The sequence below is a fragment of the Gossypium hirsutum genome, chromosome A10 (genome assembly GCF_007990345.1).
Source record: "Gossypium hirsutum isolate 1008001.06 chromosome A10, Gossypium_hirsutum_v2.1, whole genome shotgun sequence".
In the NCBI taxonomy this organism is placed as follows: Eukaryota; Viridiplantae; Streptophyta; class Magnoliopsida; order Malvales; family Malvaceae; genus Gossypium; species Gossypium hirsutum.
In genome coordinates, this window is record NC_053433.1 from 12,260,330 (window position 1) to 12,384,954 (window position 124,625).

Here is a 124,625-nt window from a genome sequence, read left to right on the forward strand (position 1 = left end):
TTAGCTTTGGGTCGTGTTTCCATGACATAACTCTGAAACAATATAACTTTCCACCATTTGGAAAAGCTATTCCAGAAAACAATCGGGTTGTCGAGAACAAGCATCGACCACCATATTCTTACTCTCTTTCCTGTACGTAATATCAAAACTATTTCCTAACACTTTAGCGAACCATCTTTGTTGGAAGAGCGTGATGGCCTAATGGTTGGAAAGCAATCAGAGACTCTAATGGTCAGTTAGAATATTGAAATGTCGACCTATCAAATACTGATGTTTTTTATTAACAGCTAATAATATTGTTGGCATCTCTTTCTCGTAAATAGATAGTGCATTATGTAACACCCCTAACCCGTATCCATCGTCGAACTAGGGTTAAGCGGCATTACCGAACCTATCAAAACACTTCGCATTCATTTCACAAACATCATAGCATCATAGTCAAACATCAACATAAAGTCCCTTTCTTAGGTCAATAAGACGTTCAACATGCATTAGGAAAAGGTCGGGACTAAACCGAACACATTCACAACTTTCAACACTTAGAAAATTTTTCTATTCTGTTAAGGTCACACGCCCGTGTGACCAGGCCGTGTGCTTTACACGGGCACTAAACACACCCATGTAATTCAGCTGTGCCAAAACAGAGCATACATACTGACTTTCACCCACGGCCAATAGACACGCCCGTGTGCTATGGCCATGTGGTTCTTATCTAGCTACTGACTTAAGCCCACAGCCAACAAACACGCCCGTGTATTATGGCCGTGTGACACAATGCAGGCTTGGTTTGAGCCAAATTGCCACCCCTTATGGGTCAACCTATAAACAAGGAATCAAGCATATATGTACTACCCAATCAACCATTCTTTATGCTAAAACATACATCATTCATACTATAATTTTATCAACCATTTACATATTTATAAACCTTAACAATTTATACTAAGACATAATATAAGATTATATCAAAAACATCATTCATTCTTATACCATGAACTCACCAAACTTACCTTCTCTAATATCCAACTAAAACATGCCACAATTGCAAATTAACATCACATATCATAAGCCTTTCTCAACCATAAGTTCAAACACAAATTAGCCAAATCACATGGCTAAATATATACATCACAAAACATACTCCACAACTACTTGCCTATACATGCCATACTTCAAATATATATACATTTCCAAAGTACCAAAATGAGGTTCGATAGCGTGGCGGCAATCCTTGACGATCCCTGAGCTTGATAGCTTCGATATCTACAAAACAATTCAGACACACACACAAAGTAAGCTTTCAAAAGCTTAGTAAGCTCGTACTCAAATCATCAATAGTATATGAACATAGAATAACAACATATGAGTATTTGCACAATTTCAATCCATAAAACCATATCAACTCAATGAAATTCACATACATAACATCATCTACCAATTAGGTATTACACATACCTGAATCTTTCTGTACTTATTCACTTTCGTACTTACCTCTTGTTGAATGTTATAAGACTTTCCATAAGTTTTTCGTAATTTAGTCATCGTACACTTAGTGCTATAAGGTTAGCCGAAGCTAATGCTATCTCAAATAACTGAGACTAAGTCGGAATCACACACTTAGTGCCTCAAGTAGCCGAAGCTAGTTTAAATCGCACCTTAGTGCCAAAACTTCTGATTCATCACCATATTATCCAATTCAATTATATACAACCCATATATAATAAAGGCATTAAAACTTACTTATCATCATATTTTAAGTACGAACTTACGTCGTACTCGAAGGTGTCGACTCGAACGTTTATTCTATAATATTCAATTTTCCTCGATCTAAATCCGAACTCCTCTTTTCTTGATCTATAAGTATTCAAATTTAATCCTTTTTATTCACCAAATAATTCAATTCAATCCATAAACACATATTTAAGGTAATTTACAAACTAGACCTTACATTTTCACATTTCGACACTTTAGTCCCTATTTCACAAAATCACAAAATACACATAATTTGCATATACACAAGCTTAGCCAAATTCTCCTAGTACTCCTACTAGTTCACATATTTCATTTGTTTTATATTTTAGCCCCTAAAAATAACATTTTTACAAATTAGTCCAATTTACTCAATTTCATCAAAAATTCAAAGACAACATATGTCAATCCAAAACATACCTTCCATAATTCAACATTTAACAACACAAAACTCATGAATTCATCCATGGCATATTTCAAAATTATCACCAAAATCAGAAATTGAAGCATGGGCTTTGTAGTATACTAAACAACGATCACAAAAACGTAGAAATTATCAAAAACTGAGTCAAAGCCATACCTTAATCACCAAAAATAGTAGTCGAACCCTAGCGTAGCTTTTCTCTTTTATTTTCTTTTCAATTTCGGTAAATGAGCATGAAAACTGAGCTTATTTTAAGCTTTGTTTTATTAATATTAACATAAAAATCTAAATGACCATTTTGCTCTTTTATTAAACCAATATAAGTTCACCTAACACATACCTTTTTATGTCCATTCAAACTTCCAATGGTCAAATAATCACATAAGGACCTCTATTTTAGAAAGCCAACTCAAATAGGTACTTTACCATCTAGCACACAACTTTTACCTTTTATGTGATTAGGTCTTTTTTACAAATTAGGCACACAAACAATTAAATTTTCACACGAGACTTTCACATATGTCAATTCACTTATAATAGGCACGAAAAATAATATTAAAATATTTTTTAACAGGATATGTGGTCTCGAAACCACTATTCCAACTAGGGTCAAAACTAGACTGTTACACTTTATATCTCAACCCTAAGGTCTTGTTGAAAAACGCCATCAGATGACCCTGGTGATGGAGGACGGCCCCGACTCCAATGTCATTGGCATTTGTGTCAACACAAAATTCTTTATTAAAATCGGGTAGCACAAGAACAAGGGTTGAACTTGTAACGCCCCAATTTTCGGGAATCCTGTGAATGTTGGCATAGGTTTAATTGTGTTAGTGGGCCTCTAGAAGGCCCAAGCTTAAGTAGAACCCGGTAATTTTAGTTAATTTTTGTTCCATAAGAAAAAGGGAGTGAAATTATGAAATAGGACCTATGTGAAAATGTTTGAAAATGCTATAGGCTAAATTGAAGTGGCCAAATAAATAGGAGTGCAAAATAGGAGGATTTGCATGACAAACCTCCCATTTTACATGAAGTGGCCAGCCATCATGTTGTTGTAGACAAAATGTGCACTTGATATCCATAATTTATGGTACAAATTGATACAAATTGATAATAGGTTAGGTAAATGTTCCATGATAATGGGTTAGATAAATGTTTCATGATAATGGGTTAGGTAAATGTTTCATGATAAGAATTTCATGTCATTTGTATTAAAGAATTAAATGGATGAAATATGAAGTTTTATTAAAAGAAAAAAGGGGTGAAAAGAACAAAGTTTTGTCCATCTTTGTTCATCATAGCTGAAAGTTAGAGAAGAGAAAGGAGAGGAGAAAGCTCTTGAGTATTCGGTCATTAGGAGGAGGAAAATTGAAGGTAAGTTCTTGGTACCTTGCTTCTATTTTGAGGTTCATGAGTTCTTCTTGATTCTACCTTAACTCTTGAAGCATATTTTGGTTTTTAGTTGTGTTGTGAGCATTTAGTCATGAATTAAAATGAAGGAAATGGTTGTTGTTTCATGTTCTTTTGATGAAAAATGGAAGATAGGTGAAGTTGAGCCAAACAAATGAGCATGCATGTGCCTTAGATGCTAAGGGGAAAAATCGGCTAACATGTTGTGCTTTAAAATGATGAAATGGAGATTATACTTAAGTAAAATCATAGATATGTGATGATTGATTGGTGATATACATGTTTAAATAACAAGCATGCAAGTTGGGTGTGAAAGAGTGATTTGGTAATAAATCTGCTTGGGACAGTAGCAGTAACGTGAATTTGGAAAATCACCATAAATTGTGGGAGATGAGTTAGAAGCTGCATAAATTATGTAATTAAATCTTAATGAGTCTAGTTTCAAATGGAATAAACGAGACCATATTTTGAATTCTGTACAATGAGAAATTTGATTCGTAATGAAGAGTGGTCAGATTAGTCAAACAGTGAAACATGGGAAACTTTGAGAAAAATCTGGTATTGATTGGCTAAACCAAAAATTATGAAAATTTTATGGATAGAAGATATATGAGTCTATTTTCAAGGAAAATTAATGGAACTTGATTTGGAGTTTCGTAGCTCCAGTTATAAATAATTTAGTGACTGTAGCTCAGGAAGACAGCTTGTAGTGAAATTATGATTATGTGGTAAACATTGACAAAAATTTGTTAATGAGTTGCTTATTGTTTTCTTATAAGCTTACTGTGATCTGTAGGTGTGATTGGCCGAATATTGTAAGGGGTTAATACGTAGTTCGTATTTGAATAGTTAGATTAACGTGTTAGTAATCAAATTGTAGGCAGTTCGTGTGTGGATCACGTCAGCATATCATCGCAAACAGGTGTGTAACTAACACCCTCTTTCTTAGTCTAGATCGGCAAAAGTCGAAAAGCCGAAATGTCGAAAACCGGTATTTTGTAGATTTGCGAGTGTGCGAATGCTCGTGAGGTAAATTGATTAATGTTTTAGGTAAGCTGCAATGTTTGGACTGCAAAGTGCATGATTTTTGTGCCCTCGATATTTTTGGGCTTAATGGGCCAAAATTGGAATGATGGGCCAACGGGCCAAATTCGATAAGAACCCTCGGTAGTGATTCTGTTAGTACGTGAAAGGTAGGAATATGCATGAAAAACCCTAAAATAGATAAATTACTGAAATACCTTTAAAAGTGGAAAATTTACAGTTTTACCCCTAGGAGATAAATTAAAGAAATACCCCTAAGGTTAAATTGACCTAAATGCATGTTTGACTGTTGTTATTCACTGCATGCCATGTTGTTATTATCTGATGCATGGGACTGGGATATTGACGGAGGAAGTACTAAAAGTGGCTTGTCCACGTACTGGAGGCTTTGCCTCAATTTACTGTTAACTGAGCAGCAAGGCTGCAACTGTGGAGTGTTGGGCTGGGTGGGTTGAGCTATTCTCCACATGGAGTGTATGGCTGGTACGGGTGGAGTGTAGTGGTTGGTGGGTTGAGTAGTCTCCCCAAATGGGCTTGCATATGTTTACTGATGTTGCATGTATTTTGAAATGGGCCTATGGGCCATACTGTTATCTGAATAAGGGGCTAAGGCCCAGTTTATTGTAATCTGAAAAGGGCTCTGGTCCAGTACCACTGTTACCTGAATGGGCTTAGGCCCAATGGGCTTGAGCTGACTTGGGCTTTGAATGGGTTTTCCTTACACACTGAGTTTCCCCAAACTCACCCTTTTATTTTCATCCACGCAGGAAATCCCCAACCTTAGTGGGCTTGGAGCTGTGAGGGAATTCGGAGTGGCCACCCGTTCTGAAAGTTTGATTTTCTTCTGGTGAGCTGGACATCCTTTTATTTACGTTTGAAGTTTGGGGTTTTTAAATGTAATAAGGCCGCTTAATTATTTTTGATGGTTTTAATATGTATTACTAAGATAGGTATTACTTATTTTAACTGTTGAAATTGGATAGCTTTAGGGCGCGTTTTCAAAAAAAAATAACAATTGATTTCAAAATAACACGACAACAAATAAAGCTTCCGCAATGAAAGTATTTTCCAAAATTAATCACTTTTCCTAAAAATGACTTAATCAAATCGGTTTCCTAGAAATATCCATGACGTTAAGGTGTGGCAATGGCGGTATGCATGTCTAGGATTGGATCCGAAGGGAGCTTGGTACTTAAGCAGTTCGATGGACTCACCACCTCTTTTCCGGTTTCCTACCTGGTGCACAGTTTCCATTCACTTTAACCTATAATGAAATTAATCTTTTGAACATCAAGTACGATTTTCTGGACTTAGAATGGAAATTTTTTTAACATTTTTGATGTGGCATGTTGGATCCGGCCATAACTTCTGGGCCGGGTTTGGGGTGCTACAGAACTGATGGCCACTTTTAATGCTTGGAAAGTTTCATCGGCTAACAATGTTCATGTCTATTCATTCTTTTTCAAAAGTTTGATAAGTGGTTTAGTAGTGGCATCATACCCTTTTATGAACCGCTTATAGTACCCCGACAATCCCGGAATTGATCTAAGCTCATTGACTAACCATGGTTTAGGCCAATTTAACACGTTATCAACATTCGACTGATCCATGGCCACAATGCCATAAGAGATAACATGGTCTAGGTACTCGATGCTGGTGGCCCCAAACCGACACTTATCTTTCTTGGCAAACAGTTGGTGGAGTCACAAAAAGTTTAATACCCTTTTTAGCTGTAACAAATGCTTAGTCCATGAGCTAGAATATACCAATATGTCGTTAAAAAAGACAAGCATTGATTTCCTCAACAAAGGCTTAAAAATTAAATTAATTATAGCTTGGAAGGTGAATTAAGCATCCGTGAGTCTGAAAGACATTACTAAAAACTCGTAATGGCCTTTATATACCCGGAAAGCTATCTTGTGGATGTCCCATTCATGCATGCAAATTTGATGATAACTTGATCAAAAGTCAAGTTTAGAGAAAAACATTGTCTGACCAAGCTCATCTAATAGTTCTTTTATTATTGGAATCGGGAAGCTGTCTCTGATAGTTAGCTAATTTAACTGTTGATAATCCACACATACACGCCAACTTCCATCCTTTTTTTACCATTACAATTGGAAAAGCAAACACATTGTTATTGTATTTGATAATTTCATTGTAAGAGCATCTCCTGTACCAATCGTTCTATCTCGTTCTTCTGAATGGCTGAGTAGTAGTAAGGTTTCATCTTGACTACCATCGATTCATCCTTAAGTGGAATGCGATGATCTTGTAAGCATTATGGGGGTTGTAACACCTCTAACCCGTATTCGTCACTGAAATAGGGTTACGAGTCATTACCTATTAAATCACAACATACAACATACATTTCTTATCTAAGAATCTATTAATACATAAAAATCAATCCAACATAGTCACATTGTCCCTTATAAGGCTTTACGAGACCTTAAAACATGCCTGAAAGAGGTTCGGGACTAAACCGATAACATTTGAAAATTTTAGGAAACTTATAAAATTTTCATGCATACAGGGATCACACGCTCGTGTGAACAGGCTGTATGCCCTACACGGCCACCAGACACGCTCATGTCACAAGTCGTGTGGAAACAGGGCATACATACTGAATTGCATTACATGGCCAGAGATACGCCCGTGTGCCTGGGCCGTGTGAAATCTAAAGGGTATACTAACTTGGGTCACACGGCCTACCACACGCCCATGTGCCAGCCCGTGTGTCACATACGACCAGTAACACGCTCGTGTGCCTAAGCTGTGTAACTCACTGACTTGTTTAATTAAGTTACAACAGACACACAGTCGAGTCACACGCCCGTGTGCACAACCGTGTGGGGCGCAAATAGGCTTGGTATAAGCCACATTTCTCACCCTTCTCAAGCAAACCAAAACCACAACATCCATGACAAATATGCCAAAACACAATGCCATTTATATGCATCATATTTCACTTACCAAACTCATAAAATAAGCCAACCCAAATGGCCAAATACGCACCAACATTTACATCATTTATGAGCCAAATCTCATGGCTAATATTATATCTCAAAACACATCATCATATCACTAGCCTATACATGTCATATACCATATTTAAAAAGTACCAAAAATACCAATAAGTTGATCGATAGTGTGACGGTGTTCCTGATGATCCCCGAGTCTGAGCTAGCTTCAATTATCTATGAAACAGGGAAAGAACACACAAAATAAGCTTTAAAAGCATAGTAAGCCATATACAAATAAAATTACCACATGAATCAACATCATTTCCATCAATAGGTAAACTATGAGGAAGCACATATAAGCTCACAAACCTTTCCGAATGTATACATATTCAATATCATGAGTGAATTCATTAAATATTTATCTTTTCAATACTTGTATGAATCTCGTAAGTAACTGAGTCACTTAACTCATTCACACATTCTTTCTCAACTTGATTTTGCCCGTTGAACCTTTTGGAATTGTTAAGGATACTCGAAAATCACATATAGCTCGTACAATGCCATATCCCAAATATAGTCTTACATGTTATCACATATCGATGCCGATAGCCCAGCTATGGTCTTACACGAAATCAAATAACGATGTCAATGTCCCAGACATAGTCTTACACATAATCACATAATGATACCAATGTCCCAGAAATGGTTTTACACATAACCACATCTCGTTAATCCTAATGTCATGACATTCGTATCCTATACTATTCCTAAGGTTCGTACGGGACTTTCGGATATTGTAACCTTGTCGATTCTTGCTCGTATTTGATCATTCAACATTCATTGCAGTTCAATGACAATTAAACATATATAATTCAATTTAAAGACATTTATTTGCATATGAACTTACCTCGTATTCAGGATAAACGGACTGGATCTACTATTCGATAACCTTTGATTTTCCCCAATCTAAATCTGATTTCTTTCGTTATTGATCTATATACATTCAAAATTAACTTATTTATTCATCAAATTATTCAATTCAGTCCACAAACACATATTTGGGCATTTTTACACTTTAGCCCCTAAAGTTCCACATTTTTACAATTTAGTCTCTATTTCACAAATATACAAAATTCACACAATTCAACAATATTCATGCTTTGCATAATTTCATATAAGTCCCTAGCAAGCCAAAATTTTACATTTCATCCTCCCAATTTACACTTTTCATAATTAAATCCCTAAAATGCATTTTTAGCTAAAATCGCTTAACAAAACTTGTGTAGCTATAAACAAATATTCATTTTTCATCATCAAACATTCAAAATCTCAAGTATTCATCAATGGAAATTCACAAAATCGTTAACAAATTTGAAAATTAAGGCATGGGCTAGCTAGAATACAAAGCAATGATCTCAAAAATATAAAAATCATTAAAAACCGAGGTCAAAACACTTACCAAATTAACCATGCACTAGCCGAACCCTAAAAATCCATTAATTCTTTCTTCTTCCTTAAAATTTGGCCATAAAATAGAAAAGACGGACAAAAAATTGTTTTGTTATGTTTTAATTAACCTTATTATCAAATTACAAAACTAACCTTATTATAAATCATTTAATAACACATAAATGTTGTCCATAAAAGTCCAATATCATTAAAAATGGTCTAATTACCATTTAAGGCCATCATATTTAAAACCCAAGGCCATTTGACACCTTTAGCAAGTAGAATACAACTTTTACATTTTACGCGATTTAGTCCTTTTTTCTCAAATTGAATAATTAAATGATAAAATTATTTCACGAAAATTTCACACATTCATATTTTCATGCTGTAAACACCAAAAACAATATTAAAATAATTTTTTGACATCGAATTTATGGTTCCAAAACCACTGTTCTGATTTTATGAAAAACGGGTTGTTACAGGGGTAACCCAGTTGGTGTTTGAAACACATAATGGAATGCATCTAAGAGATTAAGCAAATTATTAGATATTGATTCAGGTGATAATTGCAGTGATGCCTGATCGGTAGTAGCCATCAATAGTGTAACGGAGCCCCAAGGATTCCCTATGATGGAAAAACTTTTTGCAGTATTTTGATCAAGCAAAACTTGTACAACCCCCATCTGAATGCCTCGTAACAAGCATATGTTCCTGTTATAGTTAAATCACATGGTCAAAGCCTTAAAATTCTAAGTAATGCTTTTCAACAATAGGAGCCAATATACTCCTAAAACCATATCACACCTCTTAATTGGTAAAAAGAAAAAAATCTGTTGAGAAACTCAATCCTTGGGCCTCCCAGTGCACTTCCCGGCACAACCCTTGGGTGAACACACTACCCCAATTAACCATCATGACTTTTAATTTATGTTCTTAACTGAAGAATGTGGCGAGCACCAGCCTTGCACTTATGAAATTGTGCATACTTTCTTAGTCAACAAAAATAATAATGTGAGTAGTTCCCAAAGATGTTGCCACCCTCATCATATAGGTACCTTGGTTAGCATGGAGAGAAAGTATAGGATCCTGGACCATTGCTTCGATTGGAGAACCCTCCAATTGATCTAAATCATCATGAGACTCCTCCCATTCCCTATCCAATTCTGATTCCAATAGAAACTGATATAACTGGGACCTAACACACTTATGGTCCACACTATATTAAGAACAACATTAAAAGCACACCCCTTTTATTCTTCCTATCATCAATCTCTACGGCTGTTAACGTTCTACTAAACCTCTTGATGAGCTTGTTGCCGTGATTGATTTGTGAGTTGCGCTCTAGTAGAGTTACTACTACTATGCATTCCCCATTGAGGGTAGTTTGTAGATTTAAAATCTGAGAAATAATGGATGTATGAGTCAAGGATTTTGCAGTTGTAGGACCCCCTGTCAAGAACGATCTCCTAAGAGATTGTTGTAATATATCCTCCACTTAACGTACCACTCGAAATCCTTCCACCAAAGTTTTTAGCTTAAACAATTGTAAGTATTGTCTGATTTCAGTTTTCAAGTTATTTGTAAATATTTTCAAGGCATATAATTCGGGTAGCTGTAATTGATTCAACAAACTAACAAAAATGTTATGATATTGGTCCATCAACCCATGTTGCTTCAATGACACCAAGTCGGACATGAGGTCCTGAAAATAACTCGACGTAAAGTGCTCCCGTAAAATCTTAGCACACATCTCCCAAACCAACATGCAGAAGCCTTCTTGCCTCTATGTATAAAAATAGTGTCAATCGAGAGTCTTTCCCTCCAAATGTAGCATTACTGTTCGGACCCTAGCACTGGAAAGGATCCCTTCAACCTCAAAATATTGTTCGAGTTTAGCCCACCAACCCCTAAAATTGAACCTGTCAAAATGTGGACATTCCAACTTGTGTGACTTAGGGAAATGTTCATCAACATAAGACCCCAAACGTGGACATTCCCTAGGTGAAAACTGTAACACCCCTAATCTGTCTTTGTAAATGAATTGGCGTTATGGAGCATTACAGTACATATCAGGACATTTATCATCAAATAGAAATAAAAATATAAAATAAATGATAACATTCAATAGCTTATAAAAATCAGAGTAAATATACACTTACGGGCCTTAAACTGAGCTTACGGGGCCTTAAAAATGGTTTGGGAACAATCAGGGACTAATTTGAATCAAAACAGAAAAATATGCAAAAAATTTAAAATTTTGGAAACATGGGTCACAAGAATGTATGGAATAGCCTAGGCCATGTAACTAAATGTGACCGTGGAAAAAATCCTGCACCGAAAAATTAATAAGACATATGGCCGTGTGATCTTAAAAAGCTTCCAAAACATGGCAAAACTTTCATCCAACATTTAGGTCCATTTCCATACTTTAAAAACACATTTAAACAAGTCTAAAACATGTCAAAACAATCAACTTAAGTTTCTAACCAATATATTCTCATTGACACCAAAATTCAATTATCAACCTCAATTCACATGACATATCAACTAATTTGTATTCAAATTCATAAGTTCATATATAAAAGTCATGCCAAACTTATCATTTCTTCTTAATCATTCATATTCATTCATACCATGATTCAAACACTTAAATAAGGTTTGTATCACATGACCAAAACAACTTTATATGAACATATTCACACCAAGAATAAAGATACATACACAAGTAAGCTTATACCAAGCTTAAAACATAACATTTGTAATAAGTATATAAACATATACAAAAACACCTATTACATGCCATATAACTTAAAATAAACATATCAAAATCCACCAAAATGTATTTGGATCGTGTGATCTTCAAGTTGATCCGATCGTCCGACTCTACAAAACATTATCTACAAGAAACAAAAAAAGAACACGAGTGAGCTTCACTAGAGCTTAGTAAGTTCAACAGTTAAAATGTAATGGCCTAAATTCAAGGTTATCGGAACATTGGTCTCGTAAGATTTAAAGAGAAATTTATTTTAATATTTTTGCATGAATATTGATATGATAGGAAAATCGTATGAAAATCTCGATAGAAAAATTTTACCAATTTAGTGGTTAGTTAGAAAAAAGAAATTATCGAAGGAATTGGGTAAAAACAAGATATCGAGACCTCGATCTCATAAAACCGAGTTGGAAATATTTTTATAAATATTTAAGAAATTTTATTAATGTGGTATTAAAATTTTGTTAGGAAATTTTAATGTTTGAGTAGTCAATTAAATGAAAAGGACTAAATTGGAAAATGTGTAAAAGTGGCTGGGGTGATTAAATAGCTTAAGTGTCTAATGAGAAAGAATTTAAAAGGCAATTAAGCCCAAAATTTATTTGGGCTGGACGGCAAGGGCATGAAATCAGCAAGAAAATGGATGATTTAACAGCAAAATTGGAATATTGCATAATTAACTAAATAAAATTAGGACTAGTATGGAAATACCTAGATTTCTTGTGATTTCTCTTCATTCTCATCAGCCAAAATGACATAGGAGGGGTTATTTAAGCTGGTATTTCATAATTTTTGCACCAAGTGAGTTAATCCTTGCCTTTTTCTTACAATTTTTGTGTTTTTAAGACTTTTACAACTAGGTCCTACTATTAAATTCATTAGTTTTTGATTTCATGGATGAAATTGAAAGTCACCATGGTTGAGTTCTATAAATTTATGATGAAATAGCATGAAATTGAAGCTTTAATTTATTTATGAGATGATTTTATTAGGTAATTTCAATAGAAATTGATTTTTAGGACCTAATTGTGAAAACGTTTGGAATTAAAGTCTAGTGCTGAAATTTTGATTCCCAAAGGTTATAAAGTAGTTTAAAGTGATAGAATTAAGTGTTAATTGAGAAAAATCAGCTCAATTGAGAGGTTAATTGAGTAGGGACGAAAATATCATTTATTAAAAGCTTAGAGGAAAAATGGTAATAAACATCTTGCATTAAAATAGTTTTGGACAGCAGCAGTAGACTAACTTTGAAAAATCACCATAAATTGTGGAAATTGAATTAGAAGATGAAAAAAATATGAAAATAAAGCTTATTGAGTTTAGTTTCTCATAGAAGAAACAGTGTAAGCAATGGAATTATAAATCATGAAATATAATAAATTTTATGAGACAATGTCGGAATGAATTAAAGTTCCCCTGTTCTGGCTTCGGAAAATCATCAAAAATTGGAGAAAAATAATTAGGGATTAAAATTTACATTTTTAAATTATTAATGAGTCTATTTTCAATATAAACAAATGGAAACATCATCCAAATTTTGTACTAAGAGATAATTAATTTTAAGCAATGAAAGGTCAAAGCTGTCAGACAGCAGAACAGGGGTAAGTTTGAAGATTTTACTGTACTTATTGGCTAAACCAAAAATTCTGAAAATTTTATGGTAGAAAGGTATTTAAGTCTAGTTTCAAAAACATCAAGCGGTTTTTAATTCGGAATTCTTTAGCTTGAGATATAAATAATTTAGTGACTACGACTCAAGTAGACAGCTTTGTATGAACTATAAATAATAGTGGAGTTATAGAGAATGTTACATATGAACATGAAATGGATTAAATTGATAATTAAACTTATTTATTTAGATCCAGAAAATTCAAATACGAAGCTAGATCGAGGAAAGGAAAAAGTTTGGGGTTAGTAGATTTTTGTATACGAACAAGTATCGAGGTAAGTTCGTGTAACTTGAATTATATTCTTAAATGCTTGAAATGTATGTTATTGATGTGAATATGATTTGAATGTTCATTGTATGAAAATTTATGAAACATTGATATATTTGATAAAAGGGGAAGAAATTCCAGTTGAATGAAAGGAAAATTCGATGGATCTCTGAAAAGGAATTGACAGTAAAAAAGATCTAGCCCGAACGGGTGATCCTATCCTGATATAGCCCTCCCGAAGAATATGTGTAAAATGGATTTAGCCCGGACGGGTAATCCAAATTAGGGTCTGAACTTAGCCTGAATTGGTAATTCAGATTCAAGCTCATTAGAGTAATTGTTGTTACAGGGGATTTAGTCTAGATTGGTAATCCCGACAATACTCTATAAGTTTATATTACAAGAGATTTAGCCTGGACTGGTAATCTCACTGTAAGAATGAGTTTCGCGGGAGTGTGCTCTCTGAAATGGAAATGTGTGCACATGAATATGAATTGACGGACCCGGAATTGTACACTAAAAGTGTACCTCTGAAAATCCATCGAAATTCTGAGAAATTCAACGGGATAAATATGGGAAATAATAAAGATAATAGAAAACATGGAATTGATGAGCTCATCAATTATTAATCTTTGTATTGAACTTATATGATGCTATTTGATTAATGTTTTGGTTGAGTTTGTGTATGATAGGTAAATGGTAATTTGAATGGATGTATGAATATTTATTGTATTGAATTGAAAATATTAGGTAAGTATAATTTTTGTTACATGAGCTTACTAAGCACAACGTGCTTACCATGTTTCTTTTTTCCTTATTTTGTAGTATTAAGAGCTCGGAGGTTGGATTCGGTCGGAGTCACATCACATTATCAACCTTAATATTTTTGTATAGCACGAAACTTTATTTTGGAAATCAATGGCATGTATAAGTTAATAAAGTACAAGTTAAGGTGTAATGAATGTAAAGTAAGCCATTGGTATGGCTAACAAATCCTGGTTTTGGTATGTGATGAGGTTATCTTATGAATATGCATGAATCTATCTTGAAAATATGTTGAATTGGATTGGTTGATATGGATTGGTCTCGGTTTAAATTGTAGGGAAGGTTAGATATATATAAATGGATTATATTGAGTTTAAAAAAATTAAATTAATGCGTAAACTCCGGTAATACCTCGTACCCTATTCCGGCAACGAATACGGGTAGGGCTGTTACATAAAATGATAAAGTTTACCGAATTAAATATAATAATTTTAATAACAAGATTAAAAGTTAGAGTCTCCTATCAACTACAATCCACAACATGTGAGTTTATAGATAAACAAGTACGAGGTCATTCACTATTAAGCGACAATGCTATCAGGAGATTCATGAATAAACTTTCAACAATTCAATAACAAGGCATTTAACACAAGAAACATTGCCCGATGAACAATATATGGATATGAGTACACAATTATCCATCTGAAACATGCTAAACGCTCAAATGAGCCAATCCCATTGATAATACACATCGGTACCAAGTGCCTAGCCCGTAGGCTAACATTCCTCTGAAAACATGCCTGGGCACTAAGTGCCAAGCCCGAAGGCTTTACATCTGCCCCTGGTAACATGCCAGAATTACTGTAATATATTGCAATAATCCGCAACAAATGCTAGAGTTCGGTATATTAAGTGTAAAATCACAAGTCAGGAATCATCGTTTCATCTCAAATCAATCCCATACCGCACGCACTATAACCTATCGGCATGCCAATCATACTCTATCTTACGTTCATCGGCTCAGGAGTTATTACTACTAAATCAAGATCCAACAGTTTATTATTTCCATTCATACTAATTTAACATCGAAATATTTAATTTAACAATCAACAAATAAATTCTCACTCAATTCATATTGTAAAATATATCAAAACAAACCGAATGAACTTACCAAGGCTAAACTGCAATAACGACAAAGATTTAGGGACTATTCAGCTACTTTCTATTTTCCTCGATTATCTACTTGTTCTTGATCTATAATATAATTTATTTCAATTATTAGCCTAAATTTCATATACTATTCAATTTAATACATATAACTTCCTATTTACAATTTTACACATTAGATCCCAAACATTTACATTTTATTCAATTTGGTCCTTAAGACCAAAACAAGCTTATTTTACATAATTAAATTTTAAACCCATTGAACCCAATTTTTAACCATTGTAAAAAAGCCCTATAATTATGAGTTTATCAAGAAAAACTATGTCTATTTTAATTTATTTTCAATTTAATCCCTAATCATGAGATTTACTAAAAATCACTTTACAAATTAGATCAAAATTATCATCAAGCTTCATGCTCAATAACAAACATCAAGAATACTTCAAGAACATCAATGGTAAGTTTTCAAAACTTTAAAAACTTCACAAATTAGTCCCTAAACTAGCTAGATATCAATACAACGATCACAAAAACATAAAAATAAAAAAATAAAAAAAGGGGTAAGAAATAGCTTACATACAAATACTTAAACCCAAAGCAAAACTTAGAGTTCCTTCAACAATGGCATTCGACCAAACAAAGAAAAAGATGAAAAAGATGATAGATTTTCATCTTTTGTTTTATTTAGTTTATTATCTAATTCCTAAAATAATCTTTAAAATAATAACAATTTCAAAAATAACCAAGTCAACACCAACCACTATAACTAAAATAGTCCATTTACTAAAATACTTCATCTCTTAATTATTATTTATCAATCCAACTTCTTTATCTATTAGGAACTAGTATTTAAGTTTTTACAATTTAATCATTTTTATTTAATTAACTATCTAAATGTTAAAATTTTCTAACCAAAAATTAATACGACACAATAACTTCATAAATATTAATTATTTAATATTTACGATCTAACACGTCAAAATTGTAGTCCTGAATCACTATTTTAGACACAATTGAAAAATGGACTGTTATAAGAACTCGGTTAGTAGCACACCTAAAATCCCCTTTCTTTTATCACTCAACTGTCGACAGGAACAGGAACAGATGATTGTCCACCTGCAACGGAAGCAGATGGTCGGCCCAAATACAGTTCCAACAAACTCAGCATTTCGGACTTGATCTCTCCCCCATAACCCATCTTTCAAGTCCCTCAACTCCAGCTTAAGTTCCCCTTTAAACTCTATCTTTAATTCCTTCAACCCATCATTCAATTTTGCACCCCACTGTGAAAAGTCCTTATGCAACTTTGCCGCCGCTTGCTGCAAACTGCCCACATCCTTTTGAAGTTGAGTAGAAATACCGTCGCCGGACATTGTAGATCATTAGCTCTAATACCTTGTTGCGTGCTGAGCTCGGGCCTAGTTTTGCTTGAGAATTACAGCACACTAACAACAAAGAAACAATACCAAAAGAAAGAAAAGAAAGAAGAAGCAGACAAGAGAAGAAACAAATATGACAATTTAAAAAAGAGAAACTTGTTTATTTTCAAGCAGATAGTCCACCAATACCCCATCTCTGCCTATTTAACGGAGTCTTGGTGTCATTACAACCCAGATAATCGAAACTATCTAAGCATGTACAACCAGTAAGATCGGAGCCACCAAAACCATATGCCTTGACTTCCCAAAACTCACTGTATTATTTTTAAAACATAAAGAAATAACAACATGTCAATAGTGTAAACGAGCACATGACATCTATCTTCCTGCTTCTTCTATCGCCATTGTTGCTTCCTACTTCCTCTATCATTATTCTCTCAAGCAACGTGGTCTTTATTCTCTTAGGCAAACCCATAGTTGGTGGTATGTATTATTGTTTTAAGATTTTGCTACTATCACTAAGAATTAGTTATAATAACTTCTTCATAGAATTGGTTTTTTTTACATTTTAATATCTTGTTCCATAATAAAAAACTTATTTGTTATATTAAGATTAAATTTGGCTAAAATTTAATACCAAACTTAAAATAATAATAATAACAAGACAAAATTTAATATATTATACTCTGTATACATAAGGACTGCCAATTAAACAGTAAAGAAGATCCTTAGAAGTTTGTTTAAATTTTTTCATCTTCTTAGTACATTTCTATTTCAAATCGATTAGTTGTTTGTATTAATTTTAATATAGGGTAAACTATTAAAATAGTCATTTTTGTTTGCCTCAGGTAATATTTTAGTCACCTTATGTTTGAAATGTTACATTTTAGTCACTTACGTTATCGTGTTGTAACAATTTAGTCATTGAGCCGTTAATTATCGTCAAGGTGTAACAGTAAGCTAATGGGCACTTTAAATCATCATTTCAAATGAAAATTTTAGGTTAAATTCTACAATTAGTCCCTATATTTTTTCATTTAGAGCAATTTAATTTTTTTTATTCTTTTGACTTTCCCTTTTTTTTTCTTTTTTTTTCCATTCTCTTCTGCTTCTCCCTTTGTTTTCCTCCCTTATTCATTTCTTTTAATGTAGTTTTTCTTTGTTTTTTATTTGTTAAAACTAGTCCACAAGCTCGCCTCACTCGAAAAAAATTAAATTTTTCAAAAAATAAAAGTATAGGGGCTAGTTTTAACAAATGGAAAATATAGAAAAACTACGTTAAAAGAAATGGAGAAGGGAGGAAAACAAAGAGAGAAGTAGAAGAGAATGGAAAATAAAGAAAAAAGGAAAGTGAAAAGAATATAAAAGAAAAAAATTAAATTGCTCAAAATGACAAAAACGTAGGGACCGATTGTATAAATTAACTTAAAATTTTAGTTTTAAATTATGATTTAATGTGTCATGTCAACTTATCGTTACATTATTGACGACAATTAATGACTAAGTGATTAAAATGTTACAACACGATAACGTAAGTGATTAAAACGTAACATTTCAAACATAAGTGACTAAAATATAACCCAAGGTAAACAAAAGTGACTATTTTAGTAATTTACTCTTCAATATATTAAATTTATTTCTAAAATTTGTTTAAAAAATTTCTATATTTTAAAAAATAATAAATAACATGTATTAATTCTAAATATTGTATAAAAAAGGGTCGGGTTGAGCCCAGGTTTAATATATATAATTCGGGTCGAGTTTGGGCAAAAATCTAAATCTATTTTTTAGCCGTGTCGAATTATGGCATAAGATTTTGGTTGGGCTCAGACCGAACTTGGCCTAGCCCATGGACACCTCTAATAGGCAATCATACTTCTCGTCAAAAAATTAATGTTTTAATTAAAATTTTCATTTAAAAAGTTAAATTTGACTAAAAAAGGAAGAGTTATATTAAAGAAAATGTGATTGATAAAAGTTAAATTTTACATTAAGCCAAAAATTTATAATTTAATACTTTTTATCCCGATCCTCGACTCTGTTTGCAAAGTTGTCAAATTACAATTACATCCATGTGTTCATACTGTTTATAAAGGGAAGGATATAATTTATGAGTTGTAAATTATAAGATCTAGATTAATATACTGCAAAAGATTTAGATCAAAACAACATTAACTTAAACTTTTGGACTTGATTGCAAATCTCCCTTTTCTTCAGACCATTCCGGAATAAACACTTTGCTCGCTTCCCCTCCTTTCTTTGCAGAGCCCTAGGCGTTCCGCATCTGGTTTTTTATTTTCTTTTTACGAAGGTAAACAAATTTCATGTTCAACTTTTAGTTGCAGTTGATTGATTTTGTCTATTGTAATTTTTAGTTATTTTGAATAATCAGAATTTGGGAGGTCATGGCTAGATTATTATCGTCAAACGCGGTGTTGAAGGCCATCGCTACTGTCCCAGCTGCTCTTTCTAGTAGAAACGTATGTACTAGTTATTATTACTATTATTATTCATTGCTTTCATGATGTAGTGATATCAATTCATGTTAGTTTTGGTTTTAGGGTTTAGGGTTTTAGATAGTTCAGCTCTAGCCTTTTTAAATATTCAGCTCTAGCCTTTTTAAATATTCGCGGAGTTGACTGCTTCAAAATGTGGTTTCTTTGCTAAATCTGTGACTGAAGTTTAGTGTTTTGATTCAATGGTGCCCCTCGTGAATTATCTTGTTTTAATTTCAAAAGGTCTTAGTTTTGTTCTTGTGTTACTAGGTAATTGGATCCTTCTACCCGAGTGGGTTGAAATACTCAACATCTGTTCCCGGTGACCCTGATACACATGAAGATTTTAAACCAACAAATAAGATTCAGAGTTCTGATGTTTCTTTGAAGGATGTTGTTGAGCAGGTAGGTATGCCCTTTTCATATGTTACATGTTATATAGACAAGTTGATTGGAACTTTTGTCTCCTTTGTAGCTCAGAAATGTTCTTTGTCACGTAGGCTATGGTATTATTGATTGTGATTAACTGCTATTCTAGGATGTCAAGGAAAATCCTGTGATGATTTACATGAAAGGGGTACCTGATTTTCCTCAATGTGGATTCAGTTCATTGGCAGTAAGAGTGTTGAAACACTACAGTAAGTATTAATAGAATGACATGAATATTTCACCCACTTCTTTATTCAGTTTTTGTTTGGTAATTAATCTGTCTATGGGCAAGTCTGCATCTGCTTTATTGTTTGTGTGTCTCTCTGTGTATGAATCATATACTAATGTCTTTTTGAGTTATGCTCCTTTGGAAGAAAATTAGTACAAGTGTTAACTTATGAGCTGCACGACCAAAAGGATTTATGTCTGTTGTGTTTGCCGATTGCTCCATGCATGTTTGTTTTATCTTGGTGTAATTTTTTTGGTTTGTTATAGCTAATGCATTAGTAGCTTTGTATTCTTATCAAATTTCTGGCTGATGCAGATGTTCCTTTAAGTGCAAGAAATATTCTGGAAGATCCTGAGCTGAAAAGTGCTGTTAAAGCCTTCAGGTAAGTTGACCCTTTCTAGTATTTACTCCAAAGGCTAACCTAATTGTAGTTTTGGTAAAAGAAAGTGGACATTCAAACTCTCTTTTTTAGTCTAGGGTTCTCTCGTTTTCATGGTTTGAACATGATATTCCTTTTTATTTATGTTTTCATAATAAAATGACTTGCCGAGAGCTGACACTTGTCAGTCAATGAAGCCTCTGTCCTGGGGCTTGGGTGGGCTGTCAATCTTTGTTCCATCAATGTCTAATGTATCTTGTGGAAGAGTCAAGAATCTCTTTAGACCTATAGATTTCCGATGGGTTTCACTGAACAAATTGATGCTATGCCAAGATTTTCCTTTTTTTCTTAAACCTAATCTTTCTGTTGATTTTGAGAACTATTTCTTATAATTGTTCTATCCTATCACTTAGTTTGTATTTGGTTGAAGCAGAAGGCCGTAAATATAAAAAGGAAACTATTTTATATGGAATTCAATTCACAGAAACAACTGAAATGCTTTTTTTTTTTCTTCTACATCCTCTTATTTGAACATGAGCATGTTATATTGCTCAGTTAGTGAAAAATATTTGTTTCGACAGTCATGGAGTGAAAATAATTCCTTGTTCAAATAATGAAATATCAAATTTGTTAATCAATCTTCCCAGGGCATATCCAAATAAGTTTTCCTATAACTGAAAAGGACACAGATATGTCACTCCGTAGTTCTACAGCTGTATAGCTACATTCAGATGTTCTTATTAGAGGTGGTTATGGTTAAAAGGTCAAATTCCACATTGAGGGTTAGGCTTACTTGCATTCAGTGTTTCAGCTTTATGCCTAATCTTTCTTTTCTAATTGATTTCTTGTTTATTTTTAGCTCAAGAGTAGTTACATGATGTTAGTTTTATGCGGGTCAATAGGTTTTATTATTTTGATGAAATTGATAGATTTTTCATCTCAGAAACGGTTAATTAACATCCATAGATGATATTCTTATAATGTGCTTATTTCCGCTCATCACATTTTCTTTCTTGCAGCCATTGGCCCACATTTCCTCAGATATTTATTAAGGGAGAGTTCATTGGGGGTTCAGATATAATTCTCAACATGCACCAGGTTAAGTCTTGTTTCTTTTGTCTCCCTTTGCGCAAGTTATACAGGACTATTTATCAACTATGTTACCTGAACGGTTCATTTTAATTAAGGCATTTGTGCCTGGAAATTGTGTTTTAACATAGATTTAGACATGAAAATGAAGAATATGGTCCTCCAAATAAATGAAATAAACTTCTAAAAAATTAAACACGTCTGTATAGGACACTCAACCCTTGATAACATAGCTCATAGCTGATGCATTTAATATGTACTTGTGCAGAATGGAGAACTGAAAGAAAAGCTCAAGGATATTGTAGGCAGTCCGAAGCTCGGATAATTCACTGTTGAATCTCAAGATTGTAGTAGGTTTTTGCTTTATTTGAAAGTATTTTTGTTTGCCCCTTTTCTTCTCTGGAAGATGATAAAGATAAAAAGGTTCCATATGTTACTAATGTATGATGACCTTGACTTGTTAAAAACTTTCAAAAAATAATCTTATTTGTTCTACTTTATTTATTTATTGTCTGTGTGCCATATTAAAACCTCTGCTACGTGAAAATAGATTGTATCTGAGTTATCACTCCATTACTATTGTCGGTTTGCAATTGCAACACCCCTTAAGCTTCAAATTGGAAGTATAAACACCCAGTTTTCCACCTAAATTCCTATTGATACAAAGTTGATTAATACTTGCAATGAATGAAATGGTAATATGATGAGGCTGCAATTGCATTAAAACTAACCCATCTCCTGCAACAAGCAAATCAGTTATTTTCATGGATGTATGTAACCTCTCTAGATGGAAGACGAGGTTCCTACACTCTCATGGTTGACGTTACGCCACAAGGAATGCCAATTATGTGACTGCCAAAAGTTGAGAGTTAAAAAGTATGATGGGATCATTTCTTGTTAGCAGAGGCATAAATACTGAAGCATATATTCATTGGAAGCACATGTATGTATCTGCCAAATCCTAATGGATTCCGGGTAATTGCCTTTTCTAAAGATTTTAAAGCAGCTACAAGATTTCTCCGTTTCTGCTGCATCCAGTTGTCGTGCCATAACCCAATCCCACCATGTCCCACCCAATAATTCAATAGCTTAAACAAGCATAAATTTATCAATTAAAATTATGAAGCGTAATGGGGTAGGGATGGAAAGGAAATTGCGGTCCATTATGATTATTTGTCTTTCTTTTTTTTGTTTTTTAAAGTTAAAAGATTGAAGTAATATTCATGAACTTCTATTGGTTGATGATGCATAAACATATAATATTTCACTAGCTATAAATAAAAGATCCTAAGTACATTTGATTAATAATCCAAGACTTGTCATTACTCATAATGTTATGTCTCTTAATATAAAAAATTATAGCACTTTATTTTTAACACAGAATTATAATTACTAAAATTATATGTTATATTTTTAAGAGATGTGTCAATCTAAATGGATACTTTATCTCTCACTTGAGAACTCAAAATTCATTTGCAAGATACCTCCAAAAAGATTTTCAGAAAATAAAGTTCTTTTTCTCTTTAGTTAATATTATTAGATTATTCTATAAAAAATATTGTATAAGTTGTTTATAAAATTTGATATTTTTGTTATATACCATCCGTGCTCAGCATGTCAGAGTTAATTGTATTCTCAATATTCATGTATTTGTAGTTTTTTTACATACCAAAATAGAAGTGAGCAAATAGAATTATAAAGATAGTAACTTAAATACACGCTTTGGAGCATTGTTGTATTGATTTTTTTGTTCTGAGTATTTGCTTTTGGAAACATACCTAACCAACAATTCAGAGCTTAAATCGTGTTAAGAATCGTTGTGTATTGAGATGGAGAAAATGATTTGCGTTCAAGCTCTTTCAAATAGGCCTTTGCGGTGTCTCCTCCTATCCCAACCAACACAGTGAACTTTAAGGATTTTATTTTTCCTGATTCTTATGCGGAATAAGTTAAGATTTTGCTTGATTACCATACAGATGTTGAAAAGTTCACTCACTGCTGGAATTATACCAGATATTATTCGATTGATGTCAATTATAGGAGATGTTCCACACTTTTTAACTTCCATGTTGGCACATGTATTGTTATGCCCTTTGCTAATGACTTTGATATGCTGGAATTTACAGGATCAAACATTGCGGAGTGCAAAAGAAATGGAAGAATCTGTCTCATGAGTAGCTAGAGGTTATGTCTGATTGCATCAAGTGTGGGAAGAACTTGCCCATATAAGCAGTCTTATGTTCTGTCTTGCAGCTCAGTTCCTACTGTCGGAAATGCTAGAAAGGAAAACAAAATGAAGATAGAAGCCAAATGCCACCAGTTTCAAATATCAGTATATATCACATTAACTATTACCAAAATGGTCTCAAAAAGTACAACAGACTCACTAGGCTATTACAATCTACCTCCTACATCCGAAACTTTCTTATTTTTAAGGAGAGGTAAAACAGACTAAAAGGGATTTAAGAGGGCTAATTCAAGTATACCATATACCCTAACAATCCATTTTGTTTACTACCTACTTGTAACATATGCAGTCTTCTCTCTTTTCACCATTATTGCTTCCCGACTCTTTGCTATATTTAGCGTTATCCCTCGAGCCCCAGTCTTGCTGTAAGCCAATTGCAGACCTCATTCATCTCTTTAGGGATTGTGTAATGACCAATCCTGCACAAACCAGATCAAAAATTTAAAAACTTGGTGAATTAACAATGAGCTTGTTACTGTTATTGTAAGAGCCTAATAGTTACCCTTCATAATTTTTAAAAGTGAGGTTTCGAAATCCGGCTACATTCAAGGAATGGGCAGATATTTCTCCATGTTTGTAAGGGACAACATCATCACCTGCAATAAGATTATAAGAGGATCAGTTTAGTAGACAAAACAAGGAATTGAAAAGTTCATTAAGTGTAGTATGAAGATACATACAGGTTCCATGGCCAAGCATAATTGGCAACGAAGCTGCGCGCCGTGCAGCTTCATGTGATACTTCTATTTTGTTCCTTAAGCACCTAGAAACGTAGCACCTTAGATGAGCAAGTAAATCATTACATCATGATGATTTCTGACAAAACTAATCTTTGTGTTTGGAAAAGAAGTCCAAAACATGAAAGAGTTGGGCAGGTAAGTTTGTTAGAAAATTAATTTCGAACGATGTAGACGGTAATACCTTGAACCAGGAAGCCATCCACTTAGTCCAACAATTGCCCTTAGGTTGATGTTGTATGGATTGCCATTTCCATACCTTCCCAGAGCAAAAGCAGTTGCAGAGTAAAGTGCCATTGCAGCACCCATACTGAAGCCTCCAATTCCGACCTTAACTGGCGAAGGGAAATTGATAAGATAGTAAGTTTTTCATTTAATTTCTTTTGTTGAATCAAATCTTGCAAGGAGGTTATTATTTTGTAGACGATAAGGCCTTCAAAATACCATCACATGGCTCTGTTGACAACAAGTTTGCAATATGAGCTGCTGAGGCATCTAAACCCTCCCAATCATCTGGACCATTTTCTGACAGCTCACTAACATCAAACCCTGATGCAAGATATTTATATGATTATATCAGTGTCCGTTGTCAAAGCAACATACTGTTTATGTCATAAACCAGATGATGGAACCAAAAATTTTTCTTACATGCTGTGTAAGGAAATCCCCCAAGTAAAGCCACAGGACGAGTAGGAGCAGTTGGGCAAATCCATTTTATCTGAAACATAGAATCAAGAGAAATATACATAAACACACATGCGAGAATCATTTGAAATATTGGAGGAGAAGACAGTATGTATATAGAGACAATATAAGTTGAAAAGTAAAATATGAAAGCACCCTTACATTTGGAAGAGGAAGACTTTCCAAGAGCTGGGACCAGCTGTAACAAAACAGGAACGAAATGAGGATTGGAAAATGCTTCATTATAATTAAATGCAATTTATATAATTTCATATCAAGTTGTATGCTTTTTTATCTAAGATGATGAGATTAGAGGAATCAAATGAATTCAGCCAAAAAACTGCAGGTTTTCCACCCTTAGTTCATGCAAGGTGAAAAGGTAAATAGTAAAATCAGTTTTACTTTTACCTTGAATCTCACGTTTATGCTTTACTGCTTTGGGATTAAAGTATAAGAATTCCAGAACCACCTATAATACTAAATTAGAAAACGAATATCCTTTGCCTAAAGGTAATTAATGTTTTGTTATTTTTGGCATGGGAAGAAATTTTAATTTGTGGTCCCTAATCTATGGGCATGGAATATGCCCTTTTTTCACATTTAAGGCTTCCCAAATTAAGCTTAAGATACGATGAGGCAACAAAATAAATAAACATCTTAATAGCGGGAAAAAAACATAGCATTGATATGAGCTTCCTACATGCAAAAGTGATGAACAGCTTGGATGTTCATATTATGAACTTGAAAATGAAGAACATACATCAGCAGCAAGTGAAAAATAAAGGAAAAAGAAGCAACACCTTGAGCCATTGTCACCAAGGCCATGAAGCCATACTATAGTTGCCTGGTGTTTCCCTTTAGGTCGAACAACATGTGTCCTTCCAAAATCAAATGTCCTTCTAGCAGTTCTACTACCTAAAAAAGAAGCATCAATGGAGGTCAACAATCGAAATGTCTGGTCCAAAGAAGACATTACTAGAAACCTTGTAAGCGAATCAAGAACATATCAGCAATTAGTGAAGTTCAACAAGTTGAAATGAGAAAGGGGGGTAAAATTATAGAGAAAAGTAACAAACCTGAGCCCATGGTATTATGTGAATAGCTCATTTTTTTTCCCTCTCAGTCTATACCTAATGACAAAGTGAGAGAAGAGGTGATACAATGAAGAAAACCCAGAAGGGGAAATGTGTATTTATAACCAAATGGAGAGTGTGGAAATGGAATAAAAACAGGTGAATAGAGTACAACAGGTTACATAATGAGCCTAAACATTGCCTAGAAAACACAAAGAAAAGGAGGGAGAGAGGGGCATCCTTGAAAAGGAAGGGGTAAAGACAATGACAAAAGCAAAAAATCTTTTGAATAGCAGAGAGAGAATCCAAGCAGAGCACCATCATCCATCCCTTACTACAGATTTTCAACAATGAGAGAATCTATGCTTGTGGGCAGTGGCCAAAAAATAAAGCTAAACCCTCCAGCAACAACTCAACAGAATATTACTGAAAACAAGAAAAGAATAACCTAAATTTGAAAAAGATATTATCTTTTCACAATCATTTGTTTATCATTTCTTTTGATGATTTGATTGATACCCATTAACCAAAATGCTTACAAGTTTTATAACTTTCATGCATCCTTTACATAATTTTTTTGGTATTATAGAAATATACTACTGAAATGACACTAGCTGAGTTTCATTTTGTTTTCCCTTTCTCCTGTGAAGCTCATTTTTCTTACAGAAATATGAAGCACATATGTACATGCAATAACATATTAAAATATGTATAAACTAAATCTTTTCTTTTTGGGGGATTTTTTTGTATATATTTATAAAGTTAATCAACCTGGATTTAGCTTCTTTTTATCCTGCATTCCTCTTTCTTACTTTCCTGCTTGCCACTTTAATTTCTGGGTGCTCAATTCCCACCATAAAAGTTCTGTTTGTTTATATTCATGGGGAACACCATAAGTACTCAGCACATAGTAAGTCCAGAACTGCACCTCTTACTTCAACTAACCATGTTACCCCTTCTATTTAAAGGTTATGTTTGAAGGGTTCACATGGTTTACTATCATAGCCAAAACCCTATGCCAAGCCAAAAAGAAAAGAAAAAGGTTTATTTGCAGAGTTACAGACTACCATTTTAACTGGTTTCATGTTCATTCAGTTCAGTGTCTCTGAACCCATATTATTTCATCACTTTTGTACCTATAAAATAATGCACCTTTAATGCAACATTAATAAAGAAAATTCCTCATTTGCCTTTTTTTCTTTAACGGTAAAGAGGATTAATTACAGACACAAAGATTGAATCAACTTCGAATCCACGTAAATTTTGCACTAGACCAGTAACTTGTTTGTCTTATATATGCACTCATCAGCTTAATGATATCATTTTCAAGTTGTCATCCATCTGTGGCTTACTGCCTTCTAGCTGTAATGTTCAATAACCAAAAATTCCTTCTTCAAAAAAAAAACAGAACTCTACATATATCTGATTGACTAAGAGGAAAAATTACAGCTGACATGGGCAAGCCATCATTGGTCACTGTGTTGAATGGAGGCATCTGATTACCTTGTAGGTCAACCTTTTTCAGTAAATTTTTTTCTTTGTTTTTCATCCTTTCTGGGAAAAACATTGGGCCGACTTTTTCATTGTCAACTCCACCTTTACCCTACCCCATACACTCATTTTGGGCAAGAATCAACCAATAAGTATATATTTAGATATTGGAATGATACTTAATTTTTTATTTTTTTTTGAGTTTATATATACTTAATTGATTCTTTGCTTATTATAACTTGAAAACAACATATGCTGTTGGCACTACCCTTTAGGTATAGTCTAATTTATTACTCGTATATATTATGTAATGCAGCAGCCAATTTGTATCAATAAAATTAAATTATACCTAAGATTCTTAAGATGTGACGTGACTCCATTAATTTTAATTCGAATTTTAACATTTGCAAATTTTCTTCTCCTCCAAGATTCTGTGACTCTTTAAAACAAATATATATTACTTCAAAAAGAGGGAATAGTTGAAGCTAGCTCAAGTAAATATAAAATTATTTTTTTTCTCCTAGTTCATCTAATCTGCAAAGCTGGCTCCCAAAATTGCAGTGACAATGAAATCTAAAAGGATTCTCCTGGAAAAAAAAAAGGTGGTGCTGGTGAAGCATTGACTAGGACATCGTTTTGAAACCATGCAAGAGAGAATAGCTATAGGTTCCCCTATATATCTTTCATTTTCGGTGAAAAATAAACTAATTGAGTGAATGTGGGTTAAAGATGAAGGTACATTTTATAATTTAATTGATGAATAAGAAAAATAATAATAATAATAATGAAACAAGTGGTGATATGCTTGTCTTGGTAACTGGATGGCCATTTGAATGAGTCTCACATGGGGTGGAAACCAGCATTTGTTCAACATCTATAGGAATAAAAGAAATACATGAAATCTAATATTGAAGGTTACTTAAATTTGGACGTAATGTAGGATATAGTTTTATGTTCTACATAATTATACATTATCAAATATATTATAAACATAACAGTACTAATCTTACACATATATTATATTATCATGCCATTTTATTTCTTATCAAGTATTTATATTTTACACATATTTAATATAAATAGTTAGATTTAATAATACATTATATATATATATATGATTAATGAACTCTAATTTGAATTTAATGCTTGGTTTCAAATAACATATAATTATATTCACCTAATTTTAAACCCTTGATTAAGTTGATGTAATTAGTTAATCCTATATCAACTCAATTGGAAAAATTATGAAAATATCTTTCTATACTTAGAATTTGTTAAATTATTACCATTGTACTTTTGGTTTTGGTTTTTCGTTTTATATTTTAAAACCTATAAAAAAAATTGCTTAATATTTGAACCTATACTATTAACAATAATAAAATCTCAACTTTACTACTGCAATCAAAACTTTACTTAATTTGATTTTTTTTGTACACTTTAATATTATTATGCAAACTTTTTAACTATTTAAATTTATTTTTACTTATTTTATTTTAGTTTCATGCATATCTCGTATGTTATTATTATTAGTTTCTAAACATATATTATATTATTTATTGATTGTTATTTTTAAAAGTACACCAATTATGTAAATACATTATTTTCACACGTATACATGTATAATAGCAACACTAGAAAAAAAGAAAAGAAGATAATTTTAATATAATATACAAGGCTCCCTTTATTAATTGAAAAGCTAGATTGCAGTAAAACAAAGAAATAAAAGCAAACTGAATAAAGTGCAAGCATTAGCATAATATTATATAGAGATTAAGAGGAAAAAGAAAAGCTGGTTCTCTCATGCATGAACACGACAGATAGAGGGTATAGGGGTTTCCTTTTGTCTTTGCTATGCCTATAATGTGTCTGCAAATAATTTAAGTAGTGAATGTAGGTTAAAGATTAATTAGTGATAAAGCTCTCCAATTTGACTATTCTTCTCCCATATATCCTTACACTTCACATTTTTTTTTTGTTTTTTTTATCTATATAACAAAAATGCCACCAGGATAGCAAATTAATCACATATATGTAATTTCCTTAAATATTTGAGATTGAATTGATTTAATTTATTCAAAATTCTATTTTATTTAATTTTATCATGTGTCACCGTGTTATTAGTTGTCAACACCACGCCAGTGCATTTTAACAATATTAGGTAGGTACCTAGAAAAAAAAGTAATAAGTTAGCTTATGATTTCCAAGTTTAAGTATCACTATCCAGTTAGATTCAAAAAAAAGTTTAATTGCCACATAGATATAAGTTGTCAAATTCAGGTACCTTTATATATATTAACTCTAAAAATTATCAAAGAGGTAGGTTCACACGCTTACTTCCATGTTATTCTTTTATTTTTATTTTTTGGTTTATTTAAGAAAAGAAAAAAAAAACATGAAATGGATATTGGTTTGTCCAATTTAGACTTGATTATGGGTCAAGCTGATGCAGAATTTTAGGCCCAACCCAAAAAATGGCCTAAAATTTTGTCCAAGCTTAACCCATATTGAAAAATGCTAAACCTAAGCTCAACCCATTTCGACCTTAATAATTTTTTTAGATTATTTTTTATATAGAAACAAATTTTAAAAAATATAATACACTAAAAATATTAAAATAAATATTTTCAGCAAATTGAAAATACAAAAAAAAAGTATAGGCGTGTGATTTGGGCCAAGTCTAGGCCAAAAAATCTACATGAGGCTCGGCCTATTTAGAAAATAGACCCTATTTTTTGCCCAAATCTATTTTTTGGACTTATATTTTTTTCAAACCCTCTTATTTTTTAGGTGGAGTCTAGGCGGCTAGCCTCACCCATGATCAAGTCTAATCCTTGTTTAAGTTCCAAGGAAATAATACCTTTTAAAGCCTGAGAAAGAAAAACTAATAAAACTCAGGTTCTAAGATAAAAAATTAATTTTAAGATAAAATAAATTTAAGGCCTAATAATTTATTTAGCCCTCCAATTTTATAAAAGAAAATGGTAGCTTAGCCCTTTATTTAATCTCTTTCGGCCATTAAATTTGTATTGTTTGTCAAATACTTCCAGAATGAATGAAAAAAATTAACATCTATAAACTTTACTAATGTAGTATCCACGTGGCAATCCATAAAAAATAAAATATTATAATATTAAAATCAAATCAAATTGCATTAAAATCCAAACCCAATTCATATTTTAACTGAGCTTACTTTTCTTGTCTAGATTCATTTTGTTAAGTTAAATACATTTGTTGGCACCCTTTTAAACATTATGATGAACAAATAGTAAATTTAATCTGAAATAAATATAAATTTAAAATATATTCTTAAAGCTGTGAGATATAAAATTATATATGTACGTGCACAATTTACAAAAAAGGATAATAATAATATACACGTACCAATCATGACCTATTTTATATATCTTTAGATAATATCACCTAAGCGTATATATACATACATACATACATACATACATGTTTAAGGTAAGAGTGGAGAGGGTGTTGGAATCCAATTTCCTAGAAACTTATAAAAAGAAGTGTTTTATTGTTGAAAGCATGCAGGCAAATTGCCATATGGAAGAACCCCTTAAAAAGGCAGATGGAGATTTTGCTTTTGAATATTTTGGCACGTTCCTTGTGATGTTTGTATATTCCTTCTCAATGGTCTGCAAATTCACTCCTTTTCTTTCCTAACAAATGCCCAAATCCGATACACAATATATTGCCTTTGACCTTTGGGGGATTATTTGTGATAAATGGTAGGGATGAAATGAACTTTCAGAATACAGCATGAGGAGAATCTATGTGTGTCTCTTTTTTGTTTGGGGTCCAACACCCTTCATCTTACATTTCTCCATTCCATTCTTCTTTTTTCAAAACAATAACATATATTCCAACTTATTTGCTTATGCTTTTCCATTAAATTCATCTTTCTTTCTACATTACCTTTTTATTTAACTCATTTTTTCTTTCTTTCTTTTAACAATTTTCTTATATGAATTACCATCCATTAAAATCAATATTTAATCAAACTCATCCACGTGTTTGAAAAGGAGGAGAGAAGTGAAGTGAAAGGAGGGGAAAGCAAACCAAAAATAAATTATGCTTATTTTCGGATTTTTTTTCCAGATGCTATTGTATTATTTTATAAATAGTCATTTAGTAAACATTAATTTTTAGGTTAAAATATATCATAAGTTTTTGTACTCTTCACAAAGTTAGAATTTAATATGTGTACTTTTATTTTCAGAAATTTAGTTCATCTACTTTTCAGATTGCAAAGTTCAGGTCTAATTGTTAACGTTATTAAATTTATTGATGTGACATTTTAAAATAAAAATATTTTCCACTCGGTAACCATGTAACTAAAAAAATGGCATTGTAATAAACCTGAATATAACAAAATAAATTTATCAGTGCTAACAGTTAGACCTAAATTTTAAAATTCTAAATTTATGAAAAACGCATATTTTAACCTAATTATTACTATTACTAAAATAAGTTAGAAAAACTTACAAAAAATGAGTGAAACCCCCCACATTGGTGGTAGTTAATACAAATATTTAACATATAAAAAAAGATTTACAAATTATTAAAAATTCAGTAACTCTATTTTTCAAATTTTAAAATTTAAGTCTAAATTTTGACATTATTAACATTATTATTATTATTATTATTATTATTATTATTATTATTATTATTATTATTATGTTACAGTTATTAGGGTGACATTTTGGAATAAATAAAATACTCACGTAAATTTGTCCATGATATTAAATGTGGTCTTTTAATAAGGATAACCCAGGAATTAGTCGTATTCCTATTCCTTCTAATTACAACTCTGGCCAGAGTTGGAGTTATTCCCGCATCTTAGGAATTTCCCAGTTAATGTGTGCTTTCTTGTTCTGGTTTATGAGCTCCATTCCTGCCTTCATCAAACAGGACTTTATTTCTATGAATCTTAACATCCCGCATGATGATTGGATCTAATCCTCTTTTGAACTTCAACTTTGCATCGCAAGGTATTGTCTAGAATCTTTCATAGAATTTACTCAGTTCATGGAAGTATGTTGATTTCACATAGAAATCTTCCATTACGATTTTGCGGCTCCTTCAAAGAACAACTTTGATTCCTACTATCTTTGCATCTCCAATTTGGGCAGTTCATTGCGAACTACTTCTGAATTTATCGCCATTCCTAGGCTTGATGTTTTCTATCTATTATTACTTTGCCAAGTGAAATTATGCTTGACTAAATCGTCTCAATTTATGTAACATACTTTCTTCCACCCTTGATTCTCAAACCCGCCAAAACTTGCACATTAGTAGATCTATTTTGTTACATATATTCTTTGGGGCTTGGAAACATAAAAAATGATAAACTGGCTAGCTCAAGGTAAGTTTTTCACCTTGTTCAAGGAATTTGGCTTTCCAGGAAGAACGTTGAGATTCCATTCTATTTGCAGTAGATTGGAAAAACTTACCCTTCTTCCACATGCCTTTCTTCATCGCCAGACACTTCCAACTTCCATTGTGGTCTTTACTTGAAGTATTTCTTGGAATATCCTTTTAAACTTGGAGTGACAATCTCTGTTGATCATGAACTCAACTTGTTATAATTTATGCAAAGCCTCGAGAAAAAGTAAAATTGGTTAAGCATACTTTTGATTGCACGAGACAAATCTCTATTTTCTCTGAAAATAAAAAATTTATCATCCGCAAAAAATAAAAGAATTATTGGCATACTCCTTCCCACCTTGAGACTCGTATCTTCCCCTGTTGTTATCGTGGTTTGACAGAGCACAAATAGGTAGGGTAATCTTAAATCTCCTTCAGGACAAAAACTACATATGATGGATCTGATAAGGAACAATATAAATGCACTTCACGGTTAGGTCCAAAGTTCCCTTGAATTTCCTTTCAATAAATTGCAACAGCTCCGATGCCAGAATAACATTATCACCCTCGAATGAGAGAATTTTGAAATGGGGAGACAATCGCCTCCAAGATTGGATTAAGTCACTGAAACAAAATCTTCGTGATAACATTATATACCATCTCCTAGGTATTAAAACAATGAAGGTTTTGTTTAATTCTTCGAGCATTCTACCCATCTTAAGGAAGTTTACGCATGAATCAATGTTGAAAGAATATGGGGAGCTTTAAAGGGTCCCAAATAAAACATTACTTTTTGGATATCTATCTCAGTGAAAGGAGAAGTTAAAAAATGCTTAAGGCCTCCGGTACCCTTGGTATCTCCAACTCATTTAAGAAATTATCGATATCATCCTAACTGTTACATTCTGGCTTGTTGAAATTAAAGCAGTACGATTTGCATGGACTGATTCAGACCACATTACTATGTACTTCTATTAAAAACAAAACTTGCATGTACTGATACGATACCAGTCAATATTTATCCTTCAAAATGCCATGAACGATACCAAGACAATAAAATTATCCTTCAAAACTTCACAACAATAAGTCCCATTAATGAATGGAAAAGATTTATTTATTTGGCGATGCAGTTTAAGTTAACCAAAAAAATTCCCATACCTGTGTATCAGTCTAAAGTACCATAAAGAAACAGAGAATACCATCGCAAAACCAAACGACAGATAACAGCTTTTGAACATCTTGAAGGTGCATTGTATATTGGAACATCATTTAATCGTCTTCTGCAATTTTATTCCAACAGGAAAAAAAATTCAAAGTTGCAATTAATGATGATCATCATCACCATGTCCGTCTGGAGGTCCTCCAGGTCCCACAACTTCCAGCTGCACCACATAGGTAGAAATTATTAGCCAAAACACACAGGGAATTGGATGGAACCATTGGTCAAGCTTAAAGTCTACTGCTCTCACTTCCCCCTTAAACCTATTCATGTTCACCTAAAATCAGACTTTGGTCTTTGGGTCGTTACATGCATCTGTTGCATTGTAGTTTTGTTTGTCAATTGAGAATCATCTAGAAAAATATCGCATAGCTCAAACATTTGCAACTCAACAAAATATATGAGGTTATTAGTTGCATTCACAGATCATATTTGCAGAGTTCTAGATGAAGTAACCAGAACCAAGTTGCCCAACATAACAGTCATTCATAGAAGCTATTTATTGCACAAACTTGTTGATGAACCATGCTCAACTAGGGCAAACGAGGGTTGCCAGAGAATAGACTAATACTGTTTATTTGTCCCACAATGCCCCAGATGGCTAGCAATTAATTCAGGTCTTCAGAGTTTTGGGTGAATCCATGTATTGGCTACCAGAAATACCTAAAAGGCTATGGATCCAATGAATGCAAGGACATTGACATTTAAATGTAATGCAAATACATCAGCTCAAGGTTTGGACATAAGGAATGAATGTTCTCTAGTTCATGATATGCACTTACCACAAAATACTGTGAACAAACTGGACACTCATGTGGCTTGCCTTTCTCCAGCCAAAACCAGACAACATCATGCTCATCCTCTGCATTTTTTGTCATAAAGCAAATCGAATGAACACAAGTATTAATTCAAGTAAAATGACTCAATTTTGTACAAATTTGACAAAAGCATAGAATAAAGACCACAGTTAGAACTTAGAAGAGCAGAAACAGAGAATTGAGGAAGGAAACATACCGCCTTCACCTCCTGGGCATCCAACTATTCTCTTGTCATAGTAGGACTTGACAACAGCAGGAGCTTCCTACAGGCAGATAAAATAACTTCTAACATCAAAAGTCAAGTCATGACCTCACTCTTATGATTTTAATAAAGGTCAAAATTTCTGGGTTTTTTTTTTATCAGTAAAATTTCCAGTTTCTAGCAGAATAGAAAGCAGGCACAAACTCAAAATGATAAATTTACAAAGAATATTACTTGGAAGCCATGATTCAACAGTAAATGGATAAAACACTGCAGCTCATCCATATGTAGAAAAGAACCGCATTAAAATCTTTAACAAATTCAGAAACAGAACCTTCTGTACAAACAATTTTTTCCTTTGTATGATATCTATAATATTTTAGTTTCCGAGGAAGTGGTAAATCCATCATCTAGAAAGCAAATTAGACCATCTCATGTTAATTTTACTAACAAGAGAATATTAACGACCCAGGTTTGGCATATGGATTGTTACCCTCAGTGGAGGGTCAAGGTTCACTGTTCAGGAGTCCCAACCCCTAAGGCCTAGTCTACTGATGACCAGAGACCCACCAGTGACAAGACATGCCAACGAAGATAAAATGAAACTAATAACCCCTTACTTGAGAAAAACTAAATTTAAGGAATAATATAAGTTGATTACACAATCACTTACAAGTAACAAATACAGGAATGAATCATTGGAAGTTCCAAATAGTTAATAACATTGAAAATATATGTTGTAAAAGCACCAAAAAACATCTTTTTTGCAAACATTCACTCACACTAAGGATTAAAAGTAGTTCCAGTATACATCAATAACAGGTAATCAGTAAACCCATTTAAATAGAAGGGAACAGAATCCAAGCACTTGAAGCCATTATAAACCAAATAAATTATTAAATCCAAGGAAAATATAGAAGTAATTCATAGCGGGGGAGGGGGGGTAATTGTTAGTAATTAAACACCATCTGCCACCGATTAAATATAAGATGACACAGACATGATCAAATTGGGATTCTCAGTTGTAATAGATGGGGAGATACTAACCTTTGTGCCAAAAGGACCAACAGGGTTGTTTACATCTTCAAGGATTTTCTTTCCCTAAACAAGATAAAGCAAAAAAGAAAATGAGAATGAGAAAACAGTAGCCCCTAAACTTAGAAGGCAGTAAATCAAATTTCGCCATAATGCTCATAAGTTATTACAACATAGTCGACAATCGAATCTTCTATAGTATAAAAGTAACACCAAAAGAAAGTTCTCATATTTAAAAACCAAACAGAGAGAGAACAGGAAAAGGAAAAAAATTGCCTGAAGCTCAGACTCAAGCTCCTCTCGTTCATGACCTGTAGCGATAGGCATTACATCCTCAACTCTCTTCTTCACAGCAGTATCCGCTACAGAAACCAAAGCAATAGAAAGCAAAAACCGCAAAATCAATATCGGATACATCGACTAACACTCAAACAGTATTGCTTTCCAATATAAACTAAATCTAACTTAACCTCTTTTTATAAAAACAACATCTAAAACACTATCTAAGGGATGCAAAGCTTGAAATTTTTTTATAAAAAAAAAGACTGAAGAATAAAATGAATCACAGACGAGGATCTAACAAAACTAGGGTTACCTGACTCGGCGGAGAAATGGCGAACGAGGAGGGAAGCAGAAGGGGAAGGAGAAATGTGAGATTTGAATGGAAGCGGCGCCGTTTTAGAGGCGGATCGGCATGGAAGTGTTGCCAGATATTTGAACTGTGAAGTAAGTAGCCTTCTCCACATATTTCGGAAATCAAAGGATCGTGTTTAGGTTTTGATGATCTCAGGTCACGCCCCGGCGCTTTTTCTTTATGACGATCAAAAAAAGCTATTGCAATTTTTCTCTATTCTTTTCCCCAGTGCGGATAAAGGGAAAATAGGATTTCAAAGAACGGGGGAGGCTGCGGAGTGATGATGGGGTTCAGTGTTTGTTTATTTCTTTGGGGGTATATTTAGCACGTGCCAATGTTGTTACACGTGTGTACTTTATGGAAGTTTTCGGGTTTCCGGGTGCGGTTTGAGGTTTTTATACGATTGGCGAGGTTGGGACGGAGAAGTTGCCATGTGCCCTTGTCATCCTCTCAGATCAGTTCGGAATGCTTCTAGCGTTGCCGCGATTCCAAGAGGGAATTTATACAGTTATAAAAGAAAAAAGGTAAAACATATATTTTATAAAATATTCAAATAAGTTTGGTAAATTTGAATATCTAAAAATTATAATTTTAATAATAAAAAGACATGATTGATATAATATTAATAGTTTAGAGATATAATTAGAACATTTTAAAATTAGATAGCCAATTTAATATGAGAGTCATAGTTTGAAGATGACTAATGAAATTAACTCTAACAAAAAACTAAATATTTAGGGAAGAATTTGAAAGAACAAAGTTGATAGTTGCAAGAACAAAGAGATAATTCATTATATTTAATATCATACAAATAGTTATTTAAGGACTAGTTTGACAATACTTTTGAAAAATACTTTTTAAAAGTGTTGCGAAAAAGTGATTTTGAGTAGTGCTTTTGAAAAGTTTGGTTTAAAATTTAAGTGTTTAACATTTCTGTCTAAAAGTGCTTTTGAAAAATAAAATATTCATTTTAGACATGTTATTATCAAGTAACAAATATACGTTTAAATAAAATTTAAATTAGTTAATATTATTATATTTTAGTAAGAATATAAAAAATTTATTATAACTTGTTAATATTTTAATGTATGAAATATAAATTTTAAATATTTTTAAGTAATAAATAAATTTTAAATATTTTTAAGTAATAAATATTAATTATTTATAAAATTTAATTAGAATATATAAACTGCATTTTAAATATTTAAATATAACCATTAAATATTTGAATTTAGTATTTTAAAAAATATTTTTTTATTTTTAATTAATGATTTTAACATATTTGTAATTAAGCACCAAGAAAAAAAAGAGAAAGTACTATATTATTGGAGGAGTGAAAAAATAATTAAGCACTAAAAGTGCTTTTGGGAGAGGAAAAACTAAAAATTTTAGTTTCTCCTTTTCAGAAGTGCTTTTGAAAAACACTTTTGAAAAGCCAAAAATTTCAGCCAAAAGTAGCTTGTTCTGCATAGCTTTTCTTCCAAAAGCACTTTTGGAGCCAGAAGTGCTTTTTTTAAGCACAGAAGAACAGGCCCTAAGTCTCACCATATCTCGATATAGTAGCCTTACATTTGCACCTAACATTTAATTCTCTCTCCTCTTAGTTTTTCCTCCTGCAAAATTTAATTTATAAATCAAATGATTCACTTGTTTACTTAAAAAATGCACTATTAAAATAGAATTCTTAAATGGATATATAAGAGCAAAACTATTTGTATTAATTCTATACAAGCATCAAGAATATAAATCAATCTGACTTACTAACATCCTAGGTTAGTTACAATTAATTTCTCTATCAAAGTAGTAGCTAAAAAATGTAATATTTTCATAAAGTCCAGGATAAGTCACAAAATCTTCAAAATAAGTTACCCAATTATTCAGCCCAATTTCTTTAAAATAAGGGATCTAATTGATTCATCTGATTCAATCCAATCTCCAAGATATGTTTCTTCATATGAATAGATCTTCAAATATGGACAAACTATTGAAAAAAATTTCAGTTCGAAAATGGGTTTCTTGTGCCATGAAAAATTAAAATTTTGAAAACCAAGCCAGTTGGTGATATTTATAGCAAAAAAACCCTAAACGAATTCACACATGTGTTTTCGGATAAACAGATCATTGTCATTCCCAACTTTTAACCAAATGGTCTTTTTCGTTGTTCTTGTACTACAAATTGCTTCGAATCAAAACACATAACTAGAAATAGTTTTCTTTATTTAAGTGTGAAAATAGAAATCTCTTCTCAAATAGAAACTAGAAGAAATTGTTATTTCGAAAAATATAATTAATAGTTGAGAAAACATTTTCTCTATTTTCAGGCAAAGTAACAATATCTTAAAGTTATGCAAATAGCTGTATAGGTGTCATCTATTTATATGGAGAGGAGGTAGAACCATTCTTGAACTGTGGAAGTTTATTACTAGAAAAATAAACTCTTAGTCTATCTAAAAGTATAGGAGGCAACCCTAGTTAATAATACTAAGGTTTGTTGTCCCCTTCATTAACATAAGAGGCTTTTGGGCCTCTCCCATATCAGGTCCAATTACAAATATTTCTTAAGCTTTTAATCCAATACTTTATAATTTAACCTAACTCAATATTTATTTTCCTATTTCCAAAAATAAGCATCTTAATATTTTTTCTAATTAAATAATCTTCTCAAGCCAATTCTAATTATGTTAAAATCATGAGGAATTTAATGTAAAGGAATCTATTAGAAAATATATTTAATATTTCTACATTTAATGGTTCATTATGACCAAATGATTTATTTTCATTTTTTAAAACATAATTTTTTTTCAGGTCATTTTCATTTTGGAGAAAATCACATTCATTTTCAAATGATTCTATTTCTCCATTTTCATTTTTATTTTGGAGAAAACCATAATCATTTGAAAATGATTTCATTTCTCTATTTTCATTTTCATTTTTATTTTCGAGAAAATCATAATCATTTCCGAATGTTTTATATTTCTCCATTTTCACCATTTCTATTCATTTTTGTTTATTTGATTCAACATGCAATTCATTTCTGATTTCAACGAACTAGCGGATGGGCTGATTAGACATATGCAATTGAGGCTTAAATGATTTATAATTAAATTCTGACTTCTTGCCTATTATCTATAAATCCATTTAGCCACGAAGTCATTCCACAATAGTATCATGATTGATCTTCGTGGTTGAGCTCTCCCCAACGGCATACTATTACGAAAGCAACTCAATCAGTGCTCGTCCAATGATATTGTTATAAGTTTGTTACCCTCATAGGATATCCTCAATCTATTTAGGATAATATACATTCTCCCAATATGATTCTATTTTATCTTATAGTAACTATTACATTTTCCTTCATGAAAAATCAATTATTATCAAATAGTAATCAAGTCATTCATCACAAAGACGAACAACATGTGGCCATATTTACTTTTCATCAACCATGTAATGCCAATGAGAGGATATCATTTACTCATGTCTTGGGCTATGAATTTCACTATTGTGAACGACACTACATACTGTAAAAGTCGTATATCCAACATACCAGCTTTCGATTCCTTATCTATTTGAACTCAGCTTTTTACTTACATCAAAGCATACAAGTCAGGCATGCATAATCCATCATCCACTTTAGATATAAGTATGTCACACTATGAATGTCACAAGTAAATAAATCCATAAACGGATTCATGATCTATTCTTCTTGGGTCTTGTCTGATGCTATTAGTCCAGTTAATCACATCTATGTCTCCATCTTCTGAGAGTCATCCGCTCCAATGCCCAAAGCATTTCCCCCATTGGACTTGATAGACAACATATTAGTCTTTCAATCAATTTATTCATTCCTAGTTATACTAAAGACATGTTTAGGTTCGTCTATTAATATAAGTTGTCTTTCCGTATTACGATCCGATCACATAATACTGTTTAATATTAGTTTAAACATTAGAGAACCAACGAGCAACATCCGCTTCTATTTTTATTTGCATGCAAAAACCACATGAGGACAATTATATAAAGCATATTAATGAAATCAATGAATTTGTTTTATTTACTAATTTGTTCCATTAACACTTGTAGAGTTGTAGAAGTTTATTTCCACTACGGAACAATATCTTAATTTATCTAGGATATAGGGGGCGATAACCCTAGTTAATGATACGAGGATTTTTTGTCTCACCTTTTTACATAATGGGTTTTGGGCCTCTCTCACATTGAGTCCAATTATGAGTACTTCCTAAGCCTTTTTAACCCAGTACTCTGTAATGTGATCTAAACCAATTCAGTTTTTCTATTTCCCAAAATAAACTTTAATATTTACATATTAAATAATTTTCTCATCCCAATTTTACTCTAATAAAATTTTGACTATTTACCCCCCGATATAATTTTAACAATGTTATCCTTATTAAAATTTTGAGAAAATTCATTAAGTATGTCACAATTCAACATGTTCACTATGACCAAATGGTTTATTTTCATTTTTGGGCTTTAAAACAGTCTAAAAACATAAACTCATTCTTCCATCATTTTTTTTAAGTAATCCTATATAGGATTGCAAGTTTCCATTTTTTGAAACCTACATTCATTTTCAAATGATTTCATTTCTCTATTTCGGAGAAAATCATAATCATTCCTGAATGTCTCTCATTTCTCTTCTTTTATTCATTTCGTTCATTCTATTCAATCAAGCAATTCATTTCTGGTTTCAACGAACTAGCGTAGGGACCGATTTGACATATGTAGTTGAGGCTCAAATGATTTATAATTAAGTTCTGACTTTTTGCCTATTAATTATAAACTCATTTAGTAATAAAGTCATTCCACTATAGTATCATGACTGAGATTTACTCAATAAAAAACTATTACAAAAACAATTACTCAGTACTCGTCCAATGACCTTGTCATAAGTGTGTTATTCTTATAGGATATCATTGATCTCTTTAGGATAATATTCGTTCTCCCAATATGATCTTATTTTATCTCGTGGTAGCCATTACATCTTTTTTCATGAAAAGTCAATCACTATCAAATAGTGACCAAGTCATCCATCACAAAGATGGACGACCTGTGGTCACGTTTACTTTCCATCAACCATGTAATGCCAATGAGAGGATATCATTTACTCATGTTTTGGGCTATAAATTCCACTGTTGTGAATGACGCTACATTCTACAGAAGTCATATACCCAACGCACCAACTTTCAGTTCTTTATCTATTTGAACTCAGACTTTTACTTACATCAAAGTGTACAAGTCATGCATACATAGTCTGCCATCCACTCAGGATTTAGGTGTGTCACACTATGAACGTCACAAGTGAATAAATCTATAAACAGATTCAGGATCTATTATGCTTGGGTCTTGTCTGATGTACTATCAGTCCAGTTAATCACATCTATGTCTCTATCTTCTGGGAATCATCTGATCCGATGCCCAAGACAAGGCATCTCCCTAATTTCTTATTAAATTAAGGACATGTTTAGATCCGTCTACTAATACAAGCTATCTTTCTGTAGTATGATCCGACCACGTAATACCACTTAGTATTAGTTAAACATTTAGACAACCAATTAGCAACATTTGCTTCTATTTTGCTTTGCGTACAAAAATCATGTGAGGACAATAATATAAAGTATATTAATTTAATTCACAAATAATTTTATTAATCAATCTGTTCAGAAAAATTACAAGTTTACAAACGAATATACAACACTTAGGACACCAGATCTAACACCAAGTTGACAATGATTATATCGTCTTGGGTTGAAGTGTAACTAAGGCTTCAAGTTTACAAAGCTTGTGCTGTCAATGGATGGAGCATAAATGGGGTCGTAGTCGACGGTGCTAATGCGGGCACGATAATGAGTCTTCTCATCAAAAGAGTATGTTTCATAAAACTTAAACATAGGTGCGAGGAAGAAAAATGTAACGGACTTTTTAGTATAATCAAGTTATTCGTATTGTCCATCTCTACCGAAGGCGATGATCTTGTTAATATAACATGTTACACTCTAATGTTGTCACAAGTTATAATAACGGGGTCACTGCTTTCAGTGGTTGTGGATAAGACACATTACTTGATTATATTGAAACGACATTGTGTTTTTCTCCCTCGTATTTATATTTGAATTTTATAAAGCATCTTCTTTTGTTAAGAAACTTGTTGTCGTGCCCGAATAACCATCGTCAACTACGACCCCATTTATGCTTAATCCCTTGATAGCATAACCTTTGTAAACTTGAAACTCTAGTTACACTTCAACCCCAAATCGTATAATCATCGTTAACTGGGATCTTGAGTTGCAACGTGATCCAACTTCTTGGGTGATGGCACCATACTCATGTGGCTGATAAAATTTATAGGTCACCCAACTTCATGGCACCACCGTAAATTCAAACATTCCTTAAAACTATAACAATGTCTATCTCAAACACAGATAAAAATAAATCTACAAATTTCTAATTTCCAAACATAAGAAAAGGAAAAAAAAATTTAGCTAAGTGAAAATGCGTCTTACAAGGCGTGTTTTCCTTTCTCTCTCTAAAAACAACGTAGACTAATAAATTTTTAGAATTTCAGCCTAGTTTCTCAAATGCTTTTTTTTTTCAATATATATAGATTAACCAAAATATATTAATGATAATTCTAGTAATTTATGGATATTTTATAATACTAAATTTCTCTCATTTTTTCTTTGGTAAAACTTATCGTAATAGGATTCCCAATCACAAATATAGATGGTAGTAAATTTTAATAATATCATGTATCCATGAATTTCATAAATAAAATGAGAACATATTGATCACTTTTACAATACCCAATCTGAAATGCATGTATCACAACAATCCTATAAAAGATAATATATTTTGTTTACCAATTATAGAAAAAAAAACACCAAATGCTAATAGTTTAACAATATATTTTATTTTCTATGACTTGTATTATACTTTTGACCCTTTTTTCTTCATATAAAAAGTTTGAATGACTCGGTCAAGAATTTTGACTTAAAATTATATATTAATTACCTTGATAAATTAAATTTAAAAATAAATATTAATTTTTTAAATTTATTTATTTATTACTTTAGGTTTTATTAATATAATATTGTATATTATTTAAAATAATTTTAGATAAAAATTAAATATGATTATTTGAGTATGTAATAGTTTAAAAGAGAATAATTTATTTCAAATTTTTAATAAAATAAATTAATTTAATAATTTTTACATATCGAAAATTTTCATTTTTAATGAATTAAAAAATTTAAATGATTTTTCAAACTGAGCATTTTTTTAATCATCTATTATATTTTGACTGAGTTTGATTTTCTATTTTTTTTATACTAATTCAAGTTTTGCATTTTTAAGTTTATTTTTGATAAAACAAAATTTCATTATTTTCGCATTATAAAAATTTAAAGTTACTTATAATAATAATAAAGCTGCGGTTCATTTTTAAGGTAAATTACATTATTAGTCACTAAGTGATGTGTAAAGTTTGATTTTAATTACTTAATTAAAAAAAATTATAATTTAGTCACTAAATTATTCAAAAGTTTTCATTTAAGTCATTGAACTATTTTAAAGTTTTTATTTAAATCATTGAGCTTTTAAATGTTTTTTTTAAGTTTCGCCGGCAAGCTTCAAGTGATGATTCAACGTTCAGTACAATGGATTAATACCCATTGACGAGTTGAAGAATATACCTTAGATCTAAGTTGATCTGACGATTAGTGTTGGAGATTAGAGAAAAAATCTATTTGAATTTGGTTAGTAGATCCACAACATATAAAGTTATTTAAAAAAAAACTTAACTGTAGAAGAGGAGGTGAAAAAGAGTTTTTAATTAATATAGGCAGTGCAAACAAAAAAAAGTAATATTACATCAATTTTAACAGCCCGATAATTTAATGAAAAATTTTAAATAATTTAGTTATCAAATTATAATTATTTTTACCTAAGTGACAAAACAAAAATTTATCATAATTTAATGAGTGATGGTATAAATTTTTTTAATAAGAAAAAACATAAAAAGTGCCACGATCTGAATCGTGTGTAATCCTACTAAATAACAGATTAAGACTCCGTTAGTCCATTTGGGAACGTTAACTTAATCGGAAGCATCCAATTTTAACGGCCTTACGCCCCATCATTATTGTTTTATCACCGTCCGATCATATCAACTTTCCTAATCCAACTGGTCCCAACTTCCAATATTATAAATTTAAAAACCTATTTTCAACGACCTTTCCCAAAATTCCTTTGAGTTTTCTTCCTCAAAAATTCAATTCAACAATTTATTTTTTTAATTTTTACTGAAAAATCAAATTCACCAATCATGAGATTCAAGAAAGGTAGCAAAGTCGAGGTATTAACCATGAAGGAGGTTCCAACCGGCGCGTGGCGCTGTGCCGAGATTATCTCCGGCAACGGCCACACTTACTGCGTCAAGTATGGTTGGTTTCCGATCACTGGCGAGGCGGCGTTGGTCGAGAGAGTCCCGAGGAAAGCGATTAGGCCTTGCCCTCCTCCTATAAATGGGACCGACGATTGGGTTCCTGGCGACGTCGTGGAGGTGTTCGACGAGTTGTGTTGGAAACCAGCGGTGATCGTTAGAGTTTTCGGTGGAAACAACATGTTTTCTGTCAGGATTCTTGGATCGAAGAGCCAACTCAAAGCACATCAATCTCGATTGCGTGTTCGACAATCTTGGGAAGACGGCAACTGGCTCCTTGTCGGGAAGGTAAATCTCCTGAACCTTTCTTTTAGTAATAAATTTTAATATATTTCTTTAACCTTTTTTGTTGGGACGTTGTTTCTTACCCTAATTGTTATGATCGATAACAGGGCTCGTCAAATTCCAGTGGACCACCGAAGAGGAAAAGATCTTGGCTTGGTTTTCCGGAAGCTGGTGGAAAGAAGATGAAGGTGATTGAAAAAGGTAGTTTTGGTGGTCAAAGACTAATAGTTCGGCTTCCTTGTCCTGCTTCTGAAAAGGTAGATGCATTTGTTTATCCCAAAAATATACTGGGTGAAAGATGTATGACTTCTTCATTTCGTAGAATTGATGATACCTTGAGTTGCACATCGTCTGTTGGTAGTTGTAGTGGTTTAGGGAATAATGGTCTTAACTTGTCTCCTAGTTATGCAACAAACGGTTGTGAAAACTTGGAGGATTATTGTAGTGATGCTGACTCATATTCTGAAAGGTGTTGTGGGGAAGATGGAAGTTCTGGAAGTTCTGTTTCCCCTAGTGTGGAATTGGGAACCGATTTCCATAGGTCGGAGCTGCATGCCTATCAGAAAGCTCTGTGGGCATTGCATGCTTCTGGTCCTTTGACTTGGGAAAAAGAAGAAAAGGTAACCAACCTACGTCGTACTCTTAATATTTCTAATGATGAGCATTTGAGGGAACTAAGAAAGTTGAGACATGATGATAATAGGTTTTTTATTAGTTGTTGCTAGGTTTAGTGAATAACATTTCTATCTGGTAATGCACTAGTGTTATATTTTACTCCAATGATGCAGATATTGTAAGGATACTTGAAATTTTCAATTTTGTAATTAGTTTCTTTTCCTATCTCCACGATAGAAGCTTCTGTTCTTTATGTAATTCCTTTTTGGCTGAAGTATAAAAAAGGCCCCTGAGCTAAGTAATCATTCAAGCCCCTAATGTTTTACTACAATCAACTGAACCTTCAAACATTTGTTTTTAATTTAGCGTAATATATATAAGCATTCTTTTCATTTTTGTTTTTGACCTTTTGCAAATTTTGTATATTGTTGGGTGGATATTTCAGCACAGTAAGTTCTATTATCCCTTGTGAAACTGTGGAGTTTCATTAAATACAAAGAGGTGAATTACGTTTGTTGTTGCTAGAGCAGTTTCCCTAAAATAAATATAAGTTTATACAAATTCAAGTTCCAGAAATAGTAACATGAATACCCTGTTTCAGTATTTCCCAGCGCATACATATGTGTGCAATTTTGCCCTCTATGATTACTTCGACCTTGTTCATGGTCTTTACCTGACCTTTTTCTAGTTCCCTATGTGGGGTCTTGGAAATTGTGATGTGGTGCTGGCTAGTTTATGGATTCTAGCTAGTGTTTCATACATTCCCCGTTTATGTACGTGAAGCTGTTCTACATCATATCATGATGATGTACAATTGTTATACTTGCTTATTTCAGCAGCATATGGAATTAATGTTGAGAAATATCTTGATGCTTTCTCAGAATATCTCATGGCAATGTTGGAGGCATCAATACTTTGCTTCTAAAGCCATGATGGATTGAATATGTCATCTCTCGCTGTTGATCAGGGGACAACATCCATGGTTTATTCCTAAAGGAACCCTTAAGCCCTGCTTTTGGTACGAATTATTTCTAAAAATATTTGAAAATTTTGATTTATCTATGGAAATGCTGGTATAGGTCATTGTATTCCTTGCTGCAGAAAAACAAGATAATCTTAAAAGCTGCCCTACAGTTAGCATGTAAATTGATAGGTTGCAAGTGCACTTATGGAAAGACATATCTGTTATTCCCCCTCCCCTTCTTCTTATCCCTTCTATAGAGTACATGAGAATTGAAGTTATATCCCATAGTGGAAAGTTTTGTATCTCTAGACTGTGCATATCCAATATGATTAAATAAATGTGTGTATATATATCGATAATCGATTCATATTTTTTTGCAAAGGCTTCTAACTTTAATGCTTGAGTATTGACAAGAAGATGTTACCATCACTTATTTTAATTTTTGAGAATGAAATGCACCCACTATACAATAATTAATTAAGACTCGCAAATATTTGATTTTCAAATTCATTCACCACTATAATTTATGGTAATCTAAAACCCAAATTCCTTTTCAGATGTGTGAAGTGCATTTGTGTGTTTTGTAGGTGTTTTAAATTTGAGATTGGTTTGTGATAGGGTGAGATATAGTCTGGTGTTTCATGTGGAGCATGTTTGTTGACTTGGATGTCATAGTTGGGACGTATTATCTCCTTGTTTGTCCATTTGTACCAAGTTATGGTATTTGTTCATGGGCAACTTAGAAATTTTAGTGGTTCTCAATTAAATGCAGCATCATCTTCATCATTATTATTAATTATATATATATAATTTTACAAATATACTATAGTTATACCTTATTAAGAAAAAATAAAAATTGAATAGCGAAGAGTTTAATTTATAATATATTAAGTTTTTATAACTTGTATAAATGTTTTAGTAATGATTAGGAACTTTTTATTGGTACTCATTTATTATTTTAAATAATATTGCTTGGTATTAATAATATGAAAGTAAAATGATATTGTATATATTTTTTAGCCATTAATTATGTTGTATATTGAATACAATAAAAATGCTTTAATATTTAACAAACCATCATATTTCATGTTCTATTTATGTAGATAAAGTATGTTAAGTTTAAAATAAATTAAAATTTTTAACTATTCATTTTATGTAAAAAAGAGTTTCAACCGTTAATTATATATCAGTATATAATATTTTAGATCAATATAGAAATATCGAATTGATTCAATAATTTATATACATAATAAGTACAAATATTTTAATAAATTTAACGATTTAATTGTTAAAATGTCGATGATATAAAAAATTAAGAAAAAGTGTAAAATTACTTTAATTTTATATCGATTTAAGTTTAAAAATATTTTTATATAACATTTTTTAAAGAAGATTTGACAATTTATCTAGAATTATCTCTTAAACCGTTTTTTTTTATTTTGAAACAAGCATCCACTCCCAGAAAAGTAGTCTTTAAAAATCTGCCGATCATATAAAAATGAAGTGTGTATATACATCTATATATGCATGATATCCTTTTCATGTAATAAGTGTGAGTGTGTGAGTTAGTTTTTTCTATCACTCGTATACTGTAATATCAAATTTAAAGTATACTCATAATTATTGAAAATTTTATATAATAAATATATAGTATACGGGTGATAAAAAAAATTAATTGATATTTTGATTATAATAGTAAAATTAAATATTTATTATGTTTAATGTTTTGGGTTTAAATATTATTATGATCAAATTTTTATCGATTTATTATATAAATAAAAACAAAAATATTCTCTTAAAAATATATATTAATTTGTATGTGAAGGATATTTTAGTATTTTTAATAGTTGAGTTGGTGTTCAATTGACCTGTAGCACTAACTCAGTAAAAAACTTAAATATCTAGATAATTTGGCTTAATACATTATTTGGTATCCAAGTTTGACATTTTTTTCATATGATACTTGAGTTTTTATCCAATGCGATATCTATATTTGGTAAAAGTTAAACATTTTGGCACATGAATGTAAGAATGTTAACTTTTAGTATTTAATTTGAGTTTTAGGATTGATTTGATAAAATTTTATAATTAATTTTCATCAAATCAATCCTCAAAATGAAAGAATCATAACCATCAAACTGTATTTAATAAATTAAAATAAATTCAAAATTAATGCTAAATTTATTCTATTGACAAAATTATGAAAATTCAATCCTAAAAATATTAATAATTAATTTTTATCAAGTCAATCCTAAAAATCGAATTAAAGACTAAAATGTTAACATAGTTACTTTTCGATAATAAAATTTTTGTTAAATGCAGGTACAACATTAGGTTAAAAAAAAGCACTTTATTAGAAAGAATTGTCAAACTCAAGTACTGAATGATACATTAAACCATAAAATTTCTAGTTGAATTGATGTCTTATTGATATTAACTCACGATGTGAGTGAAAATATTCATGTAACAAAATAATAGAAAATTGATATAAAAACCAAATATGCTTTTATCTAAAAGAGTAAAGTTGAGTTAATGAAAAACATGATTACTTGGGTTGAAATCCTCTCCTTTATCTAAAGTTTTTCACGCACCAAGAAAAAAAGCCAAGACACCCTCTCCTTTATCTAAACTCTCAACTCACTCATTTTCTCTTCAATCCTCTCCAGACGTCTATATTCTAATCATTTAACTTGCTTAAAGCTCTCTATACTTCGGATGAACTGTCTCAAATCGCTGCAATTTCCTCCTTATATTAATACCACTAAACTCCATTAAATATTATATATAAGAATAGATAAATAAATGTATTTTATTTTCTAAAATGTTCAAATAGATGTATTTTATTTTCTTTCACAAAACTAATATTTTTGTTGATATATAAATTTTTATTAAACTATTATTTAATTAGTAATAATATAAATTTGTTATATGCATAAAAATCTGAAAGTTAGGTACAATATTCTACACACAAAAATCTAAACAATTAGGTATATTATATGTATTTGTAACAAATATTTATTGTTAACTTTATGATTTTCTTATATTGAAATTTTCTAAAAGCAGAAATAGAATACTTTTGTTTATTCATAATGATAAATTTGTTTTTAGAATATAATTACTTTTTAGACTATAAATGATAAACTACAGATAAGCAACTAATTCCACCTGGGAGTTTTTAGTTGGCAAGTAACGGCTTAACCTAAGCACCCTCTTCCTGACCGTCAGATCATCATTAAACTCTTCAACAATCCCTGCGAGTCTTTTTTTCTTTTTTTTAATCAAATTTGTCAATCATGAGATTCAAGAAAGGTAGCAAAGTGGAAGTATTAACCAGGAAGGAGGTTCCAACCGACGCATGGCATTGTGCCGAGATCATCTCTGGTAATGGCCACACTTATAGCGTGAAGTACGGTTGGTTTTCGATCACTGGAGAGGCGGCGAATGTGGAGAGAGTCCCTAGGAAAGCGATTAGGCCTTGCCCTCCTCCTATAAACGAGACCGATGATTGGGTTCCTGGCGACGTCATGGAGGTTTTCGACGAGTTATGTTGGAAACTGGCTGTGATCGTTAAGGTTTCCGAAGGAAACAACTTTTTTGTGAGGATTCTTGGATCGAATAGCGAACTCGAAGTACATCGATCTCGATTGCGTGTTCGACAATCTTGGGAAGATGGCAAGTGGTTCGTTGTTGGAAAGGTATTTTTTTTTTCTTCTTTTTCTTAATTTCTTTTCATTTATTATGCTTTATTGGTTCTTACCCTAATATTTCTTTTCGATAACAGGGTTCGTCAAAGTCCTTATCGCCTAAGAGAAAAATATCGTTGCTTGGCTACTTGGATGTTAGTGGACATAAGAAGAGGGTAATTAAAAAAGGTATTGTTGGTGGTAAAAGGATAATAGTTCGACTTCCTTCACCAACTTCTAAAAAGGTAGATGCATTTGTCTCCCCAAACAATGTACTGGGTGAAAGATGTACGCCTTCTTCATTTAGTAGAACTGATGATATCGTGAGTCATGCATCATCTGTTGGTAGCTGTAGTGGTTTAGGTAATAATGGTCTTAACTTGTCTCCTAGTTATGTAACAAAAGGTTATGAAAACTTAGAGGATTATTGTAGCGATGCCGACTCTTATTGTGAAAGGAGATGTAGAAAAGAAGGAAGTTTTGGTTACACTAGTGGAGGATCGGGAACGAATTTCCACAGGTCAGAACTACATGTCTATCAGCAAGCTCTTGAGGCATTGTATATGTCTGGGCCTTTGACATGGGAAGAAGAAGCAAAGGTGACAAATCTACGTTGTACTCTTAATATTTCGAATGATGAACATTTAAGGGAGCTAAGAAAGTTGAGACATAATGATAACAGGCTTTCCTTCTTTTGTCACTAGATTTAATGAAAGAATTCTTTCTGGTTATGCAATACTGTCATGTTATTATTCTTATTCTTTCTCGGATGTCAATTTTGTAGTTGTGTTGTATTATTAGGTGGCTTTTCAATATTAACTCAACAGAGTAGAAGGTTATTTTGTCCAAGTTGAATAGCATTCAAATGATAAGTAGTGAAGTACAATTTTGTTACTGGGAGGGATACTCTATAAAGAATTATAAAGAATTCCATTGTATAAGTACCCAAGTTTCAGAAAATAGTAACTTGTAAAGCCTGGTTGCTCTGGAATATTTAATTTCTACTGTTCTCATCTTTAAAACTATTTTTGATCTTATCCATGTTCACCAATTTGGCTCTTGTAAATTATGATGTAGTGTTGGATGGTTTATGGATTCTACTTGGAATTGTATGTACCTCCAGTTTTAGATATGTTTTTGCATCTTTTGATGGTGAGTATAAATATTGTATTTTCCTTTATTTCAGTAGTATATGGAATTTATGTTGGGGAATGTCTTGGTGCTTTCTCAGAATACCTCATGGTCACTATTGGAGGCATCAATACATAGCTTCAAAAGCCATGATTGGGTTTAAGTTTGGCACCTCTTGGAGTTGACAACCTGGCAACATCCATGGTTTATTCCCTAAAGAGTCCCTTAAACCATACTTTTGGTATGAATATTTTTTTAAATCTTTTCAAATTTTGATTTTTCTTTTGAAATAATGGTATAGGTCATTATATCTGATGTAGATGCCGATAATCTAGATAATCTTAAAAGATGCGTTTCAGTTTTAGTATGTAAATTGATAGGTTGTTGCACTTAAAAAGTATTCAAGTTTTAGTAGCCATAAATTTTGGTATTTCTGGATGACCATATCCAAAACATTTTAGGCTGCATAATTGATAAATTGCTCTGAACCTTCCCTACTCTCTCTGCAGAAAGACTTCTTGTATTAACTGTCTGAGTAGGCAAGTTTAATTTGTTGCCTTAAGCTACATTCTAATTGTACAAAAAAGTTGATGTTGAACTAGTTGAAATTGATGTTTCCATACCATGATCAAATGGTGTTTTATCTTCATTGTTGGTTGCTTGATATTACGAGATGGGTATTTTTGAGCCCCTTCAAGCAACTCCCAGTTTGAAAATCATCACCTGCCCATGAAAATTCTGTAAGAAAAATTCTTTCATTATGTACTATTATTTATTTTTCTTTTTTTATGGATTCTGTTTGAGAAAAGATCATTGTTGTGTTTAACGGGTTGGTTTTCCCTGATTATGTACAGTGCATGAGAATCCATCATGCAGGTAACTGCCTGCATAATTGATAAATTGCTCTGGACCTTCCCTACTCTCTCTGCAGAAAGACTTCTTGTATTAACTGCCTGAGTAGACAAGTTTAATTTGTTGCCTTAAGCTACATTCTAATTGTATAAACAAGGTGTGTTGAGCTAGTTGAAATTGATGTTTCCATGCCATGATCAAATGGTGTTTTAACTTCATTTTTGGTTGCTTGATATTATGAGATGGGTATTTTTGAGCCCCTTCAAGCAACTCCCAGTTTGAAAATCATCACCTGCCCATGAAAGTTCTGTAAGAAAAATTCTTGCATTATGTACTATTATTTATTTTTCTCTTTTTTATGGATTCTGTTTGAGAAAAGATCATTGTTGTGTTTAACGGGTTGGTTTTCCCTGATTATGTACAGTGCATGAGAATCCATCATGCAGGTAACATGTTCTTTCCCTAATCTTGATCAGTGTTTGATGCTTTGAGAGACTTTTTTTGATTGATGTTTGACTAGGATAATGTGTGTTAGAAATTCGAATATTGGATTCCTATTTATTGTTGTTACATGCAGTATGAGCTTCAGTTCATGCCTTTCGGTACTAGTTAGATTCCTCCCAAATCCCAATTGGTAAGTTCTGTTTCCTAGTATTTGCTATTTGCATGGGTTATTCCACCTGTCTGCACTCGTAATATATCATGGTTAACTGGCCTTCACTTTAGACACCTCCATGTTTCTTGTCACATATGAAACTACAGATCATGAGGCAGAGACGGGTCTGTAGAGTGGCCCCAATTCTTGTTCCTTTTGAAGTCAAATTTCAAACCTATACTCCTCTTGGTATTGGTTTTTTGCATAATGCCATTGTTTAAGTCGTAATCTGGAACATGAATCCAAATATTTTAACATAATCATTTCTTTAATAGAAAAACAAATTGAATTTTATTTTTCAAGGGCAATCTCATAACTCTTCTAGGATTCCAAAGAATGCCAATTTCGTGGAGGGAATGATAAGGCATTTTCGGGAATTGTTTCAAGTGAAGTATTGTTTATTGAGCTTCTGTCATGTAAATATTGTTAGTTTTTTGTTCACAAGTGTGAGATTCAAATGTTCGACATTTTCCATCACTTCAGCCCCTACAGTAATTTCTTTCTCAATTGTTGTTCTCTACCATCTGTTTCGTCTATATCAACTTTTGATGTTTTCATGTTCACTGTGATGTTTTTTTTCTAGAAACTTTCCACAATTCTACTTTGGGAGAAAAGGAATTTCTTTCGTTTCATCTACAAGTAATTGATTTAAAATATTATTATTATTCCTGATAAGAATTGATTAGAAATATTAATATGCTTTATAGAAGAAAACAATTTATGCTTTTGCTGCCAATATTTCAGTTGCCAAACAAACACGTAATTGTTCACTGAAGCAAGTTAATAGTACATGTTAATGCTGAGTTTTTGTTCATAGGTTGAACTTATAATTAATTAATGAAGAAAAATGTTACATTGGACCTTAATAATTTTTGTTACCCCTAAATTGAAAAAGCACTTTAGTTTGTTGCGTAAGCAATGGAACAAAACAGTTTTATTTCATAGGTGATTCGATTTTTGGACACTAAAGCAGAGAACTTGAGTTATCAGTATTCTTAGTGTAAAATATGTTGTCTCTGGCTGGTTGCCATTGGAGTTATACCACACCTTCACAGTGTTTTTTTGCCTACAAATTTATCGACCACCAGGGGACCTTTGCAGCCATTGTTGGCATCACCAAACAATAAATGAGAGCACATGGTTTCTTCTGATTGTTGATTTCTGCAACAGAGCTTCCTTTTTCTGGCTATGAGTTCAATGGGTTGTTTGCCTTTTGGAACCGAGAAATTGTTCACTGTCAAGGATTCACTTATCTAGCCTGGTAAAGGATTGTGATCATCTTCAGAAGTTGGTCTTGGGAAGATATAAGGACCTTCTTTGAAGTTTCCATTATTCAGTATAGATTGGTTGCAAATTGTTGAATCAAACAACGGGTTAGTGATATTAGAGTTTCCATTATTCACCTTAAGATGTCTTTTCTTTTTTTTTTGAAATAGGGAATGGTTAGCACCTCTACCACGCCTTTCCTAATCTTTATGACATTTTATTTGAGTTTTAGCACTTAATCAACCTAAATATTCTCTACTTAATGACTCGAATTATAGCAAAATTACCTAAATATAAGATAATGCCAAAAAAGTTCTAAACAATATCAAAATATCCGTAATTAGCTAAAATTCTAAAAAACAATTAAAAATAAAGGCAATTACACAAGATTAAAAATAAAACCATCATGCAGTAAAAATATTATATTCATGTGAAAAATATAATAATAATCTAATGGCAAAATTTTAAACAAAATTAAAACAATAAATTTAATAAAACCAAAAAAAATTAATTTCTAAAATCAAAATATACACATGAAAACTTTCACTATTCATAGAAAGAAAATTTTGAAATCCTGCATTTTTTTAATTGAACATTTCATTAATTATATTTACATACACATGCATGATTTATTTGACATGTTTGATTACTTTGGTTACTAATAAATTAATTTACCTAAATATCAATAATGGAAGACATGATTATTAATTGAATGCATCAAATATTGAGATAAAAATTTGCATAGAATGCATCGAAGCTTCTATTGCTTCATCTAAAAAAGAAGGATCGATATCCTCTAGTGAATCGGTGAAATGATCTTCTTCATGCATCGCGAATTTAGATATATTTAGTTAATTATGAAAAGTTGTACTATAAAACAGTAGATTTATTCTCTCGTAAAGACACCAAATTGCTTCATTTTATGTTTGGTATTTTCAATTGGTTACAACACCAACTATAACATCACATAAATACAACTGCAACTAGTGATGTCCAATTTCAGTTTTTTGTTCCCCCTAAATGGTTGAGTTGCGTAACATTTTCCTAACAGTTCTAATTTACAGGTGATGCAATTTTCGGACACTAAGCAGCTTCACATCATCCAGCACCGGCCCACAAAGAGAACCCGAGTTATCACTTTTTATGGTGTAAATTGTGCTATAGAACGTGATCCGAGTTCGTGTTGACTCTGCCCTGAATGCAAGTCTAGCTGCTTTGAATCCACCTTTGCCATTGGAGTTATACGACACCATCACCATGTTTTTGCCTGCAAATGCTTCGACCATCATTGGACCTTCGCATCCATTGTTAGCATCGCCAACAACAAATGAGAGTACGTGGTTTCTTCCAATTGACGTCTTAACGATCTGTGCAACCGCGCTTTCTTTTCCGGCTATGAGTTCGATGGCCCGTTTGCCCTGTGGAACCGAGAAATGTTCACTGTCGATGTGCTTAATGGCTTTCAGGGATTCAATTATCCAGCCTGGTAAAGGACTGTGATCATCTTCTATTTCGGGTGGAATTATAACTCCGTCGGAAGTTGGTATTGGGAAGATATAAGGACCTTCTTCGAAGTTTCCATTCTTTAGTAGATTGGCTGCAAATTGTTGAATCAAACCATCAGTTAGTGAATCATGATAAACGATTTCAAAAACTAAATGCTAATGTGATCGGTTTTATGTACCTCGGGTCCGTTTCGGATGGTACAAGGTCTTCAAAGCGATTGAATCAATAATGGGGCCACAAACTGCATCTTCCTCCACGCTTGGATTATGTATTGAGATCTCAATTACATGTGCATCAGCTTGGAATGCCCATGCATATGAATCCCATCCATTGCTGCTATACATTGTCTGAATCGGAAATAAACCCGAGTCATTTTGCTCGTTGTTTGGCGAAACCGAGACGTTCAATCTTTCCTCTTGTGCACATGTGCGAGATGCACTGAAGGTTAGAGAGTAAAACATGTCCTTAATCACCCTAATCTTCTGCTTAATGAGGGCCCCATTCCCTAACCTAACTGCAAAGGCTCCTTGGGGTACTATTAGCAACATGTCATCTTGTTTTTGACCTGATTTTATGTATTCAACATAGCCACAAATTTCCCAGTTGGGAATGGACTTGCCACTCATCACTTTTGTTCCTTTCAGTTCCGATGCCTTTGGACCTTGCTCGAAGTTCCCATTTGGCAATAAACCTAACATGTTTCAATAACCAAATTTTATATCAAGGTTGATTTTATGTACTCATTACCGGTAAAAGTACAAGTTAGATTTATATATATCAAGACTGGTGGAGCCAATAACTAGCTTCTAGCTTAACTTTATAGCTGCTGTAAGTTTCCGATTAAAATTAATAGTAAAGTTTTTAATAAAGAATTATTGTGTAATTGAGTGAGTACTTGGTATTATTGGTTAATGTTGAAATACTTAAATTTTAAGCGTTCATGTCTGAATTTTACTACATAAAAATTATATATGGATTAATTATTTAGTTGAATTAATTAATTTAAGTTAAATTATAAAATTTATTACTTATAACGAAATTGTTAAATAAAATTATGATTGCTAGTATATATATATATTTATATGCCAGCAAAGGATCAAATATAAATGTTTAATGATATTTGATATTAGTTCGTAGGAGAGGAATCTACTTTATAACTTACATACCTATGGTTAAAACAATATATTAAAGCCCTACTCCATATAATAAACAAATAAATACCATACTAACTATAGAATATACAATTCTGGAACGACGGTCTGTATGGGCTCAGTATTGCATGTCAGTCAATTAATAGATGAGTAATTCTGAAATTGTGAAGTTTAGGAGAAGAAACATGGGAGGAAACATTGGGTAGATCTTGACTCATTTAAAAGCTGGCTCGTTCATAACACAGCTAAATTTATTGCTCTAACACCAAACAACCCAACTTTACATCAAATCATCCAAAACGGAAGCCTCAAGTTCATTAAAAGCTGCTTCTTCAACTACTCCTATACTATAACATCATGCTCCATTTATGAATCACGTAAAGAGTAATGCCAAATTTTGTCTAATTCTTTGTTTTCATGTACCATATGCGTGCTTTTATCTTACAAATATTCATTCATTCATTCATTCACTATATTATGTAGTAAACAGAATAAAACGGGCCCAAACATTGTAATTGCAGAAAATCACATATATAGTTTGAATATATAAAAATGGAGGGTATAGTATAGTCTTGCTAATGCATGTGATTGCAGAAAAGAAATAATATAGATAGCTTTGGAATCAAAATCTTGTAAGCTGTTCCTAATTCTGAGTAAGAAGAAGAGTTGCAGATGGCATGCATGAAGTGCTAGACTGTTTATGGCTTTGAAAAAGAAAAAGAAAAAAGGAAATGCAAAAATTGAGAGATATTCGAGGCTGGCTTAATTACCATCTTTGACAGATGAAGCTATTTGAGAAGTGGTGCTAACCAGAAGCAATACGAACACCGCCACCTTCTTCATTTTGTATTATATTATTTCTCAAGTAAAACACCTTACAGACACACACACAGAGAAAGGAAAATCAGAAGGAGGGAATTTGGATGGAAAATGACGACTGCCAGTGTCGCCTGGTTTGCTGTAGACAAAAGCCAATTTTATTTAGTTAAACTACATGGCTGCCACTACCAGACCCATCAAATAGTACTCTTTCGGGATTATCATTATCCTCTTTACTTCACTACCGGGGAAGGCTTTTCTCTTATAGAGTTGTAAATTACTAAATTCCATTCCATAGGGTTCTATTGTGAAATTAAAAAAACACTATTATGAGATATAAAATCTAAATTAAGCATTGTATTCAATTTGGAATAAATATATTTGAATTTAATAGTTTTTTAATAAAATTTTAAAATCATTTTAATTTGAGACCATTTTAGATTGAATTTTATATATTTTTTTAAAAAATAAAAAATTTCCATGTAATGGTTTTATATGATTTATTGTGATTGATGATATATAATATATATTTGGTTTTCTATTTGAGAAATATTATTTTGAATTAATAATAATTAATTGATTAATCATTTTGAATTGACAAAGGTAGTAATAAGAAAGCTAAATTAATTAGTTTTTTCTCACAAGACCACCGCAGTATATTATGAGGCTATTAGAGGAAGATGTTCATATTTCCTTACACGAAAATATTTTCTACCAAAAAAAAAAAAAACAGGTTACATTTCTCTCATCTTATAACATCTGGGGGAGCTAATTTCTTGGTTGACTAGAAATTTAATTAATTAATGGTTTAAGGTTTTTATAATGATTAAACATCATTTAGATGCATGACTCCAGATTTGGTGTTCTTTTGGTGGAGGTTGATTCAAAGCCACATGGATATATTTATCCACATGCTATTGCATTGTCGACTTAATTTTATTACTTTCTAATCATTTTTAATATACTTGCTTAATTAAACTATTCTTTCCATATAATAAATTTAAAACAAATAAAAACTAAAAAATATCAAAAATAGAAATCTTTTCCATTTTACGATTAACTTGAATTTTCTTTACACCATCCATTTATTAATTTAAATATCAAAATGTTATTCATAGTAAAAATATATTTATGGGCGGGTTCTAAAAATAGTTTGTAAACAATGAAGAACTAATTTGAAACAAAATTGAAAGTTCTAAAAAAATTAAAAACTTTTTGAAAACAGGGTCACATGGCTGTATGGCAGGGCAGTGTGACAAAGCCCAGACTGTATGGCACAAGGTGTGACAAACCGTGTAACTTTCGAAATAAATTCACACGGCTGTGTCACAGGCCGTGTGCTAGATCGTGTTCAATTCGAAGTTGAGTCACACAACCATGTCGCAGGTCGTGTAACTCACTGACTTGAAACACACGGACGTGCAAAGAGACCGTGTGCAACACACAGCTGTATGACAACCCGTGTGCCCTTAATTTTTCCTTCAAATGCAAGTTTACCAAAACGTACTTACTTGAACATCAAGTAACTCATTTAACAATTAAACCTATTCAAAACACACTTAAACAAGCCCGAAACACGCCAAAATCATCCAGCCTAAGTGTCAAACCAACGTGTCTTCATTGACACCACAATTCAATTAACAAGCTTGTAGAGGCCCAAATTTGACCGGGCCCATTTTACAACTTTTAACCCAAACAAAACAGACCCAAACCCATACATGGCCCAAATCAAAACCCCAGCCCAAAAACTTAACATTTCGGGAACCCTAGGGTTCCCCTCCCTTACGTGCGCCGCTCCTCACATGGTGTCAGCGAGTTTTGCGCCCGAACAAACTCCCCGTCCGGTCGCCTCTGCCCACCTACTCCGACATTAGCTGCAAAATGAAAGAGAAGCACGCAAAGCAGAAGAAGCACGCAAAGCAGAAGGAAAACAGAGCAGAAACAACAAACAATAACAGAGACCACGAAATATTTTCTATGGGAATTGGCTATAAAGCCGAAAAGAAACCGAATGTAGAAAGGGGGGAAAACCGATTGTATTTTGAGGGGGGTTTTTCTTTTCTTTTTTCTTCAGATTTTTTAATAGAAAGAAATCAAAGAAGATCGAATATTTTAAGGTGATTTACATTTGATATATTCTATTTTTATTTATTTTTACTCTTAAGTTCTTCTTTGTTTCTCTTTATTTTTTTATTTTATATATGAAAATAATAAAAAAAGGGAAGAAAGGGCTCACCTCATGCCCACGATCGGAGTTTGGGCAGCCAAACCTTCGGGTTCGCCGAAAATATCACCGTCGCGGATAGGGAGGTGAAGGGCCGTCGTTTTTGTTCTTTTCTCTTCCATTCTTTTGATTTTTGGAAGGATTCGGACACTTTTCCTTCGAATCGGGTTTAGCGGGGCTAAAACCGCCGAAAAAGGGACTTTAGGAACGCCGACCACCGTATACGGTGACGGACCGGTGGCGGCGCTAAGAGGGTTTTTGAAACCCTAGCAGAGGAAGAAGAAGAGAAGAAGGGGAAGGATTTTTTTTTGTTTGTTTTTTTTATTATTTTGGTTTGATAAAATGAATCTTTTTTATAAAAATTTGAGTTTTATAACAATTCCTATACGACGTCGTTTTGGACCTGAGATTCAGGCGCCAAAACGGCATCGTTTCAGTCCATGCCCGATGACCCGACCCTATGCCCAAAGGAATCAGTGTGTTTTTTGGGATTTTGGGTTATTTATGTTTCAAGCCCTTCCGCTTTTCTGTTTTGTTTTAATTAAATCCTATTTTCTTTTATTTTCTTTAAATTAGTCTCTTTAATTTTATTTCACTTTTGATTTAGTCCCTTCTTTATATAATTGCGTTTATCTTCTTTGAATTTGGACCTTAAAATCTCATTTTATTTCCAATCAAGCCCTTATTCGTGTGGTTTTAAACTTCTTCTATTTATTTAAAACCATTTTATTTATTTTAAACTTTACATTAAACTGTTGTATGTGACTTATTTTGAATAATTTTATATATATCATTTGTTTTAAATATTATATATATATATTAATTCTTTGCTGTAAGTTTTTGTATATTATTGTTTCAAACTTTTTACATGTATATATTTATATTATCTATTTTAAATGTTTTATATATATAATATTTATATGTAGACCCTTTTTATATATACATTGTTTTACTCCAGATTCCCTTTTATATATTATATATTTTAAACTATTTATTTTAAATTATTTTATATATATATTTTAAAACTCTATTTATTTATTTTAAAATATTTTATTTATTATCCATTTTAAGATTTTTCTTTCATATTATTTATTTTATACTTACGTGTGTATACATTATCTATTTCAAATTTCTCTTTTACATGTTTTATCTTAAACCCCTTTTATATATTATTTATTTTGAACTATTTGATTTATTTATTTATTTTTTACTACAATGAAATTGTTTTATGTTGTTCATTTTTAAAGTGTTTTAAATATCAATTATTCTAGATGGCTTTATGTATTGTTTATTTACCCCTTTTTTACCTTTATATATCTTGTTTTATTTTAAGTTGTTTCATATACATTATTTACATTAGATTGTTTTATCTCGTTTCTTTGTATATACTATTTATGTTAAATAGATTTAAGTCATTTATTTTTATATACATTTGTGCATTTTGAATCCTTTTCGTATTATTTATTTGCTTTTTCTCTCACGCATTATTTAATTAAACTCTATACATGCTATCTACTTCGAATTGTTGTATATGTTACTTTGTTTTTTTTATTGATTGTTGATGTCGATTTTAAAATAGTGTATTATGTGAATATTTTCATTACGTGCCCTATAAATCATTTGTTATTATATTCCTGTTGTTGACATTCATTAACATAACATGTTGTTCACGTAGTATTGTTACATGTTATTTATTACATGTATATTTTATTTCGTTCAAATCACATCGTGAATTATGTTTCAACATATTCACACATAATTAGCGGCTTTATTATACTCTAAATCAAATATGCACCGTTTAAATATCGTATTTGCTATTATTCAAAGACCTTTCTAAAAAAGGGGGCAATATTTCGTTTTTAGGAAATTCGAGAGATCGTGCCCTAACTTACTGGGTCTCGATTTTCTCTTTTAACCTAAATAACCAAATATTCCTTCAAATTTCAAAATATGTGAAATTTAAGTAAAATAAAGGCAATATTCCGTGTTTGGAGAATCTAGAGATCGTGCCCTAATGTACTGGGTTTCAATTTTCTTCATTTGACCCAAATGATTGAATAACCTTTTAAAATTAAAATGCATGAGTTTTGAAAATAAAAAGACAAGCCTATTCTCGATAATTTAAAATGTCGTGTCCTAACGTGTTGGATGTGACATTTAATTATTTCGGGATAAGGAAGTTTTTAGCATCCGCTTCGATTTATTTAAACATTTTATAAAATTAATATTAATAAACCAGGGATCATATTTTAAAATCTTTCTAGAATTTCAATTTTTGACATTAAGACATTAACTAATCAATTTGGTACCGATTTTGGGCGTTACGAGGGTGCTAATCCTTCCTCGTACGTGACCGACTCTCGAACCCGTTTTCTCGATTTTCATAGACTAAAAATTGTTGTTTTAATAAATCGAAATATTTTATTAAAATGACCAAATGTCTAGGTGATCCGATCACACCTAGATAAAAAAGACTGGTGGCGACTCCCATGTTCGTTTTTATTTTTAAAACCAAAGTCGATCCCCGTTTTTTAAAAAAATGGTTTCGAAAAAGCTTATCCACAAATCATATCAAATAAGTTATATTCTAACTTATGAGTTCATACATACATAAAATAAAAAATAAAAATCATTCCAACTTACCATTTTATTCTACCTATTCATATTCAATACTACCACAATTCAAACATTTCCAAATGATTTATATCAACTAACCAAACACCAAGGTTATAGGCACACTTCATTCCAAACACCAAAAGATACATTCATAAATTATCTAAAACCAAATTTAAACAACTTTACATTAACCAAATATATAACACATCAAAATATGTATTTGACATAAATACAAAACACACCTATTTCATGCCATATAACTCAAAGATAAACATATCAAAATCTACCAAAAAAATATTTGGATAATATGATTCTTTGAGTTGATCTAATCGTCTGATTCCACAAAAAATGTATCTACAAAGAAATAAGAAAATGACTCGAACAAGCCTCTATAGAGTTTAGTAAGTTCAACGGTTAAAATCAATTTCGTACAGCGCACACTATAACCTATTTTCAAGAAATTAATTTCCAAAAACTGCTTTCAATGAAAACAAACATATTCACCAGGATTACATTCTAACTAAAACTTTACATATATTTATATGTCTAAACCTTATACAAACTACATCCTAAGCATAATTCTTAACCCATTATATTTATCCACATCATCATCGTTATCCAAAAATATATAATCTTTATTTAAATCTTTATCTCAAAATTTACCCAAAATCTACTAAATTTTTTTGTTTCCCAAAGCTAACATCACGTATGATTGTCTGAATTGCTAGATAGAGTACTTCTTGGGGACTAATATGAAAATCATCACCTGTCGGTGAAGGGGATGTTTTGTAAGAATTATTATATATGCTCCCTTATAAATGGTAGGATTTGTCATTGGTACAACAATAAGATTTCAGTTCATTTCATTTATATGGTATTACAGTCGATTGACATGAGGGCAAAACTTCAAGACATTTGATTGGCGAATTAAAGAAAGCAGCAGCCGAACATACCATTTAATTTAAATTAATGAAGAAAGCTATATAAACATCGGCGGAATGAATTAAACCCTCACTGTTTTTGTTACCTTAATGGGATGAGTTGCATAAGCAATGCAACTAACATTTTCCAAACAGTTTTAATTTACAGGTGATGCAATTTTCGGACACTAAGCAGCTTCACATCATCCAACACTGGTCCACAAAGAGAACCCGAGTTATCACTTTTCATGGCGTAAAATGTGCTATAGAACATGATCCGAGTTCGTGTCGACTCTGCCCTGAATGCAAGTCTAGCTGCTTTGAATCCACCTTTGCCTTTGGAGTTATACGACACCTTCACAGTGTTTTTGCCTGCAAATGCTTCCACCACCATGGGACCTTCGCATCCATTGTTAGCATCACCAACAAGGAATGAAAGCACATAGTTTCTTCCGATTGTTGTCTTAACGATTTGTGCAACCGCGCTTTCTTTTCCGGCTATGAGTTCGATGGCCCGTTTGCCTTTTGGAACTGAGAAATGTTCACTGTCGATGTACTTAATGGCTTTCAGGGATTCAATTATCCAGCCTGGTAAAGGACTGTGATCATCCTCAATGTGGGGTGGAATTATAACTCCTTCGGAAGTCGGCCTTGGGAAGATATAAGGACCTTCTTCGAAGTTTCCATTCTTTAGTAGATTGGCTGCAATTTGTTAAATCAAACAACCAATTAGTGAATCATGAACTTCAGTTTCAAACATCAAACGTCAATGTGATCGGTTTTATGTACCTCGGGTACGTTTCGGATTGTACAAGGTCTTCAAGGCGACTGAATCAATAAGGGGGCCGCAAGCTGCGTCTTCCTCCACGCCTGGATTATGTATTGAGATCTCAATTACGTGCGCATCAGCTTGGAATGCCCATGCATATGAATCCCATCCATTGCTGCTATACATTGTTTGAATCGGAAACAATCCGAAGTCGTTTTTCTCGTTGTTTGGCGAGACCGAAACATTCAATCTTTCCTCTTGTGCACATGTACGAGCTGTGCTGAAGGTTAGAGAGTAAAAGTCGCCCTTAACTACCTCAACTTTCTGCTTAATAAGGGCTTCATTCCCCAACCTAACTGCAAAGGCTCCCTCGGGTACAATTAGCAACATGTCACCTTGTTTGTGACCTGATTTTATGTACTCAACATAGCCTGAAATCTCCCAGTTGGGAATGGCCTTGGCGCTCATCACTTTTGTTCCTTCCAGTTCTGATGCCTTTGGCCCATACTCGAAGTTCCCATTTGGCAATAAACCTGAAGAATGTTTTCAGTCACCATATTTAGATCCATCAGCCATTTCATATGGTGTATCTGATTAATATTCAATAATCGATTGTCATCCCCTGTTCTATATAATTAGACTAATAAAATTTTGTTGGACAAGTATGGCTTAAACTACTTAGACGACATTAACTTTGAACTTATCAATATATGACAAAACTGACATGTCGGATTTGATGAATCCTTTGCTTCAAGGACATGCTGTCTCAAGATTCATTATGCCCAAAGTGGTCCAGATGATCAGCATTGATGAATCTAATAAAAAAAATCTATACATGTGGGACCCTAAACCTTATCTAGGAAACCCTTTTTCCTTATGAAAAACAAATCCCGATTATTTGATTTAATGCATGTGGGATGAGTAAGGTTGAGATTGGATCTTGTTAAGAAATGGCTTAAAATTGGTAGTGGATTGTTGTTGTTGGTAGTGGGTTGTTGGTGGTAGTGGATTAGTGGATGGTTGTTGGTGTCCATTTTCAACCACAAATCTTTGCCAAAGTTTTGGACAATTATGTCCTTGAACTCTCTTATAAATAGAGAGGTTCATTAGCCATATTCATCATCCCAAACCAAGAGAGAGCAAAGCTTGTTCTTTGAAAGCTAGGATTTTAGCTTTCGGGTTTTCTATAGGGGTTGAGAGTTGTGAGGTTCTCGGGTTGTGTCTTGAGTGTAAAACACTTGTAATCTTCATCTTGTTATAGTGAAATTTCTTTTCGCCTCTGCCCGTGGACGTAGGCATTAAAGCCGAACCACGTAAATCCTTGTGTTCACTTTATTTTTCGTTCCGGTCAATTTACTTGTAGTCATATCGGAGTTCTCGAATCGATCCTTTCCGCAACAAATTGGTATCAGAGCGTAGTTGAAGGAGTGATAATATTTTCTGAATTGCCCTGTGACTGCAGCTTTGTCTGATCTTTCACATCAGGAAGAAAATATTATCATTCATTCAAAGGTTCCAAATTATGGCTACAAGTGTTTCATCGACTAAGTATGATGTCGAGAAATTTACCGGGAAAAATAGTTTCAGTTTATGGCGCATCAAGATGCGGGCAGTGCTGGTTCAACAAGGATTGCTAAAAGCATTGTCTGGTAAAGATAAATTACCAAGCACGCTTTCGGAAGAGCAAAAGGATGACATGCTAGAAAGAGCACATAGTGCTATTCTGCTATGTCTAGGAGATGAAGTGCTACGAGAAGTAGCGGATGAGAAAACCGCGTCCGGTTTGTGGCTCCGGTTAGAGAGCAAGTACATGACGAAGTCATTGACGAACCGGCTCTACCTCAAGCAAAGACTCTATGCCCTGAAGATGGAGGAAGGTACACCTGTTTCCCAGCACCTGGATAAATTCAATTCCATTATCATGGATTTGAATAATATCGATAACAAAATCGATGATGAGGACCAAGCAATAATTGTTTTGTGTTCTTTGCCTCCCTCGTATGAGAATTTTGTTGATACAATGATGTACGGTCGTGATGACCTGACTCTAGAGGAGGTGAAAAATGCCTTAAGTTCCAGTGAGTTGAGGAAGAAAATCACTGGTAAGGTGGTCGAAAACAATGAAGGCGAAGGCTTGGTTGCTCGAGGAAGATCCAAGGCAAAGGGTGGAAGTTCAAGTAAAAGCCATCCTAGATCGCAGTCCAAGAAGAGAATACAGTGCTACTACTGTAAGAAGTACGGGCACATGAAGGTAGATTGTCCGAAAAGGAAGGAGAAATCAGAATCACAGGAGCAACAAAATGATCGTGCGAATGTAGCTGATGCAGATTCTTCAAGTGATGCCGAGATCGTTCTTGCAGTATCCGACTCTTACGCTGGTGGGAGATGGATTCTTGATACGGGAGCTACATTTCATATAAGTACTTCGAAAGATGCATTCTCAACATACGAGAAGCATTCTGGTTCAGTACTAATGGGAAATGACCACGCATGTCAAGTCATGGGGATTGGCACAGTTCGTATAAAGATGTTTGACGGTATTGTTAGAACTCTAACTGATGTTCGGCACATTCCAGAAATGAAGAAAAATTTGATCTCTTTGAGTACGTTGGACAAGAAAGGCTTTCGGTACTCTGCTGAAGGTGGAGTTCTCAAGGTATTCTCGGGTGCTTTGACTGTGATACGTGGTAATTTGGAGCGGGGCCTTTACTTCCTCGATGGTTCCTCGGTTACAGGTGTTGCGGGAGTGTCATCATCAGATGATCTAGATTCTGACACCACGAAGTTATGGCATATGCGGCTCGGGCATATGAGCGAGAGAGGCTTATCGGTGCTAAGCAAACGAGGATTATTGTCTGGGCAGTGTACAGGAAAGTTGAATTTCTGTGAGCACTGCGTCTTCGGTAAGCAGACTCGGGTAAAGTTCAGCACTGGGATTCACAAGACAAAAGGCACAGTGGATTACTTCCATTCTGACCTTTGGGGCCTTCTCCGACAATTTCTAAAGGTGGTTACAGATATCTGCTTACCTTTATCGATGATTACTCGAGAAAGGTTTGGGTGTATTTTCTGAAGAGCAAGTATGAGGTTCTCATCAACTTCAAGCAATTTAAAGCTTTGATCGAAAATCAAACAGGAAAGAAGATCAAGCGATTCCGGACGGATAATGGCTTGGAGTTTTGCTCAGGTGAATTCAATGAGTTCTGCAAAAATGAAGGAATAGTGAGACACCGCACTGTTCGTCGAACACCACAACAAAATGGAGTTGCAGAACGCATGAATAGAACTCTCTTGGAGCGAGCTCGTTGCATGCGATCAAATGCTGGGCTCGGTGAAGAATTTTGGGCTGAAGCTGTTAATACTGCTTGTTATTTGGTTAACAGATCTCCGTCAACAGCTATTGAGCTGAAGACTCCTGAGGAAGTATGGTCTGGTTCTCCTGCTGATTACTCTGGTTTAAGAGTGTTTGGCTGCCCTGCGTATGCTCATGTAAATGAGGGAAAACTCAAACCGAGGGCGAAGAAATGCATATTTCTTGGATACGGCCAAGGGGTGAAAGGATACAGGTTGTGGTGTCCTGATCCGGTTTCGTCCAAGTTCATCATCAGCAGAGATGTGACTTTTGATGAGTCATCCATGCTTCGATCCACCACAAATTCCCGGGAAAAGGAGGAGTCAGATAGAATGGGAGATCACGGTGTTGAGAAGCAGGTGGAGTGTCAGGTGGACGCTCCAATTCCTACGGAAGGTACTTCAGTCCAGGATGATCAAGTTGAGGTGCAAGATTCCGATGAAGATGAGTCACCTCAAGAAAAACCATATAGCATTGCCACTGGAAGAACGAAGAGACAAATCAAACCAAATCCGCGTTACGCTAATCTGGTGTCTTTCGCGCTCAGTGTGGCGGAGTCCATTGGTATAGAACCTTCCAGTTATAATGAGGCTGTCACGTGTGATGAGTCGGCACAGTGGGCAATTGCTATGAGTGAGGAGATAGAATCTCTTCACAAGAACCATACTTGGGAGTTGGTTAAGCCGCCAAGTAACCAGAAGATAGTTGGTTGCAAATGGGTCTTCAAGAAAAAGGAAGGCATCCTAGGGGTTGAAACAACTAGATTCAAGGCACGATTGGTTGCTAAAGGCTTCACTCAGAAAGAGGGGATTGACTACAATGAAGTTTTCTCCCCAGTCGTAAAGCATTCTTCCATTCGTGTATTACTTGCCATGGTGGCCAAGTCTGATCTAGAACTTGAGCAGCTTGACGTAAAAACGGCGTTCTTGCATGGTGAGCTCGAGGAAACAATCTACATGCGTCAACCAGAGGGTTTTACAGTTCCTGGTAAAGAAGACCATGTCTGTCTATTAAAGAAGTCTTTATATGGATTGAAACAATCCCCAAGGCAGTGGTACAAGCGGTTTGATAGCTTCATGATTCAGCATGGTTACACAAGATGTGACTATGATGCTTGTGTCTATCATCGGAAGCTCTCAGATGGTTCGCACATTTATTTGTTGCTGTATGTTGATGACATGTTAATTGCTTCCAAAAACATGTCGGAAATCAACAAGTTAAAGTCGCAGTTGAGTGGTGAGTTCGAGATGAAGGATCTGGGTGCTGCCAAGAAAATTTTGGGCATGGATATTCACAGAGATCGCAAGGCGGGCAAGCTTCGTGTGTCGCAGAAGAACTACATTGAAAAGGTTCTTCAACGCTTCGGCATGGATAAAGCGAAAACTGTGAGTACTCCGTTGGCACCACATTTCAAACTCTCTGCAGAGTTGTCACCACAATCTGATGAAGAAAAGCAGCAAATGTCTCACATTCCATACTCGAGTGCAGTTGGAAGCGTGATGTATGCAATGGTTTGCACTCGTCCAGACATTTCACATGCAGTTAGTGTGGTCAGCAGATACATGAGTTGTCCTGGCAAGGAACACTGGCAGGCCGTGAAATGGATTCTCAGGTACTTGAGAGGTTCTGCAGATTTATGCTTGGTATATGATCAGAGTGACTGCACTAGCAGTGTCACGGGCTATGTGGACTCTGATTATGCTGGAGATCTGGACAAAAGAAGATCTCTGACGGGTTATGTTTTCACTTATTCTGGAGGAGCCATTAGTTGGAAAGCTGTGTTACAGTCTACCGTAGCCTTATCTACGACTGAGGCGGAATATATGGCGTTAGCAGAAGCAGTGAAAGAAGCATTGTGGATGAAAGGTCTAGTAAGCAGTTTGGGTTTACAACAGGATTTCACTGTTGTATTTTGCGATAGCCAGAGTGCCATACATCTGACTAAAAATCAGATGTTTCATGAACGGACCAAACACATTGATGTCAGATATCATTTTGTTCGGGAACATGTTACGCAAGGTGACATTGTTATCAGCAAGGTTGCTACCGAGAAGAATCCTGCAGATATGTTAACTAAGGTGATCCCTGCATATAAGTTCAAGCATTGCTTGGACTTGATAGGTATTCGGGATTGATTAGCGCCAGAGAGGCGTTTGGAAGAGGTGATCCAGTTCGAGGAATTCACTATGATGTTCAGCTTGGTAAATTTCAAGCCAAGGTGGAGATTTGTTAAGAAATGGCTTAAAATTGGTAGTGGATTGTTGTTGTTGGTAGTGGGTTGTTGGTGGTAGTGGATTAGTGGATGGTTGTTGGTGTCCATTTTCAACCACAAATCTTTGCCAAAGTTTTGGACAATTATGTCCTTGAACTCTCTTATAAATAGAGAGGTTCATTAGCCATATTCATCATCCCAAACCAAGAGAGAGCAAAGCTTGTTCTTTGAAAGCTAGGATTTTAGCTTTCGGGTTTTCTATAGGGGTTGAGAGTTGTGAGGTTCTCGGGTTGTGTCTTGAGTGTAAAACACTTGTAATCTTCATCTTGTTATAGTGAAATTTCTTTTCGCCTCTGCCCGTGGACGTAGGCATTAAAGCCGAACCACGTAAATCCTTGTGTTCACTTTATTTTTCGTTCCGGTCAATTTACTTGTAGTCATATCGGAGTTCTCGAATCGATCCTTTCCGCAACAGATCTCCTTCTGAAGGATGGAAAGGAATTTGGCGTATTATATTCATGAATTTCAACAACCATGCACATGCACATCAATTTTCAATGCAGTTTTGAGGTTTCACGGGATAATTAGTGGTATAAAATGACAAAGAAAAATAATAAGATATTATAGGAATTGGATTGAAACGGCGTTGTGGTGATTTGCAAGGATGTATTGATTGATGTGTGGTATGGGAAAATGTGCAAACCCGTCTGCCTGGGTTATCACGTGGCTCAAGGCTGCATATACAGCACATGCATGCTGATTTATTAACTTATTTCTTTCTTCTTCTTTCATTCATTCGCATTTATGTGTCAGCAATTCATTACTCACCAGCAAACTTGGATTATTAAAGCAGCCTCCTATTAATAACTCATGCAGGCAGACGTACAAGTTAGAGTTATATCAAGGCTGGTACAGCCAACGAGCTTCTAGCTCAACCTAAAGATTAGCTTTATAGCTGCCCTGAGTTTCCAATTCAAATTAGAGTAAATTGTTTAATACAGTATTATTATGTAGTTAAATATAAACTCTTAATGACAATTTGATATTCATTCTTGGGAGATCGGAAGCTACTTTACCCATGTAACTCACATACCTAAGGGTTTTTTTCTATCCACTGCTCACATACCTATGGTTAAAATAGCAATAGGGATGAAATACATTAGCTACTAGCTAGCAAGTTTCCAAAGAAATCTAAAATTTTAATTTTTAAATTTGTGATAATCAGATTAAATTTAAAATCAAACCAACCCCTTATCCCCAAGATTTAATTTCAAAATTAAAATATATATATTAAATTTATTAGCAGTCTAACAAATACTATACTAAAACATTGGAACGATGATATCCATGTGGGCACAGTATTGTATGTCTCCCCAACTTTGATGAGTGTTAGTGAACTCATAGACGGGTGATTCTGAAATTGGGATGTTTTAGAACAGGAGAAACATGATGGAATATTGTGTAGATCTTGACTCATTAAGAAGCTGGCTCCTTCATAACACACCAAACAACCCAACTTTACACCAAATCGTTCAAAAAGTAAGCCTCAAGTTCATTAAAAGCTTCTTCTCTAACCACTCCTATACGATAAGTATAACATCATGCTCCAGTTATGAATCATATAAAGAGTGATACCAAACTTAGTCTAGTTCTTTGCTGTCATGTACCATACGCATGCTTTTTTAGGCTACAAACCTTCATTCACTACATTATGTAGTAAAACGAATAAAACGGACCCAAAGCAGAAAATGACATTTAGTCTTACATGGTGATTGCAGAAAAGAAATAATAAGAATTGCAGATGGCATGCATGAAGTATGGCTTTGAACAAGGAAAAAAACTAGAAATTGAGAGGCGTCATTACCGTCTTTGACAGATAAAGCTATTTGAGAAGTAGCGCAAAGCAGCAGCAATAAGAACATCGCCACCTTCTTCATTTTGTATTTATGTGTTCTTTCTCACGCACACACTGAGGGAGGGAATTTGGATGCAAAATCGAGACGGCCAGTGTGGCCTTTTTATGTGTTTTGCTATAAACAAAAGCCATTACTATTTAGTCTAAACTACATAACTGCCACTACAACACCTATCAATTATCAATTGCTCCTTCCCCATTATTTACTCAAATACCACTGTTTATACTTCTTTCTCATTCTTTCTTACATTCAATTCTCTTTTCCTTAAAAAGTTTTAAAAGAAAATTCATGAAATTATTTTTCAAAATTGAATCGGTATATATAAATTCATCTAATTCGATTTAAATGATTACGTTTAATATAATAGATGTATTTTACAATAGATTAAAGTTCAAATATTCTTTGCATTTTTTTTTAATCTTGAGATACGATTCACTTTGTATATAGAATTCCATGGTATTTGGGGAGCTAATTTCTTGGTTGAATAGAAATTTAATTAATTAATTAAAAAATAGAAACGTAAATTAGTTTGAAAAATGATTTCAGATTTGGTGTTCTTTTGGTGGAGGTTGATTATGACAATTATTCAAAACCACATGGGTATATTTATCGACAAACTGTTGCATTGTCGATCAAGGCTTAATTAATTTTGTTTAATTATTCTGATTCACAAATCAATTAATATTGATAAATAAGATTAATTTATTAACCAAAAAATCAAAACATAAATTTGATTATTACGACACATATCAAATTATTTTTATAGCTTATTTATTTATAAATACAAATTATTAAATATGTATTATATTAATATATTAATGGTTTAAAATTAAAAAAAAAAAGGCACATGGCTAAGGGGAAGATATAGTAGGTTGAGTGATTGTAATTTGGCTGTCAAAACTAAATTTGTAATGCATTTTTTAAGTTGCTCGTGGGAGGATTAACAGCAAAACATGAGATCATAACAAAAAATGCGACATTTGGAATGGAAAAATATTAAAGAAATTGAACATTCAGGTCTTAATTAATATTATACCATGGAAGCAAGGCATGTGCAATTGCAAGTGAGAATTTTGATTTGAGTCAGCCCTCATTTATTTAGTTTAATCATTTTCTCTTTGCTTGGTCGGCAATAATTGTGAAGTTGGCATGTGCAGTAATAGGGGATTGCATGAGACTCTGTGTTTGGGATTTGGCACCATTATCTTAACATTTTTACCAGCAAAATCTGGGTTTGAAAAAAAAAATTTATTATATATATATGTTTTATTTGAAAATTTCAGTCTTGATTTCATTTTTAGCTAGCAGTTAAACGCACGAATTTATTAATGAAGTATTTGTAATGTTGGTAAAGATTAAAGTTTTGAATTCACTACAGCAAAATTGAAATTGATTTTTAGCGACGTTTTTTAGGCCTTTAGCGGCGCTTTTACAAACGCCACAAAAAACGCCACTATAGATGGCGCCACAAAACTTTACAACGTTTATTTTAAAAAACGCCGCTAAAGGTCATGGCCTTTAGCGGCGTTTTTTCCACAAACGCCGTTAAATGTTATAAAATTTTAAAAAAATAAAATATTATAAAGGTCATGAAAAATATAAAAAAATTAAAATTTATTATCAAAATATTGAGAAGAATAATATCCATGATATAAATATAAAAATTTTCTATTAAAATTCTTTAACTTTAAAACTAAATATAAAAATTAATGAATTTAAATTTAATACATAAACATTGATTCAATATGTAATTTAATACATAAAAAACACACACACAGACACACTCATAAAGTATTACTTGAAAAGAATGCCAAATCATCATCAACTCTCATTAATCAAAGGAAAAAGATCAGAAAAGAAGAAGAAACAATATACAACAGAGGGCTGGTTCAAGCTTAGATGAAGCCAAAGTATTGCAATGCCTGCATATAACTTAGAGAAGTCCTTTGCTGCTTTCAATTCAACCGCCAGAGAATCCAAAACACTAGAATAGAAAGCCAAATATGCACCTGTAAGCCAAAGTTAGGCCAGTAAGGAAATCACTTATACGACCCTCAAAGCCACATATGTCAAAGCACATTATCTGATCTCTTTGAATTATGATATGGAAAGATAAATTTTTAATAATGCCACCATAAAGCAAGAATCAGAATTTGTTTCTACAAAAGTCATTGATCATGTAATTAATCATGTAATCAGAATTTATGTATATAATCAATGACTTTACCTTTGGCAAACATGGTGATCAAGGAGTTGGTAAGTGATTAATAAGAGTGATAAAGCTTTAAATCTGTAATCAAACCAAATATATTTCTAAACCAACTAAAAAGGACTATAGAAGGACCAATACAGAATGAGAAAAACCACACCAAATATTTTGAGAAACTTGAATGAACAAATAACATTAAAAAACTTCCACATGACTGGACCAAAAAATAACAATGGGCATATTATTCTTAAGAGTATTTCCTTCTCTTCATGGTTGTTTAGAGCAGCAACAAAATACTTAATATATTGGAACATGTGCTCCATGAACTTTTAACAAAGGTTTTTTTTCTTTTTCCTATTCTTTTTACATTCTAATTCATATGCATACAAAATACTTTTGGCATCTGTAAGCAGCAGTAAAGCCATGAGAGTGAGGCTCCATGAACACATTCTGAAACTTCCCTAGTTTGAACTCAAATGTATACACAAGTTTCACAAACCTGAGTTTTAGCACTAATCCATGAGTCTTCCCATACATATATGCCATGATTGCGGACAAGCACAGCAGTTGTTTTAGGATAGGCTTCAATCTGAAAAATGTTAAAGTTAACTTCATTAGAATGAAAGCACACTAAAATGAATTGCTAGTGAACTGCAATGAAGACAACATGTTCTTATTAGCAAAATGGTACTAGGAAATAGAAACACTTAGCCTTCATTGATGTATGGTATTTGATTATCTTATTCAGTTACATGAACATTTTATGGTCATCATAAAACAAGTCTCTTTATCGCTATTGAAAAGATCAATGCAGAAGAAACATACAGCTTTAGCAAGAGAATCAATAAGCTCGTTTTCATAAGCCGTGTTCTCGATAATTGGGTTCACAAGTTCATCGTAGTAACCATGTCCTTGGATTCCTTTTATCATTTCCATATGAGTGATCTGCAAACATCCAAAAGAGAAAAAGTAAAACAATCACTAAAATAACACAGATGTGAGCAGTAAAGAAAGAATTTAAAGTGAGAGAAATAGAGAGACACAGTTTAGAATAATATTACAGTCAACAATAACTTATACGAAACTCTTTCAAATGTGGATTGATCATTGTTGCAAGACAGGATTCCATTTCGTGACTGTGGATCACAGCCCCAGCATTACGCATACGATACGCCTGAATTAAGAGGAAAAAAGAATACTGGTGACAAATAGCAGTACTACTTCGACTCCTTAACTAAACCAAGTAATCAACAACTACCCTTTGGGTAAAAGTATTAATAATAATCTAAGTAGTTAACGAGTTGTATTCCAGATTGGTAAAACAAAATTATGTCAACCAATTGCAGAATGTAACAGATTAAGTAACAAATAGGATTTACTTTTACAATGAAAATTTTAACAATTTAGTCGTAACAACCACAAGAATATACATCATTTTACACCCTCCACCAAGTTTTCAGTTCCAATAGGATCAAGAGCACCTAAATTAGATGAGAGCTAAATCTGCAGGTTATCAATTTGTGCCTGAGATCTTTAATCTATTTTTGCACCAAAGCAAGTGAAACTTGGCCATCTTTTGATTTCAATCCAATTGTAGTTTCTCTTGTATGGTTTTCCTACAAAAACACAGATAATAGTTACCTTCATGAAAAGCGAAGCACAATCAGAGCATTTAGGAGGCTTATGACGGTATGGCTTTGGAGAAAGTGAAGATATGATAGCCCCATCTCCTGATAATACGTACATGTCCTCCGGTTCTATTCTCTCCTTTTGGACACCTATCAAATTACCAAGTCAAAAACCCATAGGTAAGCTATTCTAGAAGACAATACAAACAGTATCTCTTAAACAAGATGCAAAGGAATAAATAAACATATAATTGAAGATGAATGTCAACATACAAAATGCAATGAAAGACAAGTTCTATCCACAGGGCTGTCTACTAAGGCGAGTAATAGTAATGGTATCCACAGATTCATATGGTCGGAGCAAAATCAACATTCAAAATAGCAAAAGAAATGGCATCTCAAGCTAATGGAAAAAAGAACAAACATTTGGGCTTGAAAAGCATATACCGAGTAGCCAAAAAGGCCATAAAAAGGGAGAAAGTTTGAGCTAAGATTAACCACAGCCCAGATATCAAAGTCATTCATGCTCCTGCATACGACATAAAATATATATATATATATTAATTCCAAAATTTATTGAATTCATTAGGTGAAATAGTAAGACAAACCTTAAAAAATCAGTAAAATCAGGATCAAAATCGGTTAAATCATTGCAATATCTATATAACTAAACATAAGAAAATCCCCATGCTTTTCCGCTATCTCAGAATATCATACAATGGTCCAAAGCAAACAAATCAATTTGAGTGCAAAACTCAGAATACACCCTAAAAAAGAATAATATTTGACTGCTCTAAACAACCATGAAGAGAAGGAAATACTCTTAAAGTTTATTTGTGATACATATAAGTGTCGGGGAACTTGAAAAGTAACTTTTTCTTTGAAGGTATCAATGTCTGCTACCATATAAAACAATAGTTGATGAAGGAAGCAAATTGTTTCTTTGAAGAACGTAAAATTCAAGCCTAAAATCAGTTGAAAAGTAACTTCTTCTTTGAAGGTATCAATCTTGCATAGGCAGTTGCTTTGCTATGCAAATCAGTTGAAGCAGAAGACTTTGGAGTATGATCCTGAAAAGGATGCATCTGAAAGAATAATGAATAAATCAAAACAAAACCTAAAATCGACAGATTCTCATAAGGTGAAATACAAAACCTCCCTAAATTTTTCATCACTACTATCTTCACAATCAAAATGATAATCCAATCATTTAGGAGTATGAACTATGGCACTAAAAATAATGGAATACTAAAATCTGATACGAAAATTAGCATATCCATACAGGAAAAAAAATTTCCCCCAAAAAAGCAGAAGCATATAACAGTGTACTGATATTGCAAAACAGGATAAAATCCCAGTTAACTAGAAACCTAACCAAAATAAGCATGATGACAGGTGCAATGAATTAATACTCATTTCGAATAGTTGGTACAGTTGCATACATCCTTTGAGATAAACTACAGTAGTCATACTCCAAAAGAATCATAACTTATTCCAAGTTTCTTGAGCGTAAAATTGGTAAATCAAACCCAAGACAAGGCGATTGGGCTACCAGAATAATTAGCATAAACACACCAACTCATGGGGCAACAGATTGCCCCCAAAAGTTAACTAAAAATGACCCAGCAAAGATTTCTAAATACGCAGAAAAAATAAACATTCTAGCATATCAGTAGAAATGACAGAAGCAACAAACCCAGGAGAAACTACTTATCTGCCAGGGAAACGCGACGAACAGAACTCCTGCTGCTTCCCTTTCCTTCATCGACCAAAGCTCTTCAGTCCGGGGCGTCCAACAAACTACGGTCTCGCTCAACCAGAATCGCCGCAACCTGTGGAATCCCATTCCTCAAAAATAATTCTTGTTCTTGTTGAAGGCCTTCTCTGGCTAACTAGTTCGCTGCTTCGTTGGCCGATCTTTTCGCATACATAAAAGGTACAGCTTCGAAAAACTTTACTTAGTCTCTTCACATCTTCCATATATCCCGTTATTTCTGAGGAATCTGTGTCATCTGTAGTCGCGCGCCTTCTCATTCACCGTTAGAGAGTCCCCCTCCACCTCCAGGTTTTGTACATCTAGATCGGAGCATAACCTCAACGCCTTCACACAGGCCCTGGCTTCCGCTGCAAAAGGCTTAGAAATCCTCTCATGTCAAATAGAGTAAAAATTCGAAACCAAAGTAAAAGGAGAAAGATAAAAGACGTTCGGGGGTAATTTGAATTGAGGAAAGTAAAGGGAGATGTTTGTGGCGTTTTTTATGAAAACGATGGTAATTAATATATTTTGCGGCTTTTTTAAAAAACGCCACTAAGTATGCAGCTCAATAATTTTTTCTTTCTTTTTTTTCTCTTTTATTATTATTATTATTATTTACTAAAATGGTTAAATTTTAATTTAGTCTCTCAATATATTTAAATTTCAGAATTTTTTTGCATATACTTTAATTTTTAATATCATTTAGTCTATATATTTTTATAATATTATTAGTTAATCCAAATAGTTAATATTATTAACTTTTTGATTAAAACGTTACATGATAATATATAATTGGATAACATGAACTCAACCTATAACTTTACGCACAATACCAAAACTAATAGCAAAATTTAATCAAACATATATAATTGCTATCATTTGAGTGATCATGACTAAAATTTTAAATTTTGAAAAGTACAAAAGATAAAATTGATCGATTTGAAATACAGGGACTAAAACTAATCAAATTAAAATATAAGGACTAAATTTTAAGTTTAAATTTCACTGAAATAAATTAAGTGTAGAGGAATTAATTTGAATTGAATTATTTTTAATATATCAAAATATTTTTAGATTAAATCTTAAACCATTTAATATATATATAAAGTTTATCTATTATCTCTTAAATAATTTAAACTATAATTATAAGTTTAATATATTCAAATTAATATTATCTCTTTTACAATTATATAAGAAATCGTTTAATATATAAATAAAAAAATACTAATTAATCTAAACCCTAAACCTCTTAACCCCTATCCCATAAACACTAAACCCTAAACCCTTAACCCTTAACTCCAAAACCTTACACCTTAAACTCCAACCCTAACCCATAAACCCTAAATCATAATCCTTAAACCCATAATTTATCATAAAACTTCAAATCCATAATTTATCATAAAACTTCAAATACTAGTTAACTCCTAAACCTTAAACCCTAAACTATATATCTTAAACCATAATTAACTCATAAACCTTAAACCCTAAACCATCTTAAACCATAAACCTTAAACTATAATGATAATTAATTCAATATTTTAAATTCAATACTATCTCTTTTACGATTATATAAGAAAATATTTAATATATTGTATAATCATAAATTTTAATAATTATTGTTTTAAGGGTTATAGATTAGTGTTTCTAATTTTTTGGGGTTTAGGAGTTATACGGTTTTTAGCGGCGTTTTACCAAAAGCGTCGCTAATGCTCTGGTTTTTAGCGGCATTTTATCAAAAGCGCCGCTATTGCTCTATTTTTAGCGGCGTTTTTGGTAAAACGCCGCTATTGCTCTGTGTTTTACAATTTTTACAGCGTTTTTTGATAAAACGCCGCTAAAGCCCTATTTTCCTGTAGTGATTTACATAAAATATAAATTAAATTTTCCATTACCACCTCAAAGATTAAAATATTAAATATATTTATATTTATACAAATAAATCTGACATATCAATCATTCCGGTAATATTTTAAAGTATTGATTATAGTAAGCCTTTTATACATAGTAAGCTTAATAAGGTTCATGTGTATAAGAAAGTTTTACACAACTATGTAGTTGGAAGCAGTAAAGGATGTGCAAGGCAAGGCTACTATGTCGGTGCATTGGGCTGTGTCGGTAGAATTGATAACAGTCATCTACATATTTACAATTTCTGAATTGTACTAAATTATTTAAATTCAATAATTCAATTTATTATTTAAAGATTAAAAAAAATATAGTTAAGCATGAACTAAACTTGAAAATAGTTATTATGTTCGTTTTGCATTTCATGTTTAATATTTGTGATTATCTATTTTAACAATATATACTAAATTTAAATATTAAATATATATTAATAAGCGAAATCCATTACACTTGAATATAAAATTATTTGATTTTACAAAATTATAATTTATAAATTTCAATTCAAGCACACCTAAATTTAATAGTATGGTTAAATCCAAGCAGTGGGCATAGACATCAAATCACACTGCGACTGCCATTGAAAAACTTGTTTGAATTAGGGGGTCAAATAATAGAGACAGAAAATTAGTCAATTACAAATTAAAAGGTAGAAACAAATGCAGAATTTTTAATGTTATATTAAAAGACATTAATTGTTGGGTATAATCAGCCCTAATTCTTTGCTTTACTTTCATATTATAAAAATCCAAATTTTTGTTTTTCGGTTAAAATTGGACATTATTATTCAAAACGTAGATTTAATATTATCATCTAATAATATTCTTTATATAACGTCCCGAAGTGCATTAAACAATTGTAAATTTGTTGGTCTCGTATTCATATATTTAGTCATGCAATCGGTTGTAACATTTTGGGTCATTGAAACATAGTGAACTCGTACTTTTCAATTACGTCATTGCTATTGATGTATTAATCGTAACTCCGCCAACTTACTATTATTCGCACCACCGGCCAATAAATACTCAACCTGAAGTGCGTTCTCACACTCTAATTTTATTTGTTGGAAGCACTTTTATCATGCTACACATAACCCTTCCAACTTAACCATTATTTTATAAATAAATTATATAAAAACTTTAAAGCATAGATATATTATATAGCTTTCAATTTCCCTCGTTGACAATAGATCAGATCAAAACAAATGAATTCCAGAAGAATATGTGCCCTAACACGCTGAACTCTTTTATGTTTCAGGGAATAAGTTTTATATAGTTAATAACACTTATTTCATTATGTTAAATATGAATCCTATTTTCAGTCAAATTTGAAAAATAATTTTTCAGTTAAACTCTGTTTACTTGTTTCAATCAAACACTAATTAGTTTAGATTATTTTATTATTATTTGATTTATGAATTTAGCCTATAAATAGGCTCTTTTACAACCTTAGAAAATATATCCATTAGAGATTAGAACTCATAACACATTTAGAGAATTTTGAGTTTACATTTTGTGGGTTCTTTATTTTCAGGTTTTCGGGGTTTAGTTTTATCTATATTTTTTGTACTCTTCGTTCTTTTGCCATTATAGTAAAATTATCTTTGCCCGTGGTTTTTTATCCTCTTTGGAGGGGTTTTTCCACGTTAAATTTTTGTGTTCAATTTCTCAATTTATTCCACTATTTTCTTGTTCGTTGCTTAATCGGGTCAAAATCCTAACAAGTGGTATCAGAGCTAGTTCAATTTTCATAGATCAGCCCGTCCAGAGATGGCAGTAACAAGATTTAAAATTGAGAAGCTCGATGGTGAGACAAATTTCAATCTGTGGCAAGTTCGGATGATGGCAATTCTAGTTCAATCTGGTTTGAAAAAGGTTGTTACTGGAAAAAAGCCTGAGAATCTAAATAAAACAGAATGGGAAGAGCTTGATGAAAAGGCTTTGTCTGTAATCCAGTTGTGCCTCGCGAATACGGTATTGCAGGAGGTATTGATGGAGAAGATCTCATCCGCCTTGTGGAAAAGGTTAGAAACTCTTTATGCGACTAAGTTTCTAGCTAATCGTTTAGTGTTGAAACAACGTCTATTTACGTTTCGCATGAATGAAGGTGAGCTTCTTAGAGATCACATCAGTCAATTTATTACTCTTTTAAATGATTTAAAGAATGTTGAGGTTGATATTGACGATGAAGATCAGGCTATGCTATTATTGTGCTCTTTACCCCCTTCATACAAGTCTTTCAAGGAGACCCTGATTTATGGAAGAGACAAACTCTCGTTCGAAGATGTGAATGGTCATTTGTTGAGTAGAGACAAACTTGGTAATGAGCTTCATTTGGATAGCAAGACAGATAGGCAAGCTTCCGTTTTGGTAGCATCAAAGAAACGAGATAAAATGTGTCGCTATTGTAAAAAGTTAGGTCACGTCAAAGCAGATTGTTATAAACTGCGAAATAAAAAAGCTGCTGAGAGTAACGAGGAAGATGTAGCTGGTGCTAATTTGGCCGATGAAAATGGTGATGATTTCTTGTTAGTGTCAACAAGCGATAACACCAAGTTCACGTCCGAGTGGGTCCTAGATTCAGGATGTTCTTTCCACATATGTCCCAATAGAGAATAGTTCTCCACATACAGTTCGATTGAAGGTGGAATTGTGCGCATGAGAAACGATTCATCTAGTGAGGTAATTGGTATTGGAACTGTTAAAATTAAGATGCACGATAGGACGATTAGGACACTCTCAGATGTCAGGTATGTACCTGATTTACGAAAGAATCTCATCTCCTTAAGTATTTTAGACTTGAAAGGATGCAAAATCAACATGGAGTCGAGCGGCATTAAAGTATCTCGTGGAGCTCTCATTTTGTTAAAAGGTAAAAGATCCGGCAGTCTTTATATTCTGGAAGGTTATACAATGACCGGTGAAATCGGACATCCCTCGTCCGTTACGGAGTTGAAGTCAACTTGTTTGGAGCGGAGGCAACTTGGTCATAGGAGGGAAAAATGTATGACTGTTTCATTGAAGACAGGTTCTCTTTTGGATGCAGGTTTTGAAAAGTTAGGACATTGTGTTCGTGAAAATCAGACTCGGGTTGGTTTTGATTTGGCAGTGTACAAGTCGAAGGCTAGAAGTCTTCTAGTTTCTAAGCACAAATTCGACTCAATTAATTCCCTGTATAGTTCAAGATAGACTCGTGGCAGGCTTTGGCAAAGATGGCGTTGTGGAAATATGAGTCAAGGTGGAGATTTGTTAAATATGACTTCTATTTTCAGTCAAATTTGAAAAATAATCTTTCAGTTAAACTCTGTTTACTTGTTTCAATCAAACACTGATTAGTTTAGAATATTTTATTATTATTTGATCTATGAATTTAGCCTATAAATAGGCTTTTTTACAACCTTAGAAAATATATCCATTAGAGATTAGAACTCATAACACATTTAGAGAATTTTGTGTTTACGTTTTGTGGGTTCTTTGTTTTTGGGTTTTCAGGGTTTAGTTTTATCTCCATCTTTTGTACTCTTCGTTCTTTTGCCATTATAGTAAAATTATCTTTGCCCGTGGTTTTTTATCCTCTTTGGAGGGGTTTTTTCACGTTAAATTTGTGTGTTCAATTTCTTAATTTATTCCACTATTTTCTTGTTCGTTGCTTAATCGAGTCGAAATCCTAACACATTAATTAATGAGTGAAGCAAAATATAAAACAAAATTATCATGAAAAAATTTAAAAGCAAATATTTCTATTTACAATAAAAAGCTTCATTTAATATATATATATATGAGTTACTTTTATACTTAAATGAATGTATGAGGTTTTTATTTTCAAAACAAGTACAACATAAAAGACATGGACACCTTTACAATATATTTGTTAATTATTTTAAAATTTTATTTTTCAATATTTTACTAGTGGAGTTGAATTCACTTGATCTATGATACCAAATTATTTGCTAAATATTTAACTTTTTTACTAATACTTGTATTTAACAAATTTTCAAAGCTAAAATCATATAAGTTTATGAGTTATCGTTTTAATATTTTATTAGTAAAGAAACATGCAACGGATGAATTTTAACCCCTTAAATATTACTTAGGAAAAAACTAATTATTATTGCATTTAAAAATTAATTATTATTAAATTTAAAAATTATTTTAAAATATATTGAACTACATATTAAATTTTAAATTAATTTTAAATATGTAGTTGAATATATTTTAAATTTAATAATAATGTGAGTGGTGCAATAATAAGTAAAAAAATATGATAAGTAGTTCAATATTGTTTTAAAATATAAAACATGTAATTAAACTTAGAAAATAAAAAAGATGGGAAAACAAGGAGGGGTTATGTTGCAATATTCCTAGTTCTTTTTGTTGGGTGATTTTGGCTCTTTACTGGTAGGCACCACTTTGCCCCAAAAAAATATATTTTTTAATCAGATACAAGAGTGTTGGCCATCAGTATGCTAGCACCTCAAAATTTTTTTTTTAAAATACATGGTGCCGACTATCTAGTGTTCAAAACCCTAAAAATTATTTTTTTAATAGAAAAAAAAAAGGTGGTGTCGGCTATCTATTTTTCATAATCAAATTTTACTGTTCATTTCAGGTTATTTTAGTGAATATTTTTTAATCAGGGTCATTTTTATAAATATAATTTTTTTGGGGTTAGATAGATAAAATCACCTTGATATTAGAAAGAATATAATATTGTTTAAAATAAATTTATTTATTCAGAATCGTAGTTCCATACGTGAGTTGTTATGAATAATAAGATATTATTTCATAAAAAAAAAAAGAAATGTGAAAAGTGATAAGTAATATTATTGAGAAAGAAATATAAAAAGATATAATTATTTTCATTTTATTCATTAATTAGATAGAAAGAAAGGAAAATACATAAAATAAAAGATTGCATGATATAAATCATACAAGTATTTCTTTCTCAACTCATTTGTTACTGTTATCTGCAAATTCATCAATAAAGAAGTTGAGTATATCTTTCTATCCTTTCCTAATTTTAATAACATAATGAATTAAAATTTTGTTTATACGTATAAATGTTTATTGATTTAAAGTTTCATACTTTGGTTGGCTGATGTAATTGGATTTAATACCTCAGTTTGGACCCAGCCTTTCCTCATTTCCAATTTTCTAGCTACATTAAACTAAACTAAATCATGCAAGCATATTAAAGGGCAAAATATAGAAATGGTCATTAAACTATATTTTTTGTTCACCAAACGTTATTAATCATTTGAAATTTGACACAAGTGTTTATATCGGCCTTTTTATTAGTTTAGCTATTTAATGTTTGCACATTCCATCAATTTAAACCTAAATATAAAAATTCAATAAATTTAACCCTCAATGTTTACAAAATTTATCATTTTAACCCTCTAAAATATATAATTTTTTTTCAATAAATGAGTAAACTTATGTCGATCATATACTTGCAACCCTCACCTCAAGTCCAAGTAGCGTATGGTAAACAATGGAAGAAAAAAATTGTGGTGTGTACAATGAAACAAACCATGGGAAAATAAGTATAATATCCTTAAACCCCCTAAGTCGTAAATAGTATTATTTCAAGAATATACGAGTTGGATTTTTTTCCAAAGTAAATAAAATATGAATTATTAGTGTTAGTATAGAATGTAATTAGATACTTGGAGGAAATTAAAAAGACTGGTTTGTTAAGATAAATTAATCTGACATATTAACCAAATTGTAAAACTGTGAAAAGTGTTGGGGTCAAAGTGAGAAAATTAAAAATATAAAAAGATTAAATTTTTTTGGAAGAAAAAAATTGGAAAGACTAAAAGTGGAATTTAACAAAAGTATATAATGATTTAAGGACGGAATTGTAAAGAATTTTAGGGGTAAAATGGTTAAACCATAATTAAATAATGATGAAGAAAATCTAATTTATGTTGGTAACATTTCCTCCCTTAGATTAAATTTGAAATTGAGATTTAATCTTCACCGTTGGATTGAAATTATGATTGATTGATTTTTATATTTTATTTATTAAATTTAATTGATATTTGTAGTAGGCCAATTTTAGCCTGGGCCAGACAAAAATCAACCAAAAATAAAATAAATAAAACCAATAAATTGAAAGACCAAAGTCCATATAGCCCAATAACAATTACAAACCTAAAACATTAAAAACCTATAGCCCAAATAGCCCAAAACCTAAACTAATTTTCAGCCAAAAAAAGAAAATGAGGAAACCCTAGCCGCACGCCTCCTTGTTTCCCCTCCACCTCCATGTCAACCTCCGTACACCCATCTACGGCCTCCGTACCTGCAAACAAGACAAAAAGGACAACAGACACAAAGAAGCAGTAGCAAAGCTTGTATTTTTCTTTCTTTTCTCGGCTATAAAAGCCACAAAAATATTTATGTAATGTTTACACATACACGAATATCAATCAAAAAACTGAAAGTTTAAAGGTGCTTCCTTTTTTTTCTTTTTTTCTTTTTTGATTTTCCTTTTTTACTTCGTTTTCTACTTTATTTTCATTTATAAAAGAATAATAAACAAAAATAACAAAAGAGAAAAGTCGAAATCTTACTTTTTTTCATTTGAGTCGTTGTAGAGGGGGCCGAGGTCGTCGTCTCCAATGAAAGACGTCATTTTTTGGGCTCAGGGAGTCGAAAGAGCCTAAAAAAATGACCTTTTTTTCGATTTCCCGACCACCACGGATGGCGGCGCATTCATAAGCCCCAAAACGACACCGTTTAAGCTCAGGACCCGAGACCAGACCCGCTCCGGATAGAGATCCGCGTGTTTTCGTTTAAAAAGGGTTATTTACCCTTTTGGTCCTTCCGTTTTTTCCACCTATTTTAATTAGATCCTTTTTTTATTTCTTTTAATTTGGCCTGATAATTTTGTTTCGTTGCATTTTAGTCCCTAATGGAACTTTGCTTTTTGGAGGACGGGTATATTTCCCATATGGTCCTTTCATGTTATTCGCACGTTACAATTCGATCCTTTTTCGCCTTTATCATTAATTTTATTATAATTTGTGCCTCTAATTTTGTTCTGACTCCAATTCAGTCCTTTGTTTAATTCATTTCATTATTGACTCATTAATTCGCATAGTATTCTTCATTTCTTAATAACCTAAGTTAGTTGTCGAAACCTTTTTTTTTTTGAAAAAGTGGGTCGATTTGGTTTTGAAAACGAAAATAAACATGGGAATCGCCACCAATCCTTTTTGATGAGGTGTGATCGGGTCACCTCATAAAAAGTGATTGTTTTTAATAAATTGTTTGATTTATTTTAAACAATGATTTTGGTCCACGAAATTCAGAAAGACGGGTTCGAAAGTCAGTTACACAAGAGGAAGGATTAGCACCCTCGTGACACCCAAAATTGGTACCTAGTTGATTAATTAGTGTCTTAGTGTCGAAAATTGAGAACTTTGAAGAAAAACACAATCCATCGTTAAATTATTGCTTAATTAAAAATTTTCAAAGAAAAATGGCGTATTTCACGTTAATCGAGGAAAAGATTTATGTCTTGTAAGTTAGGACACAATATCTTAAATCCCCGAAACGAGGATAAACACCGAAAATTATTTATTTTTGAAAGATCTTTGATTTTCTCGGTTTTTAGAAAGAAATCATACCCCGTAAGTTAGAATACGATTTTTCTTAATACCGAGATTATTTTAAAAAATTTTAAAACATTCGTATGTTCAAATTTATCGAGAAAATAGAAACCCCATAAGTTTGAGAGCGACTTTTTGAATCTCAAAATACGAAATATTGCTTATTTGAAACAACATTTTAGTGTATTGAGTAAAAAATATAACGCGATTTATAGTAAAATGTAAAAGAAATTACGGTACTAATACACGTGACAACATAATAGCATGTGCGAAATACAAGTAATAGTAATACGAGCAAATATATAAAAATGAAATAGAAACAAGGATAATAATATAAAAATATAAATAAATAAAAAAGTAAAAACTATAAAAAAAGTTTAAACAAATAAATAATAAAAAAATGAAATAAGCAAATAAATAAGTAAATATAAAATATAAAATATAAAATATAACAAAATATAAATGACAACAATAATAATAATAATAATAAAGAACAGTAATAAAAATAGTAATAAAAATAATATTAACAGTAAAAATAATGGTGATAATAAATAATAGTAATAATAGTAATAATATTAATTAATTAATTAATTTTAATAACAAAAATAACTAAAAAAGGGATTAAATTGAACTCAAAATAGAAATTTGGGGCAAATTTGAAATAAATAAAAAAGAAAGAGGACCATATTGAACGCTCGAATAACGAGGGACCAAAAGGGAAATTTTCCCTTTCTTTCCAAAACGCACAGCCTCAAGAGGGATCAATTTGAAATCGAAACAAATTGCGGGATAAAAATTAGAAATAATGAAAGATTTAATTGAAAAACTATAAAAAAGAGGAAGGGCTAAAAGCGCAATTAGCTCTTCTACTTAAAAACATGCGGATCCTGAGGTGGGTCGGGTCGGACCAAGGCAAAACGACGTCGTTTTGATCCCTTATATAAGTCAAGTTTTTTTACAAAAAAAAAAAATCATTCCACCCTTCAAAAATTTTAAAAAAAATCTAAAAAGCTCTCTCCCCCCCTTTCTCTTAGCCCGATCTTTGGTTGGGGCTCTGGCGAACCGCCACTGCGTCGACCGCCAGTCGCCGGCGTCGGCGCCGCCGCTTGTGGCGGTGGAAATGCCAAACGTTCCCTTTTTTTTTTCAGGCGAGTAAAAAGGTAAGGTTTTTTTTGTTATTTTTTCCACTCTCTTTCTCTATATATATATCATTTTTAAAGAAAAAAAAAAGAAAATATGTATGTACGTGTATTCGAAGGAAGAAAATATAGAGAGAAATAAACTAGAAATAAAGAAAATAAAGACCTTTGCGCGTTGAATCTGTTTTTTTATCTGCCTACTGTTTTTTTATTGATTTTTTTGTGTTTGAATCTGTTCTTGTATATTTTTTTTAAATTCGTAGAAGAAGAAGAAATTACAATGGTTTTTAGATGGCTTTTATAGCCACTTACAACTTGTTTACTTAATGATTTCTTTGCTTTCTTTTTGTAGGTGAATGGGCAGTGGCGGTGGAAGAAGAGGTGCGGTGGCGGCGCAGGCTAGGGTCATAAGACCCTAGGTGCGGCGCACCTAGGGTTTAATTATTTTGTTATTTTTATTTTGGGTATTGGGCTAATTGGGCTAGGGTTAGGCATTGGGTTTTGGGTTTGGGCTGGTGATTCAATTGGGCTGTAATGTGTTAGTTTATCTGGGTTGTGTTGGGTATTGGGATAGTGGGCCCGGGCAAAATTTGGGCTTGAAATTAGTATTATTTTTATTTTATATCCCTTATTTATCATTTTATATACTTAAAATTCCGTATGCTTTTTTTTTCTTCACTAATTTATCTATTTACGTTCATTTACTCTTAAAATACCTAAACCTAATATTATATATATCTGATTTATTCATCCACTTATATAGTTATTTTATTCCATTATTATTATTTTATTATCTTCTATTCGTCTAATTGTGGCCCTTTTACACTTTTGAAAATTAGATTACCTAGGTTTTTTTACTTGTATATATATAAATTGTTCTTATTCCTACTATCATTATTTTACCTATTATTATTATTATTATTTATTTATAAACTTTATCACAAATTATATCTTTAATCTCATTCATATTTTTATTTTGGGTTCCTTATTTTCATTCCTTTTATAAATCACTTTATCTTACATTTATTCATGTGTTTATTTTATTTGTGTCTGTCTTTATTTTTTTTAGTTGGTATTGTCCTTTCATATGCATACTTTGTTATTATTATCATTGTTATTATTCGTTTCATTTATCTTTGATTGTTCATATTATTAAAGTAGTGTACACAATGCAACTTTCGTAAATCGTTCTTATTAGTATATTCATTTTCATTTACGTGACAATTTTATTCTCATATCATTGTTTTAAAATAAAAAATATATATTTTGTTTAAGTAAAACACTTGATATCATTCGAAAAAGGAAAATTTTCAAAAACAAGGTAATGTTCGAATTTCAGAGACTTGAGAAAATCGTGCCCTAACTTATAGGGTTTCGACTTTTCTCGTTGAATCTAAATAATCAAATATCCTTTTAAATAATTAAAATACATAATTTTTAAATAAATGCAATATTTTCATTTTGGAAATTCGAGAAATCGTGCCCTAACTTTTTTCTCGTTTGACTTAAATAATTGAATATCCTTTTAAAATTAAAGTGCATGAGTTTTGAAAATCAAAAGACAAGCTTATTCTCGAGGGTTTAAAATGTCGCGTCCTAACGTACTAGATGTGACATTTTATTACTTCGGGACAAGAAGGTCTTTAGCTTCCGCTTCGATTTATCCAAACATTTTTTTTGTAAAATTAACATTAATAAAAAAGGTGGATCGTATTTTTAAATTCTTTTCAGGTTTCTAACTTTCGACATTAAGACATTAATTAATCAATTAGGTACCAATTTTGGTCGTTACGAGGGTGCTAATCCTTCCTCGTACGTAACCGACTCCCGAACTCGTTTTTCTTGAATTTCATAGACCAAAATTATTATTTTAGTAAAGCAAAACATTTTATTAAAACAACCACTTTTTGAAATGACCTGATCACATCTCATTAAAAAAGATTGGTGGCGACTCCTCTGTTCGTTTTCATTTTCAAAATAAAAAAGTCGACCCTTTTTCAAAAAAAATAGTTTCGACAATATTTTAATGGAAATGTGTAAAAAATTCATCCATTTCCTCATCATCTCACGCCACCGTTTCCACCATAGCCATCAAACTTAAGCTTTAAACTATCAATTTTTCATAGAAATTATTAGTGAAATCAAGAGTACAATACCATAGCAAGGTTAGATTCAAGCACAAAAGTTGTATATTCATGTTGGAGGAGAGAAAAAAAATCAAATTTAAGTGAAACCTTAAGGATACAAAGTGAGATTTTCATGAATTTAATATGTTTTCAAGTTTATTTCAAGTGTAAGTGCATGAAAGTAATATTTTATTAGTGTTTTTATTATGAATTTGATATGTAGATGATATGAACATCAAAAGAGAAATAAGGAAGTGGAACCAAAAACTATTGGTAAAAGAAAACAAGTAGTAAAAGATTGAAGGTAGAAGAATTCAGGGTGGACTTGGATGGGCAATTGGGTGTGGTGTGGTGCGTTTAGTTTACTTTTTGTCTCACACTACAGTATCTAATCTCACCGCCACCGTTGTTTTTACATAAACAGTAAACAAGTAAGTACTTTGAGAATTCTATCTTAATTAAATTCTAGTAAAAATTAAATTAAAATCATTGTGTTAATTTTTATACGTATAAATTCTATATTATTATGTTATAAAATAGATTAAGAAAAATGATGACATGACTTGAAATTCAATTACAAAGAAAAACTGTTAAGTGTAATAAAATTGTAGTAGAAAGGATTAAATTGTAATGTTTATAAAAGTTACTATGTGAATTGAAAAAATGTGTTAAAATGATTAAGTGAAGTGTTTACATGAAAGTGAATCAAGTTCATAGTTTTGTTACATTATAAATTAGGGTAAACTATTAAAATAGTCACTTTTGTTTACCTCAGGTTGTATTTTAGTCACTTATGTTTGAAATGTTACATTTTATAGTCACTTATGTTAATGTGTTGTAATATTTTAGTCATTGAGCCATTAATTGTCATTAACGGTGTAACGGGAAACTGATGTGGCACGTTAAATCATCATTTCAAACAAAAATTTTAGGTTAAACTATACAATTGGTCCCATATATAATTTAACCTAAAGTTTAAAGAACATAAATATAGGGACCAATTGTATAATTTAACCTAAAATTTTCGTTTGAAATGACGATTTAACGTGCCACATCAGCTTTACCGTTACACCGCTAACGATAATTAACACTCAATGACTAAAATGTTAAAACACAATAATGTAAGTGACTAAAACGTAACATTTCAAACATAAGTGACTAAAATTGTAACACCCCTCGCCCATATCCGACGCCGGAACATGGTTCGTGGTGTAACCTGACTTAACTCAATCAATTATGCAAAAGCGGGCCGTCAAATTTTGATGATTTGGTTAAAACTTTTACTTTCATAAGCAATTTGTTTCTTAAATGGGCTTACGAGGCCCAAAACATACATTCGAGATGATTTAAACTTAACTGAGAACTTAAGAAAAACTTGGTGAAATTCAAGCTTTAGGGTTCCCCACGCCCGTGTGACTCGGGACACGCCTACGTCCTCAGCCCGTGTGCGACACTGACTTTAGGGCACGGCCATGACACACACCCGTGTGGCCTACTTATGGGTAATACTGACTTATAGACACGGCTATGGCACACGCCGGTGTGGCCTAACCGTGGACAATACTGATTTAAAAATTTAAGTGCAGGGGGACACACGACCATAACACACACCCATGGGGGTGAGCCGTGTGTCACACACGGTCTAAACACACGCCCGTGTAGACAAACTAGGTTATCTTCCAAGCCATTTTGTTACCCATTTTGCACAACCTACACAAGATCATTTCAATATGCTAATTTCATCCCAAATGACATCAATTCATCCATAGAAGGCACGTCATATACATTTACCAAAATAAATAATAGCCATTATCTAGGCTTAATACAAAATGAAAGGCTTTTTATCTTAAGCCAATATAGATAAACAATTTCTCAATAATACAACTCCCTAGTCTAGCCCTATACATGCCATAATAAAAAAATATAAATCCAACTATACCTAGTATTATGGCTGATAGTGTGATCGATATCTCTGACTTCAAGGGATCCTTCAGCAAAATGGCAGTACTGAAAGAAAAGGGAAGGTAAAAAGAGTAATCATAAAGCTTAGCAAGTTGCAAATAAATATATATACAACGACAACTTCACCATTTATCAATTATGCTCATAGCTCAAAAGTAAGTATAAACTGGACTTACTCATTACCATAAACTCAAATCATAATTTCTAATCGAGCTCATTACTCATGCATACCAAATAGGTACCTGTAACACTTACAACATTATCATACTTTCCTTTTTAAATCTCTTTCTTAACTCTTAAAGTTGAACCTTTTGGAATACTACCGGATATTCTATAAGCCTCAAACATGGGTTAAGTTGTCACTGCCATGTCCCAGACATGGTCTTACGCTGGCTATCTCCATCGAGGCCGATGCCATGTCCCAGACATGGTCTTACACTAGCACGAAACTTAGCCGATGCATGTCTCAGACACGTCTTACACTGGCTAACATCATCGAGGCCGATACATGTCCCAAACATGTCTTACACTGGCACTCACCTCTACGCCGATGCCATGTCCCAGCCGTGGTCTTACATGGGCTATCATGATGCGGCTGATGCATGTCCCAGGCACGTCTTACACTAGCCCTCGTCTCAATGCTGATGCCATGTCCCAAACATTGTCTTATACTGGCTCCCCCATAACCCAATGTCATGGCATGAATATCCGGTTTGTTTCTTGGGGTTCTTACTAGATCTTTCGACTTTCTCAATCATAAATACATATACTTAGTTCCAATTCTAGAAATTTATGCTATATCAAATCAATAACAATCGAATACATGCATTAATAATATAGTTGTATTATTTACATACAACTTACCTCGGTTTACCAAAAAGTACTTGACTAGTCGGCTTAATCGGATTGCTTGGCTTTGCCCCGGTCTAAGCTCAGTTTTGGAAAATCTTGATCTATAATAACAAAATGCACTCATTCAGTCATTAAACACAATTAGGCTATCTAAAATTTATATCTTTGGTAAAATGACCATTTTGCCCCCAGACTTTAGCAAAATAACCATTTTACCCCATGCTCAAAATTCAATTTTTATCAAATTTATTCGTATTTCAAGCCTAGATAAACTCTTTTTACTACTAGAGCAACCCCAAATTCTCACTATTTCACACACTTGTTACTTAATTTGCAACTTATGCAAAATAGTCCCTTTAGGTGTTTTCATGCTAACACCCTTCATAAAAGTTGTTTATAACACAACTAGGACTCATATTCCTCCATAAAAACTCAGCATATACCACAAATAAATCCATGTAAAAATCCTAAAATCTTGACCATTTTGTAAGATATCACCCTCATTTGAACGCTCATGCTTCAAGAGTCTTAAAAGTGTAAAAATCTTGAAGAAAACTAATTAAAGTCACTTACTTATGAGTGCTTTAATTTGCTGTAGATTTTTTTAAGCTCTAAAACCTCAATATTTGATAATAATTTCGGTGAAGAAAGAAGATAGAGAAGAAGGAAATGATAGCTAGGCTTTTACGCATTATTTTATCACCAAATCATAACATCATCTACCTAATACTTTGACTATTTGTTTAAAATCCATCACATGGCCGGCCAACACCATTAAAAAGGGTGTAATTTCCCTTTAAAAGCCCTCAATTTTTATTTTCTAGCTATTTAACACATTTGGGTACTAAAATGTAACTTTTTCCCTTTTTGCGATATAGTCCTTTTTCGCAATCAGGCTTGAAAATATTAAAATTAACTCACCAAATTTTTCATACACTAATATAATCATACTATAACCTCATAAAAATAATAAAAATAATTTTTCTATCTTCGGATTTGTGGTCCCGATACCACTGTTCCGACTAGGCCCTAAGTCGGGTTGTTACAAAAATATAACCTGAGACAAACAAAAGTGACTATTTTGGTAGTTTACCTTATAAATTAATATTTATGTTAATAAAAAGGGGAATGCATCATTTAGAAGGCTAAAATGATAAATTTTGTAAACATTAAGGGCTAAGTTTAATGATTTTTTTATATTTAGGATCAAATTTATAGAATGTGTAAACATTAGAGGGCTAACCTTGTTATTAGACCAATAAAAAAGCCCATGTTAGCACTTCTGTCAAATTTCAAATAATTGTTAACGTTTGGTGACCAAAAAATTTGATTTTTAATAGTTTAGTGACTAAATCGAAAAAAATAAAAGTTTAGTGACCAAAAAAAATATAAGCAATAGTTTAGTAATCATTTTTATATTTTACCCTATATTAAAATATAACGCACCCACTATCTTAGTACAAATTTTATAAAAAATGATATAAAAACTAAATGTAACTTTGGTTGAAAAATGATATAAAAATTAAATGTTAACTTTGGTTGAAATTGTAAAATTAAAATAAAAAAATATTATAATGGTTTGGGTTTAAATCTCATGATTTTCATTATGAATATAAATTTTTTAAATTTATCAAAATGTAAAAAGACATGAATACCTTTAAATTAATTATCATTCCTTTAAAAAAGGAATGGACTTTTATTAATTTCACTTGATTTGAGACCCGATTGTAAGGTGATTCCAACTCAATTAAAGCTTTAAATAATAGTATAGATAATAGGGGAATAATCCTGTTGAGATTTAAGAGATTGAAATTAATACATTATCAGTTATAATTTATTTTTCGTCTAAATTTGAAAGAATTTTCATGAAGTTGTCAATTTAGAGTCGGGTAGCTTTTATAAAAAAAATTGAAAGCCTCATATAGTAAAAAAAATCCTTAAACTATTACATTTTATAGAAGCAAGCCATTAATTTATTTTTGTAGTTAACTAAGCCCTAACTTATGGTTTTTGCCCAAAAAAGCTCTTGATTTTGATATTAAAGTAAAAATATTTTGATTTTCAAGTTCTTATCTAAATCTTATTGATGCAATAGAACTTATATACACTTTAACATCAACATAAAATTTTAAAAAGCAAACAATTTTTTTTTAGAATAAACCTAATATTTATTAATGAATGAAATAATAGAACACGGCTCAAAAACTGACTCCAACATCCAATCAGAACCAAAAGAGAAAAGCATAGGGAACAAAACCAAACAAAATCGAAACAGTCAACAAAACCAGATAAAAAGACGCACATAGAAAACAAGCAAACCATAAATGAGAAAATAATCGCCTTATGCCAAAACGTCACAGAGAAAAGAAAATATTAGCCAAACTTTCTTCTAATCTTGTGAAACCCAAATCTGAGAGGAGTAAAGGAAGAAACTTGAAAGCTCTGAACATAATCATAGAGATTCGCAAGAACCTTCTCCAAAATCAGAGCATACTCCAAAAACTCACTTATTCTGGAACCAAATCGCCTGATCCATAACAGCCATCTTCTTCACCGATTTGGGAACCCCATCAATCTAGATGCACGAGACTTGCCATATCCTTCCTTCCAAAGCAAGAGTGTAAATCGCTTTGTTAATCTCCCGAAGAACAAAAAGGTAAGAAACACATTCAAAACTCTTCTCAATAGAACGAATATTATGAATAATCGATCTGAAAATGGATTTATCTTCCGCATATGTCTTAAACTTTTTTTATTACAGTCAGAGAGTCCCCTTTCAAGATAATTTAACGAAAACCCATGTCGACCGCAAAAAAGATAGCCCTTTCGCAGACTCGTGCTTCAGCCACAAAAGAATCGACCACATTTTCAACAGCGTAAGTACTTGCCCCTACAACTTCACACTTGTAGTCTCTAGCTAAAACTGCAGCAATAGAAGTTCTAGAGTCTCTTTTAAAAGACGCATCAAAGTTTATTTTGATAAACCCATTATCAGGTGGTCTCCATAACTTTTCTATCATTGGACTGGAAACACTCTTTATATTCTCATGACTTAAGCATATCTCTTGATGATATCCTCAGATGAAACTTAAAGTTTCCTGCAATGAGAACTTGCCACCTTCATAGACACACTTATTTCTACGGTACCATAGTGCTCATAAAGAGATAGATATAATCTGCCTATTATGTTCGACACCTGCAAGAAATGTATTAACAAAATGACCTTTGTAATTCGAGGTACACCCAACCGGAGCCATCTTGATTGAAGGTAACTCCACAGTTGTCGTAAGATACAACATGACCATAGTAGATGATCTAAGTCCTCCGGATCTTTCTTGCAAAGAGGACAAATAACATCTGCAACTAATTTCCTCTGAGCAAAATTACAAAAAAGGGCACCAAGTTTTTAAACAACCTCTACACATGGATTTTTACTTTAGGAGGAATTTGTATAGTCCATAGTGTTATAGCCCAATTTTGCCCCATTTACAACTTAAACCCGAATGACCCATTTACATTTTACAAAACCCATTTACATTTGAAAACCAATTAAAACAAAACCTAAAACCAATTAGCCCAACTAACCCATTTTAACCCAAGCCTAATCCCTAAATTAAACCAAACCCAGGTAGCCCAATACCAAACCCAAAACAGAAAAAACAAAAACCCTAGCCCCTAGCTTGCGGCACCGAACCCCCTGACTTTCGGCCAACTACCAACTGCCCTCTGCAGCACCAGCTCTGCAGCACCGCCTTTGTCCCATCAGCAAGTTGCACCTGCAAGAAAAGAAAGGAAGTGACAAAAATAATAGAAAAACAGTTTGTAAAGGCTATAAAAGCCACCAAAAACAACAGTGTAAAGGATTCGGCAATTGAAAAATACATACATTCTGTTTTCAAAACAGAAAAACAGTTATAGAGTATTACCAAACCAGAAGAATGAACCCAAAATCAGAGAATCAGAAAACAAAAAATCAAAATCAGAAACAAAGGTGATTTTTTTATTTCGAATTGATTTCTTTTTTTTTCTTCCTACTCATAAACATATACAAATATATATATTCAAAAAAAATAAATAAATTTTTTACCTTTTCCGGCCATCGTGTACAGTGACCGGCGGCGACGGCCAGCGACGGTCTGACGATCGGACGGTGACCGGCCTTGAGGCCGAAAATCGACTCACCCTTCACCTCTCTCCTTTTTTTTTTCTTTCCAGCAGCACAAATGAGTTTTTTTTTTGCTGAAAAAGGCCCTTTTATAGCCTCCCAAAACGACGTCGTTTTGGGGGCTACCTTTTAACCCCAAAACGACGTCGTTTTGCTCTGGATCAGGTTGACCCGACTCTACCCACTCAGGATCTGCGCGTTTTTTCTCTTAGGGGCTAATTGCGCGCGCGGTCCTTCCGCTTTTTCTATATTTTGCAATCAGGTTTTTATTTCCTTTAAATTGGCCTTGAAATTTATCGCGCTTTGCGATTTGGTCCTCCTTTTAGCAACGTCGTTTTAAGGGCTCAGGTAATTTGCTTTTTTGGCCCTCTACAGTTTCACGCGCGTTCAAATAAGCCCTTTCTTTTTGTTTTTATTTCGAATTCGCCTCAAAAATTTCATTTTTAATTCAATTTCGTCCTTTTTTTCATTTTTTCTCATTATTTTATTTTAATTTTAATATTATTCATACTATTATATTTTATTACTGTTATTATTATTATATATTTTATTTATTAGCATTTCATTATTATTATTTTTACTTAATACTTATTATATTATATAGTATTATTAACAGTTTTTAATATTATTATTTTTGTTAATATATTCGTATGTCATATATATATGCTTTTAATATATATATTATACTCCATATTACGCATATATATATTAATATTATATTATGTATATTATTTTTTAAATATTATGTTTTTTTATATATTATGTATATATTTTTAATATCATATTATTCATATATTTTATTATATTATGTATATATTTTTAATAGCTATATTATGTATGTATTTTTAACACTATATTACGTACATACTTTTAATATCATTATTATGTATATATTTTTACATGTATTATGTACATATTTTCAATAACTACATCATATGTATATATATTATGTGCATACTTTTAATATTACTATGTATTTATTTTTAATATATATGTACATATTTATGTAGTATTACTACTAGTATTGTTTTTAAACATCATTACTATTTGTAATATATATATTATGTACACTTTTTTATTTCTATTTTATTTTTTTATTTGTCAATATTATTTATTATTTTTCTAATATTTTGATATTTTAATATTTTATATTTTATATACTTTTTATTATTCGCATCATTATTCGCATTTTTTACAATAATATTCTTAGATCTTTTTTACTATCATTTTAGAATTTTTTTTCATTTTTTAATTCTAAAAATAAGGCAATGTACCGATTTTAACATAAAGTCTGTGATTTCATCGCTTTGTTGGGTGAATATCAACGGCTCGTGTTAAAAAACAGAATGCCCTTCTTAAAAGAAACTGAAATTTTAAAAATTCTCGTGTTTTGATTGGATCACGATTAAAATTTAAATTGAACTCGTATTGTTGAAAATTAAGACAACACATGTTTAACGAGATACTAATTTTGGGGTCGCGAGGGTGCTAATACCTTCCTCGTGCGTAACCGACTCTCGAACCCAACTTTACTCTGGCTTTTGACGTAGACCTAAACTCGGCCTTCTTTTTGTTTAAAAAATAAATTTTCTTTTAAAAAAGAAGATTTATTAGGTGTTCGATCACACTTAGGAAAAAGGATCGGTGGCGACTCCCTTTTTTAATAAAATCGAAAGTCGATTTTCAGATTTCCAATAAATCGCCTTAGCTAGCGACCAAAGCAAAATTTTTACGTCGCTACAGCTGACAACTCCACTGGGGATCACATTTTTGAGAGTCGAGTCGAATTAAACGCGTGTTGTCAAATTTTTCGAATTTCCTTGTTCAAATTAATATTTAGCCGTGATCCTCAAATTTTGTTTTCAAAAAATTATGCATTTGCATCATGTTGTAAATATTTTTCTAACTTGTTTTATCTTTTGTTTTTCAGGTCTAAATTTTTATAGTTTTAGTTTCGTAGTTTTAAAATAAAATGAAAGGTTTGTGAGTTTCTCCCCACACACCGTGCACTTGCATAACATAAGCTCTCTACCCGGGCTCCGTCTGTTTAAGTGAAAGTAAAACGCTATGCCGTCGTGAGTTAACTCGTCCATCCGCACAGGCTAGTGAATACTTTCGAGTTACATATGACTTATGCTTTCGTGAGTTATCTTGTCCCTCTGCATAAGCATAAGTAAATGTGATCCCTCGAATTGAACTCGTAAGCCTATGATAGGCAATGACCAAAGCTTCGTACTAATCTTAGCAGATGACAGTACGGACAATTCGAGTACCTATCTAGAACCGAAACTGCATATAGTGAACCATATGAGCCACCTAATTAGAGCCATACCGAGCCTCTATCCGTTAATAGTCACCTAAATAAGTACACGGGAGAAACGCCTCTTACCTTTCATTTCTTTTACATTTATACTTTGCAAAGGAATCGGGTCTATTGGACCGGGTAACTTAATTTTTCCATAGTTTTTCTTTAGTTCATACTTGTTGTGATTACTAACCAAGGTTGTTTGTCTTTATTTTCATGTTTCATCATGTATCATAGGCATCTTGATTAGGAAGGTGTTGATTAGAGATTGGTTGCCAAAAACGGGTTTCTGATGGAGGAGTCAATTATACAAGTGACCGAGAAAAATACCATGATTCGAGACTGGTCTTTGAAGACTCAGAAAGCAAAAGGGGACAGTTTAACGGAAAGATGTACCTCTAATCTTCCCGAGCAAGTAACTACAAATGTTCGTCAGAATAACCTCGAAGATTTGACTTAGATTTGGAAACAGTGGGATTCAGACACTAGGGGCATCTTCACCGAAAAATATGAGGATATAGCTCACTTGATCGTCATCAACGTAGACGAACAACTGATTCAAGCCATGGTTCGATTCTGGGACCCAGCTTATCAATGTTTCACTTTCAATCAGGAAGATATGACTCCGACCATAGAGGAGTATGCTGCCTTGCTTCGCATTGACAATGTACAATTCAACAAGATATATGTGAAAGAGCCCAAACCAATGACCCTCAAGAAAAAGTTAGTGAGGTTGAAGGGAATGACTGATATGTGGGCTGAAAAATAAATAAAGAAAAAGAACAAAGTTAGTTGTGTTCCATGGTTTTCTTTGTGAGATTTAGTTCAAAATCATCTAGATATTGTGAAGAGGATGGATCTGTTTACTTTGGCCATTTATGGATTAATTGTCTTCCTAAAGGTTCTCGGACATGTAGAAGTTGCGGTAGTGGATTTCTTTGAAAGGTTGAGGCAAGGGATCAACCCCATCCTGACTATCTTGGCTGAGACTTTTAGATCTCTAAGCAGTTGTAGGAGAAAAGGAGAAGGACGTTTTATCGGATGTGCACAGTTACTTAATGTTTGGATTCTAAGCCATTTCTGGAAAGTGGAGCGCACATCTTTCCACATGTTTTCAAAAACATTCGCCCCATTGAAAGCTTACCTTGAGAAAGATTGGCCAAAGGATGTCACCGAACAGTATTGGGTTTCAGTTTTTCAGAACCTTTGTACCGAAGATATAACCTGGAGAGCACCATAGATCCGTCTTTCAGTTCTATTATACAAATGTAGAAGCCAAGATTGGATGCCTTTACTAGGATTATGGGGAGGAATTGGATACACTCCGTTAATGGTTCAAAGGCAGTTTGCTTCACGATAGTTCATACCCGCTACCAGAGGATTGGCACAATCAGAGTTCGCCTTTACGGGTGAAGGCTACATGAAAAGAGTCTGAGATACTGCAAAGTCTTGGAAGGAAATTCACCTAATGGAGTTAGCCCTTTATGCTGATACTACCACTCAGGATTATGACTTATGGAGAAAACGACTTGTAAATAATCAACAAATCTCATCGACAAGTTACACTTTTCAGAATCCTTTCTCAGAAAAAATGCCATCCGAGCTGGAAGTAGCAAGACATGAATTCGAACGTGAAAAGACCAAGCTGTTACGGGATATTAGTTCTCTTCAAGAGGAAAATTACCAGCTGAAGATCGGGGTCCAAATTGAAGAATCCAAATCCATGAAAGTTCAAAAAGAAGTTGAGATCGTGAGAAATGACTTAAGGGACTTTCATTTGGAAAATAAGAAACTAAGAAACACTATAAAAAATAGTGGTTTGGGCAAGTCGTCAGCAGAATGGAAGGAAAAAATTAGAAACATCAAAGGTGGAATGGAATTCTGGAAAGGGAAAGCAAAGAAAGAAGAGGAAAAAGTTGCGCGTGCTATAATAGAGTTAAGAAAGAAGAATGTTGAGTATGAAACTGTAACTGCAGAATTTGTGACTAGTCAGTCCGAACGTCAAGAGCTAAGAAGGAAAGTACGAGATCTAGAAAATATGCTGCAATCTCGTCAGCAACAGTGAGATACTCTTCTAAAAGCTCTAGAAGAAAAGAATGATCAGCACGACAGAGACACTCGCACCTACGAAAGAGCTGTCCAAGAAAAAGAAATGTAACTTGGCTTTTTGATCAATGAAATTCGCAAGGCGGCTATGCAAGTCGTGTAATCATCAGATGAAGCTGAAGCTCTCAGTTGCCAATTCCCTCTGAGTCAAAGATCAAGCATATCAGAATTCTTGGAATGAGTGAAGAAACAAGGTGATGTGGCTAGAAAATTTATGTAACTGTTGAATCAAAGATAGTGAAACATTTTGTTATAGACTCTTTTGATTAATGAAATGCCTAAGTAGGGGCCATCTTGAAATCAACACCAAATTCTTGCATAACTAACATTCATTTGGCATTCATTCATTCATTCATTGCATGTACATATCACCATAATCATTCACTAAGGCTAAAATCGTATAATCCATAGCTGCGACACTCCAAGTCTGAAATCACGCCATTCTTATAGGACGGGCCGAAAAGCTAGAATTATGGAAGCCGAGTTCAATGAGAGAATTGAAAGGATGGAAAGGACCCAAAGCGAATTGCAAGAGCAGTTGACCAAGTCATAACAGGAAGTAAGAGATCTGAGGTTAAGATCTCGAGAGGAATCACTCGAGCAAAGAGATTAGATGGCCAAAATGATGGAGATGATGACAGCTTTGGTCAAAAGAAAGGGACCTATGCAGAGCTTTGACACTATGGAGTCTCAGCCAAGAACTAATCATGATCAGGATCCGCTCTATCCCCTAGGATTCACTCCACCTCACGCCAATGCAACGCAAAGAGGATATCCTCAAGGGAAACCTGCAAGCTTGGAGCAACGGCCCACACTCCCTGCTCATCTAGGGCAAGGTATATTCGTATCGAACCCCGGAGCTAATCCTGCTGATCCCAATGTTCCAGATTTAGATGATCGGTAGAAATAGCCAGGATGAAAATGGATGATCATGATGCCCAGGATAAGTATAGGAGCTTGAAAGAAAGGCTCAAGGCGATAGAAGGTGCTGAAACCTTCAAGGCGATAGAAGGTGCTGAAACCTTCTCTACACTAAGTGCCAAAGAGCTTAGTTTGGTGCCTGATCTGGTTCTGCCTCTGAAATTCAAAGTACCAGATTTTGAAAAATACGATGGAACGAGATGTCCAAAAGCGCATCTTATCATGTTCTGCCAGAAGATGACTGATTACATGAATGAAGATAAATTGCTAATACACTATTTTCAAGACAGCTTCGTCGGATCGGCCCTTCGATGGTATAACCAACTTAGTAGAGAAAAGATCCGATCATGGAAAGACTTGGAGTCAGCATTTTATGAACAATACAAGCATGTATCTGACATGGTACCTGATCAACTAACTCTGCAGATAATGAAAAAGAAGTTGACGAAGGCTTTTAGGCAATACGCGCAAAGGTGGAGGGATATCTCGACTCAAGTAGAACCCCCATTGACTAAAATTGAAATAACGGTCTTCTTCATCGACATTTTGAAAGTACTGTTTTATGATAAGTTGGTAGGAAGTGCCACGAAAGACTTCGTAGATATTGTAATATTCGGGGAACTTATAGAAAATGCCATCAAGAGTGGAAGGATGGAAGGTTTAGAAAGCTCGAAAAGGGCAGCACCTGTAAAGAAAAAAGAGGCAGAATCTCATATGGTGGGAACTGAGAGCCACTACACTTTTAATCCTTACACAGTTCAGCCACGACCTCGATATCGCCCACCTCTAAACTTTTATTATCTTCCCCAAAGCCCTTACTATCAAGCACCTCCTCCTTACCCCGTCTATGCCACATATAACCAAAGACTATTTGCCATGTTTCCGCCAAATACAATGCCTGCTCAAAACCAACCCAAAAATGAACAAAGACCGACAAGATCCAATCTTGAAAAACCCCCGTTCACCCCAATTCCCGTGTTATACGGAGAGCTGTACCCAAAACTGTTGGAAAAATGATTAATATCCCTACATTATATGGCACCCGTGAAGCCTACATACCCAAAATAGTACGATCCTAATGCCAGTTGCATGTACCACGCCGGAAACCAGGGGCATTCTACAAAAAATTGTCTAGCTTTTAAAAATAGGGTTTAATGTCTTATTGATGCAAGCATTCTACGATTTGATGGTACAGGCAATACGGCTGAAAACCCGCTCCCTAAACACACTGAAGGGAACATGAGTGCTGTGATAAAAGAAGATAGGTGGCGTGCCAAAAGTGGTGTTCTGAAATAAAGACATCGATGCGAAAGATTTAGGAAGTAATGGTTGAAAATGGGCTGTTCTGTCATCCCAACAGAATTTTCAAAGAATGAAGTATAAAAATTCAATGTTTTTGTGACTTTCATGGTATTGAAGGGCATGACATTCAGTCTTGTGAGGAATTTATAAAGTTACTTCAAGATATGATGGACAACAAGAAGATTGGGATCTTTAACAAAGAGGCCGATGAGGAAGAAATATGCGCTTCTGACAATCAATTATCAAGTTTCCCTTATAGCGCCGATCGACCATTGGTGATTTATTACGATGCAAAAAAGGAATAAGTGAAACCAAAAATGATAATTGAAGTACCATCTCCTTTCCCTTACAAAGGCAACAAGGCAGTACCGTGGAAATATGATGTCAACATTATCATACCTAAAGGTGAAAAATCCAAAGTCATGACCAAAAAAGTTGGCGAAGTAGGACACTTGACTTGAAGCAGAAAGGAAAGGAAAGGCACCGATGCATGAGGCCGAGTTTTAACTTGAGAATCCGTCCGAATAAGAAGTTAAAAGGCCTGTGAATAAAAAGGAAGCGCATGAATTCTTGAAGTTCATCAAGCATAGTGAATACAACGTCGTGGAATAGTTAAGCAAACAACCGGCATGAATCTCGGTATTATCCCTACTGTTGAATTCAGAACCACATCGAAATGCTTTGCTGAAAGTGTTAAACCATGCTTATGTGGCAAGCAATATATCTGTCGAAAAACTTGATAAGTGGGTGAATAACCTGAACGCGGATAATTTTATTTCTTTTAGTGATGACGAAATACCCCCAAATGGTAGGGGCTCCATAAAAGCATTACATATCACAACCCATTGCAAGGGTTATATAATACCGAATGTGCTTATTGACAACGATCCTGCACTCAATGTCATGCCTTTGGCCACGCTTTCTAGAATTCCGATTGATCTGTCTTATCTGAATCCTTGTCACTCTATAGTAAGAGCATTCGATGGGAAGAGATGAGAAGTCATGGAAAAGATCAAAATTCTTTTAGAAGTGGGCCCCTACATATATGACATCGAGTTTCAGGTCATAGACATCATGCCTTCGTATAATTGCCTTTTAGGAAGGCCTTGGATCCACTCTGCTGGGGCAGTTCCTTCATCTCTCCATCAAAAAGTGAAGTTTATCATGGACGGTCTCTTGGTCACTGTTGTGGGTGAGGAAGACATTGTCGCATCTATCTCTGCTGATACACCATACCTTAAAGTAAGCAAGGATGCAATAGAATATTCCTTCCGTTCCTTTGAATTCATCAATGCTACGTTCGTTGCTGAAGGAAATAAAATTCCCATGCCTAAGCTGTCAAGGAATACCAAGATGGGAATTAAGCTGACTGTGGGAAAGGGAGCCCGAGCGAAGAAAGGTTTGGGAAGATATCAGCAAGGGATAGTGAGAGCTCTAAAACCAGTGCCCCATAAGGCTTGATATGGTTTAGGGTTCGAACCGGATATGCGACAAAGAAGAAAATAGTTGCAGAAAGATCGAGAAAGGTGGATTGCAAGAGTCTTAGGCCGAGAATCAGAATGAGAGCCCATAACGTACCCTCCTTTGTCAAAAACATTTACATCTGTAGGAATGATATACCCTGGGCAAGATAATCCACGAAGCACGCTGTTATTGATTGAAAGGGATCTTCAGAATGTCAGTATATATGTCATTGACAAAGGAGATGATGCAATTAAAGATGTTTCAATGATACGCCCTTGTCCTCTTGGATTCGTTTTGAACAATTGGTCTGTTATGGACCTCCTTGTAGTTTCTAAGTCTTCTCCAGAGTAATGCTCAATGTTAACACTCTTCTTGTTGTGTGTCCCTAAGTAATAGTGGGATTCTTTTGTAAGAGCTTATGTTTGCTCTTTATCATTTAAATGAACATTAATGAAGATGCATTTTGTCATGGTCTTTTCATTCTCATTAACTTCATAATTTTTCCCTCTTCTCACAGCCTGTCATTGTATATATCTCACGTCATACCATAACATTATGCTTGTTGGTCCCAATACTTTGATACTCCTCTATAGTTTTCTTTTCCATTCGACTTTCAGGTGCTCAGATATCAACGATATGAACAAACCCGTTACAAATCTTGAAATCAATTTTGAGAAAGCTATTTGTTTAGGAGAGTTCGAAGCTGAGGAAAATGTTGAAGACTATGTCTCTTCTCCTGACTTACTGAGAATGGTAGAACAAGAAGATAAACAGATTCTACCTTATCAAGAATCTGTTGAGATAGTAAACTTGGGAAATAAAGAAAAGAGACAAGAAGTGAAGATTGGGACCTTCATTTCAGATAACACCAAACATGATTTGATCGCTTTGTTTCATGAATACAAAGATGTATTTGCATGGTCGTATCAGGACATGCCAGGATTGGACGAGGATGTAGTGGTCCATAGACTCCCACTGAAACCAGAATGCAAACCCATTCAATAGAAGCTAAGACAAATGAGACTTGAAATGCTGTAAGAAACAATTCGATGCTAGCTTCCTACAAGTCTCCAAGCACCCAGAATGGGTAGCTAACATAGTCCCAGTACCGAAGAAAGACGGTAAGGTACGAATGTGTGTGGATTATCGCGATCTGAATCGAGCAAGTCCTAAAGATAATTTTTCTTTGCCGCACATCGATACATTAGTGGATAATACAGCCAAACATTCATTGTTTTCATTCATGGATAGATTCTTGGGATATAATCAGATAAAGATAGCTCTTGAGGATATGGAGAAAACTACTTTCGTAACGATATGGGGAACATTCTGTTATAAGGTGATGCCGTTCGGATTAAAGAATGCTGGGGCAACATATCAGAGGGCTATGGTGATGTTGTTTCATGACATGTTGCACAAAGAAATAGAAGTCTACGTCGATGATATGATCGCCAAATCCAAGGGAGAAAGAGAGCATGTTGGGAACCTCAGGAAGTTGTTCGAAAGACTAAGAAAGTTCCAGTTGAAGCTTAATCCAGCCAAATGCACATTTGGGGTACCTCAGGAAAATTACTAGGCTTTATTGTCAGTGAAAGGGGCATTGAGGTTGATCCAGATAAGATAAAAGCCATACAAGAATTACCACCTCCACGCATGCAAAAAGAAGTCAGAGGATTTTTAGGACGATTGGATTACATCGCTTGATTCATTACTCAACTCACCAACCAGTGTGACCCAATTTTTTGTTTCCTTCGGAAACATAATCCGGGAGAGTGGAATGAGGAGTGTCAAGTGGCTTTTGACAAGATAAAACAATATTTGTCTAGTCCCCCGGTGTTAGTACTGCTAACTCTAGGGAGACCGTTAATATTGTACCTAACTGTGTTTGAAAATTCAATGGGTTGCGTACTGGGGCAACATGATGAGTCAGGGAAAAGAGAAAAGGTGATTTACTATCTCAACAAAAAGTTCACAGAGTATGAGGTAAAGTACTCGTCAATTGGAAAATTTTGTTGCGCTTTGGTTTGGGTTGTTTGGAGGCTCAGGCAATATATGTTGTATCATACGACATGGTTAATTTCAAAACTGGACCCAATAAAGTACATGATGGAATCACCTGCACTCTCAGGAAGAATAGCATGATGGCAGATCCTACTATCAGAATACGACATCGTCTATGTGAGCCAAAAGTCGATAAAAGGGAGCGCAATAGCTGATTTATTAGCAACCCGAACAACGAAAGAATATAAGCCATTGAGATTTGATTTCCCAGATGAAGACTTGATATGCATTACGGGAAAAAAATGTGATTCATCCAAAGAGAAGTCATGGAAGATGAGCTTTGATGATGCATCGAATACATTGGGGCATGGGATTGGAGCAGTCTTAGTATCACTAGAAGGAAACCATTATCCCTTCACTGCCAGGCTGAATTTCTTCTGTACCAATAACATAGCGGAATATGAGGCCTGTATCATGGGACTTCGTGCATCTATTGAACGAAACATTAAAATCTTAGAGGTGTATAGGGACTCAGCTTTGGTGATATACCAAATCCGTGGAGATTGGGAAGTGAGAGATTCGAAATTAGTTAAATACAGCGATCTAGTGGCAGGATTTATTAAAGAATTCAAAGAAATAACTTTTAATTACTTCCCACGAGAAGAAAACCAATTGGCCGATGCCCTGGCTACTTTGCCTTCAATGTTCAAAGCAAATAGAGAAACAGAAATAATGCCTCTCCAAATGAGCATATACGAGGTCACTGCATATTGTTTCAGCATTGAAAAAGAGCTAGATGGACGGCCATGGTTCTATGATATCTTAGAATATATCAAGCATCAAAGGTATCCCAAACAAGCAAATGAGAACGACAAAAGAACAATCAGAAGAATGGCAGTGAGATTTGTTCTTGACGGGGACATCCTGTACAAAAGAGGAAAATATCAAGTGCTTCTAAGATGCGTGGATGCTATTGAAGCTAGAAAAATACTCGAAGATGTCCATGAAGGAATCTGTGGGACACGTGGCAATGGTTTCACTATGGCCAAGAAGATTATGAGACTCGATTACTACTGGTTGACGATGGAAAGCGACTGCATTAGTTTTGCAGGAAAATGCCACAAATGTCAAATTTATGGCGATAAGATACATGTAGCCCCTTCGCCCCTTAATGTAATGACTTCTCCGTGGCCTTTTTCTATGTGAGGCATGGATGTTATAGGGCCAATTTCCCCAAAAGCTTCTAATGGACACCAGTTCATTTTTGTGGTTATTGATTACTTCACAAAATGGATAGAAACCGCTTCGTTTCCCAATGTGACGAAGATTGCAGTTTGTAGGTCTTTGAAAAAAGAAATTGTTTGTCGATATGGTTTGCTTGAAAGAATCATTTCAGATAACGCCTTGAATCTGAACAACAAGATGATGAAGGAAGTGTGTGAGCAATTTCAAATAAAGATCATAACTCATCACCCTATCGCCCGAAAATGAACGGAGCTGTTGAAGCAACCAACAAGAATATTAAGAAGATTATTGGGAAAATGACCGAGACATATAAAGACTGGCACGAAAAGCTACCATTTGCTTTGTATGCATATCGCACATCTGTGCGGACATCTATGGAAGCAACTCCTTTCTCTCTGGTCTATAGAATAGAAGCTGTGTTACCCATCGAAGTTAAGATCCCTTCTCTACGAGTCTTAATGAAGTCGAAATTAAAAGAAACGGAATGGGTTTGAACTCGATATGACCAGTTAAACCTCATCGAAGAAAAACGTTTAAAGGCAATTTGTCACGGACAGATGTACCAGAAGAGAATGATCGCAACCCATGACAAGAAAGTACGGCCAAGAGAATTCTACGAAAGAGAATTCGTGCTAAGAAAGATTCTCCAATACAAAAAGACCTGGGAGGAAAATGGGTACCAAATTGGGAAGGACCATACGTCGTAAAAAAGGCATTCTCGGGTGGAGCTTTGATTCTCCCGGAGATGGAGGGGAAGGAGTTACCTAATCCAGTGAATTCAGATGCTGTGAAGAAATATTATGCCTAAAAAAAAAGATTAAGGTGAAAACCCGAAAAGGGCGTCTTGATTAACACAAAGGATTAGGATGAAAACTTGAGTGGGCGTCCTAATGAAGTAAACCTGGGCTTAAAAGAGCAAGGCGATTTGAACGGTGGGTCAAATGGTAAGACTACAATATTTGAAGCATTTCTGAAAGCTCGAAATCTTCTAGACAATAAGCCACATTCAAAAGGATTCTTGATTAAGAAACATGGAAGAGTTCATGTGTTGAGTATCTAGAGCATTTGTATCTGTTGAATGTGATCCCCTTTCTCTTTATGATACTTTTACTATCCTTGGTTAACTTTCTTTGTTTGCTACCTTTGAAATAAATAAATGTGAGGTATCCCTTTTGTCCCTACCTGACCATTTTCATGCATCTCATTATGTGGTATCTAGACAAGAGAAATGTTGAGCATTACCCGGATAAGAATTTGATAAGTACAAGAGTCTCAAAGTAAGGACAAAGCTCAACAGGGGGCAAAAGAGTGATATCTAAGAAACGCAGATTACTCGAAAAGCTTGAGGATGGGTACAAAGCCTGAGGAGAAAGTCAAGAATCGAAGTAATGAATGCAGGTCATTAAAAAAATCGTAACAAAAAGGGATATATGACAAACAAGCCCAAAGCGCATAGCATAATCATGTAAGTATAAAGGCATTTAAGACAAATATGTGCACATCATGATAACATCGTGCATGACATATACAGGTACTCCAGTAGAGCAAGAGGATGTGATGATAGCTGTACTGAATCAAAGGAATAGACACCTAAGTTCCACCAGATGACATTGGTATTTTGATGTTTTTATTTCTGTTTTCAAAAATTAATTCATATTGCGAGAGGTGAGTTGAGCCTCAAGACACGTTGAGGTATTTTCAATTTCTGTCTTTCAAAAAATCAACTTATATTGCGAGAGGTGAGTTGAGCCTCGGTTCACATGCCGAGATATTTTCAAATTCTATTTTTCAATTTATGTTTTCCAAAAAATCAACTCATATTGCGAGAGGTGAGTTGAGCCTCAGGTCACACTAAGGTAATCTCAATTTATGTTTCAAAAAAATCAACTCATATTGCGAGAAGTGAGTTGAACCTCGGACATGCCGAGGTATTTTCAAATTCTGTTTTTCAATTTATGTTTTCCAAAAAATCAACTCATATTGCGAGAGGTGAGTTGAGCCTCGGTTCACATGCCGAGATATTTCCAAATTCTGTTTTCAAACTATGTTTTTCAAAAAATTAACTCATATTGCGAGAGCTGAGTTGAGCCTCAGGTCACACTGAGGTATTCTCAATTTATGTTTCAAAAAAATCAACTCATATTGCGAGAGGTAAGTTGAGCCTTGGCTCACACGCTGAGGTATTTTCAATTTCTGCTTTTCAATTTATGTGTTTCAAAAATCAACTCATATTGCGAGAGGTGAGTTGAGCCTTGGATCACACGCTGAGGTATTTCCAATTTCTTTTTTCAAAAAAAAAAATCAACTCATATTGCTAGAGGTGAGTTAAGTCCTAGGTCACACACTAGGTTCGCAGGCTGATCTATTTTCGATGTTTGTTTCTCAATAAAGAATAAAGATTGGAGCTGATTGAAGACACCAGATTTTGCCTCCTTGAAGTTGCAGTGGAGCAGGTTGAAGTTGCAAGGCTTATCTTCTTGAAGTTGCAGTGGAGCTGATCGAGGATATCAAATCTTACCTTTCTGAAGTCACAGAAGAAGAGACCACAAACCTTATCTCACTGAAGCGGTAGAAGAGCGGATTGAAGTTGTAGATCTTATATTCTTGAAATTGTAGTGAATCAGATTGAAGACAAAAAATCCTACATCCCTGAAGATGCGAGTAGATTGAAGTTACAAGTTCTATCCCTTTGAAGATGCAGCGGATTAAACCAAAACTACAGGATGCAGTGGACTGGAAAGAGACTACCTGAAGAAGAGAAGCGCCAAAGAGGTCAAAGCTCGACGAGGCCGGGCAAAATTGGTCTTTCCTAAAAGTCTTTACTCTATTCTCGTTACACGACAACAACTCTATTCTCGTGACACGACAATGAGTAAAGAGGGGCAGCTGTTATAGCCCAATTTTGCCCCATTTACAGCTTAAATCCGAATGGCCCATTTACATTTTACAAAATCCATTTACATTTGAAAACCAATTAAAACAAAACCTAAAACCAATTAGCCCAACTAACCCATTTTAACCCAAGCCTAATCCCTAATTAAACCAAACCCAGGTGGCCCAATACCAAACCCAAAACAGAAAAAACAAAAACCCTAGCCCCTAGCTTGCGGTACCGAACCCCCTGACTTTCAGCCAACTACCAACTGCCCTCTGCACCACCAGCTCTGCAGCACCGCCTTTGTCTCATCAGCAAGTTGCACCTGCAAGAAAAGAAAGGAAGTGACAAAAATAATAGAAAAACATTTTGTAAATGCTATAAAAGCCACCAAAACAACAGTGTAAAGGATTCGGCAATTGAAAAATACATACATTTTGTTTTCAAAACACAAAAATAGTGATAGAGTATTACCAAACCAGAAGAACGAACCCAAAATCAGAGAATCAGAAAACAAAAAATCAAAATCAGAAACAAAGGTGATTTTTTTTATTTCGAATCGATTTCTTTTTTTTTTCTTCCTACTCATAAACATATATATATTCAAAAAAAAAAATTTACCTTTTCCGGCCACCATACACCGTGGCCGGCGGCGGCTGCCGGCGACAGTCCTACAACGGGACGGTGACCGGCCCTGAGGCCAGAAATCACCTCACCCCTCCCCTCTCTCCTTTTTTTTTTCTTTCCAGCAGCACAAATGAGTTTTTTTTTGCTGAAAAAGGCCCTTTTATAGCCTCCCAAAACGACGTCGTTTTGGGGGCTACCTTTGAACCCCAAAACGAAGTTGTTTTGCCCTGGATCGGGTCGACCTGACCCTACCTACTCAGGATCCGTGCGTTTTTGCTCTTAGGGGCTAATTGAGCACGCGGTCCTTCGGCTTTTTCTATATTTTGCAATCAGGTTTTTATTTCCTTTAAATTAGCTCTGAAATTTATCGCGCTTTGCGATTTGGTCCTCCGTTCAGCAACGTCGTTTTAAGAGCTCGGGTAAATTACATTTTTGGCCCTCTGTAGTTTCACGAGCGTTCAAATAAGCCCTTTCTTTTTGTTTTTATTTCGAATTCGCCTCAAAAATTTCGTTTTCAATTCAATTTCGTCCTTTTTTTTCATTTTTTCTCATTATTTTATTTTAATTTTAATATTATTCATACTGTTATATTTTATTACTGTTATTATTATATTTTTTATTTATTAGCATCTCATTATTATTATTTTTACTTAATACTTATATGTATATTATATAGCATTATTAACAGTTTTTAATATTATTGTTTTTGTTAATATATTAGTATGTCATATATATATTCTTTTAATATATATATTATACTCCATTCGTATGTCATATATATATTCTTTTAATATATATATTATACTCCATATTACGCATATATGTATTAATATTATATTATGTATATTGTTTTTTAAATATTATATTTTTTTATATATTATGTATATATTTTAATATCATATTATTCATATATTTTATTATATTATGTATATATTTTTAATAACTATATTATGTATGTATTTTTAACACTATATTACTTACATATTTTTAATATCATTATTATGTATATATTTTTAATATATTATGTATATATTTTTGTAATATTATTAATAATTTTTTTAACATTATTATTATTTCTTAGATGTATATATCATATCTATAAATACTATATTTTTAATACTATATTATGTATATATTTTTACATGTATTATGTACATATTTTCAATAACTACATCATATGTATATATATTATGTGCATACTTTTAATATTATTATGTATTTATTTTTAATATATATGTACATATTTATGTAGTATTACTAATAGTATTGTTTTTAAACATCATTAATATTTCTAATATATATATTATGTACACTTTTTTATTTCTATTTTATTTTTTTATTATTTTTTATTTGTCAATATTATTTATTATTTTTCTAATATTTTGATATTTTGATATTTTAATTTTTTATATTTTTTATATTTTTTATTATTCACATCATTATTCGCATTTTTTACAATAATATTCTTAGATCTTTTTTACTATCATTTTAGAAACTTTTTTTCATTTTTTAATTCTAAAAATAAGGCAATGTACCGATTTTAACATCAAGTCTGTGATTTCATCGCTATGTTGGGTGAATCAATGGCTCGTGTTAAAAAACGGAACGCTCATCTTAAACGAAACCGAAATTTTAAAAATTCTCTTGTTTTGATCGGATCACCATTAAAATTTAAATTGAACTCGTATTGTTGAAAATTAAGACAACACATGTTTAACGAGATACCAATTTTGGGTGTCGCGAGGATGCTAATACTTTCCTCGTGCGTAACCGACTCCCGAACCCAACTTTACTCTGGCTTTTGACGTAGACCTAAACTCGGCCTTCTTTTTGTTTAAAAAATAAATTTTCTTTTAAAAAAAGGATTTATTAGGTGTCCGATCACACCTAGGAAAAAGGATAAGTGGCGACTCCCTTTTTTTAATAAAATCGAAAGTCGATTTTCAGATTTCCAATAAATCGCCTCAGCTAGCGACCAAAGTGAAATTTTTACATCGCTACACATAGCATCTTATAGAAACCCATGTAATTTTCTGTATTAGGAACTATAAGTAGTACCCGATAATCGCTCTTCACAGAGAACTCCCCAACAGCGTCATGCTTCCAAACCACCATATCCTCCAAACCATGGCTATTAATCAGGATGGCAAAGATACGCTTTAATTGATCTTCATCAACAAAACTACCAAGAAGCTCCTTATTCCAGGTATTGGTTTCTGACTCAATTAATTGGTTCACAGTTTTCAATTGAGGAATAAAATTATGGAATAATAATCTACTATTTTCTGGACTAGGGAGCCACATATCATTCCAAATGTTAACATGGTTTCCATTGCCAATTCGCCAAATAATCCCTTCTGCAATCAATTCTCTAGCCCCACAGATACTCTTCCAGGTAAACGAAGGGTAAGAATCGACCTTTGCTGATAGAATATCTGAAAACGAAAAATAACGGGCTTTCAATACTTTAGCTAAAGGGCAATTGGGTTGGGATAATATACGTCACATTTGTTTTGCTAATAATGCCTTATTAAACAAAAAAAAATTTCAAAAACCCAGCCCATCAGCACATTTCGGCTTAAATAACACGTCTCATGTACTCCAATGAATGCTTTTAGCAGTTTTAGAATTTGACCACCGAAATTTATTCATAATCCCTTCTAATTTAAGACATAGCTCTTTCGGCAAAGAGAAACACTGCATGACATAAACTGGTATTGCTTAAAGAACCAACTTTATAAAAACCTCATTACTACCCATAGAAAGATGTCGCACATTCCAGTCATTGATTCTTTTCCTGAAATTGTCCACAAAATTACCAAAAGCCCAATTCTTTTTCTTACCAACCATCATTGGTAAGCCTAAATACTTTTTTTGGATTTGAAGCCTCCCGAACCCCTAAAAGATTAACAATTATCTCTTTGACGTTTGACTCCGCATTGGCACCAAAATAAATAAGGGATTTATCAAAATTTACTCTTTCTCCTGAAATCATCTCATACTCCCGAATAGTATTACGGACCACATTAGCTCCTTCACTAGAAGCGTCCCCCAAAAAGAATGCAGTCGTCTACAAAGAACAAATAGTTTGTCGATAATCTTTCTCTGCTGATAGGAGCACCTCTCATCAACCTTTTTTTATTTGGCCTCAGTAAGCAAAGTAGAGAATCTCTCAGCACAAATTAGAAATAGATAAGGGCTTAAAGGATCGCCCTGTCTTAACCCTCGCGACGGCTTAAATCAATCACTCATATCCCTATTGAGGCACATAGAATAGCTAATAAAAAGAACAATCCAGTTAGCATGGAAACCTAATTGAATCATCATTCCAGCTAAAAAGTCTCATTCAACATGGTCGTACACTTTACTCATATCGAATTTAAGCGCGAAATTACCTTTCTTCCTTTTCTTCTTCATTTTAAGAGAGTGTAAGACCTCATAAACAATAAGCACGTTATCAGAAATAAGATTTCCTGGGATAAACGCTCCTTGAACTTCGTTAATGCAACATTCCAAAATCCTACTCATACGATTCACCAAGACTTTGGCAATGATATTGTAAATAACGCTACATAAACTTATAGGTCTAAATTAAGAGAAATTCCTTGGTTTCTCAACTTTAGGAATTAAGATAATGTGTGTTTTGTTAATCTCTCCTAATTCAGATTCACCACTTAAAATAAATAAACAAAATTTAGCAATATCAGGCCCAACAATGTCCCAATACGTCTGGAAAAAAATAGCAGAAAAATCGTCATTACTAGGAGCCTTCAATGGTGCCATATCTCTGACAGCTGCTCCAATCTCCTCCATAGTGAACTATTTGAGTAGTTCCATATTCATATCCGTATAAATTCATATCTCCACAATCCCGATTAATCAATCTTCTGCACTCGCCTCCGAAGCCAAGAATAAATTACCAAAGTACTTAACAGCAAGTTGAAGCATCTCTTCTGTCGTAGAAGCCCAACTACCATTGTCCTCTTCCAAATCATTAATCCTTCCTTTATTATGTCGTTGCACAACTATTTTATGGAAAAAACTTGTATTCCGATCACCATTTTTCAGCCAATTAATACGGGTTCGCTGCTCTTAAAATACTTTTTCTTAGTCAACCTCCAAATTAAGACCCAGTTGAACGTCCAGAATTTTAGCTAAAATATCATTGCTAGGATCCTAGCTATACAAGTTGTTTAACCTTTCTTCTAAACCAATCCAACTTTTCTTTTTCCCCCTATTTTTGGCCCGGTCTCATTGATAAAGCTGTTGGCCCAAGATATCAAGCTTGTTCGGCACACTTCCTGATAATGAGTCCTATTTTCTTTTAACCACCTCCTCAAAAGAGTTTTCAAAACACCATTTGGCTTCAAAACGGAACCTTTTAATCCCATTAGCCTGCTCTATCCTTTGCTTTCCAATGGTATCCAATAGAATAGAGCACTGATCCAAAAATGCATGGCTTAAATGCTCCACTTGGTAGTTCGAAGAAAGATTCAACCATTCCAAAGAAGCAACCCCTCGATCAAGCCTCTCCCTTATATTTGTTGACAAAAATCTCCCTCGCTCCCACGTAAACTGTAACGACCCAAAGTTTACGGGTATCAGAAAAATTAAATTTTTGGATCATTATTTTCGCAAAATGAGTTCGTAAATATTTCTAATAAATATTTACGAAGTTAGTAGTGTGGTTAATTAGATTTTAACTAAGTAAATTTAGCTTAATTAAGGTTAATTAAGTATAAGGATTTAATTGAATAAAGTGTGAAAGTTTAATTATAAACTATAGAAAAGTCAAGAAACTAAATTAGCAAATAAGCCTTAAAGTGACAAATGTGTGGTAAAAATTAATTACATGTGTATAAAGTATAATACATACATGTGTAGTATAAGTATATGTTTACTTATATTATAAGTAAATAATAATAATTACTAAAATATAATAATAATATAATATAATAGAAGAATAAAGAAATAAAATAGAAAAAGAAAGAAAGAACAGACAAAGTGGAACGAAATAGGAAAGAAAAAGAAAGGAGAAAAGAAAAAAGAAAAAAATTAGGGTTTTAGAGTTTCAAGCTTGATTGGTAAGTCAATTTGATCCCTTTTCTTGTAATTTTAGTGTCTATGAAATTCTAAGAAGAAATACTATTTGAGTTATGTTGAAATTTAGAAAGTTATTAAATTTTTAGATGTTGATTAAGTTGAATAAATGAAAGAATTAAGTGTAATTTGATGGAAATATAAGTTAGAAGTGGGAGAAGGATTGAATTGTAAAGATAGATATAAGTTTTGTTATAGTAGGTATTAAATTGTTTAAATTGTAGAATAGATGTTTATATTGAATATTAAGAGTTGAAACTTGTTTAAAGTAGGTATAAAATGAAAACTATAAGGTTATTTGAACAAAAGAATGGTTATGGTGGAAGGACTAAATTGGAATTTATGTAAAAGTTATATGGAAAATTAAAGAGTGTGTTATTAAATAACATATATTGATAATTTTAAATGTTAAATTTTATGTAGCCAACGTAGCACCGGAAACGTCATCGAAAAAGAGGAAGGAAAAAATGAACGAGGATATCGAATAAACTCGAGAATTTCGGTTTGTATTTCTATAAACTATGCTTAATATTTTAATACAATGTAATTGTTATTTTTAATAATTAAAATGTATAATGAATGGTATGATGGAAACTGTTACTACTTCTATATGGAAATGAAATGATTGGAAGACCCTATTAATAGTGTCGGGCTAGTCGGATACAATTGGCATGCCATAGGATTGGAAGTGTTCAGGGATATTCTGACTATGTGTCGATGAGACACTATATGTGTCGAGTACTGTGACTGTTCCGGATTCGTTCTGAAGAGGTACTTTGTACCTGACTATGACTGTTACTGTTACTGTCACTGTTACTGTTACCCTACAGTGTATTTCGGTTTCGGCCGATGAAACACTGTATATTATCCCCGGTGTGTGGGTTGGATTCGCATATTCATTTAGGTCCGAGTTATGTTAATAGGGGTAAATGAAAGTACTGAAGACTATCTGATATCGATTAAGTGACTGTGACTGATTTACGAGTGTTTAAGTTATTGAATGATATGAAATATAAATATTTATATATAAATTGCTTAACTACAGGAAAGAGATGTAAAATGAATGTAAGGGGTGAAGCTATTAAGATTATGAAAGTAAAGCTTAAGTTACAATGTATATACATAGCTTATTATTGTTTAAGTATTAGTTTATAGAAATACCTCTGAGTGCATACTCAGCGTACGGTTTGTTTCCGTGTGCAGGTTAGGTACGAAAGAAAGTTAAGGACTCAGCCATTCAAGTCAATCCCAAACTCAAAGTGGTGAAGTACTTTTCTTTTGTAAAATGGCATGTACCTAGGCTGATAAGATTTTATTTTATAAATGATATGAATGAAGATAAAAGATGTTGAAACATTTAATGTGAAATATGCATATTTTGGAAGTTAAACTTACATGAGTTTGACTAGTATGATAATGTAGTATAATTTCGATATGAATTGTGGTCATAATCTTTAAGAGGTATTGAAGAGAATGAATGAATATTTGCTAAGTCTAAATGGTATAATGAATGATATTTGATTTAAGAATTATTAGTAAATGTTTGGGCATGAATTAGATGTGTTTAGCATGTCAAAATAGCTTAAAAATAGTCAAAAATCATGTTTTCACACGGCCAAGTCACATGGGCATATGCCCAGGCCGTGTGGCAAAGTCAGAATTTCCCACAGGTTAGTCCCATAGCCGTGTGAACAAGTCGGATCTACCCACGGGCTGGCCCCACGGCCATGGGAGCCCACGGGCAAGCCACACGGGCATGTCCCAGGCCATACGGGCGTGTGCCCCTATTTTCAAGGAAAAGTTTCCAAAGTTCCCAGTTTAGTCATAAATCATTTCCTAAGCATATTTTGGGCCTTGTAGGTCCATACTGGGGACTTAAAGATGATATTTGAGAAATATTAAGTTGAAATACAGATTTATGACTCGGTTTTGTTCGTTTATTAGTGTATAATTCTGGTAATGCCTCGTAACCCTGTTCCAGCGACAGGTTTGGATTAAAGGATGTTACATTTAGTGATATCAGAGCTACTCAAGTTTAGTCGATTCTAGGACTAAATGGAGTTTGGAATTGAGGCTAGAGGTACATGTCATTTCTATGTTAAACTTGAGTCGGGATTGGATGCTGATTTATATATTCTAATAACTTGATTCTATTTTATAGTGTGTAAAAGATGTCTAACAAAAGTATCGAGGGTACTGATCAAGAAATGTATAGTAGAGATGAATCATATGATGTAAATGAATCTGAATCTGCAACCCCAAGTATAAACCCGGTAGGTAACCAACCACCGAATACTAGAAGGGATAATACAGAAATATTTAGAATGATTGTTGAAGCTCTTCAAAGAGCGGAAGGAAGTATGCCTGCTACTACTTCTACCCCTGCTGCCCGAAGAGCCCCTATTAAAGAATTGTGAAAGTATAGAGCTACAAAATTTATGGGATCAAAGGGAACTGATTCAACAATAGCTGAAAATTGGTTAGAGAATACCAAGAGAATTTTGAAGCAATTAGAATGCACACCACAGGAAAGTTTAGTATGTGTTGTTTCTCTGTTACAAGAAGAGGCTTACATAAGGTAAGAATCAGTGATTCAGAATATACCAGAAGAGCAGGTAAACTGGGAATTCTTTCAACGGGAATTTCAGAAGAAGTATTTGGAATAGACATATATAGAAGACCGAAAACAGGAGTTTTTAATGTTGAAGTAGAAAGATATGTCCATAGTGGATTATGAACAGGAATTTCTGAGACTGAGCAGATATGCAACTGAATTTGTACCGACTGAAGCTGACAAAAGCAAGCGATTTCTAAGAAGACTGCGAGATGAATTCCAACTGCAATTGATGCCTCTACAGATTACAGAGTTTGCAGATTTAGTAGAAAAAACTAAAATGATTGAGCAAGTTTTGGGGAAGAGTAAAAAGTCTGAAACTGTCCGTTCAGTTGGAAAACGTCCTGGAACTACTAGTTCAAGTCTGCAATTCAAACGATCGAGGGAATCTCGTGGTAATGGAAGATCTAGTTCAAGATCAAAAAGAGGAGACAGAAGTCGAACGAGACAAACTACTGTATCTACTGGCAGTATCAGAAGCCCAGCTCAGACTACTGAAATTCCAGAATGTGAGTATTGTGGAAACAGACATAGAGAAGAATGTAGAAAGTTAACTCGGGGTTGTTTTCGATGTGGATCCACTGATTATTTTGTTAAGGATTGTCTGAAGATTGGTAAGTCAGCACCAATGGTATCACAAAGATCTGAATCTGCTTCAAGAGGTCAAGGATCAGGCCGAAGTGGTCTAGTTGCTAGATGAGGTACTAGAAGAACTAGTGAAAATGCTACCCAACAATCTAAAGTAAGAGCTCCGGCCCGAGCATATATTGTAAGAACTCGAGACAAGGGGGATGCTCATGATGTAGTGACAAGTATATTCTTATTACATTCAGAACCCGTATATGCTTTAATAGATCCAGGATCGTCACATTCTTATGTTAATACAAAACTAGTTGAGACGGGAAATTTAAAATCTGAACTGTCTGGAGTAACGATAGAAGTGTATAGTCCATTGGGGCAAACTGTATTAGTAAATCAAATATGTCGAAGATGTCCATTGATGATTCAAGATAGAATCTTTTCTGTTGATCTGTTGATTATGCCATTCGACAATTTTGACATTATATTGGGTATGGACTGATTGTCAGAACATGGAGTAATTTTGACTGTTATAAAAAGAAATTTACTGTCCAAACTGAAGAGGGTAAACGGATTGAAGTAAATGGTATAAGGACTAGTAGTTCAGCTCGAATCATTTCTGTAGTTAAAGCTAGTAAGCTTCTTTACCAATGATGTGCTGCTTTCTTAGCACATGTTATTAACTCCGATTCAACTGAGAGTCAGTGCAGTAAAATTTAGACTGTATGTGAATTTCCTGATGTGTTTCTTGAAGAATTGCCTGGATTACCTCTTGATCGGGAAGTTGAATTTGCGATTGAAGTATACTCGGGTATAAATCCAGTGTCAATACCTCCATATTGAATGTCACCTACTGAGTTGAAGGAGCTAAAAGTACAAATGTAAGACTTATTAGACCGAGGGTTTATACGACCTAGTACATCACTGTGGGGAGCCCTAGTGTTATTCGTTAAAAAGGAATATGGTTTGATACGGTTGTGTATTGATTATCGACATTTGAATTGTAACATCCCTAACCCGTTTCCATCGCTGGAATCGGTTACGATATATTACCAAACCGAATACTTATTCAAAAATTTTCATGCATCTACTTCTATCATCTTCATTTCATTAAGTTCATCTTATAACAACCATACCATACGATTTTATATTATGTTCAGACATAACCAGACGAACCATTATGCTATCTCAAATTAAATACTAAGATCAAATACAATAGCCAAATTACAATTAATCACCTATATAAATGTGTCATAATCGAACCACCCCAAAAACACATAATCAATATTTCTTAGCATTTTCAACACTCAAACATATGTATATATATATAATTCATTAATAGCATTACACATCATAACCAAGACGAATTATACCATGATTAAACATAACCAAATTCAAACTTAGTATTTAAGCCATATTCGCATGGCTGGAAGTATACATATCAAAGTTCAAACAAAATACATATTAGCCTATACATGTCGAAATGTTCATTTAGATCAACTAAGAAGAGGGTACCAAAATGTTGCAAGCTAGTGTGATGACTTCGACGATGGTTCCAAGCACGCAAAATGGGTCAAAGAAACCTAAATAAGAGACAAGTAAAAGCACCAAATGAGTTTTCAACTCAGTAAGTCATAAGAAATAAAATTCAACAATTAACTTAGTGTGCCGGAATAGAAACTAAAAAGGTCCATATATTATCTAAATCATCAATTCAACTACTAGTCAACTATTACTATTAAATCAAAGTATTATATAACCGAATACCTTAATTCTTTCCTCCCATATTTAAATATGATGAAATAGATGCATTCACGCATATATGTTTCAATTTTCATGTCTCCCATTTCTTATTTTAACAATAGTTTTTTTTTTCTTCTTTTAGTTCCTGTATTTATTTTATCAACAACCGATTTCGCACACGCAGTGCTCCATCAAGGAAATTTGCACCCATAGTGCCATGTTAACCCGCACACATAGTGCCTTAATAATCTATACACATATCGACGATTCAAATCCGCACACATAGTTCCAAGGTCATTTCGTTATAACAAAGTGATTGATTTAATTAACTAAATATAATCGGCCACCCACCTTTCAATCAAAAGAATATGTAAACGAGAGTAATTTCTTCATGATATGTATATACCAATTATGTATAGAATAACCAACCTTAATTGCTTATAGACTTACCTTGTGTTGGATAAAACAGTTCCAATTGGCTACTCGATACTCTTCGCTTTGCCCTTGCTTGATTCCCCTCATTTAAGTTCTTGAGCTAAAAATAAATAAAGTAACTAGTTTAATCGCCTTGCTAGCTATTTATATCCAATAATATTAATGATTCTCACTACGTCTTACAACCGTCAGTGTTCAAGACATTAAAACTTCAACTAATGTTCATTTAATGCCTCAAGGCCGAATATATTATCACTACCAAAATAACAATTGTTCATCATTTTGTCATTTAACACATGGTTTAACCTTATAGAAACTTTGACCGTATACTTCTAATTTCATACATTCAATATCTTAATGCCCATTATAATCACTCCCATGATCATAATTTAAATTCGGCATTCATATACCAACTATTTTAACCGAATTCTCCACAACACCTAGACTAAAATATGCACCTTAAACCTAGTACATTTTCATTATATCTTTCACTCCTAAAACATGAAAATATAAGTCTTACCCCCTCTCCCATGTTTCGGTCAATTACTCAAATTATCTCATAACATGATTTTTTTTATTTTTTTTTGCATTTCAACTCATCTATCATGATTCATTCGGCCTTAATAATAAACCATTTTTCATACAAGGACATAACAATTAAAATGGACCTTCCATTTAAACCCCCTTATGGCCGAATGCACAAAGAATTTCCCAACTACTAGTTCAACAAGTTCAAATCCAATCCATCATCTACCTATTCAATACCACATTAAAACAACCCCAAATTCTAGCACTTGATATACGGCTTAGTGCCCAAACCACCATAGAAGTTTGAATTATTTTTTTTAACATTGCCAAAATGCATTTTACAAACTAACTTAAACATATAAAAAGATTTAACCCAACACTTCAAACTTACCTCCTACTAGCAAGAAGAAAATGCCGAATTGCCTTGGTTTCTTTCTTTTGTTTCGGCTTTAGAAGAAGAAGAAGATGAACACCCTCTCTCTCCTTCCATTTCTTCTTTATTCATCTTTTTTTTTATAACAAAATATTATAATTAATTAAACTTAGTGGAGGGGCATCATTACTTGGTCGGCCACTTATTAGATTTTTGGGCATTTTGACATGCAAACCCAAGCTTTCACACTTTGTAGTTATTTAGTCCTTACAATATTTACCTATCATATTTTCTAAGTTTCTCAACTAAGTCCTTTCAAGTAAAATTCACATTCATAGGACTAAATTAAAACACCAAATTTTCACACATGCACTATCACACATTGAATATATTTAAATAAATTTTTAATAAATTTTTATGACTCGATTTTGTGGTCCCGAAACCACATTCCG

At 33.2% G+C, this 124,625-nt stretch overlaps 7 protein-coding genes and 2 long non-coding RNA genes across 22 annotated transcripts; 3 read left to right on the forward strand and 6 right to left on the reverse strand.

The window, feature by feature from the left end:
• The first annotated feature begins 19,222 nt into the window (after positions 1-19,222).
• On the forward strand, positions 19,223-22,185 carry LOC107897207 (monothiol glutaredoxin-S15, mitochondrial). The gene is made up of 7 exons (XM_016822569.2): positions 19,223-19,371; positions 19,453-19,540; positions 19,826-19,960; positions 20,094-20,193; positions 20,529-20,595; positions 21,612-21,690; positions 21,950-22,185. The coding sequence occupies exons 2-7, from the start codon at positions 19,466-19,468 to the stop codon at positions 22,004-22,006; spliced, it is 513 nt and encodes a 170-aa protein (XP_016678058.1). The 5' UTR covers positions 19,223-19,371; positions 19,453-19,465; the 3' UTR covers positions 22,007-22,185.
• Positions 22,186-24,001: 1,816 nt separating this feature from the next.
• Positions 24,002-26,767, reverse strand: LOC107897208 (acyl-protein thioesterase 1 homolog 1). 2 transcript variants are annotated; one of them, XM_016822571.2, is made up of 9 exons: positions 26,427-26,767; positions 26,151-26,265; positions 25,513-25,549; positions 25,315-25,384; positions 25,111-25,215; positions 24,851-25,001; positions 24,610-24,692; positions 24,432-24,525; positions 24,002-24,348 (listed from the first exon to the last, which is right to left on the reverse strand). In XM_016822571.2, the coding sequence occupies exons 1-9, from the start codon at positions 26,455-26,457 to the stop codon at positions 24,270-24,272; spliced, it is 765 nt and encodes a 254-aa protein (XP_016678060.1). In that variant the 5' UTR covers positions 26,458-26,767; the 3' UTR covers positions 24,002-24,269. The 2 variants fall into 2 exon arrangements, with proteins under 2 accessions (XP_016678060.1, XP_016678059.1); XM_016822570.2 differs by having other exon boundaries at positions 24,610-24,707.
• A 7,622-nt stretch (positions 26,768-34,389) lies between these two features.
• On the reverse strand, positions 34,390-37,678 carry LOC107897209 (cytochrome c oxidase subunit 5b-1, mitochondrial). The gene is made up of 6 exons (XM_016822572.2): positions 37,163-37,678; positions 36,844-36,929; positions 36,580-36,633; positions 35,527-35,593; positions 35,295-35,374; positions 34,390-34,675 (listed from the first exon to the last, which is right to left on the reverse strand). The coding sequence occupies exons 1-6, from the start codon at positions 37,311-37,313 to the stop codon at positions 34,616-34,618; spliced, it is 498 nt and encodes a 165-aa protein (XP_016678061.1). The 5' UTR covers positions 37,314-37,678; the 3' UTR covers positions 34,390-34,615.
• Positions 37,679-45,311: 7,633 nt separating this feature from the next.
• LOC107897210 (uncharacterized) lies at positions 45,312-47,890 on the forward strand. Of its 4 annotated transcripts, XR_001684072.2 has the most exons (4): positions 45,441-45,947; positions 46,052-46,201; positions 47,441-47,577; positions 47,661-47,890. XR_001684072.2 is itself a non-coding variant. In XM_016822574.2 (3 exons), exons 1-3 carry the CDS (start codon positions 45,543-45,545, stop codon positions 47,498-47,500), a joined length of 615 nt encoding a protein of 204 aa, XP_016678063.2. In that variant the 5' UTR covers positions 45,441-45,542; the 3' UTR covers positions 47,501-47,890. The 4 variants fall into 4 exon arrangements, 2 of the variants coding, with proteins under 2 accessions (XP_016678062.2, XP_016678063.2); XR_005903153.1 differs by having other exon boundaries at positions 46,052-47,577; XM_016822574.2 differs by having other exon boundaries at positions 47,441-47,890.
• Positions 47,891-50,671: 2,781 nt separating this feature from the next.
• On the forward strand, positions 50,672-54,407 carry LOC107897213 (uncharacterized). Of its 3 annotated transcripts, XR_005903155.1 has the most exons (5): positions 50,676-51,218; positions 51,305-51,805; positions 52,284-52,358; positions 52,438-53,213; positions 53,636-54,407. XR_005903155.1 is itself a non-coding variant. In XM_016822577.2 (4 exons), exons 1-4 carry the CDS (start codon positions 50,817-50,819, stop codon positions 52,498-52,500), a joined length of 1,041 nt encoding a protein of 346 aa, XP_016678066.2. In that variant the 5' UTR covers positions 50,672-50,816; the 3' UTR covers positions 52,501-54,407. The 3 variants fall into 3 exon arrangements, 2 of the variants coding, with proteins under 2 accessions (XP_016678066.2, XP_016678068.2); XM_016822577.2 differs by having other exon boundaries at positions 50,672-51,218; positions 52,438-54,407; XM_016822579.2 differs by lacking the exon at positions 52,284-52,358 and having other exon boundaries at positions 50,677-51,218; positions 52,438-54,407.
• A 1,547-nt stretch (positions 54,408-55,954) lies between these two features.
• Positions 55,955-59,012, reverse strand: LOC107897212 (uncharacterized). Its single transcript, XM_016822575.2, has 3 exons — positions 58,538-59,012; positions 56,795-57,307; positions 55,955-56,707 (listed from the first exon to the last, which is right to left on the reverse strand). The coding sequence occupies exons 1-3, from the start codon at positions 58,608-58,610 to the stop codon at positions 56,169-56,171; spliced, it is 1,125 nt and encodes a 374-aa protein (XP_016678064.1). The 5' UTR covers positions 58,611-59,012; the 3' UTR covers positions 55,955-56,168.
• A 1,173-nt stretch (positions 59,013-60,185) lies between these two features.
• On the reverse strand, positions 60,186-61,155 carry LOC107897214 (uncharacterized). Its single transcript, XR_001684074.2, has 2 exons — positions 60,823-61,155; positions 60,186-60,460 (listed from the first exon to the last, which is right to left on the reverse strand). It is a non-coding gene; the product is annotated as an uncharacterized lncRNA (long non-coding RNA).
• Positions 61,156-64,361: 3,206 nt separating this feature from the next.
• Positions 64,362-72,789, reverse strand: LOC107897215 (uncharacterized). The gene is made up of 3 exons (XM_016822580.2): positions 72,544-72,789; positions 65,136-65,648; positions 64,362-65,048 (listed from the first exon to the last, which is right to left on the reverse strand). Exons 1-3 carry the CDS (start codon positions 72,614-72,616, stop codon positions 64,510-64,512), a joined length of 1,125 nt encoding a protein of 374 aa, XP_016678069.2. The 5' UTR covers positions 72,617-72,789; the 3' UTR covers positions 64,362-64,509.
• A 1,516-nt stretch (positions 72,790-74,305) lies between these two features.
• On the reverse strand, positions 74,306-78,678 carry LOC107897216 (uncharacterized). Of its 8 annotated transcripts, none has more exons than XR_005903159.1 (7): positions 77,336-78,678; positions 76,880-76,961; positions 76,446-76,582; positions 75,866-75,978; positions 75,630-75,749; positions 75,304-75,393; positions 74,306-74,604 (listed from the first exon to the last, which is right to left on the reverse strand). It is a non-coding gene; the product is annotated as an uncharacterized lncRNA (long non-coding RNA). The 8 variants fall into 8 exon arrangements; XR_005903160.1 differs by having other exon boundaries at positions 77,420-78,645; XR_005903163.1 differs by having other exon boundaries at positions 77,306-78,645.
• Positions 78,679-124,625: the final 45,947 nt, after the last annotated feature.

What these genes read in the sequence shown, in the direction of transcription:
- LOC107897208 (XM_016822570.2), bottom strand. Translation starts at nt 26,457, where the DNA reads ATGAGCTATTCACATAATACCATGGGCTCAG. An exon ending in GGATGGCTTCCTGGTTCAAG is followed by an intron (nt 24,708 to 24,850) that starts GTATTACCGTCT and finishes TGCTCATCTAAG; the next exon opens with GTGCTACGTTTCTAGGTGCT. An exon ending in TATGCTTGGCCATGGAACCT is followed by an intron (nt 24,526 to 24,609) that starts GTATGTATCTTC and finishes ATCTTATTGCAG; the next exon opens with GTGATGATGTTGTCCCTTAC.
- LOC107897210 (XM_016822573.2), top strand. Translation starts at nt 45,543, where the DNA reads ATGAGATTCAAGAAAGGTAGCAAAGTCGAGGTATTAACCATGAAGGAG. An exon ending in ACTGGCTCCTTGTCGGGAAG is followed by an intron (nt 45,948 to 46,051) that starts GTAAATCTCCTG and finishes GATCGATAACAG; the next exon opens with GGCTCGTCAAATTCCAGTGG.
- LOC107897213 (XM_016822577.2), top strand. Translation starts at nt 50,817, where the DNA reads ATGAGATTCAAGAAAGGTAGCAAAGTGGAAGTATTAACCAGGAAGGAG. An exon ending in AGTGGTTCGTTGTTGGAAAG is followed by an intron (nt 51,219 to 51,304) that starts GTATTTTTTTTT and finishes TTTCGATAACAG; the next exon opens with GGTTCGTCAAAGTCCTTATC. An exon ending in TGTTTTTGCATCTTTTGATG is followed by an intron (nt 52,359 to 52,437) that starts GTGAGTATAAAT and finishes GTGCTTTCTCAG; the next exon opens with AATACCTCATGGTCACTATT.
- LOC107897207 (XM_016822569.2), top strand. Translation starts at nt 19,466, where the DNA reads ATGGCTAGATTATTATCGTCAAACGCGGTGTTGAAGGCCATCGCTACT. An exon ending in CTGCTCTTTCTAGTAGAAAC is followed by an intron (nt 19,541 to 19,825) that starts GTATGTACTAGT and finishes TTGTGTTACTAG; the next exon opens with GTAATTGGATCCTTCTACCC. An exon ending in TAATTCTCAACATGCACCAG is followed by an intron (nt 21,691 to 21,949) that starts GTTAAGTCTTGT and finishes GTACTTGTGCAG; the next exon opens with AATGGAGAACTGAAAGAAAA.
- LOC107897215 (XM_016822580.2), bottom strand. Translation starts at nt 72,616, where the DNA reads ATGAAGAAGGTGGCGATGTTCTTATTGCTGCTGCTTTGCGCTACTTCT. An exon ending in AGCTTTATCTGTCAAAGACG is followed by an intron (nt 65,649 to 72,543) that starts GTAATGACGCCT and finishes AACATTCTTCAG; the next exon opens with GTTTATTGCCAAATGGGAAC. An exon ending in CAATCCGAAACGTACCCGAG is followed by an intron (nt 65,049 to 65,135) that starts GTACATAAAACC and finishes AACAAATTGCAG; the next exon opens with CCAATCTACTAAAGAATGGA.
- LOC107897209 (XM_016822572.2), bottom strand. Translation starts at nt 37,313, where the DNA reads ATGTGGAGAAGGCTACTTACTTCACAGTTCAAATATCTGGCAACACTT. An exon ending in TTGGTCCTTTTGGCACAAAG is followed by an intron (nt 35,594 to 36,579) that starts GTTAGTATCTCC and finishes ATCTGCCTGTAG; the next exon opens with GAAGCTCCTGCTGTTGTCAA. An exon ending in TTTGTTCACAGTATTTTGTG is followed by an intron (nt 34,676 to 35,294) that starts GTAAGTGCATAT and finishes TATGTGGTGCAG; the next exon opens with CTGGAAGTTGTGGGACCTGG.
- LOC107897212 (XM_016822575.2), bottom strand. Translation starts at nt 58,610, where the DNA reads ATGAAGAAGGTGGCGGTGTTCGTATTGCTTCTGGTTAGCACCACTTCT. An exon ending in AGCTTCATCTGTCAAAGATG is followed by an intron (nt 57,308 to 58,537) that starts GTAATTAAGCCA and finishes GAAACATGTTAG; the next exon opens with GTTTATTGCCAAATGGGAAC. An exon ending in CCATCCGAAACGGACCCGAG is followed by an intron (nt 56,708 to 56,794) that starts GTACATAAAACC and finishes AACAATTTGCAG; the next exon opens with CCAATCTACTAAAGAATGGA.